Below are 144,179 nucleotides of genomic sequence, written 5' to 3'. Positions count from 1 at the left end.
CCTCCAGACCATAGCACCAGACATCCTCCCATTCCTAACTGCAACCATCAACTCCTCACTCAACTCGGGGGTGGTCCCCACCTCCCTAAAACAAGCCAGAGTCACGCCGCTCATAAAAAAACCAACCCTGAACCCTACCGTCATAGGCAACTACCGTCCTGTCTCTCTTCTCTCCTTCCTTTCTAAAACACTTGAACGTGCTGTATCCAACCAACTTACTACTTATCTCTTACAGAATGACCTCCTAGACCCTAATCAGTCAGGCTTCAGGACTGGTCACTCCACAGAGACAGCCCTCATTGCGGTCACAGAGGCACTTCACTTAGCAAAAGCGAAAGGCCTCTCCTCTGTCCTGATTCTCCTAGATCTATCTGCAGCCTTCGACACAGTCAACCACCAGATCCTCCTTGCGGCCCTCGCAGGAATGGGAGTGGCTGGCTCTGCGCTGACATGGCTGTCATCATACCTCAATGACCGCTCCTACCAAGTGTCATGGAGAGGGACCCTGTCGGCCACCCGCCCCCTGCGGACGGGTGTCCCCCAGGGCTCGGTTTTAGGACCCCTTCTCTTCTCCCTCTACACTAAATCACTGGGTAACATTATCACGTCTCATGGCTTCTCCTACCATTGTTATGCCGACGATACTCAACTCTTCCTCTCCTTCCCTCCCTCAGATATCCACGTCTCTGTGCGGATCTCGGCCTGTCTGTCCGACATCTCAGCCTGGATGACGTCCAACCACCTCAAACTGAACGTAAGCAAAACAGAATTGCTCCACCTGCCGGCCAAATCCTCCCCCCTAACCGACCTTTCAATCACAGTCGAGAATGCAGCTGTGACTGCGTCCCCGACCGCCAAGAACCTTGGTGTTGTCCTCGACGACCAGTTGAACTTCTCTGCTCACATCGCAGCGACGACCAGAACCTGCCGATTCCTCCTGAGCAACGTCAGAAGGATACGCCCCTTCCTGACAAAAGAAGCCACCCAACTCCTCGTCCAATCAACAGTCATCTCCCGCCTCGACTACTGCAATGCACTGCTCGCTGGCCTCCCGGCCACTGCCACTAAGCCTCTTCAACTCATTCAGAACGCAGCGGCCCGCCTGATCTCAAACCTACCGAAGTCGGCCCATGTCACCCCACTTCTTAGGGACCTGCACTGGCTCCCCATTGCTGCACGAATCCGCTTCAAGGCCCTCGACCTAGCATACCGTGCGGCAAAGGGAACCGCTCCCGCCTACCTCCGGTCAATGGTCTCTAACTACACACCCTCAAGACCCCTACGCTCTGCATCTTCTGGCCGCCTCAGACCTACTCCTATCCAAGCTCCGGGAGGGTCATCAAAGAGAAGTCGCCTATTCTCAGTCCTTGCCCCACAATGGTGGAATGAACTACCCACCCCAGTTAGGACAGCCGAATCACGTCCAATCTTTCGCCGTCGACTAAAGACGCACTTCTTCAACCATTATCTGAATTAAAAAAAAAAAAAAAAAACAAAAAAAATCTAACCCTAACTAACCGTACTGTCATGCACTTGTCCTAATAAACTAACCTACACTGTAGCACTCAACACTTTGATGAACATTGTTGCTCAGCTGATAGAGTTGTGCCCTTCCTGATGGCTTGTCGTACAGAACTTGTAAGTCGCTTTGGATAAAAGCGTCAGCTAAATGACTAAATGTAAATGTAAATGTACATGTTACTACAGGATACTACATGTTACTACAGGATACTACATGTTACTACAGGATACTACAGGATACTACAGGATACTACATGATACTACAGGATACTACATGTTACTACAGGATACTACATGTTACTACATGTTACTACAGGATACTACATGTTACTACAGGATACTACATGATACTACAAGATACTACATGTTACTACATGTTACTACAGGATACTACATGTTACTACATGTTACTACAGGATACTACATGTTACTACAGGATACTACATGATACTACAAGATACTACATGTTACTACATGTTACTACAGGATACTACATGTTACTACATGTTACTACAGGATACTACATGTTACTACAAGATACTACATGATACTACATGTTACTACATGTTACTACAGGATACTACATGTTACTACAGGATACTACATGTTACTACATAATACTACAGGATACTACATGTTACTACAGGATACTACATGTTACTACAGAATACTACAGGATACTACATGTTACTACAGAATACTACAGGATACTACATGATACTACAGAATACTACATGTTACTACAGGATACTACAGGATACTACATGTTACTACAAGATACTACATGATACTACATGTTACTACAAGATACTACAGGATACTACATGTTACTACAGGATACTACAGGATACTACATGTTACTACAAGATACTACATGATACTACATGTTACTACATGTTACTACAGGATACTACAGGATACTACAAGATACTACATGTTACTACATGATACTACATGATACTACAGGATACTACATGATACTACATGTTACTACAGGATACTACAGGATACTACAAGATACTACATGTTACTACAGGATATTACATGATACTACATGATACTACATGATACTACAGGATACTACATGTTACTACATGTTACTACAAGATACTACATGCTACTACATGATACTACATGTTACTACAAGATGCTACAGGATACTACAAGATACTACATGTTACTACAGGATACTACATGTTACTACATGATACTACATGTTACTACAAGATACTACAGGATACTACAAGATACTACATGATACTACATGTTACTACAGGATACTACAAGATACTACAGGATACTACAAGATACTACAGGATACTACATGCTACTACAAGATACTACAGGATACTACATGATACTACATGTTACTACTTGATACTACATGTTACTACAAGATACTACAGGATACTACAGGATACTACATGTTACTACAGGATACTACATGTTACTACAAGATACTACAGGATACTACAGGATACTACATGTTACTACAAGATACTACATGATACTACAAGATACTACATGTTACTACAGGATACTACATGTTACTACAGGATACTACAGGATACTACATGTTACTACAAGATACTACAGGATACTACATGTTACTACGGGATACTACATGTTACTACAGGATACTACATGTTACTACAGGATACTACATGGTACTACATGTTACTACGGGATACTACATGTTACTACAGGATACTACATGTTACTACAGGATACTACATGTTACTACAAGATACTACAGGATACTACATGTTACTACGGGATACTACATGTTACTACATGATACTACATGTTACTACATGTTACTACGGGATACTACATGTTACTACATGATACTACATGTTACTACAGGATACTACATGATACTACATGTTACTACATGTTACTACAGGATACTACATGTTACTACATGTTACTACATGATACTACAGGATACTACATGTTACTACATGTTACTACATGTTACTACAGGATACTACATGTTACTACATGTTACTACATGATACTACATGTTACTACAGAATACTACATGTTACTACATGTTACTACAGGATACTACATGTTACTACATGTTACTACAGGATACTACATGATACTACAGGATACTACATGATACTACAGGATACTACAGGATACTACATGTTACTACAGGATACTACATGATACTACAGGATACTACATGATACTACAGGATACTACAGGATACTACATGTTACTACAGGATACTACATGTTACTACAGGATACTACATGTTACTACATGTTACTACAAGATACTACATGTTACTACATGATACTACATGTTACTACAGAATACTACATGTTACTACAGAATACTACATGTTACTACAGGATACTACATGTTACTACATGTTACTACATGATACTACAGGATACTACATGGTACTACAGGATACTACATGGTACTACAGGATACTACATGTTACTACATGTTACTACATGATACTACAGGATACTACATGGTACTACATGATACTACAGGATACTACATGTTACTACAGGATACTACATGTTACTACAGGATACTACATGTTACTACATGTTACTACAAGATACTACATGTTACTACATGATACTACATGTTACTACATGTTACTACAAGATACTACATGTTACTACAGGATACTACATGTTACTACATGTTACTACAAGATACTACATGTTACTACAGGATACTACATGTTACTACAGGATACTACATGGTACTACATGTTACTACAGGATACTACATGGTACTACAGGATACTACATGTTACTACAAGATACTACAGGATACTACAGGATACTACATGTTACTACAGGTTACTACATGTTATTACATGTTACTACATGTTACTACATGATACTACATGTTACTACAGGATACTACATGTTACTACAAGATACTACAGGATACTACAGGATACTACACGTTACTACAAGATACTACATGTTACTACAGGATACTACATGTTACTACAAGATACTACAAGATACTACAGGATACTACATGTTACTACAAGATACTACATGTTACTACAGGATACTACATGTTACTACAAGATACTACAAGATACCACAGGATACTACATGTTACTACATGTTACTACAGGATACTACATGTTACTACAAGATACTACAGGATACTACAGGATACTACATGTTACTACAAGATACTACATGTTACTACAGGATACTACATGTTACTACAAGATACGACAGGATACTACATGATACTACATGTTACTACATGTTACTACAGGATACTACATGTTACTACAGGATACTACAGGATACTACATGTTACTACAAGATACTACAGGATACTACAGGATACTACAGGATACTACATGTTACTACAAGATACTACATGATACTACATGTTACTACAGGATACTACATGTTACTACATGATACTACAGGATACTACATGTTACTACAGGATACTATATGTTACTACATGTTACTACATGATACTACAAGATACTATATGTTACTACATGTTACTACATGATACTACATGTTACTACATGATACTACATGTTACTACAGGATACTACATGTTACTACAGGATACTACATGTTACTACAGGATACTACATGTTACTACAGGATACTACATGTTACTACAAGATACTACATGTTACTACAGGATACTACATGTTACTACAGGATACTACATGTTACTACAGGATACTACATGTTACTACAGGATACTACATGTTACTACAGGATACTACATGTTACTACAGGATACTACATGTTACTACAGGATACTACATGTTACTACAGGATACTACATGTTACTACAGGATACTACATGTTACTACAGGATACTACAGGATACTACAGGATACTACATGTTACTACAGGATACTACAGGATACTACATGTTACTACAGGATACTACATGGTACTACAGAATACTACAGGGTACTAAGAGGGTGCCGATACAGAGTCGGTTGGGACACCATGAGTGAGACCCTGGAGTGAACATAATGCAAGGGTTAAATATGTGCACAATATAACCATGGAAATGAGCTAACAAGGTGAAAAGGTCATTCTTTACTTCTTTGTGTCGTTATATGTTAAATCCCTACCTCTCGACCCATTCACCATCAAACCATATACAGCAGTTAGTCCTCGTGTTGAACTCCCCATCTCAAAACCCCCCGTGGACTCTGTTTCTTCTGTTAGTTCCATTCCGTTGCATTATAAAGCAAGGCCGTCGGGAATACTGCGACGTCATCCTTATATTCACAGAGGGTCAAGGCAGCATAAACATGTGCACAAATATGCGGATACTAATATATGTTCATTTTGGTCCAGTGGCCGTCGTGTGGATAGTAGCCTGTGCCATTATAACATTGATAATAATAATGATGTTTCAAATATATCATTGTAAATAATAGACCTACAAGCCATAACTTGGTCACTAATCGTCAGAGTAGCCTAGTAATGATTCAGACTAGAATTAATATAGCTATACTGTCTCTGACTTGGGCACAGTCCCCATGGAATAATCCGTTGCAGACGCTTCTTGGCTACAATGGTGGTCAAACATTTTCGCCATCAGCGGTGACTGGTCAGTTCAGGACCGTTTACAACCGGACGTGGTCACTGTCGGAACGGCTTGTCAAATGATGCTCGCCGGATATTTCGTCTTGTAACTCTCAAGACCCGAAGCACGCAATGGGTTGAGTGTGGTGACGATCGAACAGCGGCAAATTCAACTTTCCAACAATGTATTGAATGATCGGGAGAAACGCATTGCGGAGCCGACAGACGAGAGCAAAGTGCCGCTGCAGGCACGGCCGTGACGGCCCGCACAAGGGCCGTCGAAAGAAATAGCCTGGGTTTTATACATTTAAATTAGGGCTGTCAGTTGATCGTGTTAATTAGATTAATTAATTACACAGCAAATTATCGCGTTATGAAAATTAACTCAAATTGTATTAGAAATTATTATTATTTAATTTTTTTATCTCATCCATTCCATAAGAACGTAGAATACACATTTACAGACTTTTTTTTAATATGGTCCATTTGCATGTTCTTGGAATCTGATTCTAGGGACATCTATGGATCTCAGGGAATGTATTCCCAGTGTCAGAAATACTGTGTCTGTTACTAGGCTTGAGCAAATTGTAATGAACTAAATGAGAATATCAATAAAATGTAGTTTATCTTTGACTGTGAATAACACCATGCTCAAATTGACCAGACCTGAAAAATCGAAGCAAATTAATAGATGGAAGATGATTAAACAGAAGGTTTTGTAGATACAGTACTGAATTCTGCCATCCGGACACATGCCATTTGAAATATGATTATAGAATATAGAATATAAGGCCTAAAATGGTTATGCGATTAATTAGATTAATTAATTACAAATCCTGTTATTAATTAGATTAATTGTTTTAATCGCCTGACAGCACTAATTTAAATGTAAGGAGTATATTGCAACATAAAAAATTTGACCACATGAGGATCCTGATCTTTCAGATGGATCCGGATGTCGTAGTAATAACAGAATCATGGTTAAAAACAATCTGATGATCACTCCTCCATTGCACTAAGCCATTATAATGTATTTAGAATAGATAGAGCTGGAAGGGGGGGTGGGGTGGTCATGTATGTGAAAGCTTGTTTTTCTGTTACCATTCTACATGCAATCACTATTGCCAAATGCTGTGAAATACTTGTTTTAAAAATTAAGTAAGTAATTCACTAATTGTCATTGGAGTGTAGACCACCATCGGCTGATGGTAGCTCTGTTGATAAAATAGCAAATGTTTTATCTCTGTATCCTGATACTGAAATGTTCATAATGGGTGACTTTAATTTAGATTGCATGGCTGGCCTGTACACCCCTCAGCTGCCTAGCCAACTGTCTGTCTGGTTTATCACTTAGTTCAAAGTGCTTCTGTCTGAGTTTAAGGAGGAGTACTAACCTGCTTGCCCAGAATAGAATTTTTTATTCAATTTTGAAAATATTATTTAGGTCCATTTGGGATTGTGATAGTCTGTAAACCTGCTCCAGCGAGGGGAGCCGTGCCTCAATTTCAGCCAAGCGCTTACGTCTTTCTCTCTTTCCAAAGGCTTCATACGATAGAATGTGCCCTCTCAATACCACCTTAAGAGACTCCCACAGTGTAGCATCGGAAACATCACCGGTATCATTAGTCTCCATAAACTCAATGAGTTGAGATCTCATTTCATCCCGAAATGCTTTCTTTGAGAGCAAAGAGGGGTTGAAGCGCCAACTGTATCGCGTCAGTGGCAGTGCCAGCTTTACCAACATTGTGATTGGAGCATGATCGGAAATAAGGATGCTATGATATTTAGTTTGCAGCACGCTAGAGATAAATTTAGCATCGACAAGAAAATAGTCTATTCTTGTATATGATTTGTGGACGTGGGAAAAGAAAGAATAATCCCTGTCTGTATAGGGTGCTGCAATCTCCATATGTCAACTATGTTCATAGAACGCATTAAATTGTTTAGTACTCCAACGGAATTAATGGTCGTTAGATACCTAGACAGCTGTCCCTCCACAACTCGGTGGATGAAAATAATAAAATGTTCACACGTGTCTTATGTTGAATAGTGAACAAATCAGCTTGTATATACAGTCAGCTTGAGACCGCCAGCTTGGGTCCAGGTCCATCAGTTGAGAGTCTCGGAAAAGCGCACAGCCTCCTCCGGGGTGCCAAACATCTTGACAGTAGAGTTGTGCTTGACGCGCAACTTGGCTGGGAAGCGCAGGCTGTATTTCACATTTGCCTCTCGGAGGGTCTTCATCACTTCACTAAAGGCTCTGGTCATCACCTCCGCTGTATAATCAGGAAAAATAAACACTCTGGATCCTTTGTAGTAAAGAGGGCCGTGCTCCCGGCTGAGACGCAGGACCCGGTCCTTGTCTTTGTCGCGGTGCATCTTGGCGATGATAGTGAGTGGTTTCTCCCCCTCAGCGGGCTTGGCTAGCAGGATACGATGGGCTCTGTCCACTTTAATTGGCTTGGTGAAGTTTTCACTGCCAAGTAGTTGCGAGACCAACTCGCTCACAAAGTCAGTAGGCCTTCCCTTCTCTTCACCCTCTTTGATTCCCATGAATTTGAGGTTCAGCCGGCGGGACCGGCCCTCTAAGTCGTTGAGCTTAGCCCTGAGTTCCGTGTTTTCTTTCCATAATGACTTTTGGGATTCTTCCAGGGCCCTCATTTATCAACGTTGCGTACGCACAGATATGTGCGTAACCCGTGCGTATGATCATTTCTAAGCGAAGTGTGGGACTTATCAATTTGAACTTGTGCTTGACTTTGTGCGTATATCTATGCACAGCTCGGAGCATGCGTACCTGGCGCCCGGTGGTAGAATATGAATATTACAACGCGGAAATAAGCTTCTGTGCATTAGTTTCAACACTGGCGTGTTCTGTATGGCCCGTAATTCATTATAGTTCATTGTAAAATAGCAACAGTAGTGTAATTATGGTCAAAACCCTATAAATAGCATTTGGAATAATAGGTCTTTCTCTCTGAATGAATGCAGCATGGTTTACATATAGCGTTATCGGAATATATACGGGGTGTACTGACTGCGCTCCGCTTAACTCAACTCGTTATTATTTTGCGCATAGATTGCAGAAATACGGGAACGCTTTGATTATATTTAAAAGGCTTTGCCATTGTTAAACGTAATAAGTGGAATTTAGAAGCTGTAAGCAGAATACAAGTCATATGAACACCCACAATATAGTGTTCTTCCACCTTCCTACTGTATAAAGAAAGAATAAAAAACGCATTGCAACAAGAACAGAGGTTATTTGTTGAGTTTATGTGTATTACAAAACCCTTGCAATAAATGTGTCTTAAATGAATGAAAAACATACATGCTCACAGAGCATATATCGTGTGGGTGATATTCTGCTTATAGAATTCCATGTATTTAGTTTTACAATGTCAAAGCCTTTTAATATAAATCAAAAGGTTCCCGTATTTCTGCAATCTATGTGCAAAATAACGAGTTGAGTTCTAACAAAGAACGTATTACATGCTGGGTAGGCTGATAGAGTAAACTATGATATGAATATGAATATGATATGATATAAGGTATACTGGTCCGTCCGCGAGGAAAGCGAGGAGTCGGAAAGCCATTAAATGCCATTTGAGAATATAGGTGTCGTATATTTGGCTGGTGCTCTGGTCTTCTCTCGCTACGTGTATGAGCGACCACCGGTCTGTGCAGGTGTATGGTGCAGAAGAACCGAGTCCACACAGGTGCGATTTGGAGTGGTATTCTAGAACAGAGCTTTATTTAAGGCGTCCTGGTGATGGCCGTCTCAAAGCACTCTGAATATCATAATACACACTCGTTCTGGATTTCCCAGTATTATTTCAGCTGGTTCTAGTCTTCTTAATCAGCATGGATCAGCAGTGTCTGGCAACAGGAACTGGGAGTCTTCATCAACGTCCAATTCTGGTCTTGTCTCGTTCTGTCTGTCTTGTGTGTCTCCCTGTGCCTCTGTGCGGTCTCCTTTAAGTTCTAGACCACACCCCCGAGCTCTTCGTCACATGACGCTGAAACTGGGAGGTGTCAGAAGCCACACCCCGAGCTCCCCGTCACATGACGCCGAAACTGGGAGGTGTCAGAAGTGGGATCAATTTGAAACCCAGCTGTACTCCCTTCTGAGGTCAAAGCTTGCCTCTTTTTGGTTCTCTTATGATAATTCACGTTATACAATTTAGCCTATTTGGATTCACTATCTTTACATTTAGAAATAGCAAATCTAGTCCTACTATTTCAACACGAGCACAGAGAGACTTTTCTTGGCTGAAAACAGTGTTTATAAATCATTTCATCACTTTTCACTTTGAATTAATTCATTTCCACAGTCGGAGCCTATTAATCTCAATGTAACATCATTTCTGCAAGTTTGTCTAACTCTTTAACATCTGATATCTAATAATTAATGCATTCTATCTTTTAGATTATTAGTTTAACAATCTTTGTTATTGCCTATATCTGAAACAACTGGTGGTAATGTTATCTTACAACCTATAAAGAGTTAGAATCAGTATAGTGTCTCTTATATATATAGCTAATAGGTGTTTCATATCAATGTGATTGGCTTATAAGAATAACAAGTTATATTGTAACTCTTTGACTCCAGTGGTCTACCAGTTAGCTAATTAATTCACTTTTTCTTGATTTTGGATATAGCATCTCTAAGGAGAGACCTTCCTCTAATTTGGCACTGTTCTGTTTTAGCAGAGACCTTCCGGCCAGCTTCAGGAACAGGATTAGATTAAATCCTTTGAACTGGTCATAAACTTCGGCTGTATGGCTGTTCAATACAGTTTCCTGCTGTCTATTAACCTTTTTCCCAGGCCAGAGGTCGCTGCTCGTCACAGCGACCCTGAGGCCATGAGTGCAATATTTAGACCCCTATTGTTTCTCGTTGGTTGCTGTTGATACAGGGTACACTAAGTGTTTTTACAGCGTCCCTTAACATGAGTGTCGTATCCATTGACTTGATAACTGTTTAACTTCAACAAATAATGTGCAACCTTGGTACAGTGACTGCTGGAATGCCAAGGGAACTGGCTGACACAACAGACAACAGGAACTGTGAGCCGGCAGCTTAGATCGGTTTACCTGTCATAAAACCCCCACCAGCAAACAGCAGTGACTGCCTGTCTGTGTGAGAGTTGCATCTGACTGCCTCTCTATAACAAACAGAATATACTTGTCAAATAAAAAAGGGATATTTGAATGTCATTATAATTTCAACTGTCTATGATGAACGTCATGAGTTCTTATTACTCTTAAATTAGTATGATTTATGACATACGCTATTAATGCAAAGCGACGGCCTATAGCCTATACATATTATTTAAAGGGGAACTATCTTATAAATGGCCTTTTTCAGTGTTTAGCATTGTTTCCTAGCTATGTGGACTTATATTAATATGATCTATGTCTCTAATTCTCATATTGGCGCATTCTTCCAATTCTCCTCTCACAATATTCACCCTCACTGAACTGAGTCATCTGAAAATGTGATGATTTGTGATGTCAGAGAGACTCAGCTGCATGATAATGTGACAGATGCCACCAGGCCACACAGTGGTTTAGGAGCCCTGGCTGCTGCCCAGCCTCAAAACGGCTCGAGATCTTGAGGTAGAAAAATGCTGTTTTTGAGGACTTGATTAGAAATACAAAACAATGAATTAAAAATATCTATAATTACAGAGGTGTTCCATAAACTCACAGGAATTGTGTAAAAGTGCCCAAATAGTGAAAGAAATAGTAAAATAGTTCCCCTTTAATGTTTTCATAAGCGTAAAGATACAACAGCTAGATCAGGGGTGGCCAACCAGTCAGAGACTAAGAGCCACAAAAAAATTACTGTGGTACCACAAAGAGCCACACCATATACCAGCGTTTCTCAACCTTTTTTTTCAGTCACGGCACCCTTCATGTGTTTATAGGTCTCACCCTCTGGCCTCTGAAGTTGCTAATGTCTTTTTTATTTGGGCCTCACAGGGTTAAAAGTACCCTGTGAGACCCACGGTTGCAAAATTACAAAATCACTTTTAGCCATTTAAAAAAATAATGTTTATTTAAAAAATGTTAAAGGGGAACTATTTTACTATTTCTTTCACTATTTGGGCACTTTTACACAATTCCTGTGAGTCTATGGAACACCTAGTTTTTTTTCAAAAAAATTCATTGTTTTGTATTTCTAATCAAGTACTAAAAACCGCATTTTTCTACCTCAAGATCTTAAGCCGTTTTGAGGCTGGGCTCCAACCACTGTGTGGCCTGGTGCCAACTGCCACATCAACTGCCACATTATTATGCAGCTGAGAAATCTCTGACATCACAGATATGCACATTTTCAGATGACTCAGTTCAGTGAGGGTGAATATTGTGAGAGGAGAATTGGAAGAATTAGAGACATATATCCTATTAATATAAGTCCACATAGCTAAGAAACAATGGTAAACACTGAAAAAAGCCATTTATAAGATAGTTCCCCTTTAAGCACATGTATAGTCAATTGGTCCTGTTGTTCAGCCTCACAATGCTATTTGATAGTAAATGTGTTTATATGTCCCACCCTCTGGCCTCTGAAGTTGCTAATTTCTTTTTAATTTTGGCCTCACAGGGTTAACCTCTTAAGCCCGAGATATACAGTAAAAGTGTATATTTTCAGCATTATGTTTGTTTACCAATTATTTTAACTGTTATTAGTGAAATATAAGATTATAGAAATCTCAGGGCATTGAGTCGGAAACGGGCGCATATTGACAGGAGGAAGTGAGTGTAGTCTTTTGAAGGAAGAGACTCAGGGCTTTCAAATTTCGAAAAACTACCCTACCCAGCTCACACCAGCCCCTGTCAATCATCTGACTTCTGGATTTACTTTTTAATTTCTCTTATTTTTTGGGATTATCTCCCACAAACCTGAACGTTATTGCCATAAAACAGAACGCAGTTAGTTTCTCTACCTTTCTGTGAACGTCTTGCAAAAAACGGTGTTGCAATATGATGAAAAATGGTGGAGAAATTTACATTATAAAAAAGATGGCAGAATTCAGTACTGTATCTACGAAACCTTCTGTTTAATCATCTTCCCTTTATTCATTTGCTTAGATTTTTCAGGTCTGGTCAATTTTAGCATGGTGTTATTTACAGTCAAAGATAATTTTTTTTTAAATAGAATTGATATTCTCCTTTGGTTCATTACAATTTACTCAAGCCTAGTAACAGACACACTATTTCTGACACTGATCCATATATGTCCCTAGATTCAGATACCAAGAACATGCAAATGGACCATTTTAAAAAAAATTGTAAATGTTTATTCTACGTCCTTATGGAATGAGTGACATAAAAAAAAAAAAAAGTAAAAAAAAAAGAAAAAAAAAAAATTTATGGATGGAAGAGCCGCACATTGACGGGCAAAGAGCCGCATGCGGCTCGCGAGCCGCGGGTTGGCCACCCCTGAGCTAGATTAATGATCAAGTTAGTTTACTGTATGCAGGCTTCGCAGGGCTGTACCATGTGTTATTATATATGTGCAAGTTACTGTTGCATAATGTAGGCTATGGCTGCTATTATATGTAATTCATATAGGCTACCTAATACCAACAACAAAATAGATTGTATGCCTGTAGTACAAATCATATTATACCCAGTAGCAAATCGAACAAAACGAATAAAGGCATTCATATTCCAGCATGGTTATAATGACACACCAACGCCAAACAGTGGTTAACGAACGGTCTTTATTAGTATTTTGAGCTGTCCAGGCTGAATTGCAGCAATGGTCTTAGGGAGTCGTTGATATCCAGTGTTGGGACTAACGCGTTACAAAGTAACTTTTTGCCGTAACTAGTACTCTAACGCATTACTTTTTAAATTCAGTAACGCTGTTACCGTTACTAAATGGTTTGTTAGTTCGTTACTGCGTTCTTTTTATGTAGATTCATAGCGAGCGTCCTTATTTCGCCTGCGTTTGTTTTGTTTACTGTAGAGAGCGTCTATTTCTTTACGTAGCCTCATTTCTGGTTTCCGCATTTCTGATTGGCCACTGACTGACGTTCTCTGACGTTCTCTGACCAGAGAGCGTCAGTCAGTGGCCACTGGCCAATCAGAAATGCGGAAACCAGAAATGCGGCTACGGAAAGAAATAGACGCTCTCTATAGTAAACAACAGGAGGACGCTCGCTATGAATCTACATAAAAAGAACGCAGTAACGAACTAACAAACCATTTAGCAACTACTTGGAGATATAATTAATATACAACATGGAAACGAGATAAAGAACATGTTTGAGTGGCTGCTGGAGTCAGCTGGACTAACGTTACATCTCGACCACCGCAGACTTGGGTGAGTGCAATGTGTTCACTGAAACTCAAGTTGATCAACGGATTTTGACTGTACGAAATCTGCCAGGGAATCTCATAATACTAATCAAACAATATAAATATAGTCCTTTCATGCACAATTGATATCCTAACTATTCTAACGTTGCAATGCTTTGATTGATATCTTAAACAACGTTGCAAGATGGTTAATGAAACGCTCCGGCGACATCAAGGCTGAATGAATGAATGAAAACTTTATTTAACAGATTGCAGAATGGGTACAATACAGTACGGCTTAATACATACAATTGTTAAGGGGATGCAGACCTGAGAAAGACGTTTGTCTTGTTTCCATCAGGGTCCCCCATTTTCAATTCATATAGACATTTATGACATACACAACATACATGACATTTATGGCATAGGGACATATAGGTATTTAGTACTGATACATTTGTGACATAAACGGTATTCAAATATACAGTACTGTTACCCCTAGATCCTGACAGAGTATATATGATGGGGAGGGGACTGTACATTAGGAGGGGGTGGGTGGGTGGGAGAGAAATATACATACGGCGGGGAGGGAATATATACATGCGGTGGGGAGGAGACTGTCTATTAGGAGGTGGTGGGGGTTTTGGGCATTTACGGTGGCCAGTTTCGAATTGCAGCCTCCCGTAGGTGCTCTTTAAGAGCGGTTTTGAATGTGGGTAGTGATTCACATTCCTTTACAGCTTTGGGTAGGGCGTTCCACATTGTTGTGGCATAATTGCGAAACGTGTTTAGTCCCTTGTTTGAGCCGAATCTGGGTTTTACATGATTTGTTGAGCTTCCTCTGGTGTAGTGGTTGTGGTATTCACTGACCTTTGGGAAGTATTTTGACATGTACATGGGTACCCCGGTCGTATAGTGTATCTTGTAGACCAGGCCCATTGCAAGTTGCTGTTCCTTCAACCGGCGCACTTCTTATTATATCGACTCAGGACAACATTTGTTTGTGTCAGATTTGTGTTTGTATCTAGACCACATTGCTTAGCAGAGTTCAGTGATGTGAATGGAAACTGTCAAGTTGATCAACCGATTTTGAGTATCTGGGGCATGGGACTCGGGAGCAATCTTTTTTTTTTTCTTTTTTTTTTAAATAACTAAATAGTTACTTTTCACACTAACTCATTACTTTTGGGTGTAAGTAACTAGTAAAGTAACGAAGTTACTTTGAAATGAAGTAACTAGTAAAGTAACTGAGTTACTATTTTTCAGTAACTAGCACAACACTGCTGACATCACCATGTACAAGTCCGCCAGCCTTTTATTTATCCCATAACACGGGTTGTGTCTTCTTGGTTCGGCAGCGCCTCAGTGAACAATCTCGCTCGTGGAGTTTCTCATAGTTCGCTCGGGTCAGTCCATTATTTCACATCCCATGGGGGGTGTTTCATTACCATATATGGATAATCGTGCACGAGCATTGACGGTAGAACAAAGAGGTATTTATCAACACAGAGTGTGCGTAGGACCCGTGTACGCACGGTTGATAAATCCCAATATTTCTATTGTGGAGATAATCTCCTTACATGTACTATGTTTATTTTGTGGAGATAATCTTTTACACATACTAGATGTTTTATTGTGGAGTTATCTCTTTACACATTCTATGTTTCTAGTTTTGAGAGGATCTCTTTGCTATATGTTTCAAGTGTGAGATATTCCCCTCTTATTCATGCCTGGTCTTAACCAGCTGGCGCTCCTTAGTAATCAGGGGCAGTATTTATACCTGCCAGTTACTGACTTCCTGGTCGCGCCATTGCCTTGTTTCAGTGTATTGTATCACAGTTGGTTTCGGTCACTTACTCACCTCTTGTAAGTCCGTTTCCTATTTAGTCTTTATTCTTCCAGCTTTGCTGTGTATTATTTTCCGGGTTTTGCAGTTCGCTTTTGTTTGTAACAGTTTTAAGTTTTAACGTGTATCCTGTTTGCAACTGCTAGTAAAAGCCCGTTCACTTCATTCCGTCGCCTCAGCCTCTTCTCTCTCTGCTCGTGTTAACTGCATTTGGGATCTCCTCTCCTAACCCACACCGAAACCATCTCAGAATGGCGCAACCATCAATGATCCCAGCACGCACGATGACAGCAGGAGCGAGCGACGCTCTCCTCTCGATGGAGAGGTTCTTCAAGGGGGATTTTCTCTCCTCGTCCTCAGAGGAGAGGTGGACGATGTACACGCTGCTCATCTCTGTCGGTGAGCGAAGCGCCGAGCAGGCGCTCCAGCTGGAGGCACACGGCCGTGTGATCCGTTGGCTGATTCGGGAGCTCCTGTCCTCTGCTTCCGAAGCCCCGGTTACCAGCATGCCTTTCTCCGCAAGTACAGCTGTTCCTCTCGCTGTTAACGTTGTCCAGGCTGTTAGCCCAGCCGTTAGCCTAGCGTCCCCAGCTAGTGCTGTTCCTCTTGCTGTTAACGTTGTCCAGGCTGTTAGGCCAGCCGTTAGCCTAGCGTCCCCAGCTAGTGCTGTTCCTCTCGCTGTTAACGTTGTCCAGGCTGTTAGCCCAGCCGTTAGCATAGTTCAAGTTCAAGTTCAAGTTCTTTAATAGTTGTCATACAGAAGTACAGAATACTTTCATACAAAATGCTTCTTACTGTTACGCTCCAGAGACTGTGCTAGACAAGATAGTATCAAATAACATAATAACATAATATAGCATGAATTTAGAAGAAGAAAATGAGGTCACAGTTGTTCGGTATAGACATATGTACAATGTTCTGAGTTACCATATAATATACAATACACAATACTATGCAGTGTACTAATGTACAGTACTATCTAGTGCAAAGCAGAAATGGGATGAGGTACAATTTTAGGTACAATTTACAGTAAGGTGTACGAGTTGTAGTGCAATCCTTCATCCATAAATATAAAGTGTGGGGAGTGGGTGCTACAGTGTGTTTGTTTAAAGTGGGTGTGTGCTATAAAGTGTGTGTAGTGGGTGCTACAGTGTGTTTGTTTAAAGTGAGTGTGTGCGTGTGGATGTGTGTGCTATGTGTGTTTGGTGGTTGTTGTTGTGTAGTGTTCATTCATTGTTCGTTTAGCAGCCTGATGGCCTGGGGATAGAAGCTACTTCTGAGTCTTTCTGTGCTCGCCTTGAGACTCCTGTATCGCTTGCCTGACGGCAGCAGTTCAAAGAGGCAGTTGTTCGGGTGGCTCGAGTCCTTAATAATTCTCTTAGCCTTCCCCTTGCAACGCTTGTAGTAAATGTTCTGGAGGGTGGGGAGCCCCCCTCCAATTGTGCGTTCGGCTGAACGTGTCACTCTTTGTAGTCTGCTTTGGTCTTTTGCAGTGCTATTCCCAAACCAGGAGGTGATGTTGCCGGTCAAGATGCTCTCTATTGTACATGAGTAGAAGTTCTTAAGGATCTTCTGGCTGACTTGGAACTTCCTTAGGCGCCTGAGGAAGTAGAGGCGTTGTCGTGCCTTCTTCACCACACTGTTAATGTGTATGGTCCATGTCAAGTCCTCGGATATGTGGGCTCCGAGGTACTTGAAGCTGTTGACTCTCTCAACCGGTGCCCCGTCGATGCTGAGGGGGCTGTAGTCCTTGACCCCCGACCTCCTGAAGTCCACAATCATCTCCTTTGTTTTGCTGACGTTCAGGGAGAGGCTGTTTTCCTGGCACCATCCCGCCAGGACCTTGACCTCTTCCAGGTAGGCCCTCTCGTCGTTGGCAGAGATCAGGCCCACCACCACTGTGTCGTCAGCAAATTTGACGATTGTATTGCTACTCCGCTGAGCCACACAGTCGTGTGTGTACAGGGAGTAGAGGAGGGGACTCAGAACACAGCCCTGGGGGGCCCCTATGTTGAGGGTGATGGATGAGGAGGTGCAGTTGCCTGCTCTCACCACCTGGGGTCTGCCAGTCAGGAAGTCCAAGACCCACTGGCAGAGGTCATAGCCCAAGCCCAGGTCCCTGAGCTTGGCTATGAGTATGGAGGGGACTATGGTATTGAATGCCGAGCTGTAGTCGATGAATAGCATTCTCACATAGTTCCCCTGCCTCTTGTCCAGGTGTGATGCTGCTGTGTGCAGCACATGGGATATGGCGTCCTCCGTGGACCTGTTGGGGCGGTATGCAAATTGCAGGGGGTCCATGTTGATGGGGAGGGAGGAGCAGATGTAGCCCTTTACTAGCTTCTCAAAGCACTTCATGGCTATGGAGGTGAGAGCTACAGGGCGGTAGTCGTTGAGGCAAGCAGGCTTGGATTTTTTGGGTACAGGGATAATAGTCCCCAGCTAGTGCTGTTCCTCTCGCTGTTAACGTTGTCCAGGGTGTTAGCCCAGCCGTTAGCCTAGCGTCCCCAGCTAGTGCTGTTACTCTCGCTGTTAACGTTGTCCAGGCTGTTAGCCCAGCCGTTAGCCTAGCGTCCCCAGCTAGTGCTGTTCCTCTCGCTGTTAACGTTGTCCAGGCTGTTAGCCCAGCCGTTAGCCTAGCGTCCCCAGCTAGTGCTGTTCCTCTCGCTGTTAACGTTGTCCAGGCTGTTAGCCCAGCCGTTAGCCTAGTGTCCCTAGCTAGTTCTGCTAACCCCAGCTCTGCTAACACTGTCCAGGCTACTAGCATAGCCGCTAGCATAGCTATCGTAGCTAACTCAGCTAGCAGAACCTCTGCCCCCACAACCAAGTCAATGGTTTCTTCTGTTAGGAGATTCACTGTGGGCTCAGTCTGTATCTCTAGCTTAGCTCCTTCTGCTACTGCTAGTAAGACTAGGGAGGCTAGCAAAGCTCCTTCTGCTAGTCAGGCTTTCACAGCTAGTCCAGCATTGACTGCCAGTTTAGCCTCTTCTGCTAGCCAGGCTTTCACAGCTAGTCCAGCCTTGTCTGCTAGTGTAGCCTCTTCAGCTAGCCAGGCCTTCACAGCTAGTCCAGCCTTGACTGCTAGTGTAGCCTCTTCTGCTAGCCAGGCTTTCTCAACTAGCTCAGCACTGTCTGCTAGTTTAGCCTCTTCTGCTAGCCAGGCTTTCACAGCTAGTCCAGCCTTGTCTGCTAGTGTAGCCTCTTCAGCTAGCCAGGCCTTCACAGCTAGTCCAGCCTTGACTGCTAGTGTAGCCTCTTCTGCTAGCCAGGCTTTCTCAACTAGCTCAGCACTGTCTGCTAGTTTAGCAACTGTACACGGTGATGTCAGATATCAACGACTCCCTAAGACCATTGCTGCAATTCTGCCTGGACAGCTCAAAATACTAATAAAGACCGTTAACCACTGTTTGGCGTTGGTGTGTCATTATAACCATGCTGGAATATGAATGCCTTTATTAGTTTTGTTCGATTGGCTACCGGGTATAATATGATATGTAGAGGCATACAATCTATTTTGTTGTCAGTATTAGGTAGCCTATATGAATTACATATAATAGCAGCCATAGCCTACATTATCCAACAGTAACTTGCGCATATATAATATATCATATCATATTCCTATATGTCTCCCAGGAATCGTGGGGCTCTGGGGAATAAAGGTTGGGAAGACCCTGCTATCATAGCCTATCCTTTATAATGTTATAGGCTATTTCATTTACAGTTTACTCTATCAGCCTACCCAGCATGTAATACATTCTTTGTTAGAACTCAACTCGTTATTATTTTGCGCATAGATTGCAGAAATACGGGAACGTTTTGATTTATATTTAAAAGGCTTTGAAACAAAAAGAAATAAGTGGAATTTCGAAGCTGCAAGCAGAATACTAGTCATATCACCCACACGATATATGCTACCTCTATCCAGAGCATGTATGCTTTTCATTCATTTAAGACACATTTATTGCAAGGGTTTTGTATACACATAAACTCAACAAATAACCTCTGTTCTCGTTGCAATGCATTTTTTATTCTTTCTTATACAGTAAGAAGGGGGAAGAACACTATATCGTGGGTGTTCATATGACTTGTATTCTGCGTACAGCTTCGAAATTCCACTTGTTTCGTTTAACAATGGCAAAGCCTTTTAAATATAATCAAAACGTTCCCGTATTTCTGCAATCTATGCGCAAAATAATAACGAGTTGAGTTACGCGGAGCGCAGTCAGTACACCCCGTATATTCCGATAACGCTATATATAAACCATGCTGCATTCATTCAGAAGGAAAGACCTATTATTCCAAATGTTATTTATAGGGGTTTGACCATAATTACACTACTGTTGCTATTTTACAATGAACTATAATGAATTACTGAGGTCATACAGAACACGTCAGTCAAACTAATGAACGAAAGCTTATTTCCGCATTGAAACTAATGCATGAGCATATGCCGTCCGTCTGCAGTATCCATATTCTACCGCCGGGCGCCAGGTACGCATGCCCTGAGCTGAGCGTAAATATACGCACAAAGTCAAGCACACGTTCAAATTGATAAGTCACACACTTTGCTTAGAAATGATCGTACGCACGGGTTACGCACATATCTGTGTGTACGCAACGTTGATAAATGAGGGCCCATGGACTCTAGCCAGACGCTCAGGGGATCCATCCCATTGGTTCTCTTTTAGACAGATTAGAAACAAATGTACATCATCTGTCAATAATGCTAAATCAAGCTATTATTTAGATTTAATCACAAGTTCATACTCAGACCCAACACAACTTTGAAAAGCAGTTCATTCTAGTAAAACCAAGGCTACCATTGCCCTGCCTACAGAGGTCAAATATAATGACTGCTTGATAACTGAAGGTAAAGAGATATTCCTAGCCTTCAACAGCCATTTTGCCCAAGCTGGACATTTGTTTAATGAAGTAGACTGTGAGCATGATTGTGAAGGGCGTCCTCCTGGTGACTGTTATGAACACAATGAGGGGCCTGTCACTACATTTCTCCTATTACTCCTAATGCAGTTTTTAATATGTTGATGTCTATTGATACCGGAAAGTCGAGTGGGGAGGACAACTTGGACCCTTTCTTTCTTAAATTAGCTGCTCCAGTAATCACAGAGAAAACAGCATACTGTAACTTTTTAATCTCTCTACATCAACAGGCACAGTTCCCAGTATTTGGAAAATGGCCCATGTCTCTCCTTTGCATAAAGGTGGAGACAAAACTGACCTGAACAATTATCGTCCAATTTCAAAGTTGTCCTGCTCATGGCGGTAGCCAGCTATGAAGTCACCGAGGTATGGACCTCGGTAACTATTTGTAACTATACAAAATTTAAATAAAAATGTTGTTCATTTTATTTTTTTATTTTAAATTTTTTTAAAGTTTGGTCAATGACCGGTCCACTACTAGGCTGGGACAGCGGCCCATTGGTACTGACTGACACTGGGCTGGCCCAATCACATCTCTTACTAAGCAACCCCCCACCAGTCGTGCAGGTACATGACTGAGAGGGGGGCTGGTACATGACTGAGATGGGGCTGTGGTACATGACTGAGAGGGGGGCTGGTACATGACTGAGATGGGGCTGTGGTACATGACTGAGAGGGGGCTGTGGTACATGACTGAGAGGGGGCTGTGGTACATGACTGAGAGGGGGCTGTGGTACATGACTGAGAGGGGGCTGTGGTACATGACTGAGATGGGGCTGTGGTACATGACTGAGAGGGGGCTGTGGTACATGACTGAGAGGGGGCTGTGGTACATGACTGAGAGGGGGCTGTGGTACATGACTGAGAGGGGGCTGTGGTACATGACTGAGAGGGGGCTGGTACATGACTGAGAGTGGGCTGGTATACAGGACTGAGAAGAGGCTGGTACATGACTGAGAGGGGGCTGTGGTACATGACTGAGAGGGGGCTGGCTGGTACATGACTGAGATGGGGCTGGCTGGTACATGACTGAGAGGGGGCTGGTACATGACTGAGAGGGGGCTGGTATACATGACTGAGAGGGGGGCTGGTACATGACTGAGATGGGGCTGTGGTACATGACTGAGATGGGGCTGTGGTACATGACTGAGAGGGGGCTGTGGTACATGACTGAGAGGGGGCTGTGGTACATGACTGAGAGGGGGCTGGTACATGACTGAGAGGGGGCTGGTATACATGACTGAGAGGAGGCTGGTAAATGATTGAGAGGGGGCTGTGGTACATGACTGAGAGGGGGCTGGTAGATGACTGAGAGGGGGCTGGTATACATGACTGAGAGGGGGCTGGTACATGACTGAGAGGGGGCTGGCTGGTACATGACTGAGAGGGGGCTGTGGTACATGACTGAGAGGGGGGCTGGTACGTGACTGAGATGGGGCTGTGGTACATGACTGAGATGGGGCTGTGGTACATGACTGAGAGGGGGCTGTGGTACATGACTGAGAGGGGGCTGTGGTACATGACTGAGAGGGGGCTGTGGTACATGACTGAGAGGGGGCTGGTACATGACTGAGAGTGGGCTGGCTGGTACAAGACTGAGAGGGGGCTGGTACATGACTAAGAGGGGGCTGGTACATGACTGAGAGGGCGGCTGGTATACATGATTGAGAGGGGGGCTGGTACATGACTGAGATGGGGCTGTGGTACATGACTGAGAGGGGGCTGTGGTACATGACTGAGAGGGGGCTGTGGTACATGACTGAGAGGGGGCTGTTACATGACTGAGAGGGGGCTGGTATACATGACTGAGAGGAGGCTGGTACATGACTGAGAGGGGGCTGTGGTACATGACTGAGTGGGGGCTGGTAGATGACTGAGAGGGGGCTGGTACATGACTGAGAGGGGGCTGGCTGGCTGGTACATGACTGAGAGGGGGCTGGTACACAGGGGCGTCATTTTGGTATGGCAAGGTATGGTACTCGCCATACCTTGGCAAATACATTTTTTAAATTTTTTATTTTTTATTACAATTTTTTATGTTGATTTAGATTTAGATTTTATAATAGTGCAGTTCAGCATTCAGTAACCCATACTTTTTGTGAATGTGTTTTTGATACTACATTCTGTTGAACACACACCTCAAAACCGTACCTAAGGAAAATTGGCTCAATTGCAAGAAAAGTAATAGACAGTTATGATATTACATTCTACATAATTCGTATGCAAAATATTGTGGTTCCCTGCTTTTGTCTGTTGACACATTTCTATACTAAAAATGCTTGTGTAGTCCTGTGTCATACCTAAATGTCATATAACTGAATTGTATAGAAACAACTCACCAAAAGTGACTATTGCACAACTTATTTGACAAAAAAAATCCACCACTTCACCATCCTCGCCATACCTTGCCTTTTACTGAAATGACGCCACTGTACATGACTGAGAGGGGGCTGGTACCATGTATTGTGCATCATTGTAGGTCAAACCATTAAAAAGTGAATTTCCACGGCAGCCATTTGGGATTTTGGTCTCTCACAAATTGTCCCCGCCTTTTTAAAAAATACACCCCGGCTAAATTAGTTTATTAACCCTCCTAGATGACAAATCCATTGAGAAACGAAGTGCCACAGATGACCCAACTATTAGGTCCATAATCGTATCATCATAATATTATGTTTTAAATCATTAGGATAAGGGTTCCCTTGATAAAGATGCATGAAAAGGCTGTATAATATACAACACCTGTAGCTCAACTGAAAAAACTGCTTTTTTGATTTGATTAGACTTATTTCGAAATTAAAAACACAACCAATTTGTATTCCTGAGGATATCACCTAAAAGCATTAATTAAAACACTTATTTCCAAGGTGGTTCTCGATGGAAGATATAAAAACACAGCACATACTGTATAGCCTACTCAACTGCAAATGTTTGCTCAACTGCAAAAATGTATGCCTACTTATGTATTAGCCTACATGGAAAAACACATTCAAATTGTAAATCCGGATTTGTTTTGGCAGTCTGAGAGTTGTATGTTGAGTTGTTTTTTTGTGGAGGACATCTTCAGTTTTGCAGGATTTCTGGAGAAAGCATGGCACTTGAGACAAAACACACACATATCCTATATAATATTTGAATGCCTCTTGTTTCTTTGTTTATTTACATTGCGTACAGCTTGTCTTATATTACTTTTTATTGTATTTTCTTGTATTTTCTTATTCTTGTGGCCATCTTGGTCTATATGTCATTTGTCAAGTAATTGGTCAAGTATATTATTATATACTTATTGTTATGTGTCTTGTAAGCCCATATTGGCTGGGCATACACCTGTATGTAAGACACGAAAATAAAAAAAACATCAAATCAAATCAAATCAAATCACAACAGGCAGCAAAGTTTATTTTCAGCCAAGTATGGTAATAAGGTAACTATTAGGATATGATATGGATTTGTTATGGTCTGTCAACAACCCCAATAGCACGGCACAGACAGGTAGTTCAGAGTTAGCCAAAAACCAGGGCGTATTTATTTACAAAACAGAAATGAGCGAAAACAACTAAAGCACAAAGGGAGAATGTTCTTGGCAGAGTTGTCTGCGGCTCTGCAGCTCGTCTTCAGAGCAGAGACGGCACTGTGGCGTTGCGCCTCTGACTCTGCGGCTCTGCAGCTACTTGACGATCCACCCTAGGGAAACAGAGAGAGAGATAATGTCAACAAGACGAGCGAACGGAATACAATGCAGTCCAGAATTGTTTAGCTGAGTCAGTAACAACAACAAGCGGCTCCTCTTCAGTGTTACCCAAACACACAAAAAACAGAAAGGTCCCGAGTCCAGGAAAATGCGAGAAAAACAGAGTATCCAAAAAAAGTACGTTCCAAAACTCACCAAGGCGCAATTGCGCAAAGCTGTCTACGAGGCAGAGATCCAACGGATGGCAGAGCAAAGCAACAGCTGCGACTTCCATAGACGTCTTGGAGAGAAACAGACGAGGTACAACACGGGAGGAAACAAGCAGCAGCCAGTGGTAATCCAAAACGACCCGACACAGAACGTTAGGAACACCAGAGTATATAAGGGCTCCACCGAGCTGATTAGAACTCACTTCAGGTGCGCGAAGGTAATTGGTACCTTGAACCGTGCGGAATCGGACCAATCCTCACAGTTACTCTTAATAACTTATTACTATCTGTGGTAGCTCTAGTCTCCACCTACACAAATTGTTTTTGTGCTGTCCATTGATCATGCACCTTCACGTGGTAGGCACATTAACTGTAAGTCAAACTCCTCAAACAAACACACCATTGATTTAATTGCCATATAAATAACATACAAATATCTAACTATTACTCCTCTCTGAACATGAATATAAAACAAGAAGGTGATCTATTAACTGTGTAAACCGTATGCAATATTCATCATTGATATTTGAAAACTTGAAATCTGTATGAACTGAGTAGTTATATCAAATGAAATAAGATGGAACAGCTCCATGCATTCATTGAATAAACAACTATTTGCTCATTACCAGTATGGTATTGTTTAAATTGTACAGCTTTTTGCACATCTTTGTCAGGGAATTCCAACAATTATGGACCTGAATGTACCAGTTAATTGTAATCATCTCTCTCTCCTTATGTCTAGTCAAGCCAGGTTGTGGAGGAGAGAGACAGGGATGAACAGGCTATAGACTACTTTGCCCATCCTGAGCCTGCTATGATGCAGGTGTTTTTACATCACCACCCAAAACAAGATTCAACCAAGAGCGAGTGAGTACACTGGTCCACTTGTCCATGGCACTTACTACCCGCTTTGTAGTGGGTTGGGGGAATAGTACAGTAGGTACGCATATTTAAGGGGACCGCAAGGGTGGTGTACTGGTGGGTGGTGTCCAACCGATTATAGTGGGCCGGTCTGGGCCAAAAAAATAAATGGACCTCCCTAATTTCTACACGCTGGCTACAGCCCTGGTCCTACTTAGCTAAAATCCTAGAATCACTAGTGAATAACCAACTCAAAACATGTCTCTCTAACCACTCTGTTCTAAGCCCCCATCAATCTGGTTCCAGATCCAACCACAGTACAATCTCAGCTACCAGCTTCACACGGCAATCGAAATAACATGACAACTAGAAATACATAGTGTTCTGAAGGGCCAGATTAACACTGAGAATATACGTTTTATTATTTTATATAACTTGTATATTATTTATATATATAAGCTATATACCTTTAAGCCTCCGTTTGAATCATAGCATTACTCGCTTTCCTCATTGGACACCGCCCTTGGCATTGACGGCGCCAACAGTCGCGCCCCCCAGATAAGTTCAAAGACTAGTCCGGGCAAGTTGAGACATGCCCTTGGCCAGCGCATTGATTCCGGACAAGAGATTCGGTTGCGCTCTAGAAATCACTCTGAGTATATATTGTAGAAGGAGCAAGCAGCAGCAGTGCGAAGTGAACAAGTGAAAGTGTGAATCTAACGTAGTGTGCAGCAGTAACGAGAAGCGCGTGAACCTTAGCAAGTGTGTGTGGACTTAACGTAATTAGTATCAGAACACGAGGTGAACCTAACAGCAGAACGATTGGACATGTGAGCAGTGGAACCTACCGGCGGTGTATCGTTACGGATAGCTAGTAGCTCCTTAGATACGACCTTGATATTGTAGAACCATTGTTGGTGTATTATAGTGAATTGTGTAAGCGTAGTACCGTGGAGAAGAGCATCGTTAATACCATTGGCGTTTGGATTTAACTACACCTGAAGATATGCATCGGGCTAGCTTCGAGGACGAAGCTAGCTAGCTAACATCACTGCCGTCGGGCATTGGATTAAGAGCTATTACCCTGCTATCGAGCACTTGGATTACAAAGATTGGATCCGTATGAGACCCCTTTTCTTCAGTGACCAGCAGGAGTATCCGACTATTCTTCAATTCCTCTGGAGCTTACCACTCCGTGGGGGAAATCACCAGTCTCCAGCTATACCCCTCATTTGCCCTGTATCGCCATCTCACTCCATGCAGCGTTCCGGTCGAGCATTCTTAACCTAGGAATTATTCATTCCCACTGACTTTGATACTCTGACATTCTACTATCATTCGCCATAAAAGAGCAACGTACTAATTTCAGTTGTATATTTGATATTGCTAATAAAATACTGTAAACGTTATCTCTTTGTCCCCGTGCCGTCTATTGAGTGTCTGCCATATTTAACTGTACTGTCTGGCAAGTAATAATAATATTTAGTAGTGGTTTAATCTAAACAATCTTTAATACAGTCAGGGATTTGTAACCCCTCAGTTACACATAGCGAACATACTTATACTTAACATACGTGGTAAGGATCGATAAGGCTTACACAGGTAGCTATTACTCACAGACAGTTTGGTGATCGGCTGACATGGTTTTTGTGACACAGGGACAGGGGAGAATATGAAGGGACATTAACGAGCCACACCAGGTACCAATGAGTGTAATTAAGACAGGTAGACATTGCAATTACCCACCAGGTAACGCTAGAGGCTCGCTCACTGAGCAGAGCGAACCCCAAACGTTACATTATATAGTTTCTGCATTAGACAAAAAGGAACATCGTGCTGCCCTATTTATAGATCTGTCCAAAGCATTCAATACAGTTGATCATTATCTTCTGTTGAATAGACTCTACAGTATTGGTTTTGATGAGATTGTTTGTGGTTGGTTCCGGAGCTATTTATCAGGCAGAAACCAATATGTGAAAGTGGGAAAAACCCAGTCAGAATTATTACCCATTACAAAAAGGTGTTCCGCAAGAATCGATCCTAGGCCCTGTTGTATTTACTATTTATATTAATAATGATATTATGTTGTCCTTGAAGGGCTGTCAAGCCCATTTATATGTAGATGACACAATTATCTACTATACAAATAGCTACGCACAACCTACAACTGTCACGGCTGAGCGTATTGAACCCAATATGCAGAACACAGAAAAGCAGACAGGTCTCGGTAAAACCCAACAATGGGTGTATTTATTGTAAAAAGAGTCGTATGGTATCCGGGCAGGAATCGAGTAAACACAGAGGGGGTTCTCATAAGGTCTGGGATGAGTGTGTGGGGCAGGGTACTCAAACAGGCGTGGGTCAAAGAATGTAACGGGTACTCAGGCAGTTTGGGGAGTAAGCAAGGGGCAAGGTAGTCCAACAAGTGAGGGGTCATATACGGGAACAGATACTCATACGGTCAGAGGAAAAGGCAAGGAGAGTGGTCAGGCAGGCGGAGGTCATACACGGGATCCAAAAGCACGAGATCAGGGTGAAGAGCCAGGTATCAGACTGATGGGAAGGAGGACACCACAGGGTTAGAGAGAGAGAAGCCAGGCAGTGACAGAGTGTGACAACAACATTAATTTAATGCTCTGCAAGGTGAGCTTATAGGCCTTACGCTTGTATTACATGCAAGCATTTAATACAAGGTGTTCTCTCGAGCCAGAAATATTGATCACAACAGTTTGCTTATATCGACTAGAAATGGATCCGACATAGAAAGGGTAACTAAATATAAATATCTTCTGGCTCGATGATACATTATTGTTTAAATATCATATAGACAACCTTGGCAGTAAATTGAGGCCAAAATTGGTTTCCTGTACAGGAATAGATCTAGTTATATATCGTATGGCTATCGCGTCCCGCTCTAGCCTAATGAGATACCCCTTATCTCCTAGTACCTACTGTATACCACCACGAACAACTTAATGCACCCATACCTGACCGGGCCCCGCCCCTATGGAGGCGTAGCCTATAAGACCATGGTCATGGTCACCAAACACTCTTCCTCTATTTTCGTTCCATCATATCGGCTGCGTGCACCGTATGTAACTAGTAGTATGAAAAAGATTGGAGGAATTGTGTAATGTTGAAAGCTTACCGGAGGTTGCTGGCCCCTGGCATCTTCGAAGCATGTTTTCAGCGACACGACGGGCCTATGTTAATGTTTCCTCGTCTGATGGCAGCAGACCAAAGTTCAGCTGTGCAAGATTGGCTGTCGGGCCAGCTTGTACCCAGGTAGGCCCTGTGTCTTCAGGCATGGGTATTAGTGTTAGTAATGCTGGTTTGTTTTGTTACACAACCATGTTGTGTGTTGGCGCCGGGGGCAGGATGGTTTGGTGAACGTTTCACTGCAGTGAACGGTTTCTAAACGGTCTTGGGCGTGCTGTTAAACATCTAATGCTATGCTACATGCTAACGCTAATGCTACATGCTAACACTACTGCTACATGCTAACTGCTACGCTGTTCTAATGTCTCCGCCGTCACTTCTCCCTCCTCTTGCCCGGTTCATCAATGAAGGTCAGTCGGTAGCTGTTGTGGGGGTTTTGCTGAGTCCTATTTACCTTTTTTACGGGTAAATGGGTTGACAACAGGGTAGGCCGTGGCTGGGTAGCCTAGCCAGGTACGTTACCTTTGTGTTCCGGCGGGGTCTGTGGAACGGTGTCCCCATCTGGGGCCGATGCGTGAGCTCGGCGGTGTAGCAGTAGAGCTATACTACTGCAGGATGGGACTTAACGGTGGGTTATGGCTCAGCTGGCTAGTTCCTATCCACATTGGCGTCGGGTAGTGGGGCTATGGGTCCAGCCGACATTGTAAACATGTTGCGTGTCTGTGCGCAGGCGGTTGTTGATCTGGGTCCCACATCGCCTTATGCTAGGCTGTAGTAGTGTAGGGGGCTACTGTTTCGTTCTGTCACTCTGCTATGAGAAGGTCTGTCTTTGCTACAGCTTTCTCTCCTCTCAACCATTTATGCTGACGGTCAATCGGTGTCTACTGGGGGAGTAGTGCGGGGGGGGGGCTTTGTTTACCTTTTTTGGTAAATGGGCTAAGCTAGGGCTGGTGTGCTGTTGTGAATATTTTGAATGAAGGCGGGACTAGTTCGCTCTGGTCCGCCTCCCCTTAACGTTGTGTATATGGGTTTGCTCATTCTACAGTATTTTGTGGGTTAGTTCTTTTATTCATTTAACCCTTTCATGGTGCACACCACAGTGGAGGTTGCTGTTTGCAACCACCACTGGTGCTCCGTGTTAACATCAGTCCTTTGTTTTTGACATATTGAAACAGTGCCCCGCCCGGCCGACGCCATGGGTGGGTCGGCCTGGCGAGTGGCTGGTGGGCTGCTAAAGCCTGTACCGCCACGGTATGGAACTGTGTTCGAATTGCTGTATTTTTCTATAAAAAAAATTGTGTCTGGTGGCGGGGCCTTGAGGGCCAGCCGACGTCGACACATCGTGCGAGGTTGTTGACGTTATTAGCTTTGACCCAGCCGCAAGCTATAACCGCTCAGGGTTCCCCTCTCCGCAGGGGATTTTGGTCTTCTGCTGGAGCGCGGGCGGTATTGTCCTAGGCCCCACACCGCCTCACACCGCGCAGCCAGAAGAAGAGAGAGCACGGCCTCGTCAGCGGCGATGACGAGGCCCTCGACAGGCGGCCATGACGAGGCCCTCGACAGGCGGCCATGTTTTCCCCCGCCGGAGGTATCCTGGGCGTTGATTCGACAGGTGTCCACAAGGCCGACAGCCTTGCGGCCGAGGGATCGGCCATGTTGGATGGGTTCGGCTTGGACAAACAAGCCGTCACCGTCCTGCCGCGAGCAGCCCGCTCTCCGATCACTCCCTTCCCCAACACCAGCGGAAAAAGTGGGCTCTGATTGTTTCCTTTGGCTGCGGGCCGCGTGCCTTCGTTGAAGCGCGGGCGGCCCCACTTTTCGCTTCTCATGGGGACAGGGGCTGACACCCAGTTGATGGCTGAGCCTGGGTCTGTCCGTGAGAATGTTGGGCTGTCAAGCGGCTCCCACACCATAAGCTGTGTTGGTTGAGCCTGGTGTTACGTCTGTCAACTTAAGTGTTGTCAGCAGGGGGGCTCGAAACCTTTTGAGGCACACAGTGCGGGCTTCGCCAGGCCAGGTATCATGTTGGTGCCTCCCACTCCTGAAAAATTGGCAGTGGTCTCGCAGGCACGCGTGATTTGGGGTGGTAGTAATATCACTGCAGGGCTACGGTGTGTAGGAACCCATGGGGTCCTTACACCTTGCATGTCCGGCTGCAGAACAACTCCTCAGCATGTTCTGGAGGGGTGTTCAGTTGGGGGGCTTTTTTCACCTAGGAAGCCCCCCATATCAAACCGGCCCTTTCTGTCGGGGTCCCCCCTTGGGTGCGATTGCCTCGTGGGTGGTGTCAGGGTCAGATGTCCCGACACGGAACGCTCTGCTCGCACGGTTCCAGGGTTGGCTACGCACAGCGGGGGGACCGGGCCAACTATCTACAGTTCCTGGCGGACCTGCGCCACATGGCGGCGGGTGCGTTGGGAGTGTCATCACATATGACTACGGCAGTACCATATGTCGAGGTGGATGGAGAGAACGCTGAGGCGGGGACTTTACACAACCCCACCCGTTTTCAGGTTTGGTACAGACCCTATTGTCAGGGTCTCCAGCAGTGACAGCTCTGGTCAACGAGATCCAATCTCTGTGGACGAAGCAAGCCATCGTCATGGCGTTCTCCTCCCGGTGTTCTCTGCCTGAGAAATCGGGAGGGGGGGGTGTCAGACCCAGGCTGGACCTGTCCCATGGGAAGGTTCAGCATTTTTTGGATCGTCTCCTACCTGTTGAACACTGTCAGGTGGGGGTCTGGTTCTCCTCCATAGACCTGTAGGATGCGTATGCGCATCTCCGATCTTCCATCCTAAGGCTTACCTACGCTTCCTTTGCAGGGTTAGCGTATGAGTACCAGAGGCTGCCGTTCGGTTTTCTCTGGCTCCCCGCATCTTCACCAAGTGCGTGGAGGCCGCACTGGGGCCTCTGCGTCGTCAGGGGTTACGGAGTGTTCTGCCCTGACTACGTTCTGGTCATTCGCGGTCAAGGTGGATCGGCAGGTCTCATACCAGGCAGGTCTCTACCAGCCTGGGGTTGCTGTAGACTGGATGTAGAGTACTCCTCTTCCCAGTCAACGGTTGGAGGGCTATGGGCATCCCTCTCAGAGCGTGTTGTCAACACGCTCGGGAGGTTCCGTCCTAGGACGGTTACGGCGCTGTCTCACGTCGCGTTTTCACAGACGCCTCCCTTGCTGGTGACGCGTCCGGCCAACGCAGTAGGGGGCAGCTGGCAAACCATGCTGCCCGGTCTGCGCTACGTTCAATGTGTTGGTGTTGAAAGCGGTCCTTCTGGTCCACGGGTACGCTCCCCCCGTCTGCACCAGGCGGTGGGCGGCTGGCTATGGGCGTCCTCCATCTGCGCGGCCTGAGGGCTCCCCACATCCCCGGCAGGGAGAATGTGGGTACAGGTGTACTGTCGCGGGGCGGTCCTCATCCTGACGGGTGGGGATTACATCCGGACATAGCCAGGCAGGTCTGGGACCGATGCCATGCCGCCTGGGATTCTTCCCCATACATCGGTTAGGTCAGTTGTTGGGACGGGTACGTTGAGGGGCGCAGGTTCTTGATCCTGATGGTGTTACCATCCGGAATGCGCATGCTCCCTCCACTGTCGCGCTTACGCGGGCAGATGGCGTATGTTCCAAGTGTGGTGTAAGGCGGGGGGCCGGGACTCAGTCTCCTGCCCCCTGGATGCTGTCCTTAGTTACCTTCAGTCTCTCCTTGATAGACTGTCGGCTTCGACGGTGAGGGTATATGCAGCAGCTATATCCTCCTATCATGAGGGGTTTGAGGGGATGTCTTGTTCAGCCACCCTCTTGTGAAGCGTTTCCTGCTTGGCGCTCGACACGTTAAGCCGGTTGGGATCTTCAACTGGTCCTCGTCGGTTGTCCTTGGCCCCGTTTGAGCCGCTCGAGCAGGCGCCGTTGGAACAGCTGTCGTTCAAGACCGCGTTCTTGCTGGCCGTCACCTCCGCTGACACGTGGGTGTGCTTTGTGCTCTCTCGGTACGTCCAGAGTGCCTGTCTTTCATTCCGATTGCGGTGCCACTCTGCGGCCTAATCCTGCCTTCGTGCCTGTAAATATCTGGAGTTCTTCCACTCCAGGGATATTGTGGTTCAGGCGTTTCATCCGCCTCCTCACGGTGGTGAGTTAGATGCGGGCCTTCACCTGTCATGTCCGGTCCGTGCTTTGGGAATTGCCTCAGCCGTACTCAGGACCTCAGGGTCACCGTTCGGCTTTTTGTCTGTCACGGTGGTTCTCATGCCGGTAAGGCACTATCGAACAACGCCTGTCCCATTGGTTGTGCGAGGGCATTGCCCTCTGCTACACGTTGGCTGGGCAGGATCCCCCTGGGGGCGTCAGGGCGCACACCTGGCACCGACGAGGTCGGTCGCATTTCAAAGAGCTCCCGGGAAATGTTTACTGCATTGGGCTGCGGGCACGTCTGATACTCACATTTTTAAGTGCTTTTAGCCTGTTTTTATCAAGTGTTTATCAAGTGTTTTATCCGATTGTACCCTGTTTTATCCTGTTTTACCACTCTCTGCAAAACTTGGCCACACACAAGCAACATCCAGACATTTCGGAGGTTGTTTACATACCTGGCTTGTTGGCTTGGCGACGCTGACGCGGAAGTATGGCCGCGACTTCGGACATTATAGAAGTGCGGGCCGAAATTAAATCCATAGAACACCTTATTGTGGAACTTCTTAGTCGTCAAACTGTGCTCCTGTCCCGGCTGGATAGTCTGGAGCCATTGGCCGCTGTCCCCTCGCCTGCTCGCCCCTCCTGGGCAACAGTTGTGAGGAGGAAAAGAAAAGTATCCCTTCCTCTCTTCGACCCCATGGACTCCCCGATGCTCTCTAATTGTTATGCTCCATTGTCCGAACACTTAGACGCCTCAGGATCACCTTTTTCTGGCGAGCATGGTGTTAACCAAGGAGCAGCTTCCCCAGATCGGACCCTCCGGCGTGACGGCGCCGTTTCGCTGGCTGCCTACCCTAGCCGCAAGTAGCAAGCCCCACACCGCATCCTCCTGGGCCTCGGTGGAGACAAAGGGATTGCAGACAAAGAAAAGGAGGCTGACCCCGCAGTTTCCTGATCCCCTGAGACGTGATGAGGAACATCTTCAACTCCACGATAAAACGCCACCGTCTCACTGCCCCGAGATCTCTCCAATTCGGCCACATAGCGCCGCTGGACTAGCTGCCTGGTCCAAGACGGTGAAGGGAGACGGGGCTACCTCACGTAGGAAACGCACCTCTGCTGGCAGCAACGTTTCCAGGTCACGGTCTACGTCTCTCTCTCCCTCCGGTAAGCATACACGAAAATACTCCCCGCTGGCCCCCACAGCCTCCCTCGATTCCTCGCATGCTGATAACGCTGCTACAGCTAGCATAGCTGATGCTAGCCATTCACCTCCCCAGGATACCGCAAATATTGGCAAGCCCTCTTTATTTTCTCCTCCGGAATATATCCTCGTGGGGGATTCCATAGTGAGAAACGTCCCGATTCCCAAGGGCATCTCGTACTCCTTTTCTGGTGCAAAAATTCTTGATCTAATCCAACATATCCCATCAATTGTGGAGCGCTACCCATCTGCTCATACAGTCATCATGCATGTGGGAGTGAATGACGTCAGCCTCAGGTGTAGACAATCAGCAGACCATCGCGAGACATACGGGCACATCAAACTCACCAAAGATTACGAAACGCTGGCAGTGCTGATAGAGAGCCTTGGAAAAACCTGTACATTCTCCAGTCTAATCCCCACCTTAGACGGAGCTCAGAACATTTTAGTCGGCTATACAGTGCCGATCAGTGGCTGCGACATTTCAGCTCAGCTTGTGGACACGGCTTTATCAGCCACTTTGACTCATTCTGGACTGAGTCTAAACTTTACAAACATGACAATCTCCACCCCAATCACAATGGGATTGCAGCTCTGGCCAAAAACTTTGCATGTCACATCTCCAACACCGTGGCCTGACATAACACCTCCTCTGTGTTGGATGCTCAGCTAGACCAACACCCTCCCTCCCCTGTAACTAATATTGTGTCTACTAGTCCCAACCCTTATGTCACTATTATTCCTGTTCAAATCACTACCAGATCCCCGGTTGATCATTTAGGTCATACTGGCTGCTACCCAATGCTACGTGGTATTACAGTCATTGCGAACTCTCTCGACAGCTCTTCCTCCTTCCCCATCTCAGCCATCGTGAATCACATGACACGTAGTCCACGGGAGTCTGGTGACAGGTCCCACCGGGTCGTGGCTGCCTCTCACCTGCACCCACAAAACACCCACTTCCTTCGTCCCTTGCCACGGGCTATCAACACTTTGTGTGATGGAATACAAGATACTCTTCATTTTGCGCTTTTCAACGCCCGATCCATTTGCAATAAGTCCATCCTGCTCAACGATCTTTGTAAATCTAAAAATCTGGATCTATTGTTTCTCACAGAGACCTGGCAGCAGGACATGGATTTTTCTCCATTCATTGAACTATGCCAGAATGACAGAAACTTCATTAGCTCCCCCAGACTCACTGGTCATGGTGGCGGCCTGGGAACAGTATTTAAGGCCAAGTACATCTGTTGTGAAGGGCCAGATTAAACTGAATATATATATATATGTATCGTTTGATATACCTTGTATATTATTTATATATATACACGGAATATCCCTTTACCTGCGTACAGACCAGAGTAATATTCGCTCTCCTATTGGACAGCGCTCCCAGGCGCCAACGACCAAGCCCCCAACGGCAAGTTCAAAGACAACTCCGGGCATGTCAGAACATGCCCAGAGTCTGCGTAGTAATACGAGACAAGAACTGAGGTTGGGACTAGATATTCACTTAAGTATAAATACGGCGCAGGTGTAAACAGCAGCACTTCGTTCGTAATTCAGTTCAGTACCTTACCACCTTCACCACGAGTCAACATGCAAGTGAAGTGAGCAACCTTGCGTCTAAATAGAGCGTTTAGAACATGTGCGAATAGAATAGTAAAAGTGTCAGAGTTTAGTGAAGTAACGTCAAGTTCGACCTAGTTTAATGTGAAGTATAGTACACAGGAGAATCGGCACCGGCGATTGCAGAACCATTCCTGGTTGGATTATATTGCTTTGGGACCGTGACCACCGGAGAAGAGCACCGTTGATTCCACTGTCGTTTGGGATTTAACCTCGTGAGGATTACCACTCGGGCCTGCCTTGTGGAAGGGGCTGGCTAGCTGTCGTCAATGCTGTCGAGCATATTGGATTACAACTATTGCTTTTGTCTGCTGATCAAGGGAGTACAAGCACCGACTCCTGTACCTGGAGCCTCTTTATTCCTCGTTGACTCAGACTGGGTACCCGAACATTCCTCTACCCCTCCAGGATTTACACCCCGGAGGGAACCCATTGTCTCCAGTTGGTACCGGTGTTGCCCTATATAATTGCTACTATACAACAGGTGGCGTCAGCTTAGACCCATCATAGTATTCCTACTATTCTTAGTGACTTATGCTCTTGACTGACTTTACGTATATTCTTCGCCATACAAGCGCGACCCTAATTCTCAATCTGTAACCTAACGTTGCCTAATAATAATAAATAACCCTCCAATAGAATTTCTGTGTCAATGCCGTGTTCTTGTGAGTGTTCACCATCAATATTTGATGTACTGTTTGGCCAGTAATTAAAGTACATAACTAGCAGTGGTTTAATATATCACAATCTTTAATACAGTCAGGGTTTTGTAACCCCTCAGTTACAACATCTGTCGTGAGATTAACGTGGGAAAGTTTTCATCATTTGAGGTTCAATTTGTTAAATTGGCACGAAAAAACGCTGTCTATTGTGCAGTGGTTTATCGCCCCCCCCGGACATAATAGCCTATTTCTATCTGAGTTCTCAGAGTTTCTCTCCACTCTTTATAGGCATGAACAAATCATTATAATGGGTGATTTTAACATGCATATTGATGACCTATCGGACTCATTTGCTGCTGCGTTTTTAAACATGACAGAATCTTTTAATTTTACGCAACATGTCACAGAGCCTACACACAACAAAGGCCATATATTGGATCTGGTTTTTACTCTGGGAATAAATATTAATAATTGTTATTTAGAAGATCTGGCAATATCCGACCATAAGTGTGTGATATTTGACATTCCTCTGACGATTGAATCCATTCCTAAGCGTGTTTTGCGTAGACGCACTATCAACAACCAGACAGTGGATACATTCTTGCATATATTTCTAGGGTCTGATTTGTCCAATATATTAGCACCTGCCTTGGATTGTGACACTGGTACAACATTTTGTACACTTGTGCAATAACATTTTAAATGATGTTGCTCCGTTTAAAACACAGAAAGCACCCAAGGAGAACCCCACTCCATGGATCAATGAGGATATACTGTTATGGTTTGTAACCGACCCCAATCGCACAACACAAGACTGGTATGGTGGTTTGCCAAGAAACAGATATTTATTGTGAACAGGGAAAAAGGGCACTGTCCCTTTAAGGGAGAAAACACAAAACACTGGAATAACACAAGAGGGGAAGGTAAGGTGCCTTTAAGAGGCGGGCAGGAAAAGGGAACACTATGGGAAAGTAAGGGAACGCCTAAGGGAAGGTTAAGGGAACGCCTTGGGACAGAGGAACTAGAGACTAGGTAAACCAGGGACAAGGAGCACTAGGGAGAGAGGACTAGGGACTAGGAGAGCTAGGGATAGAGGACTAGGGACTAGGAGAACTAGGGATAGAGGACTAGGGACAGAGGGGACTGAGGCCCGCGGAGGCGGGCTGGGGAACAGGGAGGAACTGGGGACAGAGAACCGCGGAGGCGGGCTGGGGACAGGGAGGAACTGGGGACTGGTGGGAAAACATCTGGGCCGCTCTGCAGAACAGAGGAGAGGGTTAATATTCAAAGGGAACAAACAGAGCAGATGCAGAACAGTCCAAATAACAAAGTAACAAAGTAAATACTATCTTCGTGTGAATAAACACACAGTGGGAGATGAAAAGTCCAAAATAATATCCACGAGAGAACAAAACAGAGTGGGAGATGAAATGTCCAAACTAATAACTAAGTGAGAACTAAAGGAGGCAATACGCTGGGTGAGTGACATCACAATCAAAACTCACCCAGGCGTATGCGTAATGGTACAAGAACAGCAGCGGGAACGAGGGCAAGGGGCACTACGCTGAGTGAGTGACATCACAATCAAAACTCACCCAGGCGTATGCGTAAAGGTAAAGGGACAGCAGCGGGAACGGGGGCAAGGGCACTACGCTGAGTGAGTGACATCACAATCAAAACTCACCCAGGCGTATGCGTAAAGGTAACAGGACAGCAGCGGGAACGGGGGCAAGGGCACTACGCTGAGTGAGTGACATCACAATCAAAACTCACCCAGGCGTATGCGTAAAGGTAACAGGGACAGCAGCGGGAACGGGGGCTAGGGCACTACGCTGAGTGAGTGACATCACAATCAAAACTCACCCAGGCGTATGCGTAAAGGTAACAGGGACAGCAGCGGGGCGAGGGCATCGCCACCGGGTGGCTGGCTGTCCGAGCCGAGGAACAGAGTGCTGGAACAGTGGCGGTGACGAGGGCATCGTCCACCGGGTAGCCGCTGTCGGAGCCGAGGAACAGAGTGCAGGAACAGTGGCGGTGACGAGGGCATCGTCCACCGGGTAGCCGCTGTCGGAGCCGAGGAACAGAGTGCTGGAACAGTGGCGGTGACGAGGGCATCGTCCACCGGGTAGCCGCTGTCGGAGCCGAGGAACAGAGTGCGCGCCACACATTGGTGTGCGCGTCGGAACAGGGAGCTGGAACAGTGGCGGTGGCGAGGATGTCGTCCACCGGGTAGCCACTGTCGGAGCTGAGGAACAGAGTGCGCGCCACACCTTGGTGTGCGCGTCGGAACAGGGAGCTGGAACAGTGGCGGTGGCGAGGATGTCGTCCACCGGGTAGCCACTGTCGGAGCTGAGGAACAGAGTGCGCGCCACACCTTGGTGTGCGCGTCGGAACAGGGAGCTGGAACAGTGGCGGTGGCGAGGGTGTCGTCCACCGGGTAGCCGCTGTCGGAGCCGAGGAACAGAGTGGCGCGCCACACCTTGGTGTGCGCGTCGGAACAGGGAGACGCATCGGGGTGCGTCTGCGAGGAGGAGTGTGCCAAGCACGAAGGTCTGGAAGATGCGCGTCGGCGCGCTGAGGTCTGGAGAGCGTGCCAAGCTCGAAGGTCTGGAAGATGCGCGTCGGCGCGCTGAGGTCTGGAGAGCGTGCCAAGCTCGAAGGTCTGGAAGATGCGCGTCTGTGCGCTGGTACGGAGGAGCGTGCCAAGCTCGAGGGTTTGAAGTGGAACACTGGAATACCTCCCGTAGAGGATTAGAGAGCGCAGTACAGTGTCTCCCTCCAGGCAAACGGCGGCAGGTGGCGAAGGCTTGAGCGCATCTGGCGCGCTGGTCTGGAGTGGAACACTGGAATACCTCCCGTAGAGAATTAGAGAGCGCAGTACAATGTCTCCCTCCAGGCAAACGGCGACAGGTGGCCAAGGCCCTTGAAGATGCGCGTTGCGCGCTGGTGACTGGAGAGCGTGCCAAGCTCGAGGGTCCGGGAGATGCGCGTTGGTCTAGATGTGCGTCAGGACGAACAGCTGCGCTGGGGTCTGCAGTGGAGCGCTGGGGTGCCTCCCGTGGAAGTTACAGGGAGCGCAGAACAGTCTCCTCCACAGGCTACGGCGACAGCAGACGAAGGCTGGAGCAAACATCTCAAGGCTGGAGAGATCCATCTTACAGCATTGGTAGACCAGAGGATCTCCCGAAAAAGTCTAGATGTTAGAGAATATGACTCAGCATGAATACAACACGACCCCACGCCGAAACGAGGGGAAGAGCCCTGGTATTTAAAGCCCACAGGGGAACTAATTAGCCTGCCACCACAGGTGCGAGAGGTAATTGATAATAGTCCAGGTGTGGCCACTGAGAGTAAACGAGAGTAAAGAACGAGAGGGTGGGGGCTAGAGAGAGTGAGTGAGAAGGGAATTTCTAACAGTAGGCTTTAAAGAAACAGAGAAAAGGTGGTGAGCAGCGGGCAAAACCTCACAGTACCCCCCCCTCAACGGGAGCCACCCGGCGACCCAAAACAAATACAGACAGAGTGGCAGGGGGCAAAACAAGAGGTACTGGCCAAGCCAGCAGGGGAAGCCACCACAAGAGTGGGGCTAGCAAAAGAAACAGGGTCGCCGAGGGGTAACTAGGGTAGCAGAGGGGCAAACTGGTCTAGAGGAACTGGGTCAAGAGAACTGGTCTAGAGAACTGGTCTAGAGAACTGGTCTAGAGAACTGGTCTAGAGGAACTGGTCTAGAGGAACTGGGTCTAGAGAAACTGGGGGGCAAGCAGGGTAGCTAAGGGGTAACCATGGAAGCACCGGGAAAGGGCTAGCAGAGGGAAGGTTAGCTGCCAGGGCACTGATAGCTACAGGGCCTATGCTAGCTGTACTGCTACATCAACATAGAGGCTGCGCTAGCTGCCGGAGCTAGGCTGGCAGACAGGGCTGGACCAGCATGAGAGCACAAGCTAGCTGGAAGGACAGTCCTAGCTGTGTGAGAAAAACTGACCTTGCTAGCTGAAAGGGCAGTCCTAGCAGTGGGATAAACTACACAAAAAAGTGGAGGCCATGCAGAGGGACCGGGTTAGCTGCTTGGGCCTGGCTAGTTACAGGGCCTATGCCAGCTGCAAGGCTGCATTAACAAAGAGGCTGTGCTAACAGCCGGGGCCAAGCTAGCAGACCGGGGCCATGCAGAGGGAAACTGGGTTAGCCGCCAGGGCATGGCTAGCTACAGGGGGGTCAAACAGGGCAAAACGGGAAGCAAACAGGGGAGCTAACCGGGGAGACTAACAAGCTAAGCAGGGGAGTAACAGGCTAACAAGGGAGCTAAACAGGACTAACAGGGAAGCTAAACTGGGCAAACAGGGAAGCTAACAGGGCTAACAGGGGAGCTAGAGGGGAGACTAACAAGCTAACAGGGGAGCTAACAGGGCTAACAGGGGAGCTAGAGGGAACAAGAAAAAAAAAAGGCAAACTCAACATACACCGTCTGTGCTGGCTGGGGTCGTCGATTTGGTGGGGTCGTACTGTTATGGTTTGTAACCGACCCCAATCGCACAACACAAGACAGGTATGGTGGTTTGCCAAGAAACAGATATTTATTGTGAACAGGGAAAAAGGGCACTGTCCCTTTAAGGGAGAAAACACAAAACACTGGAATAACACAAGAGGGGAAGGTAAGGTGCCTTTAAGAGGCGGGCAGGAAAAGGGAACACTATGGGAAAGTAAGGGAACGCCTAAGGGAAGGTTAAGGGAACGCCTTGGGACAGAGGAACTAGAGACTAGGTAAACCAGGGACAAGGAGCACTAGGGAGAGAGGACTAGGGACTAGGAGAGCTAGGGATAGAGGACTAGGGACTAGGAGAACTAGGGATAGAGGACTAGGGACAGAGGGGACTGAGGCCCGCGGAGGCGGGCTGGGGAACAGGGAGGAACTGGGGACAGAGAACCGCGGAGGCGGGCTGGGGACAGGGAGGAACTGGGGACTGGTGGGAAAACATCTGGGCCGCTCTGCAGAACAGAGGAGAGGGTTAATATTCAAAGGGAACAAACAGAGCAGATGCAGAACAGTCCAAATAACAAAGTAACAAAGTAAATACTATCTTCGTGTGAATAAACACACAGTGGGAGATGAAAAGTCCAAAATAATATCCACGAGAGAACAAAACAGAGTGGGAGATGAAATGTCCAAACTAATAACTAAGTGAGAACTAAAGGAGGCAATACGCTGGGTGAGTGACATCACAATCAAAACTCACCCAGGCGTATGCGTAATGGTACAAGAACAGCAGCGGGAACGAGGGCAAGGGGCACTACGCTGAGTGAGTGACATCACAATCAAAACTCACCCAGGCGTATGCGTAAAGGTAAAGGGACAGCAGCGGGAACGGGGGCAAGGGCACTACGCTGAGTGAGTGACATCACAATCAAAACTCACCCAGGCGTATGCGTAAAGGTAACAGGACAGCAGCGGGAACGGGGGCAAGGGCACTACGCTGAGTGAGTGACATCACAATCAAAACTCACCCAGGCGTATGCGTAAAGGTAACAGGGACAGCAGCGGGAACGGGGGCTAGGGCACTACGCTGAGTGAGTGACATCACAATCAAAACTCACCCAGGCGTATGCGTAAAGGTAACAGGGACAGCAGCGGGGCGAGGGCATCGCCACCGGGTGGCTGGCTGTCCGAGCCGAGGAACAGAGTGCTGGAACAGTGGCGGTGACGAGGGCATCGTCCACCGGGTAGCCGCTGTCGGAGCCGAGGAACAGAGTGCAGGAACAGTGGCGGTGACGAGGGCATCGTCCACCGGGTAGCCGCTGTCGGAGCCGAGGAACAGAGTGCTGGAACAGTGGCGGTGACGAGGGCATCGTCCACCGGGTAGCCGCTGTCGGAGCCGAGGAACAGAGTGCGCGCCACACATTGGTGTGCGCGTCGGAACAGGGAGCTGGAACAGTGGCGGTGGCGAGGATGTCGTCCACCGGGTAGCCACTGTCGGAGCTGAGGAACAGAGTGCGCGCCACACCTTGGTGTGCGCGTCGGAACAGGGAGCTGGAACAGTGGCGGTGGCGAGGATGTCGTCCACCGGGTAGCCACTGTCGGAGCTGAGGAACAGAGTGCGCGCCACACCTTGGTGTGCGCGTCGGAACAGGGAGCTGGAACAGTGGCGGTGGCGAGGGTGTCGTCCACCGGGTAGCCGCTGTCGGAGCCGAGGAACAGAGTGGCGCGCCACACCTTGGTGTGCGCGTCGGAACAGGGAGACGCATCGGGGTGCGTCTGCGAGGAGGAGTGTGCCAAGCACGAAGGTCTGGAAGATGCGCGTCGGCGCGCTGAGGTCTGGAGAGCGTGCCAAGCTCGAAGGTCTGGAAGATGCGCGTCGGCGCGCTGAGGTCTGGAGAGCGTGCCAAGCTCGAAGGTCTGGAAGATGCGCGTCTGTGCGCTGGTACGGAGGAGCGTGCCAAGCTCGAGGGTTTGAAGTGGAACACTGGAATACCTCCCGTAGAGGATTAGAGAGCGCAGTACAGTGTCTCCCTCCAGGCAAACGGCGGCAGGTGGCGAAGGCTTGAGCGCATCTGGCGCGCTGGTCTGGAGTGGAACACTGGAATACCTCCCGTAGAGAATTAGAGAGCGCAGTACAATGTCTCCCTCCAGGCAAACGGCGACAGGTGGCCAAGGCCCTTGAAGATGCGCGTTGCGCGCTGGTGACTGGAGAGCGTGCCAAGCTCGAGGGTCCGGGAGATGCGCGTTGGTCTAGATGTGCGTCAGGACGAACAGCTGCGCTGGGGTCTGCAGTGGAGCGCTGGGGTGCCTCCCGTGGAAGTTACAGGGAGCGCAGAACAGTCTCCTCCACAGGCTACGGCGACAGCAGACGAAGGCTGGAGCAAACATCTCAAGGCTGGAGAGATCCATCTTACAGCATTGGTAGACCAGAGGATCTCCCGAAAAAGTCTAGATGTTAGAGAATATGACTCAGCATGAATACAACACGACCCCACGCCGAAACGAGGGGAAGAGCCCTGGTATTTAAAGCCCACAGGGGAACTAATTAGCCTGCCACCACAGGTGCGAGAGGTAATTGATAATAGTCCAGGTGTGGCCACTGAGAGTAAACGAGAGTAAAGAACGAGAGGGTGGGGGCTAGAGAGAGTGAGTGAGAAGGGAATTTCTAACAGTAGGCTTTAAAGAAACAGAGAAAAGGTGGTGAGCAGCGGGCAAAACCTCACAGTACCCCCCCCTCAACGGGAGCCACCCGGCGACCCAAAACAAATACAGACAGAGTGGCAGGGGGCAAAACAAGAGGTACTGGCCAAGCCAGCAGGGGAAGCCACCACAAGAGTGGGGCTAGCAAAAGAAACAGGGTCGCCGAGGGGTAACTAGGGTAGCAGAGGGGCAAACTGGTCTAGAGGAACTGGGTCAAGAGAACTGGTCTAGAGAACTGGTCTAGAGAACTGGTCTAGAGAACTGGTCTAGAGGAACTGGTCTAGAGGAACTGGGTCTAGAGAAACTGGGGGGCAAGCAGGGTAGCTAAGGGGTAACCATGGAAGCACCGGGAAAGGGCTAGCAGAGGGAAGGTTAGCTGCCAGGGCACTGATAGCTACAGGGCCTATGCTAGCTGTACTGCTACATCAACATAGAGGCTGCGCTAGCTGCCGGAGCTAGGCTGGCAGACAGGGCTGGACCAGCATGAGAGCACAAGCTAGCTGGAAGGACAGTCCTAGCTGTGTGAGAAAAACTGACCTTGCTAGCTGAAAGGGCAGTCCTAGCAGTGGGATAAACTACACAAAAAAGTGGAGGCCATGCAGAGGGACCGGGTTAGCTGCTTGGGCCTGGCTAGTTACAGGGCCTATGCCAGCTGCAAGGCTGCATTAACAAAGAGGCTGTGCTAACAGCCGGGGCCAAGCTAGCAGACCGGGGCCATGCAGAGGGAAACTGGGTTAGCCGCCAGGGCATGGCTAGCTACAGGGGGGTCAAACAGGGCAAAACGGGAAGCAAACAGGGGAGCTAACCGGGGAGACTAACAAGCTAAGCAGGGGAGTAACAGGCTAACAAGGGAGCTAAACAGGACTAACAGGGAAGCTAAACTGGGCAAACAGGGAAGCTAACAGGGCTAACAGGGGAGCTAGAGGGGAGACTAACAAGCTAACAGGGGAGCTAACAGGGCTAACAGGGGAGCTAGAGGGAACAAGAAAAAAAAAAGGCAAACTCAACATACACCGTCTGTGCTGGCTGGGGTCGTCGATTTGGTGGGGTCGTACTGTTATGGTTTGTAACCGACCCCAATCGCACAACACAAGACAGGTATGGTGGTTTGCCAAGAAACATATATTTATTGTGAACAGGGAAAAAGGGCACTGTCCCTTTAAGGGAGAAAACACAAAACACTGGAATAACACAAGAGGGGAAGGTAAGGTGCCTTTAAGAGGCGGGCAGGAAAAGGGAACACTATGGGAAAGTAAGGGAACGCCTAAGGGAAGGTTAAGGGAACGCCTTGGGACAGAGGAACTAGAGACTAGGTAAACCAGGGACAAGGAGCACTAGGGAGAGAGGACTAGGGACTAGGAGAGCTAGGGATAGAGGACTAGGGACTAGGAGAACTAGGGATAGAGGACTAGGGACAGAGGGGACTGAGGCCCGCGGAGGCGGGCTGGGGAACAGGGAGGAACTGGGGACAGAGAACCGCGGAGGCGGGCTGGGGACAGGGAGGAACTGGGGACTGGTGGGAAAACATCTGGGCCGCTCTGCAGAACAGAGGAGAGGGTTAATATTCAAAGGGAACAAACAGAGCAGATGCAGAACAGTCCAAATAACAAAGTAACAAAGTAAATACTATCTTCGTGTGAATAAACACACAGTGGGAGATGAAAAGTCCAAAATAATATCCACGAGAGAACAAAACAGAGTGGGAGATGAAATGTCCAAACTAATAACTAAGTGAGAACTAAAGGAGGCAATACGCTGGGTGAGTGACATCACAATCAAAACTCACCCAGGCGTATGCGTAATGGTACAAGAACAGCAGCGGGAACGAGGGCAAGGGGCACTACGCTGAGTGAGTGACATCACAATCAAAACTCACCCAGGCGTATGCGTAAAGGTAAAGGGACAGCAGCGGGAACGGGGGCAAGGGCACTACGCTGAGTGAGTGACATCACAATCAAAACTCACCCAGGCGTATGCGTAAAGGTAACAGGACAGCAGCGGGAACGGGGGCAAGGGCACTACGCTGAGTGAGTGACATCACAATCAAAACTCACCCAGGCGTATGCGTAAAGGTAACAGGGACAGCAGCGGGAACGGGGGCTAGGGCACTACGCTGAGTGAGTGACATCACAATCAAAACTCACCCAGGCGTATGCGTAAAGGTAACAGGGACAGCAGCGGGGCGAGGGCATCGCCACCGGGTGGCTGGCTGTCCGAGCCGAGGAACAGAGTGCTGGAACAGTGGCGGTGACGAGGGCATCGTCCACCGGGTAGCCGCTGTCGGAGCCGAGGAACAGAGTGCAGGAACAGTGGCGGTGACGAGGGCATCGTCCACCGGGTAGCCGCTGTCGGAGCCGAGGAACAGAGTGCTGGAACAGTGGCGGTGACGAGGGCATCGTCCACCGGGTAGCCGCTGTCGGAGCCGAGGAACAGAGTGCGCGCCACACCTTGGTGTGCGCGTCGGAACAGGGAGCTGGAACAGTGGCGGTGGCGAGGATGTCGTCCACCGGGTAGCCACTGTCGGAGCTGAGGAACAGAGTGCGCGCCACACCTTGGTGTGCGCGTCGGAACAGGGAGCTGGAACAGTGGCGGTGGCGAGGATGTCGTCCACCGGGTAGCCACTGTCGGAGCTGAGGAACAGAGTGCGCGCCACACCTTGGTGTGCGCGTCGGAACAGGGAGCTGGAACAGTGGCGGTGGCGAGGGTGTCGTCCACCGGGTAGCCGCTGTCGGAGCCGAGGAACAGAGTGGCGCGCCACACCTTGGTGTGCGCGTCGGAACAGGGAGACGCATCGGGGTGCGTCTGCGAGGAGGAGTGTGCCAAGCACGAAGGTCTGGAAGATGCGCGTCGGCGCGCTGAGGTCTGGAGAGCGTGCCAAGCTCGAAGGTCTGGAAGATGCGCGTCGGCGCGCTGAGGTCTGGAGAGCGTGCCAAGCTCGAAGGTCTGGAAGATGCGCGTCTGTGCGCTGGTACGGAGGAGCGTGCCAAGCTCGAGGGTTTGAAGTGGAACACTGGAATACCTCCCGTAGAGGATTAGAGAGCGCAGTACAGTGTCTCCCTCCAGGCAAACGGCGGCAGGTGGCGAAGGCTTGAGCGCATCTGGCGCGCTGGTCTGGAGTGGAACACTGGAATACCTCCCGTAGAGAATTAGAGAGCGCAGTACAATGTCTCCCTCCAGGCAAACGGCGACAGGTGGCCAAGGCCCTTGAAGATGCGCGTTGCGCGCTGGTGACTGGAGAGCGTGCCAAGCTCGAGGGTCCGGGAGATGCGCGTTGGTCTAGATGTGCGTCAGGACGAACAGCTGCGCTGGGGTCTGCAGTGGAGCGCTGGGGTGCCTCCCGTGGAAGTTACAGGGAGCGCAGAACAGTCTCCTCCACAGGCTACGGCGACAGCAGACGAAGGCTGGAGCAAACATCTCAAGGCTGGAGAGATCCATCTTACAGCATTGGTAGACCAGAGGATCTCCCGAAAAAGTCTAGATGTTAGAGAATATGACTCAGCATGAATACAACACGACCCCACGCCGAAACGAGGGGAAGAGCCCTGGTATTTAAAGCCCACAGGGGAACTAATTAGCCTGCCACCACAGGTGCGAGAGGTAATTGATAATAGTCCAGGTGTGGCCACTGAGAGTAAACGAGAGTAAAGAACGAGAGGGTGGGGGCTAGAGAGAGTGAGTGAGAAGGGAATTTCTAACAGTAGGCTTTAAAGAAACAGAGAAAAGGTGGTGAGCAGCGGGCAAAACCTCACATATACATGTTTTTAAAAGACTTTGTAGAAGAACTGAGAGACTATGGCATGCAACCAATTTAACTGTCCATTACCAACATTTGAAAGACATGCTTGCCAAATATAATAAAATGGTCATAGATGCTAGAGCAAACTATTTCTCCAACCTAATAAGGGATAGTAAATGCAGCCCCAGAGTCCTATTTGAAACCATAAACAGAATTGTAACACCTGCTTCTCCATCCACTTCTGCTTTCACTCAGGATGATTGCAATTCATTTCTGTAATTTTTTGTGGACAAAATCTCAATTATTAGAGCACATTTTTCTCCTTTGCCACTCCATGCAGTGTTTCCACCCAAACCTATAATATTGGACAATTTTTCTGCTCTGTCATTGAAAGAGCTCACCACAATTATTAACAAAATGTCCTCTTCTACATGCACCCTTGATGTAATTCCCACCACTTTTCTTAAGAACTCACTACCTACTATTGGTCCTTCTCTTCTAGCCATAATAAACAGTTATCTCTCCTCAGGCTGTGTTCCAGGCCACTTCAAAAAAGCTATAGTCGAACCTTTGTTAAAAAAGCCAAATCTTGACCCTTCATCACCTCAAAACTACAGGCCTATATCTAAACTCCCCTTCATTTCTAAAGTCACTGAAAAGGCTGTAGCAATACAGTTTCTTGAGACTCTGGAGGAACATAATATTCTAGACAAATTTCAATCTGGTTTCCGTCAGCGGCACAGAAACAGCTCTCCTACGAATTACAAATGATATTCTAATAAATGCTGATCATGGTCAATACACTGTCCTTCTACTACTTGATCTGACAGCTGCATTTGATACTGTAGACCACAACGCACTTATTCACAGGCTTGAGCATGAGGTTGGGGTAGGTGGGACTGTACTGAAGTGGTTCACTTCCTACCTGACAGGAAGATCTTTTTCTGTTTCTGTTGGTGGACATATGTCAGCCACCTCTCCACTGACGTGTGGGGTCCCTCAGGGGTCAGTTTTGGGGCCGCTGTTGTTTTCCATCTATATGCTACCCCTTGGACAGCTTATCAGCTCATTTAAAGACATTTGCTATCATTTTTATGCTGACGACAGCCAGTTATATTTTTCTTTTAAACCCCAAAATGCCCATAAGCTGTCAGCTCTTGTTGATTGTTTTTCCAAGATCAATTCATGGATGGATAGTAATTTCTTACAGCTGAATAAAGGAAAAACAGAGTTACTATACTTCGGGCCAGACACACAAAAAGCTGATGTTGTAACTGCACTTGGTCCACTAGCCGCTTACCTGCCTTGGACCTTTGTTATTCACCATTTATGCAAATGATTTGCCGTTAATTTTAGAGCAAGCAAAGGTGGCTATATATGCGGATGATACAACCCTGTACATGGCATCCTCCTCTGTGGAAGATCTGGGTGTGGCACTAAATAAAGAGCTACAAAAAGTAGAAGAGTGGATTAGAGCGAATAGAATGGTTTTAAACATAGCAAAAACAAAGTGTATTTTAATGGGTTCACACCATATGCTAATTGCTAATCCAAAATTATAAATAATGATGGGGGGAACTGAAATTGAACAGGTAAAAGAAGCAAAGCTACTAGGTATAACATTGGACAGTCATCTGAACTGGTCAACGCATATAAATAACATAACAAAAAAGATGGGGAGAGGGCTGGCTTTAATTAGAAGATGTGCAGAATTCCTAACTCCGGAGTCGGTGATCCATGTTATCCAGGCTCTGATCCTTTCACATCTGGATTACTGTCCGGGGATCTGGGGAAGTGCTGGAAGAGAAAAACTGGGAAAACTACAAATGACACAGAACAAAGCAGCGCGCCTTGCTCTGAATTGTAGGAAAAGGTCAAACATAGTAAGCATGCATGAACAACTGTCATGGTTAATGGTAGAACAAAGACTAAATGTAAATATCATAATGTTTTTTAGAAATATATATAAGAACAAAAAACCTGCTTGTCTATATGATGAGATACAATTCACAATCAACAGACACAGTTACTCCACCAGGCATGTGTCAATGGAAAGATGTACTGTAAAGATGCCAAGAACAAATGCAATGAAAAGGACTGTGATGTATAGAGCCATGACTGCATGTAATTCCTTACCACCTGCACTAACTAGGGTTGAAGACAAACAGACATTTAAAAAACACCTTAAAAATCATATAAGAAAGAGTGGTACTGTCAGTTAAGTAAACATAGTGGGTGATTGAGAAGATGGGTATTTGTGATTGTTGAACTTAGATTTTTAATATATTTGTATATTGTATTGAGATGTATTGTTATGCTTTAAGTGAACATATTTGCCTTGAAACATGATTGAGTAGATGGGTATGTGTGATTGGTGAACTTATGTGTGATTGGTGAACTTAGATATTTTATTATATAATATTTTTAGGTGTTATTGAGGTGTATTGTATTGTTTTATTGTATTGTATTAATTGTATTGATTTTATTGTATTGTATTGATTTGTGTGGACCCCAGTAATAGTAGCCTATGCCTGTGGCAATGGCTAATGGGGATCCGAATAAACTAAACTAAACTAAACCTGAAGCCAAGCTCAAGAAATCTGGGGGTCATCTTTGATCAGTTTCTAAATTTTAATGACCACTTAAAGTCACTAACCCGGTCTTGTTTTTTCCAACTAAGAAATATTGCAAAATTACGCCCCAATATCCCATATCACTGTCTTGAACAGGTTATCCATGTTTTTATTTCTTCACGAATTGACTAATATGCAACAACCATCAAATGCACACAGCACACACACCCACACGCACACACTCACTCAAACAAACAACACACTGCAGCACCCACTCTCCACACTTTAGATCACACAAACACACTTACACTTTATATTTATTGATAAAGGATTTGCACTACAACTCGTACACCTACTGTGAATTGTACCTAAATTGCACCTCGTCCCATTTCTCCATTTCTGCCTTGCACTATATAGTATTGTATATTAGTACACTGCACAGTATTGTATATTGTATGGTAACTATGTCTATTCTGCATCGAACATTGTACATATGTCTAAACTGAACACTGTGACCTCATTTTTTTACTTCTAATTTTACTATGTTATTTTATTTCATACTTATCTTGTCTTGCACAGTCTCTGGAGCGCAACAGTAAGAAGCATTTTGTATAAAAGTATTCTGTACTTCTGTATGACAACTATTAAAGAAACTTGAACTTGTAATTCTCTGTTCACTTGCCTTGACAAAGCAGCTTTGGCTAAACTTCAAATCATTCAGAATGCGGCCGCCAGATTGTTAACCAGAACCAAACGCAGAGAACACATTACCCCTGTATTAGCCACACTACATTGGCTACCTGTAAAATACAGGATTGATTTTAAAATTGCGCTCACCACCTACAAGGCTTTAAAGGGTGAAGCCCCAAGCTACATTGCTGAGCTTATAACCCCTTACTGCCCCAGTAGGGCTCTCCGCTCCTCCGACCAAGGAGAGCTCGTCGTCCCCTGGACCAAACTAAAAACCAAGGGTGACCGGACTTTTTCAGTCGTAGCACCCAAGCTATGGAATAAGCTACCTTATGAAATCAGGTCTGCTGTTAGTGTGGAGTCTTTTAAACAAGGTCTAAAAACCTTCTTATACAGTCAGGCTTTTAATTGATCATGTATTGGAGTGGAGTGAGAGGCGGAGTCACGGAGTTGGAGAGAAGAAGTGGGGACAGAATGGGTTGGAGAGTGATAGGCAACCTTCGGAACGAAGAAGCCACCTAATGATGATGATGTATGTGGTATAACATGTGTGTATATGTGATTATATTTTTATTTATTTATTAAGTATTCTACAATCTTGTATATGATGTAACATGTGTGATTATTCTATTCTGATTAACCTTTTACTGCCTGTAAAGCACTTTGTGATTTTAATCTGGAAAAGCGCTATACAAATAAAATTTACCTTACCTTACTCCACTCGTGGGGTGGCTGCCTCTGCCGCTCTCCTGGGTGGGGCCTCGGTGGAGGACATCTGTGCTGCAGCTTCATGGTCCTCCCCGGGCCCTTTTGTAAGGTTTTACCTCATGGACATGACCGGGGGTTCTGTCTCCCAGGCGGTTCTGGGGTATGTGGCCTTTCCTGCTTCCCGTCCTTTGGTAGGGTAGCAGCCGTGTGGGTATGGGCCACAGTGTGTTGAGTCACACGTGGTTCCGCCTGTGCGGTGTGTTCAAGGGGTTCTAGTTCCCTCTTGTTCGCATTCAGGTGGAGTTGACTGCGCCCCCCCTTCATTAGGAAGGATGGGGTGACAGGGCTCCCCGCACCCCTTGATGTGGGCTTACGGGTCCTCAGGGGGTACATCTGTCGGGTCTCGCGTCCGCTCTAACCCATATCTCATTAGGCTAGAGCGGGACGCGATAGCCATACGATATATAACGATAGGTTATGTATATAACCTAGTTATATTAGTATTGGCTGAGCGTCCCTATTATGTAACCATTGACTACAGGAAGGCTCGTTAACTTGTCAATGTTACACAATAAGGAGACGGCAGCCAAAGTATCTAAATAAAGAATATTTTAATTAATAGTTACTGTTGTGAAGGGCCAGATTAAACCGAATATATATATTTATTTATATATATATATTTAATTGTATTTGTATATTCTCTAATATTCCCTGATATCCCTTGTATATTCCTTGTACAATATGCATTGAATATCCATTCTAGCCTACTGAACATCCCATAATAGTCTCCATTCTACTATTGGTCGAGACCTTGGTGCCAGGCTGCCATACCCCTCAGACCCAGTTCAAACGTACCGCTCGACATGTACGAACAAGTCCTAGTTCCGCGTAGGAATTTGGCTACCGCACCACTAATGGGACTATTTGTTCATAGTGCGTATATATACTGCGCTACTAAAGTAGGACTTCCTTTTCAGTCCAGTTTCTTACCCTCCAATAGAGTCACAGACGTAAAGCCTCCCCGCGACGCCACGTGTGGGAGTAAGGCCAAGTTCGGCCTACCATCGGTATTGAGACATCGTGTATATTAATATTTGAATAGTCATATTTGGCAATATATCGTCGAGTTGGACGTAGTCTATTAAGCTAATAATAGTCTGTTAATATATAGTGCTTCGTGCGGTGAGAATACTACCGTAGTCAGTACCCCATCGTTTCGGGCAGAGAACTGGCTGCTTACCCAGGGTGGTTGACCCTATGTGAAGCTGCACCCGAGGAGCCCCAGAGCCGACGAGCGAGTGGACCTGTATACCGGATTATTCTACCGACGACAGCCCGCCTTCCCAGGCACGGATTATGCTTTGGATACTTTGATTATTCCATGGATAAAGACCCCCGACACTGCCGTGTGTTGGAACCCCCCCCCCTGGAGAGGATGCAAGGTGAGGAGACGCTCTGCAAGACGAGGTCTCTTCACGTCTCTCCCCCGTGGACCGGAGAGAGCCGGCCCACAAAGAGTCCACCTGCTTTCATCTGTGGTCCAAGGATCGCCGGCGCATTGAACGGCACTACAGTGGGTTCACCTGGGATACCCTTGGCCGGACGAGGCAGCTGGATTCTACCCCCCCCCCCCCCCCCTCCTACTCCTGTTGGCTTACAAGCGACCGGATTACCCCCCTTAGTGTATCCAGTCTTATAATCATTAAAGTATCATTGCTGTTATTCCTTAACTATTCCAGGTCGTATATTTACCACCTGCGCCTTCAGAGATTGGACATTCTCTATTGATATACCGACGAATACTCCTTGCCATAAAAGTGCATACTATTTCAATTCATAAATGTAATTAATTGATTAAGTGCTTATTCTACACACCATCGCTGTGTAGGAAATAAAGACCTGTTTCTAATTCGTACATTTGTGTTGGATCCGTTTCATCTACGTGAGAGTGTTCATGATAATATATTTATGCCGTGTACTGGGTGGCCGAATATTAAGTACAAAGGTAGTGGTAGTAAGTATCATATCTAGTAATACAGTCAGGGAATTGTACCCCTCAGTTACAGTTACCATGGTTTTTCGTAACTGAAATGAACATCAAATAATAGACAGACAAACACAGGACTATACAGACAGGATCAGCACCAGACGGAAGGGATGACAGACTACTTATACACAAGGGAATGACGAGACAACACACACCTGGGGTAATGGTAATTGGGTACACCTGGGGGGGAAAACAATAGGGACTACACACCATGACAAAGGACTACATCTAGACATGACAACTCACATTAGGAGCGCCTGATCAGGGCACAAACATACCCCCACATAACACCCCCCCCCCTCAAATTTATGGCCATAACCCCAAAGTGAAATGGGGAAATGGACATAAACAAGAAAAACCGTACCTAAATAACTAAAGGGGAAGAAAAAAAAATATATATATAGCGGTTGATAAGTGGGGAACCCTGATGTAAACAAGACGAAAAGTCGCCCTCCGGTCCGCATCCCCCAAACAACTGTGCATATTGAGCTGCCCCGCATTGCACCCTGCAATCCATCAATAAAGTCCCCGATCAACCAGGTAAGGAGAATGGACAGCCTCAGCCTTACTCCTCATCACTTCCGACTCCTGGGCCCTGTTTCTTGTACCTGGATAACTGAGTTAGCCGGATAACTTTAACTGGATAACTGAGTTAGCCGGACTTTCCGGTTCCCTGTACGTGGATTTTCCAAATCACCATGACAACAGATCCAAAAGTTTGAGCCTGGTCGAAAGCAGAGTTTAAGTTCAAGTTAGCCTAACCCATCGCCACGCCCCCGCAAAGAAGTGACAGCCCGTTTCCTGAAACTATTCCCACAGTCTACGATCTGCATTATACCATTCTGAATTACGTTTTTGTGCTCCATTCTTCCAGAGGGGGCTTTTGAAATGTAAAATAGACCCAAAATGCTGATACTAAATTCACTTTGTCCTAAATAATGCACGTTATATATACCGTGGCAACGGTGGCGCTCGCTCGTGCGATGTACACATTATGTGGTTATTTAAATTGTAACTGGGATTAAGATGTCTGATGAGATGCGCTGTTTGACGGATTTGAGAAATTGAATGAGCCGTTGACGTCACATTAATGAATGAGGATAAAGAGATAAACTTCATTCAAAACAAAGGATATTCTAAACACGGGTCTCTCGTTCATTAATGTATAAACAATGAATTTATCCCATCTGGCACAGTGGTGCAGTGGTAGTGCTCAAGCCTGCCAACCCAGCGACCGGGGTTCAAAACCCGGTGTTTCCAATATGCTTTTTTTGAATATAATATTAATGATTATACGCCAAAGTAGCCTGGTTTTAAGTTAAAATATTATAAATCTACATGCATTGAGGATGTCATTCTTTATATAGCTCTCAACGTGCACCAAATTGAATTATTCCTATATTGCAAAAAGAAGGAGACGACTAGGGTCTCGAACCCCGGTCGTCTGTGTGAAAGTCAAAAGAACAACCCGTTAGACCACATTGGAGATAAGTTAAAGATTGACTATACATCAATCAATGGGTAAGAGAGCCGTATCGTAATTCTGTATAACAGTTAACTAATTATTTTCGCTAGCAAGATCTCATTTGATTATTCAATCCAGCAGGCAAGTTTAAAGAAATATAATCTGATTGATTGAGGTAATGAGGGACTTAAAATTAGCCTATAGATAACGCATTTAACTTGTCGGCGAGGCGATTGAGCCGTATTGCAATCTGTCAATAAAGTCTTAAATCAATTAATCAATCAATGCCGTTAGAGAATCAGGATCTCTGCCATCGATACGTGCTGGCTTTTCACCTAAAGCGGCCGCGCGCATTTAGCCTGAGTCGCAAGTCTGGCTTGAGTTAACGAGACTGAATCCACCTTCGTGGAACAGGAAAATCCCGGCTTCAAACATCGGGTTAACTGAAGCTGGATAATGACATCTTGATCGACTTAGTTGAACCACGTACAAGAAACAGGGCCCTGGAACACAGAGCAAAATCAACAAAAAGCAAAAACAAAACAACAACAGTAACACCCCCCCTGGAATATGAATTATGATGTTCGCCTGTACATCACTGAACTGCAATAATAAATCCCAACACAGCTTGTTCACCACGGCTGAAAATCAAAGATGTGCTAAGATTTTAGAACATTTGAACCGAGCAGTTTAGACTCAACCACACACATAATTACCATCCATGGAATAACTCCAGCCAGACAACACATTCCTCATTCCTCATCTCAAATCACTGAATATCTTACTGCGTCTTTAAGATAAACCATGGGAGGATTTTGAAGAATTACAGAATATTAAACATTTTATATTTTGGAGATGCTTTTCAGCCATTTGACTTTTCCCAGTTATCAATAGAGCACAGTAGCAAGCACTAATCTATACTGACCATGGTTACTGGGAGATCAACTGTGGCACGCCATGTGTGATGAAGACTAAAGAGGAAGTCAGACATTATACTGATTGCCGAGTTCAGTTCTTTTGAGGTAAAACCATGTCAGTGGACCTTTCATAGATCCAGTTGGTGACACTGTAGACGGTCGGAATATAAGCTCATATACATTTCTAAATGAATCTATACATAAGAGCATGAACGCTCCTTTAAAAAAAACATCCCTTCAACCTCAAGACTCACTGCTTCTATTAAATCAAACTTTATGGGAAATAAAATAGAATTCCGCCAACAGTATATTCAATACTTTAGAACAAAATCTCTGTTATTCTGAAGAATCTCCTCACTTTTAGTGTTCATTCTATTGTGTGCAATACATCTTTAAGAGGAGCCGTGGAGACTCAAGACGGGCTGGAGCTGGGCTCCGCAATGCCATTAGCGAGCATACATTCCACCTCTTTTTGCAACCGTGCGCGTTTGTGTGGATTCACGCGATACGCGTGCTGTTTAATGGGCACTGCCTCCCCCACATCAATGTCATGGTACAAGACACTCGTGCGCGAAGGGATATCCGAGAAAAGTTCGCCGTGAGTCCTAACCAGGCCCATGATATCAGCTTGCTGTAGCTCTGACAGATGGCCCAGCCGACAGCCAAGAGTGACCACAGACTCCGTGTTTGTACGACAGCCCTCCACTACCACTTTAGACGGGATAATCACGTCATCCTCCAGCCCACCAACGCCATCTGAAAGAAAGAGACTGTCATTACTCATATCGACACTAGATGGGGCCAACACACAAGCCGACACCAGCGTAGCGGCCACCACAGTACTGGCCACAGGCCCCCTTGTATGAAACGGCTTAATCATATTAATATGACCCAAAGATTCCAAAGATTCCAAAGATTCCTGTACCACTTCCCTTGCGGCAAACAACATCAAATGAGCCCCCTCATCCCAATCCTCCTCTGTATCACGACAGAACGCCCGAAGCATAGTCTTTAACGTGGAGTGGAATCTTTCTAACGCCCCCTGTGACTCCGGGTGGTATGGACTAGAGAAGTTATGTGATATATCCAGCTGTTTCAAAACCTGCGAGAAGATACGAGACAAGAAATTCGTCCCTTGAGCGGATTGGACCACGCGAGGTAAACCGAACACAGAGAAGAACCTCACCAAAGCCTGTGACACCGTCTTGGCCGTTATCCGTTTCAACGGAATCGCTTCAGGGAAACGTGTGTTGGCACACATAATGGTCAAAAGAAAACTATTACCTGCCTTCGTTCTAGGGAGCGGTCCCACACAGTCAATAATAACCCTCTCAAAGGGTTCCCCCACTGCCGGGATAGGATAGAGCGGCGCCCGTGGAATGACGTCACTGGGTTTCCCCACTATTTGACACGTAGAACACCCCCTGCAGTGTTGCGCCACATCCCGTTTTAACCCTGGCCAAAAAAAATTACGCAGCACCATATCGAATGTCTTGTTGACCCCCAAATGCCCTGCGAGCCTATGATCGTGAGCCAAACAAAGGATATCATGACGGTACTTAAACGGAACCACAACCTGCGTCACCACATTCCAATCATTCCCCAATGACGCATCCGGATCAGGGGACCATTTACGCAGCAACACCCCGTCTCCCAGGACATAACAGCTTTTAAGACCCTTACTCTCTCCTTCCCCCACAGCGGACGCAAACAAACCCGACAGGCTTGAATCCCTACCCTGTTCTGCGATAAGTTCCTCACGAGCGAAAGAGAACTCAGCCGCGCTACTGGCAACTTCCGAGGAAGTAGTGTTCAGCAACGAACCGGCTGAAACAGAAGAAACAGCGTCATCCGACTCAAGTTGGTCAACTGTAGGGGCAAGCTGAGACAATAACAACGAGCCAGGCTGCCCCTGGAGCGCCCCCTCCCTCTCAGGCTCTTCGCCGTCAGCCACTACTATGGTATCGAACAAGTCCACCTCGCCCTCTTCCTCGGCCCGAGCTCTAACAACCCTGGCTCGCGTCACCGCACATGAAGAGAACACTCTCGGATACGCCTCTGCCAGGGTGTCTACCGCCCCAGACTGTGCTGGCACACAAGTCACGTCTGCCTTCACGAGGACCCTACCCCCTGCCAAATCGTTCCCGAGGATTAGTGACACCCCCGCAACCGGGAAGCAACTTTCTACCCCAATGACGACCGGGCCCGACACCAACTCAGATGTCAGGTGGACAATATGAAGCGGGACCTTCATCACATGCATCCCAAAAGACCTAACTGTTACCCCAGCATCCCGCTTTGACCCTTTGAACCTCCCACACCAGGGCGCAGTTCCTAGGCTAGGTCTCTTCCCACCCCTAGGCCTGACCATCCAGACCCCTCTGGACAGACAGACCATAGCCTTCTGCTTCCCGGTGTTTTCTTTTCAAACCCACCGATCACAGAAACACTACTCACTTACTAGCTCACTCGGTTTCAGCTTATAGTGGCCTGACTGTACATTGAGCCGAACGCGGCGGCCCTCACCGTGTGAGGTCTTACTGCCATATGCGATCCGACTGGCAGGTGACCCAGTCGATAGCGACCCCAGACCCTGTAGTGGTAATCGGCCACCTAGGTAGGAACCGACGGTCTGATCCCCACCCCACTTTGCTATGGGTATGGAAACTTTGACCGTTTTCACCCGCCTTGCCTGTTCACAGAGAGAACACCCCCTGCTAGGTGTGGACTGTCATCCACGTACCACGTGTTGCCCCCACACTTGCGTGTGCGACACACACGCCGACTAGACGGTACCACGGTGGTATGTTGATTCATACCTCACCAGACACGGGGGCCCTTCAGTCTCTCCCCAGCACTATAGTACCTTCTTAACGTGCCCTCGGGACTTCGCAGTCCCACCGCCGCCTGTTAGAGGCTAGAGGTTCGGAGTGCCCACCTCCTCCCTAACCTCTGAACTACTGTCGAAAGGCAACACATCCCCCCGGATAAATGACTGGGATGCAGCCGTGTCCCTTAATATGGTCACAGGAACCCTCACCCCATCACTAGCCAAGGATACAAAACCCCCGCTGATAAACGGTAGGTAAGCTTTAATATCCTCACCCCTTTTGTCATACTCAACCGATGTGCGTGTGGGTGCCATCACCAACGAAATCTGCCTACTGGGACGAGTAAGGGCAAAACAATTTTCTTTTATATGACCTCGTTTTCCACAGTTAAAGCAATCGCGTGTCTCAGACCTCGCGCCCCGCTCAACCGCCTCGCCCCCACTGATACCACCCGTGCCCACAGTTTTGTCGCCGAAACCCCACCTCGGCTTACTCTCCACATTGCGTACAGGGTGACTTGGCGTAAAGAGTGTCTTGTGCGTCAGCACAAACTCGTCCGCCAGGCTCGCAGCCACCGAACACTCAGTCACCTTATGCTCGTTCATGTACATAGCAACAGTATCGGGCAAACAATACGACTTGAACTCTTCAAGGAGCACGAGCTCTCGCATCCTACCCAGGGTGTCCACCTTCTCCGACGCGCACCACCGGTCAAACAACAGCTCTTTCTCGTACGCAAACTCCACATAAGTCTGCGAGCTGCCCTTTCTCAGAGCCCTGAACCGCTGCCTGTACGCCTCAGGCACCAGCTCATACGCCCTGAGAATCGCAGCTTTGACCGCCCCGTAGTCTTGGGTATTCGGGCACAGGGACGCATACTCATGCTGGGCTTTTCCCGTAAGGACACTCTGGAGCAGCAAGGTCCAGTGTTCGGTCGGCCATCTCAGTGTCGTGGCCACAGTTTCAAACATGGAAAAATATTTATCCACATCTTTTTCCAGAAACTGTGGCACGAGACGGAGATATTTGGCCACATCGAACCTATCCTCAACGTGTGGGCGCACCTCTGCCCCAAGCCTCCTGAGTTCAAGCGTGCGCGTGTGGGTGCGCTCCGCCTCGGCTTGGTCACGGTCAACCCGCTCCAACTCGCGCGCATGCACACGTTCCGCCTCCGCGCGCACACGGTCCGCCTCCTCACGCTTGAACCTGAGCTCTTCAAACCTAAGCTCCAACTCCAACTTGCGCAGCCCCAGAGAGCCATCAGAGACTTGGTCTAACTCCTCATCGGTGTCGTCATGCACCACCTCTTGGGTGGTCAGAGCCTCTACCAATGTGCCCCGCTGCTGTGCTTTTCTACCCGGGGCCAGCTTAACCCCATAATGGTCCGCTATTCCCGCCAGCTCATCCTTCGAGCACACGCCTAACAACCCCACTGTCGGCCTGCGCACAAAGTCTGCCACTGTCACTGGCATTTCTGAACCAGGAAGAAACAGGGAAGGAGAAAACGAGGGATACCCACAAACACAACCACCATATATCAAAACAAACGAAAACAATCAACCCCTAACTAACCACAACAAACAAAAGAAAAACAGCTTCACCCTAGCATCTGTATAGTCCTGGTCCCTACCTACTTCGGCCACCGCTCCACTACCAACCCTGGTACTGTATGTACGATATCTAAACAAGCGCTGGCACGACTGCCTAATGCCTCCACACTTAGAGGTATTCGCAAATCAACCACTGTCATGTGTCAAAAAAAAAAAATACCAAACCCATCCCCAAACGTTCTCAACCCTCACTATAGTACCCCTATATAAGTAATCACTATACACACGCCGGCCTAGGAGGAGCCTGACAGGGTCCTTCTAATACCCCGACCGCATGTGGTGTGTCCCCAGGCGATGGATGGTACCATATATAAAATGGTCCAACTGCCCTAGCTGGTTGAGAACGCTCCCTATTGGAGAAGTATTTGCCAAGGGGGTCTAAAACATGGGTCACACACACGACAATGCCAACCATACCTCACAGTGTGGATCCAGCCCAGCGGCCATCACCAAACGCTTGCTCCTAGTCGTTTGGCCGAGCCCCCATATTACGTAACCATTGACTACAGGAAGGCTCGTTAACTTGTCAATGTTACACAATAAGGAGACAGCAGCCAAAGTATCTAAATAAAGAATATTTTAATTAATAGTTAGCATGGTTTTTCGTAACTGAAATGAACATCAAATAATAGACAGACAAACACAGGACTATACAGACAGGATCAGCACCAGATGGAAGGGATGACAGACTACTTATACACAAGGGAATGACGAGACAACACACACCTGGGGTAATGGTAATTGGGTACACCTGGGGGGGAAAACAATAGGGACTACACACCATGACAAAGGACTACATCTAGACATGACAACTCACATTAGGAGCGCCTGATCAGGGCACAAACATACCCCCACATAACAGTCCCGCTCTACGCGGCCCTGAGTTCCCTTTTGAGGGATCTTTTACTGGAACGAGATTTGGCGAGGAAGAGTGTTTGGTGACCATGACCATGGTCTTATAGGCTACGCCTCCATAGGGGCGGGGCCCGGTCAGGTATGGGTGCATTAAGTTGTTCGTGGTGGTGTACAGTAGGTACTAGGAGATAAGGGGTATCTCATTAGGCTAGAGTGGGACGCTCAGCCAATACTAATATAACTAGGTTATATACATAACCTATCGTTTCCCAATGATGTGTAGAAAGAGGGTTATCTTTCTATCCAAGACGTGATTTACAGAAATGCTGCCCCTTCGACTCTTAAACCACTAGATTCTGCTTATCATTCTGCTTTATTTATCGCTAGTGACAGATATGACACACACCAATGCATCTTATATGAGAAAGTGGGCTGGTCTTCTGTGGCAGATAGACAAAATCAACACTGGTATTTATTTATCCTTAAGGCCATTAACGGGAAATTACCTCCTTCTCTCACATCACTACTAGTTTGGAACTCTAGTCCCTATATAACACGCTCAAATGATTGGCTTACACTGGAGGTTGCCCATGTACAGACCCAACATAGAAAATCATTTAAATTCATTATAGTGCCCCTACTACATGGAATTCTCTTCAGCTCTCGCTGAAGATAAAACTACCTATGACGCAGGGGAAGTTAGAGGTTTACTTGCAGGCCTGCCTGCAACAGTCTATAACTGTTTTTGATTTACTTATATTAGTTACTCTTTTGTACCTATTCTTATGTCTGCATTTTATACATTGTTTTTATTCTGCCGACTGTATGCTGATTTTATGCCTGTGTTAATTTTGTGCTTTTTACTATAGGGCACTTTGGGCTGCGGTCCATGTGTGAAGGGTGCTACATAGATAGTTATTGTTATTATTATATTATAAAATTGCATTGAAATGTTGAAATGAAAAGTCTCGACAACATTGGAAATGAGGGTGACCTCAATTATCCTTTCGAGAATAAATAAAGGTTTGAAATTAAATTAAATATACTCACCTGACCTCTCACTCAAGCATCCATCCCTCTATCCACAGTCCACACACACACCCACTCACCATCGTCACCCTACTAAGGTATCTACCCATCCCTCCAGCACGTTCAACATGCTGCTGCCAGGCTGCTCTCAGGCACCAGCATGAGGGACCACATCTCCCCAGTCCTTGTCTCTCTCTCCACTGGCTCCCAGTGAGGAAGAGAATCAACTTTAAATTTCTGCTATTCACCTACCAAGCCCTCAATGGTCTCGCTCCGGCCTACATTGAAGAACTCTTGGTCCAACCCGTCAGCTCCAGGTCCCTCAGATCAAATGTGTCTGAGGGTCCCACGGGCCAAACTGGTGACAAAGGGTTTCCGGGCCTTTGCAGTCATGGCGCCGACACTGTGGAATAAGCTCCCTCTCAACATCAAGTCCGCCAACACCGTACAGACATCCAAGCCCCTGCTTAAAATCCCCCTTCTCGCTCTGGATGATCACTGAGTTACTTTGCTCTTGTGTTGTGTGTCTGAGGTGTTCTTATGTTCTCCGTCTGTCCTGCCTGGTTCCCTGTTTCCTTTGTCCTGTCCATTTATTCGTATTCTTTTTTTCCCCAGGCGCATTATAAATGAAAATATCATATCATCCATCCAGCCACCCGCTCACTCATTCATCCATCCAGCCACCCTCTCACTCATCCATCCATCCAGCCACCCTCTCACTCACTCACTCATACATCCAGCCACCCTCTTACTCATTCATCCATCCAGCCAGCCTCTCACTCATTCATCCATCCAGCCAGCCTCTCACTCATCCATCCATCCAGCCACCCTCTCACTCACTCACTCATACATCCAGCCACCCTCTTACTCATTCATCCATCCAGCCAGCCTCTCACTCATTCATCCATCCAGCCAGCCTCTCACTCATCCATCCATCCAGCCACCCTCTCACCCACTCACTCATACATCCAGCCACCCTCTTACTCATTCATCCATCCAGCCACCATCTCACTCACTCACTCATACATCCAGCCACCCTCTTACTCATTCATCCATCCAGCCAGCCTCTCACTCATTCATCCATCCAGCCAGCCTCTCACTCATCCATCCATCCAGCCAGCCTCTCACTCATTCATCCATCCAGCCAGCCTCTCACTCATCCATCCATCCAGCCACCCTCTCACTCACTCATCCATACAGCCAGCCTCTCACTCATCCATCCATCCAGCCAGCCTCTCACTCATTCATCCATCCAGCCAGCCTCTCACTCATCCATCCATCCAGCCACCCTCTCACTCACTCATCCATACAGCCACCCTCTCACTCATCCTTATCTTTATCTTTATTACGGATCCCCATTAGTCATCACCGCAGCAACAATTAGTCTTCCTGGGGTCCACACACAACAAAAACAGTACATACATACATAACATTATAGTAGCATACATTTAAAAATATATTCCAATATTCCTACATATAAAAATATAAAAATATTTCCAAATAGCATTACAGTACACAAACAGAGTATCAGATCACAGAAAATACAATAAAAGGGATTAAACTATCAGACAGACATATCTTTACAGTGTAAACTACAGTATCTGTGTTTTTCTTTAATGTAAACTAATTTCTTTTTCTCTCAATGCTCTTTTCAAATTATTTTTAAAACTTATCTTACTGGTTATCTGAGTAAGATGTACTGGCAGTTTATTCCAATATGACATGGCTCTATATAACACAGTTGTCTTTGCTGCATTGGTTTTTGGTAGTAGCAGTGTGAACGTTTCCCTACAGGCATGCCTAGTATTATACTTATGTCGATCATGTGTACATGTTAGCTGTGAATACAAACAGATAGGTTCTCTTGAGATATATATATTCCTCATGAACAAGATCAGGCTGCAATCCAGTCTGTGTTCCACCTTCAACCACAACAGCTTGGTATGCATCCCCTCCACACTGTTTCTCATTGACAGCTGGACAGTAGTCAAGGTGAGAAAGAACTAATGACTGTATCACTTGCTTCAATATCAGATCGGCTAGAAAATACCTACACCTTCTGATAATTGAAATACCTCTGCTCATTTTGGCAACCACATTGTTGGTGTGAGTTGACCATGAGAGTGTTCCATCAAGTGTGACACCCAACAGCTTTGCCTCTCTAACTTGCTCAATAGCTGTTCCGTCTAAAGATATACTTAGCTTCACGTCTTTTCTTATAGTATGCTTGGATCCCAATATTAGGCTCTTGGTTTTTGAGATGTTTAACTTCAGCCTGTTTTCAGACACCCAAGTGGACACTAAGTTCAAATCTCTCTGAAGGACTTCATTAAGCTCTTCTGTCTTGTCTGATGATGCATACATTGTAGTATCATCGGCGTACATAACCATACATGTATTTTCTAATACCCATGGCAAATCATTTGTAAAAATGGCATAGAAGAGGGGCCCCAGGCAGCTTCCCTGTGGAATTCCACACTGTAGGGATTTAAAGTTGGACAGGGTACCATTAAACACAACACATTGATGTCTGTTACATAGATATCTTTTTATCCAGTTACCAGCTGCAGTTCTGAATTCATAATATGCAGTTAGTTTTATGAGCAGCAACTCGTGATCTATGAGGCAGTGGCGTCGCGTGGGTAAAATAACAGGGGAAGCCAAAAAATTAATTAATTAAAGAAAAAATTATTAAATATTTTTATTAATATATATATATATATATATATTTTTTTTTAGGTCAAGCAGTCACCATGTACACTACAGTATGGCTCGGCGGCCAGTCAAACTTTCTTAACAGATTGCAGAATGGGTACAATACAGTACGGCTCAATACACACAATTGTATAAGGGGATGCAGACCAGAGAAAGACGTTTGTCTTGTTTACATCAGGGTCCCCCATTTTCAATTCATAGTGACATTTATGACATACAAGACATCATGACATTTATGGCATAGGGACATACACAACATACATGACATTTATGGCATAGGGACATACATGACATACAGGTATTTAGTATGGTTACATTTGTGACATATACGATATTCAAATATACAGTACTGTTACCCATAGATCCTGACAGAGTATATACATATGATGGGGAGGGGACTGTACATTAGGAGGGGGCGGGTGGGTGGGAGAGAAATATACATACGGCCGGGAGAGAATATGACTGTCTATTAGACAAACGTCTAGAGTCTAGACAAACAATACAAGACAAACGTATTTCTCTGGTCTGCATCCCCTTAACAATTGTGTGTATTGAGCCGTACTGTATTGTACCCATTCTGCAATCTGTTAAATAAAGTTTTCATTCATTCATTCATTCATTCATTCATTCATTCATTCATTCATTCATTCATTCATTCATTCACGTGTCTGTTGCGCGGCGCGCCCAGCCATCAGAGCGCTCCTACTGTAAAATGCGGAAGCAGCCATTTCAGCCTCAGTTTTACTCGTTTATAAAAATGATTTAAACTGTTTATTAGCAACGGCGAGCTTTCAAACCCTGCCGCATCTGTGTGTGAAACCCTAATGGAACGCTGGGTACCTTTGACATTTATATCCGATATATTTTGGACCCACCGCTAGCTTTTAAGCAGTGCTTGATGGTGCACATTAACCTGGCTACTACGGAGGAATAAGTGACTCAGTGCTTACCTGGTCAATAATGTGGTCCTCCTCTTGCCAGATAGATTTGTTAAATCATAATATCCACAGTGGTGTGCTCTGCTGGTCCTCAGTAAATGTCCCGCCGATGAAAATAAGTTGCTATTAAAGTGCTAAATGTTAGATACACTAATAGAGGATTCGAACGTGCCCGCTCTGTTAATAACATTTTCAATCCCGCGAGGGGATGACGTTCAGACGTGGTCTGACCTGCCCCGCCTCCAGGGGGGAAAATGTGAAATGAGTGCAAAGGGGAGGCCACACTCAGGATTCTTCTCACAGCCCCGTTTTAAACTTTTAAGGTGTGGCAGTCAGCTCGAATCTGATTGGCTAGGATCGGTTTTGGACTCTAGATACATGAATCACATGGTTGAGGCTGGAGAAAGAGACCTACCCCCTGCCTCCTCTCCTCTATAGCTGCAGTGAGTCTGACAGTGTGTTAGAGGGAGTGAGAAGGAGAAGAGGGAGACATTTAAAAAAAAATAAAAAAATTATAACACAGTGCACAGATGAAAAATAATGTAAACTATATTAATTTTTTTTTTTTTTCCATGTTTCATATATGATATTAATTCATATTTTAATAGGGAGGCATGGCTTCCATTGGCTTCCATAAGGATTCGCCACTGCTATGAGGTCAAAAGCTGCACTGAAATCCAGTAGTACAGTACCCACCATTTGCTTCCTGTCAATTTGTTGTAGCCAGTCATCTATTAATTGTGTTAAAGCTGTACATGTAGAATAACCCTCCTTATATGCATGTTGGAATTGAGAATGTATACTGTTTTCTGAGAGGTAATGCTGAATCTGTTTAAAAACAACACCTTCCATGATTTTGCTTAAAACTGGCAAGATACTAATAGGTCGACTATTTGCTCCATTAAAAGGCTGTTTAGCATTTTTTGGAAGTGGAGTGACCTTAGCTATCTTCCACATTTGAGGAAAAACACCCTCACTTAGACATAGATTAAAAATATGACACAGTGGCTTTGCTACAATTCTGGCTGCCAGCTGGAGCAGTTTACCATCTAAGTTATCATGACCACAAGGTTTGTCACACTGTATGGACAAGAGAAGCTTTTCCATTTGCTCTAGATTTATATCCATAAAATCAAATTCACATTTTTTTGTATGCATAATATGCTGTTTAATTATTGATTCAGACAGCTTACCATCCACTGGCAGCATTTGATTCCTTATCATCTCCACCTTATCAATAAAATAATCATTAAAATGATTGGCTATATCTCGAGGTTTGGTAATAAATCCACCAGCTGCTTCTATAAACGAGGGCATCGTATTTGTTTTATTCTTTCACTCATTTAAGGTTCTCCATAACTTTTTGCTGTCACCTTTAATTTCTTCAAACTTGGATTTATAGTATTGTTTTTTCTTCTGTGTATTCATTTTCGTGACTTTGTTTCTCATAAAACGGTAGGCCTGCCAATCATCCGAGCCACCGGATGCAATAGCATCCTTTTTCAATTGATCCCTCTCTTTCATACAGCTTCTCAACTCCAAATCAAGCCAAGAGGCTTTAGTTGTTTTGACCGTTAATTGATGGATGTGAACAGTTTCATAAATAATTGTAAGGCATTCTCTGTACTCGTTAGTTCAGTCACATTATCCCATTGTATCTCGTTCAAGTCTTCAACAAACACATTTTCATTGAAATGATTGTACATTCTCTTGTATATAACTTTAGGCCCAGCTTTTGGCACCTTAGTTTTCCTTGCTACTGCAATGATGTTATGATCACTAAAGCCTACTGGCACAGATACTACTTTTGAACACATCTCCACAGAGTTTGTGAAAATGTGATCAATGCAAGTTGAAGATCTTCCTGTGCACCTGATGTTAACTCTGTCAATATTAAGGTCTCCAACAAAATATATTTCTCTGTCAATATCAGTGACTATTTGTAGCATCTTGCATATATCTTCAAGGTACTGTATGTTTGAGCCCGGTGGTCTGGAGCAGCAGCCTATTATTCATTCACTCATTCATCCATCCAGCCAGCCTCTCACTCATTCATCCATCCAGCCGCCCTCTCACTCATTCATCCATCCAGCCGCCCTCTCACTCATTCATCCATCCAGCCGCGCTCTCACTCATTCATCCATCCAGCCGCCCTCTCACTCATTCATCCATCTGTTCGTCCCCATGTCCATCCAGTGTTTCTCTCTCTCGTTCTATCAACTAACCTGGCAGGCGTTTAATCTGTCAATGCCCTTTCACTGACACATATTCCTTGACATTTTACTGCAGAAGTCCATCTTTGTGTGTGCGTGCGTGTGCATGTCTGTGTGTGTGTATTGTCTGCATATTATACTGTATGTGTGTATGGATGTAATTGTGACCCCTGAGGTTGCCTATTATCTGCCTGCGTAGGTCTGTGCAGACAGTTTGAGGGGCAGTATGAATGGAAAGGTTAGGTCCACAGTGAACATGTGAGTGTCTCAGTTCACCCAGTGCCACGCGGAGACCCTGAAGCAGTGTTAACTTCGTCAGCTATTTAAACATTTTGTTTTAGTCTTAGTCATGTCGCTGCTGTCGGGCCAAAACCTCATAACTTCATTTTTTTTATTTTTTTTTATTATATAAATCAACTCCGTAGATCATCCTACATATGTGTGTGTGGGTTTTACAAAGTTTAAACAATGGGAAAGCATTAAACCGATCATCTGTCTAAACCTCCTAACTCTATTCACCCTCAAATCTGTGTTAGTTTTTTTCATCTGCTGAAAAGTTGGGTTTTTGGAGTTATGAGGTTTTGTCCCGACAGCAGCGATGTGTCAAATGCTCTTTTTCGTTTTCATCATATTAGTCACCTTCATTTATTTTTTGTTTAGTCAGTTTTAGTCAACTACAGGTCTGCGCATTTTAGTCTTTGCTTAGTCTCGATTTAGTCTTTTTTGTTTAGTCTCGCCACTCAGTTACAGCCTCATAAATTGGCGTGAGCTTTTTCTAAACAAGCTCATGTTAGTGCTAGCTGGTTAGAATTATGTAAGCTATTTAATGTGTTCTATGTTATTATTGATGCTGACGTTATTAGGTGGAGTTGCAGGGCGCGCGCCTGTGACAGGTCCGTTGTTGTGTGTATGTTGATGATCAGATATCAATTCTCCCGTGATTTTATTTTACTATAGTTTGAAAGTATAGGCGGACTATTCCTTGGTTACATTGGTGGCAGCGGTGGGAATGTTTCCTACATTAGTGTCCAGCGTGAGAAGTAAAGGGAATGCGAGAATGAATTAGAGATGATTTGACAGCTAGCTAGCTAGTTGCTAATGCTAACAGTAACGTAGCACTTAGTTCCAAACGAGTCTCCTCCTTGTCTCTCACTTTCAAGAATACATTCTGCCAAGTCCAAGCCCACTGCATACAAGACCAGTTGCCCTGCCATTGTTCCATTAAACCCATGCCGTGTGCAGTTACTGCTAGAATGCTGGCTAAGAACAAAATGTAATACACTGTAATGCGAGTGAGGAAATTAATCAAATCGCTTGCGCTGCACACAGGAAATGGAAATGCACTAATAATAACGTGAATTGTTCTAAAAGTTATAATTATTTAGTCTCGTCTTAAAATGAAGAGAGATTTCGGCAAGATTTTTTTTGTAAACTACATTTTGGGTCGTTGTTTGTAGTCTACGACATGGCAGCAATTATTTAGTGCTGCAACAAAGTCTTTAAAGGTAGAATCTGTAATACTAACAAAAAATACTAACCTTTGTGTAAGAGCCGCATTCAAGCTTATTTGTTTTGATTAATTGTGAATCTGTATTAATACATTTCTCTGTTGCAGTGAGTGGGGCGCTTTGCTCAGGTGAATGGGGCGGGGCTAACGCTATAAGCCACAGGTGCGGCGTGTGACGGCAGAGCAGCAGGCAGCAGCAATACTGTCATTGACACGCAGCGCAGACGCAACCTTTTTGTTACTAAGATTATTAGGATCTCTTGTTTTATTTTTATGTACGATATTGTTTTCATATTTTGTTCTTGCTGGACCATTAAAAGAGCAAAAGGAACAACAAAAATGTGCAGTGGTTTCTGTTCTGCGACTGCGAGTCTGACACTGCTTCCCAACCTACAAGTGGAAGATTCAAATAGGTTATAGGACAAACCTGTTTGGATTTTGGCCACTACATCAAGTCAATGACAAGCTGCGATTGAAGAGCACGGATTATTGGGATCCGAAGGAACGGGCTGAAGCCAAGTCAATGACAAGCTGCGATTGAAGAGCACGGATTATTGGGATCCGAAGGAACGGGCTGAAGCCAAGTCAATGACAAGCTGCGATTGAAGAGCACGGATTATTGGGATCCGGAACGAAAAAAGAATTGGAGGATCAAACGGGTCCAAATTGGAACGTAAAGCGCCGGCCCGATGCGCGGCTACAAACAGAGGAAACGCCGGCCTGACGGCTGTAAACAAGCAAGCAAACAAATAATTGAGGTATGTGTTTGCAAAAACCAACGCCACATGAATAATTATTCGTTTGGAATAAATGCATGGATTATCACTAAACAAACTTCGCCTCTGATAACGATGTTTATGGACAGTGAATATTTTATTTTGTGCTGGTGACATATCATGGATAAAGAGAGCAGCCAAGGAAACGCCGCCCTGGCGTGCGGCTGTAACCAAACAAACAATTGAGAAAGACAATGATAATGAAATAACCAGCCACTGTTTCTAAACACGTTGAAGACCTTGTGGATTTATTTATTTGTTTATTCTGAATTAAAATGGCGAGTTCAGATAAGGCAGACCTGCCCGTTAATGACATATGAGGCGCAGCTGCGCGCATCCAAATAGGATGGCAGACACACGCTCAACGAGGTCTCACTCTTCCTCCCACCACTCCTCCTCTTCCTCACGCATCAACGCGGAGGCAGAGAGACGATATTTATTGGCCAAAGCTTCTATGTTACAAGAAAAACATGCCATTGAAAGACAGGAACAAATGTTAAAAAAAAGAGAGAAACATTAGAATTACAAGGTGAAATAGCAGCCAGCACAGCCAAAATTGACTATCTTAAAGACATTGAATTACGAAAGTGCCGCCCTGCACGGGCTGAAGCAGCAGCTACTGCGCTGATATATTCAAAGCCAGATGTTTCAATTCATCCATATGACATAGGTGCTCCAGCTGTTAGGAGCAAGGCAGGAGCACATCACTTGCCCTTTTTTAATGTTAACGATGGTAATGCTCACAGTTGGCCCGATGCTCAGCCAGATGACATTAATGACCAGCACCAGCCCCAACTAGTGCACAATATTCGACCTGTCATGCCCATGTCACCGACGCCTCTGTCGCCTCAGTCTTCGTTTAGGAAGTTCCGGTTCCCGAGGGACCCCCCTGCCCAGTTCCCGTCCTCCACCTCGATGGTCATCAATCGGCCCCGTACTTTCACCGACAGCCCTCAGCCACAGGCCTCGCCCCTCACTTCTCCCGCAAAAGCCGGGCCGCAAGAGAAGGACGGAGCCCACCCCTCTGCCCAACGGGAGGCGCCGCAGGTGCATTTCAGACGGGGACTTCCTGTGTCTTGGCCACATGGTTCTGAGGCCATCGCAGCAGCCAATAGGGAGGCGCCTGTTCTCACCACACCGGTCCAGAGTCCCTGTGAGGAAAAATCCAGAAGCCTGGCATCGGAGGAGAAGACCTCAGCAGGCATGAAGAGGGCAGAGGACAAGACCCCAGCAGACATGAAGAGGGCAGAGGACAAGACCTCAGCAGGCATGAAGAGGGCAGAGGAGAAGACCCCAGCAGATATGAAGAGGGCAGAGGACAAGACCTCAGCAGGCATGAAGAGGGCAGAGGAGAAGACCCCAGCAGATATGAAGAGGGCAGAGGACAAGACCTCAGCAGGCATGAAGAGGGCAGAGGAGAAGACCCCAGCAGATATGAAGAGGGCAGAGGACAAGACCTCAGCAGGCATGAAGAGGGCAGAGGAGAAGACCCCAGCAGATATGAAGAGGGCAGAAGACAAGACCTCAGCAGGCATGAAGAGGGCAGAGGAGAAGACCCCAGCAGATATGAAGAGGGCAGAGGAGAAGACCCCAGCAGACATGAAGAGGGCAGAGGAGAAGACCCCAGCAGACATGAAGAGGGCAGAGGACAATACCTCAGCAGACATGAAGAGGGCAGAGGTCAAGACCCCAGCAGATATGAAGAGGGCAGAGGAGAAGACCCCAGCAGATACGAAGAGGGCAGAGGTCAAGACCCCAGCAGACATGAAGAGGGCAGAGGACAAGACCCCAGCAGATATGAAGAGAGCAGAGTTATGTGGTCACATAGGGGCCGGGGATAGCCAAGCAGAGTTATGTGGTCACATAGGGGCCGGGGATAGCCAAACAGTACTCAAGTACATTGGTAACGAGCACACTAGGAAGAATGCTCTGATGTTGACCGTCAAAAAGCGCAAAGAGCTTTCCCCAGGTCACAGCCACACCCACTCGAGCAGCCAAAAGGTGAGCACTGAGCTAGGCGCTTTCAGGACCACACTTGGTGGACAGCTCCTCACAGTGGAAGACTTCTCACAGGCAGAGAGGTCAGTCATCACCTATGTTCAAAAGCAATCCTTCCCAGTGGAAATGGCAGTGCTGGAAACCGCTCCATTCAGAGTGCAGAAGAACAGTAAAAACGATCCTATACTGGATGAAGGCCTACAAACCATCTTCTGCGAGAGATCTGACCTCTACGCCAGGACACAAGAATACCTTCTGCTACTCCAAGGAAGACCGAAATGGAGCACAGTGAGAAAAAAAGGAAAAAACTTTAACATTGGAGATGTCGTCCTGGTAGTTGACCCAACCGCTCCACGGGGGTCGTGGCCACTAGGCAGAGTACAGGAGACCAAGCCTGATGCAGGAGGTCTGACCCGTGCAGTGAAGCTCCAGACGAAAACATCCATTATTGATAGGCCCATAGCTAAGCTATGCCGCACTCCTGGAGATTGAAGAATAACAGGTCTTCTTTCAACAGCCAAAAAGGGATGTAATGTATACACTATATTTTTCTAAATTAATTTGTTGATAGTTACGAACAGCATAGACTGATACATAGACGTACACCCATAGACTGATACATAGACATACACCCATAGACTAACACATAGACGTACACCCATAGACTGATACATGGAGATATACACTCTTTGCCACTTTGGATTACAGTTTTTAGTTTTTTCTGATTTGACTGACCTAGCGATCATAAAGATCCCTCCTTAAGGCTATGTGCTAGTAACCTCTGGCCCTAGGTTACGGTTAAGATAAGAATAACAGTTCTTCTTTCAACATCAACAAGGGATGTAATGTATATACTATATTTTCTAAATTAATTTGTTGATAGTTTTACGGCTCTTTATTTTGTTTGAGTAATTGATTCCTAGAGAACAATTAGGGGCCGGTGTAAGAGCCGCATTCAAGCTTATTTGTTTTGATTAATTGTGAATCTGTATTAATACATTTCTCTGTTGCAGTGAGTGGGGCGCTTTGCTCAGGTGAATGGGGCGGGGCTAACGCTATAAGCCACAGGTGCGGCGTGTGACGGCAGAGCAGCAGGCAGCAGCAATACTGTCATTGACACGCAGCGCAGACGCAACCTTTTTGTTACTAAGATTATTAGGATCTCTTGTTTTATTTTTATGTACGATATTGTTTTCATATTTTGTTCTTGCTGGACCATTAAAAGAGCAAAAGGAACAACAAAAACGTGCAGTGGTTTCTGTTCTGCGACTGCGAGTCTGACACTGCTTCCCAACCTACAAGTGGAAGATTCAAATAGGTTATAGGACAAACCTGTTTGGATTTTGGCCACTACACTTTGTACTGTCTTTTACTATTATGCACTTTGCTACTAAGGAATCTACCTTGCCTATATTATTACCTACTATGGTAATATGCACTCAAGTCTGTATAGCACTCAAGTTCGTTGTACCCTTCCTGCTGACTGTCATAATCACGGCGAGAGCCTTCTTCACCCCTCCTCCTTCCACACCATCACGGCGAGAGCCTTCCTCACCCCTCATCCTTCCACGCCCTTATATGGGCAGCATCCGACCCCTGCATTCCCACGCTGCCAGAGGGAGATCAATCAGCGCGGCTGTGAGTGATTCCCTCATCATCAAACCCCTACTTCAGCCCACGTGTCCTGCTCTCCCTCGTCGCAGTGTTAACCTAACAACCTATAGGTACGACGACACACTCTAGCCTTGCTACTCTGTCCTTGTTGCATACCTTGTCCTAATCTTGTTCTCCCTGTGCCCAGGACCACCGCTCCCGAGACACCACCCGCCTGGATGCTCCTGTGCTGCACGAGGAGTGCACCTGCTCGCCTCTATTTGCACATTTCTGTACCATAATACCTGTCTGCTTGGTGCATTAAACCAACCTAAAACGCTCCATTCTCTCTCCTCCTGTGTTCTGCTATTGGGCTCCGCCACTGCTGCCCTAACACTGACTCGTTAGAGAACAGAAGTTGTAAGTCACTTTGGATAAAAGTGTCAGCTAAATGACTAAATGTCAATATAAATATAGAGTGCTCCGCTTGGTACTGCACTTTGTTTTATGTTTTGGTCTGATGTGTTGAGTGGGGTTACGGGGGCAATCTGTTAAAGTAAATGTCATTCAATCAATCACCTGCACAGAAAATGTTATTAACAGATTGCAGAATGGGTACAATACAGTACGGCTCAATACACACAATTGTTAAGGGGATGCAGACCAGAGAAATACTTTCGTCTTGTTTACATCAGGGTCCCCCATTTTCAATTCATAATGAATTGTTAGTAAGGGTGCAATTGGCACCGTGCAATCCATTCTTTGTGGATCTAGCCCACAGTGTCTGAGGAAGGCCCGCACTGTCAAGGACACCTCTCATCCCAATCACGGACTGTTAGCCCTCCTACTGTTTTTCAATGTCTACAACTGCCCTACACTGTAATCATAGTAATCATAATAATCTTAATAATAATAATCTTAACTACCCCCTATAGTCTATCCATATACTCTGTATGATTATGTACAAATGCTGTATACTGTATACCATATATATATTTATTCTCACCACATATATGTAAAAGTAGTCATATCCTCACCTTAAACTTTGATGCCCCGGGGGAGTTTCGAACCTGTGGTCTGCCGCACCGCGGGCTGCAGCACAGACTGCTATACCAAGAACTACAACTCAACTATCATCTGGTGCATGAAATATCTTGTTCCTCGACCTCCGTTTGTTAGGCTGGATGGTATAGTATCAGATGTCATCTGGACAAAAACTGGAGCCCCTCAGGGAACAATCTTGGCTCCCTTCCTCTTTGTACTTTATACTGCAGACTGCAGACACAGCAAGGCCATGTGCCATATACAGAAATTCTCAGATGATACTGCTCTGATCGGTCTCATCAACAAATTCCAATTTTGCTAATTTTTTAGATGTTGAGCTTATATGACTAGATATTACAATCCCTTAGATAATCAGCACTTTTTATTGAATAGGGTAGTGGTAAAAGCATCACTGGGGTCTTCAGGTGGGCACCCTCCTTCATTGGTGTTTCGTTGACAGGCCCACGACACCTCTGAAAGGCTCAACGGCAACACCTGGCGTCACAGGTTTGCCCCCCTCGATGGTCATTTTGCAGCCCAGTTGGGGTCCTTTCTCTTAATCCATAGCCATCTGCTGCTTCGTTCGGCAGCCTCTGACAGTGTTTGGACAGCTTGTCGGAACGCCTGTCCTTGCACTCCCATCCCCTTAAGAAGCTTGGTTGTGGACATGGCAACAAATCCTCTAGATCCAACCTCAACCGGAAGCACCTGGGCACGCCAGCCGCGTTGTTCTGCCTCGGCTGCTATGTCGGAGTACTTCAGTTGTTTACGTTCATATGCTTCACCAACTGCAGCCTCCCATGGTACAGTTAGTTCCACAATGAATACAGACTTCTGGGAGGTTGACCACAAGACCAGGTCCGGCCTGAGGTTAGTTGTAATGATCTCAGGCGGAAAGATTAGTTTCTGGTCCAAGTCAACCTGCATTCTCCAGTCCCGGGCAGTGTCCAGGAGGGTTGCCTCCATTCTTGCAGATGGCTTTGCTGGGAGCTGTCCTGCTCTTACAAAAGAAGTGGTGTTTGAGTGTCTAGGCATTGGGGGAGGGAGGGCATTGTTGGTAGTTCTTCTTCCTTCCAGGTTGATTGCCAGTTGTGGCAGCCGGTGAGGATGTGCGTCAGTGTTGCAGGGGTTTGGCAAAGCGCACAAGAAGGATCTTCTCCAAACCACTGGTTTAGGTTCTTGGGCGTGGGGAGAACATCATAGGTGGCTCTGATGATGAAGCTGATTTGTCTTCCTTCCATCTCTCAAAGATCCTTCCATGTGAGCTTACGATGCTCCAGGTTTTCCCAGCTAGTCCATTGGCCCTGTTTGGACTGTGAGACTGCCTTTGTACAGGCACTTTGCACAACAAGGGCTAGCACCAGCCAACATGCACTTTAAGGCAATATGCACTTTAAAACTGGAACACTGAGCAATTTATTTTAGGTACTGTAGCATTTTTTCTTTTTAATTGTTTGTGTAAAACTTTTTATTGTGGGGATTGTATTCTTGTGTTTTTATATTGTATGTTTTTAACATTGTCTGTACTGTATGTGGCACCAAGACAAATCCCAATCAACCGTGTTGAAATGGCAATAAAGTTTCTATCTATCTTTGCGCATCTGTCTGCCTCCTCTTGTTGCCGAACCTAAGCCACCACCAGCTTTCTCCTCTGGGTTGATGTTGCCTTGTGCCATGTGGGTCGACTTGTCCCAAGTCCAAACCCACCTCTTCCATGCTGCACCTGTCCTACAATGTCTCCATGCCTGAGAACAGATTTTGCTTGCTGTACGGCCTCAGATGGGATCCATTTCCTCCCAGTTGCCAGTCTGGGAGCAGCCGCTCGGATCACTTCATCTTGAGACTCGGTCAGGGTCATGTTCAGCCTCACTTTGGTGCATTTAAACTCCTCTATGAGGCTAGAGACAGGCAATTCCAGGGCCCGTGTTGTTTTCAGATGGTCCTCAAACTCCCTCTTTGGCACCTTAAGTGACCCACTCTTTTCCTTTGTGAAGAGTCCTTTCACAAATCTGAAGGGATCCTTGTAGAAGGACGTTCTCGCTCTTTCCTTCCTCTTGCGTCGAGTCCTGAGGTTTTCAGCTCTCCGCAGTCTTTCCAGGCGTCCCTTCAGGTCTGTTTGCAGGAGGTCGATGCCCACTCTTTCCTCCAATGAAGCTCTCTTCCATTGCTTCCTCAAGTCCCTTCTTTCTTTGACAAGGCGCTGTATTTCTTGCTGCCTTCTGGACTTGGGAGGGGTTGTTGGTGTCATGTCCTTCTTTCCTGTCTCTTTTGTTCCGAACCTTTCTGCTCCATAGAAGTATATCAGAGCGCCCATTTTATCCAGTTTCTTTTCCACTGTTCCTTTGATTCCGTCCAGGATTTTGATCAGGTATGCATCGATTGTCGCCCACTCTTTCTTGCTGCTGGACTTTGGCCACTTGACATGAGGTCTGTGGCCTTGCATGTTCTTCTCCAAAGAAGGTTGCAAGTGACTTGGTTCCAAGTTCTCTAATGTGCTTGAATTACTTTCAGCCGCTGGGGTACTGATGCTCGGTGGACTGTGGGTTAAATCCTGCCGCTGAGCTTCACTCGCCTAACTTGACCTTTCTCTCAGAAGATAATGGTCAATGCGAGGTCCCGGCCTCACTTTCTTCAAGCACTTCATCCGCCCTTTATGTATTCGTAGGCCTCTGATGGATGTTACCTTGGACCAGCCACAGCTACATACTCTGTGCTCCTGTCCTTCAGTTGATGTGCCGATTATCTGGTTCGTCGTCATGTTCATTCCAGGGTCATTTACCGGGTGGTCAGCCCTTAATATCGAAAAGACCAAAGAGTTAGTAATCAACTTTAGGGGGCAGGAGGTAGAAATAGTCCAGTCATATTGGTATCTTGGTGTCCACCTAGACTGGAAGCAGAACACAGATGCTGCGTTCAAGAACGCCCAGTCTCTGCTTTTTCATTTGAGGAAGCTGAGATCCTTTGATATCAGCAGGTCACTTCTTCATGTGTTCTACCAAGGCATCCTTGCTAGTGTCCTTTTTTATGCTGTGCTCTGCTGGGGGGGGGGGGGGGGGGGGGGACGGACATCACAGTTTCTTTTCTTTTCTTTTTTACAGCTACTGTTTTATATATACTGTTTTTTAGTAATAACTAGAAAGTAATGGTATTTATTCAACAACAGGTGATTGTATAGATTAGTATTGGTATCATTAAAAGTTCTATGCTCAACTATGCTTCACCCACGGAAGGGTTGTTGGCACATTGGTTCCACACGAACATTATATGTTGTTGCACTTGCTTCCAGAAGGCTCCGTTTAGGTAGCAGAGGCTCTGTTGTGATTTTTAATGCACAATAAATATTCAACATTCTCTTTTGAGACTCCGCCTCAGAATCATTTGGCACTAAAAGCTAAACATTGTCACCGGTATGGCTGTCCACAACATGTCATTAATTGTGTGCGAGAGGTCAATCAGTTAGCCACATTAGCGTGAGCTATAGGTTAGCCACTAGCTAACGCAAGCTAGATGGAAATACAAACAATGTAACGTTACTGGTGAAAAAGTGATTTACCTTGGAATACTCCTTTTCCAACTTGCTGTACTTTGCTTGCAGGTCTGCAGCTGGATTATGGATAGTCCCAACTTTAGCCAAGGTAACGTTAAGCTAAAACTAGCTTTTCAAATAGCTCTTCAGCTAATGCTAATAACAGAGCTCCCCGTCACACTGTTCTGTCGGGACGATGGCATTAAGTTTTTAACTGGAAGGCGTCGGTGGGTTGACCGCCATGAATCACCCTGCAGGTCATCCCCTCATAGGAGTTCCTGATGATATTTCTGTACTTCTCTGGCACTCCGTAGTGTCTGAGCAGCTTCCAGAGGGCCTCTCTATTCACGCTGTCGAATGCCTTTTCGTAGTCAATTAAATTAATGAATAGGGGTGAATTCCACTCTAATGACTGCTCCAGTATTATCCGCAGTGTTGCAATCTGGTCTGTGCAAGATCTGTTTTTGCGGAAGCCCGCCTGGTGGTCTCGTAGGTGGGTCGACGGCGTCCTTCATCCTGTCCAGTATAATCCTATTGAATAGTTTTCCTGGGATGGAGAGTAGTGTGATCCCTCTGTAGTTTGCACATTGGCTCATATCTCCTTTCTTTGGTATTTTGACGAGGTAGCCCTCCTTCCATTCTGATGGGATGTGTTCTTCTTCCCATATCTTCTTGAAGAGAGGATGGAGCATCTCTTCCATCGTCTCTATATCGGCCTTCAGTGCTTCTGCTGGAATACCGTCGGGTCCTGCAGTCTTGCCGTTCCTCAGCTTCTTGATGGCTTTGTGGATCTCTTCCTTTGTTGGCACGCTGCAGTCTATCAGCAGATCCCTGTCAGCTTGCTGGATGTCTGGTGGGTCCTGTGGTGCTGGTCTGTTTAGCAGTTCCTCAAAATGTTCTACCCATCTTTCCCTTTGTCTTTCCTCTCTGATGATTGGCTGTCCATCTTTGTCCTTAACTGGTCTTTCTGGTTTACTAAACTTTCCGGACAGCTTCTTGGTGGTGTTATATAAGTCTTTCAAATGTCCATGTCTAGCTGCTTCTTCAGCCTCTGCCGCAAGACTCTCTATATAGTCCTTCTTGTCTGCCTTGATGCTTAAAAAAATTACTTAAATTTTGTATTAACATTTATAGACAAACAACACTTACAGCATACCTACAATGACATCAACAACACAACCGTACATCCACTTGGGCCCCTTGAATTCGACCGCGCTCAGCCTCCCAGACCTCCATGAGAGGGGCCCCCCCCCTCCTGCCATCTACCCCCAGAAACAGGGCTCCTCCACATCCCAGGGCCGTCTCACACGTGGCCGAGTATTCAGCAACACAGGTACCTTGAATTTGATTGGGCCAGGCCCAGTAGAGGGGCGAGGGGTGGTACTCCCCCCCACCGAGCCAAGCCCGCTACCTCCCATGCCACCCAGCACCCCACCCCACGGCCGACGAACCCACAACATCCAAGACCCCACTCTCCCGGGCCAAACCGCGGAAATGATGGTCCCCCTCCCCCTACGCCCCCCCCCCCCCCCCCCCCCCCCCCCCCCTGAGTTAAGCCCATAGGAGCCCCCCATATCCCAGGCCGATGCGCGCGCCGCCGGGCCCCCAGCGACACGGGTCCCTTGAATCAATTGGGCCAGCCCAGTAGAGGAAAGGATAGGGGACTCCCCCCCACCGAGCCAAGCCCGCCATTTCCCATGTCACCGAAAGCCCCACCCTACACCCACCAACCCCCCAACACACAGGGCCCTGCCGGGCAAAGCCCAGCTGCTCTGATCCCCCTGAGAGAAACCCCTCCCTCCCGCCCTCCTCCCTGAGAAACAGAACACCCCCCATATCCTGGTCCACCATGCGCGGAGCCGAGCACCTAGAGCTCCCACCCGCCCCCGCCCGACCGCCAGGCCCCCGGCCCACGAGGACCCTAAGCCCAGGCCCGCAGAAGGCCAAAGCACCATGCCTCAATGATCCCCCGCAACCTTAAGCCCGGTGCCCCCGCCGGCCCCGGTGACCAGACCGCCCAGGCCATGGCGTCCGAGGGCCCCAGGAAACCCCACCCCCCCCACACTAATCCCACAACACGTAAGGCCCCCCTCCCCCGGGTCGGACCGCCGGAACGATGGCCCCTCCCCCCGACACCCCCCCCCCATTGAACCCAGCCTGCCCACCTCTGTACCTCCCATGTCACCGACATCACCGCATATATTTATGAAAAATAAAGTGAACATAAATGGTTATATGGTTAGCACTCTTTCCCCGATTGGCGGTTTGGGGGGGATCAGCCCTCCCACTGGAGAAGCCCCCCCCCCCCCCCCAGATACAGAGATATCCCCCAAAGGAGATTCTCCAAGCCTCTCTTCATGTCCAACATTTTGAATTCTTGTCCTTCATATTTGTCCATGTGCACATTTAAAGCAACTGCTATTCTAACATAACTCAGATATGGTTCGCATTCTTTCCCCGGTTGGCGGTTTGGAGGGGGATCAGCCCTCCCACTGGAGAATCCCCCCCCCCCCCAGAGACAGAGATATCCCCCAAATGTGATTCTCCAAGCCTCTCTTCATGTCCAACATTTTGAATTCTTGTCATTCATATTTGTCCATGTGCACATTTAAAGCAACTGCTATTCTAACATAACTCTGAAGAAATAATATAAAAGAAGACTAAAGACAATTGGCACTTCCCAGGTAATTCTTTTTAACCTTTAACGTATTATCTGTTTTATATGTCCCGAATCAAGTCCCAATTTCCCCAACTAATGGAATTCGAGGACAGTAGAACAGTGCTGAACAAACAGGACATCAACAGTGGATGGTGGACAAATGAACAGCAGACCGAAGTGGTTCAATAACTTCAACTGTTGTTTGAAGTTGGAATTTAGCCAGTTGGCGAACGTTTTAATTTGTTCTTGGATGTAGCAGCTGGTTGGCGAAGTTTTGTTAACGTTTTTCAACGCAAGACGTTTTTGTTGCTGACGTCAACAGCGTGGTGACTCCTGATTTATTTTATATATAATTGGCTACTTGTTGAGTTTTTTCTGTATACTTTTGTGTTATGATGACATTAATGTTTTAGTCTGTGTCTGCCAGTACCTCTGTATACTCGCAACATCGGATAGCATCCGAGCAGTTTTTGGACTGATTGTGATGACGAGGCACCATGAGTCAGTCTAACACGCGTGCTGGGAGATGGAAATAGACGGCATTCGCCTATAACGCTTGTTAGTTTTCAGCATGATATGCGTTATTTAAGTAGACCTATTGGACATTATCGTTTTTGTTTATTTATTAAGTTAATATATAAACAGTGTTTCGAATATTTAAAACAAATAAATTATTTAATATTTGGCTATATAATATAATGCTTCATTAGTTTTCAGCGCGATATGCGCCTATCTGTTATTTAGGTAGACCTATTGGACATTTTTGTTTTTGTTTATTTATTAAGTTCATATAAAACCATGTTTCGAATATTTAAAACAAATACAAAAAAAAAAAAAATTTAAGTCTAATATAGTTTTTTCTGGCTTTCACTCGGGCTAGGACTTCAAATGTTGTATTACAGTCGGGCTTATTTTCGGGCAGGGCCTGAACGTCATGGGCTCGGGCTGGGCACAGGCTTAATTTCAAGGCCCTTGCAGACCACTAGTGTGTATATCCTCAGTGCTCGAGTTCTGCTTGGTGTGCGATACTTTGTTATTCGAGTTCTGGCTGGTCCGGTTGATCTCGGCGCTCGGGTCCCGGTTGGTGTGTGTGGCCTCCGTGTTCGTACCTTGGCCTGCCCGGGCGGCCTCTGCGTCTGCATCGTGTGTGCGGATGGTCGGATGTGCCCGAGTCCTGCTTGGTCCGATTGTATCCAGCGTCTCCCTGTCCCTCCCCCGGGTGCCGTCCGTTGCACCTCTCCCGATCCAGCCTCCATGCTCCTCCGAACACCCCGCTTTGAATCGAGTCCATTCCTCGTGTTGGCCATGTTAGCTTGCAGCTCCCTCTCCAACCAGGCCTCGCTGCTGTCCATCATCACGCTAGCTTGTATCGCTTGCTGCGTCATATTCCTTGTGTTAGCTTCCATGTTAGCTTGCAGCTCCCTCTCCGGCCAGGCCTCGCCGCGGTCCAACTCCACGTTATCCCCGAGTCCATCGATGAAGCTCTGGATGCTCTGCGTTAGTTAACTCCTTATCCTGTGTGCTAGCTTGTATGTCCTGGACCATCTGCATTTCAGCTTGGGTGCCAGCCCGCATGTTAGCTGCCCACTGCGCCGTGTTATCCTGCATGCTAGCTTCCCACTGCGCCGTGTTAGCCCGCATGCTAGTGTAGTAGAATTCCAGCCAAACTGTGTTTATTGTACTGTATACCATGAAGCACAGAATGGCGAAAACACAGAGGTAAAATACATACACTTTTCTTCCCCCGCTCCTAAAGTACAAGAAACGAGACACACCGCTGATTTAGTAATGCAGCTGCTGGTTCAGGCTTCCTCTAATCTCTGTGGAGGGGGGTTGAAACAGGCAGACGCTTATTGAGTAAGAGATAGTGTCTCGTTTGATCCTTCCTGGGAAAGTCAATAACATGGGTGATTTTACAACCCAGGGCCCTAGGCCCATCTGGTCCAACAAAGAAACTGCCATGAGAGATGCCAGTTTGTCTCTGCTGAAACAAAAGAGCATGAGATCAAAGAAAAGACCATTTGAAGCCACTCCGTGACCTAAAATTAGTTCAAAACGTCACGGTAGTGAGTTAGCCAATGAAAGCCAGAGATATTGTTTCTCCAATCAGAGAGCTCGGTATGAGTTTGGAAAACGCCCGCTTGCCGTAAAACTAGAGGCGGAGCCTAAATTTGATATTAGCAAAGACTCCGTGCCAGGAGGAGCACAACACACCCGAACAGGACCCAGGAAGCAACAAAGAACACACACCCTTTTTCTCCACAACAGACCCAGCAGGAGGAGAAATCGACGCAGCAGAATCGAAGAACGAGACGAGACATGTTTTTAGACAGAGCTTTTCATTGAGAATTTAGTCTGGATTTCTGCAAACATCCGGCATATTGGATGCGTCTTGCAGGTTCATTGCACAAGATTTCTTTTGTAACATCTAATTGAAATCCTTTTTTCATTAAAGACGGGTTCTTTTTCAAACTGCTCAGATCTCGCTTCATTTCAACGGCCGCGCCGTATTTTCAATCTGGGTAAATAGAAGGCAGTAACCAAGTTAAAACACTGGTTATCTGCATTTAGAACAGAGTGGATCCCAAGAGCTTGTAAAAAGGTTTAAATCACAACGCAGAAAGAAGTAATAAATAGGGAATTTAAGCTGGGAATTCACTTCAATTGTGGTGCCGTGACAAGAATCGACGCGCTCGTTTTTTTTTTTTTTTTTTCTTCACAACAAAGAGAAGTTATTATTTTTTTTTTCTCGCCTCTCTTCGCTTTCTTCACGAACGGTCAAACGAGGAATCAACTGATCAATCGATCCGTCTTCAAGTGACTGGAAGTCGCTAAGAGGTGAGTGTGATGATGAAAATGAGGGCTCTATTCGAACCAACGGGGGGTTGCTAAAAGTATGACTGTAATTAGATATTAAATGAAATGTTCTGACCAAAGGGTGGCGACTCGAGGCTGTGTGTGTGTTTATAGGTCCTGTAAGCAGGATTTTTAACCACACTGTGCTGTCGTATACCTTACAGTAATGGTGTTAAGCACAATTTTGCGTTGTACGCTCTATAGTAGAATTTTAGCACAATGAACGGGACGCTGCCCGAGGTCGGAACATTAAAAAAAGGTATGGAAGTATTTAGAGACAATGTCTAGGTTTGTGCTCAGGGTTAAGCAAGGGGAACATGTGCATAGTACGCCTTATAGTATTGGCTTTAGCACATTTGCGTAGTATTTTCTACAGTAGAGATGGAGCATAAATAGAGTCTAGTTTAGCCCTGGGCACCGCCGGACGTGTTAAATTTAAACAACGATAGGCTGTAACATTAGAATAGTACTTGAGGTAGACTCGTATGTTGCAAGCTATGCTGTAACATAGGACTCGTATGTTGCAAGCTATGCTGTAACATAGGACTCGTATGTTGCAGCGATAGGCTGTAAACATTAGAGTAGTACTTAAGGTGGACTCGTATGTTGCAAGCTATGGTTAAACAATTACTAGTGTATGATGTTTGTGTATGAGTGAAAGGACTTATGGTTAGGTTTAACATGTGTGAAGTATATAGATTAAATCTGTAAAGTGGCACTTATAATATGACTGAGAACGGTTTTTAATATTGAATCGGGTACACACGCGACGTCCAAAGTGCACACACGCAACGGCAAATGCGCCACCCAACTTCGTGGTGGGGGGCGCGTGCGTGTCGTAGCGCGCAACATGCTACAAACGATAGCTCGTTGCGGCTTGCCTGGGACGGTTTAATACTGTATGTTGTGAATGGGGCGATAGGGGTGAATGTTTATGGTTATGGTTAGGAGTGATTGGTGGGATGTGTGAGAGTATAGTTATGTTATTATGTAATTTAAGTCACTGATTGGCCGTGGGGGAGTTTAATGGAAACGCCGGTTTTCCGAGGCCCGTCGAACGCAGCAGCGGTTAGCTGCTGTATTAGCCTCTGGGCACCGGAGCGAACGGGGGGAAAAGTAGACGTAATTCAAATGTATAAGGTCGATCGATAGTGTCTTGAGATTACGGGGATATGTAGGGCACTTAAAAGTTTTCATATTCGTGGCGGATAAAACCAGTTATGTAATGTTTAAGGTGATCGGGATTTTCTAGACCCGACCCGGAAGTCGTTCTAAGCTCGCCGGAAATGACGACGGAGGGGTCAAACTAGTGTTTTGATATTATGTTTTTATATTTCTAATTAGATCACTACACTGGCGTTTTGAGGGAAATAGGATTCTGTTGTGGGGTATGTGGTATTGTATTAACGTTGCGAGGGGACGGCCCGCGCGGCGGAACGGGTCGTTGGGAACGTTTTTATGGGATCATGGAAGCAGCTAAGCTAATGCTACTTAGCCGCGCTAACGGCTAAAGCGGTCGCCGGATGTGACGTCGTAAGCGCGCGCTAGGTTGAAGCTAACGAAGCTAATATGCTAAGCTAACATGCTAAGCTAACTGTGCTGACGTCATGGCATGACGGGACTCTCGGTATGTCTCGCGAGGGGGCGTCCATCTTAGAAGGGGCGCCGAGCGTCCATCTTAGAAGGGGCGCCGAGCGTCCATTTTGGGAGGGTACCGAGCGTCCATCTTGGTAGGGGTGGCGAGCGTCCATTGTTAAGGGGAAGGTGGAGTTTATTTAGGAATACGGTAGGGGGCAGTAGTGGACAGGATGAATATGTTTGGATTCTGCTCACAGAACGCTTTCATTGTACACTCTCTCTCCCCCTCTCTTCTCTTTCTCCCTCTCTCTTTCTCTCTCTCTCTTCTCTCTCTCTTTTTCTCTTTCTCTCTTTCTCTCTCTCCCTCTCTTTCTTTCTCTCTCTCTCTTTCTCTTTCTCTCTCTCTCTCTCCCTCTCACCTCCCCTCCCTCTCTCTCTTACCCCCCCCTCTTTCTTTCTCTCTCTCTCTCTCTTTCGCTTTCTCTCTCTCTTTCTCTTTCTCTCTCTCTCTCTCTCTCTCTCGCCTCCTCTCCCTCTCTCTCTCTTCCTCTTTCACCCCCCCCCTCTCTTTCTTTCCTTCTCTCACCCTCCCTCTCCCTTTTCGCCTCCCCCCCTCTTTCCCTCCCCTCCCTCTCTCTCTCTTTCTCTTTCACCCCCCCCCTCTCTTTCTTTCCTTCTCTCACCCTCCCTCTCCCTTTCGCCCCTCTCCCTCTCACCTCCCCCCTCTTTCCCTCTCCCTCTCTCTCTCTCTTACCCCCCCCCATCTCGCTCGCTCCCCTCATTTCAACACCGCCTCTCTTCCATGTACTTCCCCCCCCTCGGCCCCCCCCCGAAACGCTTCTCTTTCTCTCCTAGGTTAGGGCCTGTATATAGAGTTTTTTATGGGTTTCAAACGCGGTGTAGTGCTAGGTATATTGTTTATTGCTGTTTACTGTAAGGTTTCAAAGGCGGTAGGTTGAGTTTGGGACTTATTAAGTTGGTTAGGTTACATAGGATGGACAATTGCTAAGTATTTGCTGTGTGCTGTGGGTGATGTTTGCGGTTGTAGTAGTTTGTGTGAATGTTATCAGGGTGTGTGTGACGTACGTGTTCAAGACTCTCGGCGCGGCTGGTTCTGCGTCTGGGGACCCACACCGCTCGGTTGCGCCTGCGTATGCAATGATGGTGATGAAGGTTGGCGCGGAGGGTGGCAGGGTAGGTGTGGGCGTTCCGATAAAGCCGTGGTGCCCGGCGTCCGCGCTGGCGACTATTCTCTGATCTGGGTGGTGGACATTCAGGGTTGGGGAGTGGGAGGGCCGGGGCGTGCGTGTGGGTGCGAGGCGGGGGACGTTCCTGGACGACCGTGCGTTGCAATTGACGGGATAGGAGTGTGTGTACAATTGTGTTTTTTCCCCATAGTAGGTACGTTTGGAGGGCTGTGTGATGTGGGACGGTGTGCCCGGGGTTCGGTGTTGGGTCTGGTCGGCTATGCATGGCCGTCCGGCAGGGCACTGGACTCTGGGGATACTGGCCTGAAGCACGGGAGAGGTTGCCGGGATGCTGTCTGCTGTGTACCTGTGGTGAGGTGGGTTTAGGCCACTGTGGAGGGGCTGTTAGGGTCTCTTCAGTAAACAGGGTCGGCACCTCACGGCGTGCGTGGCGCGGCGTCTGTGGCATTCTTTAGATTACCTCTGGGGGACACGTGTCTGGGTGACAGGTGTCCCCTGGGGGGTGTGGTACTAAATAATGGAAAAGAATGTAAAAAATGAATGTAACTATATTAATCAAGATGTTTTGGTTTTCCGAGGAGTATCAGAATTGGAGCAGGATCAAGCGGAAGTAAAGGAGAGCGGAGATTCAACAAAAAATAGGAACCCAGTGTGTTGACAGAGATCGAACGAGATAAGCTGTATCGTTATATCGTTATTTTCAAACAGATCACACTGTGTCTTGCTAAATATTTTAGTATAGTGTTGCCCGACATTTCCAATGCATAACGAATAGTGGAGATAACAGGGAAATGCCACTGTATTAAGTCTGGATGTTTTTGCTTTCTTCCCATACAGGTGCTCGACTGGACAGGAGCTCTGAACGATTTCCATAACCATCTGGGGAAACGGGCCGGCTGTAATGAGCCTTGGTATAAGTATGAATGATAAGCCAGTTATCAATCCTTGTCTGCACAGTAGAAATTTGACAGTGTGAGTGTTTTAACTCAAGTAAGTAGAAATAGTGAAAGACAGAGAAACTTGTTTTTTCAAACGGTAATTACAGGAGTGTTTGAAGTGGAATGAATGACAGTAACATAGGAAGTTCACCTTAGTGGAACATTGATAGGAACAACTGGAGCGGTAAATGCAATATTATTAACAATAGAATAACAACAACAACAATATGGAAAAGGGGCTTAGTGATCGGGCCATTGGGGGGAGTAGGCCGAGAGCCTCTGCAGACATTTCCCAGATAGACTTTACCAGTGATAATGATCTGATTAATTGGAATTGGAATATGGACTTCTCTCATGTGACCAGTACGACAAAAGGACTGGCAATGTTGACTTTGGTTCCAATACAGGGGAGTGAACCAGTGACGACGGTGTTACTCCAACCAGAACCGATTCAAGCTGGAGTGTCCATTGCAGGCGACTGCAGTTTAACCAAGGTACAGAAAAAGAGACTGAGGAGGGCGGCGTTGTTACAGCGGTCCCGTGAAATCCACTCTGGCCGGATGGCTGGAACTGAGACCGACAGCAGGTATGGAATACACGAACAGCTTCTACAGCCCACCCGTTTCCCATGTCCAACCTGCCCTCAGCACCGAAGCCAAGATGAGAGGCGGGAAGAAACACATTCCATTCGGAGGACACAACGACTTTGTGGTCAAACCCAAACACATGGTGATGGAGAACCCCTCCCCCATCAGGCCGTTCCAGTACGTGTGTGCTCCAGACAGCGAGCAGACCCTCCTCGCCGCCCCGGCCCAGTTCCTGCTGGAGACCTTTCTGCAGAGCTGCTGCCACAGGCTGTTCCCCAAAGCCGTCCGGAACAGAACCAACCCTGTGCTGTCCATCGACAGCTACCTCAACATCGGCCCAGCCCTGTGATGGGAAGTCAAACCGCCGGTGCTGAGATGGGGGAAGAGGCAGCATCCTATAGACAACAGAGAGCGTTTGTGACAGCGTTCGAACAACACGAGGCAGTTCATCGAGATCTGATGAAGATACAGCTGGAGATTGGTCAAGCCGCACACGAGATTCAGAGATTGGGACGAGAACTGGCAAGAAAGGCTGCGCTACTAGAAGCGACAGCTGTTGAGATCATGCTTCAGGCGTCTGACCTAGGCCGCCGTGATCAAAGAGTGCCCTGTGCTCCGTTGCCCGGACAGGGAACTGGGCCGCGACACAAAGGGTGGCAACCACGACCAAAAGGAGACAGAGGCCGGAATCCGATTGGATTCGCGGTGCGGAAGGTGGTGTGTTGGACGTGTGGGGAGACTGGTCATATCTCACGGGGGTGTGCGAACAATGGCCCGGCTAGCTCAGTCGGAAGAGAATGAGACTGATTAAAATAAGGATAGAGATGAGGATACATAGATAAGGTTTGATTAGGTGTGCGAGTTACTAAAATGGTTTGGAAGACTAACCAGGGTAAGTTGGGGCTATAGAGGGATGACGTAACTGAATATTGCATGAGCTAATCAAACTAACAAAATTAATGGTTTTAGACAGGAACAATGGAACATTTAATGTTAGACAGAGTTGGAAACAAAGGACTATTTAATTTGGTTGCAGGGGTTTATGCCTCTAGATGATAGTTAATTCTGTTGGATGAGTGTGTAGCATTTAGGCACTCACAATTTTTTTTGTTGTTTATTTACAATTTTCTTTGTTTTTGTTTGACTATATTTTTTAGGAACTGGCTGGCTGGGAGGGATCTCTCGCTGGTCAGGGATAGCAGGTGGTGGTGACACAGCGAGACTGGTAGGAAGTCTGATATAATGAGCTGGAAACTGAGAATGGACGGGAGCTGGTTCATGGTTTGTTTTCCGCTCATTAAGAGTCCAGATGTAGAATCTGGGGGGTTGTGTCACATGTTGGGTTATGTTAAGTGTTGGGGAAACATATTTCTCTGTCTATAGAAAGCTCTGTAGGTTTCTGGTCGCAAATTGGCCAGATAGTGTTCATGTAGGGTGCAGACATGTGAATTTGATGATTGACTTATGGGAGGCTCTGCACCGGCTTGTTGAAAGCTGGCGGAGTGTGTGTGATGAGTGTTTAAAGAGACTGTGGTTTGTTGACCATGCACATAGGTTCTGTTGGTGATTGGCCTCGTCTAGAGCTGGCTGTCCGGACCGAGGAGCTGTCGGGAAACAAGGTATTGATAGTGAAATAATGAATATTCCACTTTTAAGGGTGTGGATAGTTGTGTTGAGCTTGAGATATTTGATCTAGTAAAACAGTACAGCACAAATAAGAAATGAGACAAAGGTGATTTGATTGGATGCTAACGTAAGAAGCTGTAAAATACATAGATAAATGATTTGGAGAATTATGTATTGTCAAAATGCGGAACAGTAGAGAATGTATCTGCGAAAATAAATGTTTCCAATCTATTATGTGTTTTGTAAATAATAATCCAAAATGCAAATAAGGACAGAGGGAAAATCGTTTCCTTCTGTGGAAAATTGGAGCAGTACCGAGACCTGCACACAACAAAGAGGAGGCTGTGGTTAGCACAAGGTACAACAAGAAGAAAACGGTTAAAAACGAATTAAAAATAAGCTGGTAATGATCTGTCAACACACAGGACTGATTTGGTTGAACGCTCTCCCTCTAGTACGGTTTGCTTGTCGTTCGTGCGAACTTCGCGGTCTGCGTTTGACACCGCACGAAATGATGCTAGGTCGCTGCATGGTAGTACCAGGTTTGCGCGCGACAGGCAAAGGTCCGAGTTTGGACATCCTGGACAACGACATGCGTGAGTACGTAAAATACATGTCAGAGATACACAAAAGTATTCTGGTTCATGTCTCCAGTAGACAGGAGCATGAAACCGGGGAGGAGGTGAATAGGCAGACTACACCTCAAATCATACCAGGCGACTACGTTTATGTCAAAGTATTTAGACGCAAGTGGTTTGGCGCGAGACGGGAAGGGCCATACAAAGTCGTTCGAGCCACCGAGAGGGCTTTACAAGTTGAAGGATCGCCTATGTGGTTTCACGTTACTCATTGTGTAAAAGCAACCAATACGGACCAAGAATGGGAACCTGAACCACAAGACCTTGACGGTAAAACCGGGGCGTCGCAACCGTTACACGAAGGCGAAGTGAAGGCGGCGCTAACCCCAAACGATGGGGAAGACCCGGATGATTATGGCGAGCCAGACCGAGGGGGCCACGATTGGCCACCAGTAGAAGATGAAGGTTAGGGAGGGGATTAGGCACCCCGAACCTCTAGCCTTCAACAGGCGGCAGTGGGCTCGCAAGAGTCTGGGCGCACGTTAAACACATTCTATAGTGCTGGGGAGAAACTGAAGGCCCTCGTGCGTAACGAGGTATGAAATAACATACCACTGTGGCACCGCCTAGTCGGCCCAGGAAACGTCGCACGTAAGTTGGTGTGGGCACTGGGTGGTACGTGGGCGACAGTCCACACCTAGGAGCAGGGCGGTGCACCGTAGGGGGCACAGCTCCTGCCATGAACAGGCAAGGCTGGCGAAAACGGTCAATATTTCCATGCCCAGAGCAAGCGGGGTGGGGACAAGACCGTCGGTTTCTAAACTGAGTGGCTGATAGGTACTACGGACAGTCAGCTGCTTGGGGTCCTGACTTGATGACGGACTATGAGGTCGCTATCGACTGGGTCGCCAGCCGGTCAGGAGAGCGTTATGACCCCTGCTTATAGTCACAGATAGCGGGACGGGGACCGTGAGTGACTGGACAGTATGGGCATAAATGCACTTGGCTCAATGTACAGTCAGGCCACGGTAACCTTACTAGCCGATACAGGGTTAGTAGGCGAGCTGTGCTTCTGTGATCAGTGTTTTTGAAAAGAAAATGCTGGGAAGCAGAGGGATGAGGGGTGTCAATTCAGAGGAATCTGAATTGTCTCTCCTAAGATTGGAAAGGGACCCAGCCTTAAACTGCACCTGAAGGTAAAATAAGGGGACTTCTTCTGTTCATGTGAGGAGACCTTAGCCTGGAAGTGGAGGCCTGTATCCTTGGTTGGGTGAGAGGGGGTCCAGTGTAGGCGGCAATGCGGCCCTGAAAAAGCCGGTTTCCCCACACGTGGTATCTCCTGATCCTGGAGGGGAGAGGTGCATCTAAGTAGGGCAAGGAGTGCATCCGAACGGGAGGAGGGTACTCTTAACTGGAAGGAGGTTAAAAGGGTCAAAGCGTTTTTACAGGAACCAGACAGAGGAGAGGATTATGAATTGGAACATAATAACTTCTCCTCTGTGGACATGGAGAAGGTACCAGAAGAGCCAGAGGAACCAGTGCTTAGCACAAGCCCGGAACAAGATACTCGACCACAACGAGTCATCAAGAAGCCTAAACGATATACATAGGCAAAGGAAGGGATAGTGTAACTGATAGGCCTTGGAGAGGGCGTGTACATATTAATTTTTGATTTTTCATTAGCTAAGCTCTCTCCTTTTTTAGAAATGTTTAGATAGTAAATGCAATGTAAGGTCTTTTCTTTCAGAGTGAATTGCACAAAACAGACACATTTGGATAAAAAAACACATAAAGTATAGTCTAAACCTGGTAATTGGTACGATCATCTTTTTGTATAAAGGGACGGACCTAGACGGAAGTGAAATTGATATAACTGATAACATTGTATATAACCTGCAAAATGAGTGGAAATTGTTAAACGGTGTGAGTGAATAGAGAACTGTGTAAATAAAAGATGGGTCCATAGTCGGTCAGTGGGGGAGGGAGTAATGTGGGTGTTGAAAGCAAATGATACTAACAAATATGGAAAATGAGTCAGAAGGATTCTGGAAAGGTTTGGCTCTGAGGTAATTAGGTTAAACAGTAAGGTTAAGGTAATTGTAAACAGTTTGTTTGAGGAATTACTAACATGTATCTTGGGGATCATCAATCCCCAAACCGGGGAAACTGTAGTAGAATTCCAGCCAAACTGTGTTTATTGTACTGTATACCATGAAGCACAGAATGGCGAAAACACAGAGGTAAAATACATACACTTTTCTTCCCCCGCTCCTAAAGTACAAGAAACGAGACACACCGCTGATTTAGTAATGCAGCTGCTGGTTCAGGCTTCCTCTAATCTCTGTGGAGGGGGGTTGAAACAGGCAGACGCTTATTGAGTAAGAGATAGTGTCTCGTTTGATCCTTCCTGGGAAAGTCAATAACATGGGTGATTTTACAACCCAGGGCCCTAGGCCCATCTGGTCCAACAAAGAAACTGCCATGAGAGATGCCAGTTTGTCTCTGCTGAAACAAAAGAGCATGAGATCAAAGAAAAGACCATTTGAAGCCACTCCGTGACCTAAAATTAGTTCAAAACGTCACGGTAGTGAGTTAGCCAATGAAAGCCAGAGATATTGTTTCTCCAATCAGAGAGCTCGGTATGAGTTTGGAAAACGCCCGCTTGCCGTAAAACTAGAGGCGGAGCCTAAATTTGATATTAGCAAAGACTCCGTGCCAGGAGGAGCACAACACACCCGAACAGGACCCAGGAAGCAACAAAGAACACACACCCTTTTTCTCCACAACAGACCCAGCAGGAGGAGAAATCGACGCAGCAGAATCGAAGAACGAGACGAGACATGTTTTTAGACAGAGCTTTTCATTGAGAATTTAGTCTGGATTTCTGCAAACATCCGGCATATTGGATGCGTCTTGCAGGTTCATTGCACAAGATTTCTTTTGTAACATCTAATTGAAATCCTTTTTTCATTAAAGACGGGTTCTTTTTCAAACTGCTCAGATCTCGCTTCATTTCAACGGCCGCGCCGTATTTTCAATCTGGGTAAATAGAAGGCAGTAACCAAGTTAAAACACTGGTTATCTGCATTTAGAACAGAGTGGATCCCAAGAGCTTGTAAAAAGGTTTAAATCACAACGCAGAAAGAAGTAATAAATAGGGAATTTAAGCTGGGAATTCACTTCACTAGCCGCCCACTCCGCCATGTTAGCCTGCAAGCTAGCTGCCCACTTATCCATGTTAGCCTGCAAGCTAGCTGCCCACTTCTCCATGTTAGGCTGCACGTTAGCTTCCAACTGCATTATGGCAGCCTGAATCCTCTCCTGCGCCCTTATTTGCACTTCTTCTGGGGTCGCTTTTCTCTCGCCTTTTCTCGTGTTCCTCCTTCCTCCTCTCTTATATCTTTGAATTGTCACTTTTTATTTCGCTTTGAATTGTTTTACTTCCTTTTTTTGATATTCAATGACCGGGAGCTCTTTCATGTGGCTGTACATTAGAACGTCGCCCTTGATGCTTTTCTTAACCCTTTTTGTGGCTTCTGAGTACTGCTTTTGTGCTTTGAACTTTTTGGCTCTTGTGCGACTGTTGTTGATTAGTGCCTTCTTCCCTTTCCTCTCCTCTATCTTCCTCAATGACTCTGCTGATATCCACTCCTTATGGTTGTGTTTCTTCGGGCCCAGTACTTCTTTGCACGTTGTACTTACTGCTTCCTTCACAGACTTCCACTTCTTGTCAATGTTTTCCTCCTCTTCTTCCATCAAATCTGGCAGGGCTTGAAACTTGTTCCTAAGTGTGAGTTTGTAACTTGTACTGTATGTAATTTGTTTCTTGTCTGTGTATTTGTATTCGCTCTGGTGGCAAAGAATAAGGATTAAGGATAAACCATACCATACTATACCATAGGTGGGGGTCCAGGTCGCCTGTAGCTGTTCCGCAACTGTAGCTATTTCCGGGGTAGGCCTGATTGGCCCCGACAGGCACGTGACCGCCGCGGCCACGCCCCGCGGCAGCCCCGCGATGCGGCAACGAGGCTGCTGTGGTTCACAGGCGCTTTCCGCCTTCAACGCCGCCCGCAGCAGAAGGAGTTTGCGGCGCCTTTCACTGTCATCAGTCATAATAATATCATCAGTGATCTCTAATAATATTAATCACTGTTAAATGTACTAATATACAATTAGGCTCACTTTTCCCACTTCAATGACAGAGCCGCTGTTTAATAATATTGTCGCGGCGGAGCTCCGTCGCGGCAGCATTATGTAGCAGTAATCCCCCCTTTTGTTAACATCGATTGGTAACTCTGCTTGGCTGTGGATCCTATGGTCCTAAGTTCAATTCCCTTAATTTAATTTTTTTTTTATATATTGTATGGTACAATTTACAGTAAGGTGTATGCGTTGCAGTGCAAATGCTTCTTACTGTTGCGCTCCAGAGACCGTTACTGTACCATACACGCTATAGTGCAATGCACGTTAAAAAAATTAAATAAAAACTTAAGGGAATCGAACTTAGGACCATAGGATCAAGAGCCAAGCAGAGTTACCAATTGAGCTAGTTTGTCAATAGTAAAGAAGGGGGATTACTGCTACATAATGCTGCCGCGACGGAGCTCCGCCGCGACAATATTATGAAACAGCGGCTCTGTCATTGAAGTGGGAAAAGTGAGCCGTATTGTATATTAGTACATTGAACAGTGATTAATATTATTAGAGATGACTGATGATATTATTATGACTGATGGCGTTGAAGGCGGAAAGCGCCTGTGAACCACAGCAGCCTCGTTGCCGCGTCGCGGGGCTGCCGCGGGGCGTGGCCGCGGCGGTCACGTGCCTGTCGGGGCCAATCAGGCCTACCCCGGAAATAGCTACAGTTGCGGAACAGCTACAGGCGTCCAGGTCGGAGGAGTGAGGTCCTACACATCAGAGAATAGGGATCAATATGACGCAGGATACAGAGCACACAAGTTACACTAGGAAAGGAATATCACTATAAATTAGAGGTGGGCATAGATACATTTTTTTAATATAGATTAATCTATCTGCAATCCTGGATTTAATCTAGATTAATCTAGATTAAAATGGCTCAAAAAAAATAAAAAAAAACCTGCCGAAGGCATTCAAAATATGTGTGTTCTACCCAAATAATGACCAGAAGTAAGTCCTTACTTTTTCTTTCCTCCTTATGTTTCTCAGGCCAGGTGGCCCATTACACCATGAGCCCATCTCCCGTTTCCAAAATGCATTACAGACTGTTTGAAAAAGCTGTTTTGCTATGATAATTGGTAATGAAATATCAAAATAATGTTCAATAAGATGTACTTGTGTTTAATAAGTTGTTTTATTCAGAAGTTAACACAAATAAATAATATTACCAGTACAGAACAGTACAGTATCTAGCACACTCTCAGGAGCAAAACAGAAAGAAGCATTTCAAACTTGAACTATGTGACATGGCTTGACTCAATCAGTCCAATCTCTATTTCTCCTTCTTCCACCAGTCACTCAGGCAGACCAGCTTGTTTTATGTAGCGATGTCTACTTATAGTGCCTATAATATTTTTCCCTTTGGGTGCCAATGCAAATCAACTGCTCCAGTGGAGTTGCTCAGTGGCCAATGGTGTCAACTGTGGTTGTACTGGGCAGCTCCCAGGTGTGAATGGAACTGTGTGAATGTGAAGCAGGGCGTTCCTGAAAACCTACCCTGGGTAAATAAAGGTAAAAAAAAAGAATTTTCTTTTTTTTTTCTTTTCTTTTTTTAGATTAATGCGTTAATTATATTATCGCGCGATAATAGTATCGCGTTAACGCAGCACGTTAACGCCGTTAACGGCCCAGCTCTACTATAAATATATATCTTGATCTAGAGGTGCAGAGAAGAATCCTACTACCATGGGAGGCGAAAACAACACTCGGACCAGGAGTGGCAGGGGTGCAGGCCTCTTATCCTGGTTCTATGATGGGGTGATAGCCAATCGATCTCCTATATCTACCTGCAGCCTTCGACACAGTCAACCATCAGATCCTCCTTGCGGCCCTCGCAGGAATGGGAGTGGATGGCTCTGCGCTGACATGGCTGACATCATACCTCAATGACCGCTCCTACCAAGTGTTATGGAGAGGGACCCTGTCGGCCATCCGCCCCCTGCGGACGGGTGTCCTCCAGGGCTCCTAGGACCCCTTCTCTTCTCCCTCTACACTAAATCACTAGGTAACATTATCACTAGTGCTGTCAGGCGATTAAATTTTTTTATCTAATTAATTACAGGATTTGTAATTAATTAATCGAATTAATCGCATTTTAATCGCATAACCATTTTATGCCTGATATTCTATATTCTATAATCATATTTAAAATTGCATGTGTCCGGATGGCAGAATTCAGTACTGTATCTACAAAACCTTCTGTTTAATCATCTTCCATCTATTAATTTGCTTCGATTTTTCAGGTCTGGTCAATTTGAGTTATTCACAGTCAAAGATATTTTTTTTTATTTTTTTTTGATATTCTCATTTGGTTCATTACAATTGACTCAAGCCTAGTAACAGACACAGTATTTCTGACACTGGGAATACATTCCCTGAGATCCATAGATGTCCCTAGAATCAGATACCAAGAACATGCAAATGGACCATATAAAAAAAAAGTCTATAAATGTGTATTCTACGTTATTATGGAATGAATGAGATAAAAAAAAAATTCATTAAATTTTTTTTTTAATAAAAATATTGTAATTAATTTTCATAACGCGATAATTTGCTGTGTAATTAATTAATCGAATTAACGCAATAAACTGACAGCCCTAATTATCACGTATCATGCCTTATCGTATCATTGTTATGCCGATGATACTCAACTCTTCCTCTCCTTCCCTCCCTCAGATATCCACGTCTCTGAGCGGATCTCGGCCTGTCTGTCCGACATCTCCGCCTGGATGACGACCAACCACCTCAAACTGAACCTAAGCAAAACAGAATTGCTCCACCTGCCGGCCAAATCGTCCCCCCTGACCGACCTTTCCATCACAGTCGAGAATGCAGCTGTGGCCGCGTCCCCGACCGCCAAAAACCTTGGTGTTGTCCTCGACGACCAGTTGAACTTCTTTGCTCACATCGCAACGACAACCAGAACCTGCAGATTCCTCCTGAGCAACGTCAGAAGGATCCGTCCCTTCCTGACAAAAGAAGGCACCCAACTGCTCGTCCAATCAACAGTCATCTCCCGCTTCGACTACTGCAACGCATTGCTTGCTGGCCTCCCGGCCACTGCCACCAAGCCTCTTCAACTCATTCAGAACGCAGCGGCCAGCCTGATCTCAAACCTACCGAAGTCGGCCCATGTCACCCCAATTCTTAGGGACCTGCACTGGCTCCCCATTGCTGCACAAATCCGCTTCAAGGCCCTCGACCTGGCATACCGTGCGGCAAAGGGAACCGCTCCCACCTACCTCCGGTCAATGGTCTCAAACTACACACCCTCAAGACCCCTACGCTCTGCATCTTCTGGCCGTCTCAGACCCACTCCTATCCGAGCTCCGGGAGGGTCATCAAGGAGAACCTGCCTTTTCTCAGTCATTGCCCCACAATGGTGGAATGAACTACCCACCCCAGTTAGGACAGCCGAAACCCGTCCAATCTTTCGCCGTCGACTAAAGACTTCAACAATTATCTGAAAAAAAATAAAAATAAAAAAAGTCTAACCCTAACTAACCTTACTGTCATGCACTTGTCCTAATAAACTAACCTACACTGTAGCACTCAACACTTTGAGAAAAAGTTGAGTCTGTAGAATGGGGGGGGGGGGGGGGGGATGGTTTTTACATATTGGGGCCATTGTGGATGCAGAACAGAACTTAAAATGGCATCTAAGTTGCTGCCAGATCCTTAAAGTGTTAAGAACCACTGGGCTATCTTTAAACTGGCTAGGTTTAAAAGGCAGCGAAGGGAAGATGAAGAGCAGTAGCGAGACTCTAACCTACACCAGGGAGTGTTAGGAGACTCAAGCCAGTAGTTGACCTTGTGAATGTGTGCAGACCAGTAGTACAGGCGAAACATGGGCAGTGCAATGCCCCCACTCTGAAGGAGAGCTTTGGAGATTCTGGGTGTTTTGTTGCCCCATAAAAAAGAAATTCTGGTAGAATGTTCATTTTTATGCTGTTCACTCTGCCAATCAACGAGAGTGGGAGACTGTTCCATCGCTGAAGGTCAGACTTGGTCTTGGAGACTAGGGTGGCAAAGTTAGCAGAGAACAAGCCAGATATTGAACGGGTGACATTGATTCCAAGGTATTTAAAGCCGGACGTGCAAAATTTAAAGGGCAGGTCCGAGTGTTGCAAATTCAGGGCAGAGTTATTAATCGATAAATCTATGATTTTATCCAGATTATTTGATTATTGTTTATTAATCTAGCTACTAACTGGGGAGGCTGATACATTACAGGTAAAGGAATATAGCAGGACAACCGGTTACCTTGTGTTAAACGGGGATTCCCAATTAAACTGGGCATGCATCAACCCCAGTCCTGTCGCAGCCGCTCTATCTTCAAAAACGTTGGAGTAAATTTCCAAACAGGTGTTATTTTGACAAACTCACTACATATTTTTTGGAATCTAAATGGTTACATTCTGGGCTGAACAAATATTCAAACCGTATAATGATGTTCCTACTGTAGGTTGTACGTTAAAACAGGGTTCGGCCTTAGTAAATTGTTGCATATGTCCCCGTTGGTGCGATTGCATTCCGGAGGATCCATCCGATGGATTCTCCCAATTCAGGAAAAGAAGGCTGCATTTCTCGGCTGCATTTGAAGGAGCCTTTGAAATGTGATGCAATTCGACGCATGTGGTCTTCAAATGCAGCCTTCAACGGCTACAACCCCTGCATTGAGACACAGCGTGTAAGAGCAGCAGCACATTATCTGCCAGTTGTTACTTGAATGTTTTTTTGAATGTATATTGTGACGACGAGCCTGGTGAGGTTCAGACTCACCACGGTTCAAATACAAAAAAATTTGAATGTCCACACAAGAGCAATATCAATCAATACAAGTATTTATTGAATAAAAGGAAGAATCCAGTGGGAAAGGCAAAAGAATGGTCGTGATCCAGTCCGAGGGTCAAAAACACAAAACAGGCTCGCAGACAGAAAAAGGGATTGTTCAATACTCAGGGTAGTCGTCCGGTCCAGGGTCAGAACACAAGGGGGGTTCTCAGCCAGTCCAGGGTCCAGTACACAATGAACACCTACTCGCTTTCACCTCTCCTCTCACTACCTCACCTTCACAACTCTGTATAACACAATCTCTCTCTCTCTCACTCCAACCTCCCCTCCGCTCAACTTACTCATCACTAACTTAGTGGCTTTGTAGTGTGTGGGTCTGGGCGTGTGCACGTGAGATGTGGGTGGACTAATGATGAGCAGGTGTGTTCTATCAGTACAAATCAGCTACCTAATTGTCTCTACTCCTTCCGTGGCAAAAGTATCTCCCATCCTTCACATATCCATGAGTGGGAGGGTGAGATCTGCACAATATATATATATATATATATATATATATATATATATATATATATATATATATATATATATATATATATAAAAAATATATATATATATATATATATAATATTTTGTAACTATTATATATATATACTGTATAATCAACGAGTGTTTGATGTTATAACAATTCCATCCAAAAACTCCCCCGCTGAGTTGTTCGGCTGGGGCAAATGGTATTGGCCAGAATATTTGCGATGCCAGATGATTCTTTAAATTCAGGCGGATCGAGTCAGACTCCCTGCCGGCCCTTAATTCCCCCAAGCATCTGTTGAGTCTTTGCGATAACAACATGTGCCCCACGTACTCACGTTTTATTGTCAGCGGTGGCGTGCTGGTGTGGGCGAGATAAAGCGGATTGAGAGAGAGAGGGAGACAAGCAGGGGTTGTTTAAGGATGGCCAATCATCCAATTATCTGAATGAAACAGGTGGCACCTCATTGGGAAAATCTCATTAAAACGTTCAGTCTGCAGGCTCTCGGGCCGTGATGGTTATTTTGGTTTCAGCACGGTGCCGTGCCACTGTGTGAATGTACCATGGTTAAAGTCACGTATATATCACTTTTGTATTTAAATAATAATATGGTATAATCCAATTTAAATCACCATACCGACGGCGATGGTAACATCATAGTATTTTCATAATTTTGTATAAAAAAAACATTATAAAGTCTTTATTCATTGCACACATTGCAATGTAGTCATGCAGCGACACACACGTGTGATGGGTGGCACACATAGGAAACACACACAGGTTTTTTTTGGGGGGGGGGGGGGGGGGTTGTGATAAAATCTTGTCTCTGCGCTTGACCAATCCCGTCGTCCTTCCCCACAAGGGCAGCCGGGAGCAGAAATGGGTTGCGCTGTGGGACCACACCCGGGGACCAATCCAAGTACTCCTGTCCATCTTCGTTAGGGACACGACAGCGTTAGTGATCTGCTCTGCATGTTTTTCAATGGGTTTATCTCTTTTTCTGGAGGGGAAACCCTTGCGAGCACAGGGAGAACATGCAAACTGCACACAGAAAGGCCCGGGAGATACCCCACCTGGGTACCTGGCAACCCGGCAACCTGGTCCCCAATCGGGAATCAAACCCAGGACCTATTTGCTGTGTGCTGGCAGTTAACTTATCACTGTAGTCCCCCCCCCCACACACACACAAATCACTGACTAAATGAACTGTGGACACTCTGCTGCTGTGACCTCACTGTCACCTCCACTACCAGTATTTGCAATATTTGCAAAAATGCATAGTGCACTTTGTATCCTTCTACCTCTACACTGTGAACTGAATGTGCAATACTGTTACTCTGTCACTCGTGCCTTATTTTTCTACTTTATTTATCTGTTTTAGATTCTTTATTTTCAAAAAGCATTCAACTTTTTCTTAAGATTTTCATTTAACTGATTTGACTTTTAACTGCATTAGACAAACAAAAATCAAGAATCAAGAATCAAGAATGATGGAAATACCATGATTTTCTTTTAGGTCCCCTATTGTAAAATGGCATTTTCCGGTGTTTTGCATTGTTTTCAAGCAATCTGGGGTTGTACCAACACTGAGAAAATGTGAAATCTGTACCAAGTGCAGTTTCTGCTGTTCAGCTGTGACACGAACTCTCCCTACTGAAATAAGCCATTCAGAATGTACTGGATCTGTGACGTGTAAGAGGCGCTGACCAATCACTGTTATACTGCATACCCCCAGCCTCTACTGTGGTTGTAGCCACCGCCCACAATCATCAACAGTGATTCGAGTTAGTTAGTATAACGTTAAAATAGCATAACGTTAAAATTATGAGCCAAACGGGCAAGACATGTGCTTTTCCTGGCTGCCAAGCAGCGAATACGTCCGTGCACTCGTTTCCTAATGATATGGTGCTCCGCAAGCAACGGGCCAAGTTCGTTTTTGGATTTTTGCAAAGACGACATTGAGAATCAAGGACTTTATAATGCTGGGGTGATTTCCAGGCTGTAAAGAAGGGAGATAGCCTGTACCAAGTCTTCGGGACCCGAAAGAAAGTATCGAATCAGTAAGTACATACAGTAAGTCGTAATTAGTTAATTAGCAGTAGGACCTCGTTCATTCATCCGTTTGTGTCAATAGTGTATTAACGTTACTATTTTACTGTAGCGCTTGTGGTGTTCCTCCGTGCTAGCGTATCTGCCATCTCTTAGCTAGGCTATAGTGCAGGTGGGTGTCAGTCAAAGCACATTGCGAGTATGGGCGGAGCCCAGCCAAAAATAGCATGTACTTTGGAAGGGCAGAAAGTGGTGCACCAAAGTAAATGATTAAAAATACAAAACAATGCATTTTATTGAAAAATACCTTACAGATGTGTTCCATAGACTCAAAGTGTGTAAAATTGCCCAAAAAGTTAACAATTGTGGACCTTTAAATACTATGCAACCTTTTTTTATATACTGTGCTACTTTTTCTTTTAAATAATATGCTACTTTTTTTGTATACTATATGCTACTTTTATTTTTAAATACTATGCTACTTAAAAAAAAAAAAAAATACCATGGTTTTTCACAAGGTTTTTTCTAGAAGTGTCATAAGGGGGAAAGACCAACTATCTGTTGGCGTGGCTGAGCGGTCTAAGGCTCCAGTCTCTTCGGAGGCATCGGTTCGAATCCCATTCCTGTCAGCATTGGTTGTCCTGAATTTCCTCAAGGGAATCAATAAAGGAATATCGTATCTTATATCCCCTGCAACACCGGCTCTGGGTGGACAGTGATGTAGGGGTCGGCAGCTCATCACAATCGGGAGTTCCTGTTCCTGTCTGGGATTTGGTCGGCAACGGGAGACTCTGGCCTCAGGAAGTTGGGCTTCCTCAGTAGAGCAAGGCATCCCATCTGTTCCGGGCCTCTTGGTTTAATACCGAGGCTGTCTTTTTCCTCAATCTCATACAAGTGTCTGTTCGCTAGCTATTTATGGCGTGTGGAGCATTCGCATTGTCACACCGATGACACACTCAAGACGCACATACACATTTTGATGGGGGCACACACACAAACGCACGGACGCACACACACACACACACACACACACACACACACACACACACACACACACACTCACACACACACACACACACACACACACACACACACACACACACACACACACACACACACACACACACACACACACACACACACACACACACACACACACACACACACACACACCCTTTCCACTGAGTGCACACACACACACACCCTTTCCACTCAGTGCCTCTGAAGGCTGTTTGTTTCATTCTTCAATACCTGTGGTAGTTAGAAGAATTACGCCATGACATTTTCTGTCCATAGCCCCTAATGGACTATAAACGTAAAGGTCAAGGCTGCCCTCTTCCTCTCAGCTATTGTTCACCAAAGTAGAGGAGAGGTCAGGTGTTTGTGTGTGTGTGTGTGTGTGGGGGGGGTATTGGTTTGTGAAGTGCAATCCACTGCTTTATTGTTGTGAAGTCAAGGACAATAAGACTTGATGGCTGAGAGAGGGGAGGGGCGAGAGACACACTTGCTTATCCCCTCTCATGCTTGAAAAGCAGCCACACTAGATTATAACTAAGCTAGAGTTAAAGGAATACGCTGACATTATAGGAAATATGTTTACCGTCTTCTCCAGAGTCAGCCAAGAAGATAGATACCAATTTCCTCTCTGTGCGCTCAGTAGAAAGCTATCCAGCTGCAAGCTAGCCTGGCTTAACACAGATGAATGGAAGCAGATACAAGAACATGCAACATTGGATAAAAAAATAAACACTGCATTTTATTTACAGTGTATTTTTAGATGAATGGTGTGCCTACAATGATTTTTTATTTGAACTAAAATGTTGCTCTTCTAAGCACCATAATAGAAGAAGACTGCAGGCAATAGGAGCTGTCCACCAACACGGTGCTGATCTTACTTTTACAAACCTCCTGTGTCTTGGCTGCCTTGAATTTGGAAATAAATGGGTGGAGAACAAAAACAAAGGGATGATTACACTATATTCTCCCATCTGCTCCTAATGACCACAAAGTCTAAGGGCCTGACTCAACAGACTGCAGGGCTCCAGACTAACTTTTTACATTGGTTGCACCAGTGCGCCTAACTTTTTCATTTAGGTGCACCAGCACATAATTTAGGTGCACCCAACATTTTCCACTGCGCCTTTTGCCACTGCAATAATACATTTTAAGTAGGGATGTCCGATATTATCGGCCTACCAATATTATCGGCCGATATCGGCATTCAAATGTGATATCGGAAAATATCGGTATCAGTTTAAAAAATACAAATAAAACATTTTTTTTTTTTTTACATTTCTATAACCTTTATTTACCCAGGCAAGCAAGTAAGAACAAATTCTGATTTCATTTATTGTCAAAAGTATGGATAATGTTGTGCTAATTCCACAACAAGAGATATGTAATGTTAATTACCTGAAATTATAAAAAAAAATTGGGGGGGGGGGGGGGGGGGGGGGGAACTCTGCATATATCGGTATCGGTTGATATCGGTTGATATCGGTATCGGAAATTAAGAGTTGGACAATATCGGTATATCTGTATCGGTAAAAAAGCCAATATCGAGCATCCCTAATTTTAAGCGTTACCTTTACCATTACCTTTTTTGTCCGTTTCCATACACATTAGTAATTTCTTAAGATGTTATGTAAATTATTGTAAAAAATAACATTGTATTACAGTTAGCTCGCAAAGTTCAAACCTTCACCTTTTTATGTCTATTTTAACACATTCAGCTCAGCTCCAATTAGAGCTGTCCCAAGCCTGTTTTTGGGATTCGAACATTCGCCAGGATTGTTCGAATGGCCACTTCCGCTCGCGCCTCAAACCCGGCGTACTGTCGAGTCTTGACTAGCAAAGTTTAGGCACATAGCGCACATTTCTGCGGTTGAGTAGTAGTAACTACTTACTGGTCACGGGAGGCTTGAATAACATTTGAATGATAATCCATTTAGTAAATACATTTGTTGAAACAGCTTTGTTGGCCGACAGCTCCTGCTATCGTAACGTTAGCTAAAGCTAAAGGGCTGCGCCCTAACGTTACATAGCTTAATTAATGTGTATAACATACCTGTGTAACGTTAAGCAGCTTGTGTTCCGCTGGGTAAGCATCACTGCATACACTTTTTTAATCCAAACGTCCATTCGGAAACGTTGTATTATGAAACCAGTATGAGACGCTGTGCTTTTTTTATCGGTTCAATGCTCACATGGCTATTTTGTTTATCCCGTCATTCAGCAAATAATAATGGCAGGGTGATGATCAGAGCCAATCAGAGGCAGATCTGGGCTGGTCTTTGCATAATGCACGTGTTATAGCCAATCAAAGGCAGAGATTCTTTTTTTTCAGAACGCACATGGCCACGGGGAAAAATACGCTAAACACACACACATACACACAGACAGACAGACCTGCTAGGAGCTGGGAGCACCAGTGCGACAAGGGAAAACATCCAGTCGCACAGCTCTGAGTTTTGGTCGCAAAATGCGACCAAAACGGGCGCACCCTGGAGCCCTGGACTGATTGGCTGACGGGGTTAGGGTGAAGGTTAAGGCATGCGTGTGTGTGTGTGTGTGTGTGTGTGTGTGTGTGTGTGTGTGTGTGTGTGTGTGTGTGTGTGTGTGTGTGTGTGTGTGTGTGTGTGTGTTGGTCTCTGATGATTAGACCTATCTGCTGAAATGCATGCCAAAATAGATAGGATGAAAGCTCTCACTAAGTTGGGCATAAAATGGTAAATGGCTGCATTTATGTAGCGCTTTTATCCAAAGCACTTAACAATTTGTTCCTCACATTTTACCCATTTACTCACACACCGACGGCAGAGGCAACCATGCAAGGTGCTAACCTGCTCATCGGGAGCAATTATGGGTTAAGTGTCTTGCTCAAGGACAATTCGACACACTGCCCGGAAGGAGCGGGAATCAAACCAGGAACCTCCTGATAACCAGACGACTGCACTACCTACCAAGCCACTGTCGCCCCATAGACATTAGGCATTGTGAATGTGAGATGTAGATGGAACTGTTTCGTCGTGAGAGAGAGAGATGCGAGAGATGCATGACACATAAAAATACATTAAATATTAAATGCAAAAAAAAATCCTCAGAGTGTGCGTATTTTTCAGAATAACGGCCCTCCTTTTTTGCTAAACAGGGCCAGTGGGTTTTGTTTTCGTGATAACAGACTGTCGGACCAATGGGAAATATTTTGGGCTATAGAGCTGTCAGACTTATAGGGCAGTCCTCGTCTTTATTCCCGGGCATGAAAACAATATAGCTGATGCATGTTCTTTCAGGAATTCAAAGCCCTGTGTCCCAACTCCAAGTCAACCTGACTAACTTAGTATGCAAAGGCCCCCTTCGTTCTCTCCTGAACGCTGCTGCTAAATACATGAGGAAAGGTTGAGGAAAAGCCAAAGTACATTAAAACCTTACGATTCTGCCCGCTTCTTCTTCTCCGCCTTTTGTGCCGATTTTGCTCCTGCTCTCCATTGCCAGGTCATTCATAGCCCACTCTTTTGAGTCCCGTACATTGCAGCCACTTTCCATGAAAGCTTTGATACTGTAGCTGCATTCAATTTCATCTTTCAGCAATTTCAACTTTCAGTGTCCAAGATCCATCATCATGTGGACTCTTAGGGAATACCGTGTATTCGCCCGCTCCTCTCAGCTGCCTCAAAAAAGAGCGACCACCAGGCAATGATAAAAGAGTATCCCCTCACTATCACCTTGAGCGTGAAATAGTTTTGAAATTAAGATCAGGGGTATTCACTTCTTGTATGGATAAAAATGTCGGAAGCCTTCCGTAATGGCTTTGCATGGGTTTATGAGGTGTGGAGAATTCACCACTAGATCACTCTCCTCTGACCCACGGCACCACCCCTCTCTTACTGATCTGTGTTGGAAAAGGAAGATATTCAAAGGTCCCCTCCACTTAAAATGGTGTTTTCTTAATGTTTTCCCCACATTCTTCCCCGGAGGGAAGAGCTTCTCTGTACTTCCCTGACATGTGTGATGTCACTAATAGGTCAAACCTATCACGGTCCAACATGTGGTAACATGACACCCTTATCTTAAGCTATACAGAAGGCTGAGCAGGTATTGACACGTCTTGAAAGAATATAGCTGCCGACTTGGAATTCCTAGTAAATATGAACAGGGTCTTGTTTTTGGGCTATAATTTGCACATACAGGCGTAGAGATGCTGCTAAACCATTTCCACTAGTTTATTGATCAATCATTGCTATTCAATGTATAACCTTTTTAATGGTCTTTAAGTTCTGGAGGGGTCTTTAAGTTCACTAAAACATGTACAACCCAGGTGGACTGAGATATGATGAGACACTACCCCGATCCTGACTCCATCTGTTCCTCGCTGCCTTTGTGTGGGGCAATAAACTCTTAAGCTGTGGGTCGGCGCCATGAATTCTCGTGCTAACACACCTTCGATCAAAGCACTAAACTCAAACAGAATAGTTGCCCCACATAAATCCAGGGTGGGCCAGGTGGGAGGGGCTTTGCTAAAAGGTGCTCCTCCTCATGCTAATAAATAATATGGTAAATAGACGCTTTTATACCCCAACACTCCCATATCTGTCAGGCTCAAGGGAAGGAAGATAAATATTGGTGGGCGGAAAGATGGGAGGGATGGAAAGAGAGAGAGAGAGAGAGATGATGAGGTAGAAGAGACACACAGGAGAGTGAGAGTGTGGACGGAGGAGGGGAAAGGAGGGACGGAGAGACAGACACGGATAGCAAGAGAGAGAGAGAGCAGAACAAGGGGAATAAATAAGAAGAGGAAAGAAAAGAGAGTCAGGCAGAAACAGAGTGGACAGAATGTCAGAAAGGCATGCCGAATATTACAACATATACCCTTCTCGTCAGACAACGATAAACACACACAACGTGTTGGAGGGGGGCAGTGGCAGACCAATGTGCCCCTGGAGATGTCATTGTTGTGTTGTTGTTTGCTGTCACATGACAACGAAACAGAGATAGTTGGATAGTTGGATGTACTCTCCCTCACCCTTGCAAATCCCTCCCCTCCTCCTCCTCCAATGTCCTGCCTCCTGCTGCTGCCACATGTCCTTCCCCCTCCTCCTCCTCCTCCTCCTCCCCTGTGCACGAGAGTGAGAGAGAGAGAGAGAGAGAGAGAGAGAGAGAGAGAGAGAGAGAGAGAGAGAGAGAGAGAGAGAGAGAGAGAGAGAGAGAGAGAGAGAGAGAGAGAGAGAGAGAGAGGGGCGGGGCCGGTCGATAGATAGATGAGGGCTGGGCCGGGCCTATTAGGTGAGAGAGAGAGTGAGAGAGAGAGAGAGAGAGATAGGGAGAGATAGGAGAGAGAGAGAGAGAGAGAGAGAGAGAGAGAGAGAGAGAGAGAGAGAGAGAGAGAGAGAGAGAGAGAGGAGAGAGAGAGAGAGAGAGAGAGAGAGAGAGAGAGAGAGAGAGAGAGAGAGAGAGAGAGAGAGAGAGAGGAGGGAGAGAGAGAGAGAGAGAGAGAGAGAGAGAGTGTGTGAGAGTGTGTGGGGTGGGGGGGAGGGAAGAAGAAAGAAGCATTTGTGGCTTAAATTAAAGAGAAGAGAAGCAGGTTTGCAACTGTAATCTTCACTAAAGGCACCATACTTCTGAAAGTGCCACTAACCTTCACCCTGCTCCGTGTCTCTGACTGTGGTTGTACTGGGCAGCTCCTAGGTAAGGGTGTCAGAATGTGGTTGTAATGGGCAGCTCCTAGTGGTCAACAGTGTCAGAATGTGGTTGTACTGGGCAGCTCTAGTGGTCAACAGTATCAGAATGTGGTTGTACTGGGCAGCTCCTAGTGGTCAACAGTGTCAAACTGTGGTTGTACTGGCCAGCTCCTAGGTAAGAGTGTCAGAGTGTGGTTGTACTGGGCAGCTCCTAGTGGTCAACAGTGTCAGAATGTAGTTGTACTGGGCAGCTCCTAGTGGTCAACAGTGTCAAATTGTGGTTGTACTGGCCAGCTCCTAGGTAAAAGTGTCAGACTGTGGTTGTACTGGGCAGCTCCTAGTGGTCAACAGTGTCACACTATGGTTGTACTGGGCAGCTCCTAGTGGTCAACAGTGTCAGACTATGGTTGTACTGGGCAGCTCCTAGTTGTCAACAGTGTCAGACTGTGGTTGTACTGGGCATCTCTTAGTGGGCAACAGTGTCAGACTGTGGTTGTACTGGGCAGCTCCTAGTGGTCAACAGTGTCAGACCGTGGTTGTACTGGGCAGCTCCTAGTGGTCAACAGTGTCAGACTGTGGTTGTACTGGGCAGCTCCTAGTGGTCGACAGTGTCAGAGTGTGGTTGTACTGGGCATCTCCTAGTGGTCAACAGTGTCAGAGTGTGGTTGTACTGGGCAGCTCCTAGTGGTCAACAGTGTCAGACTGTGGTTGTACTGGGCAGCTCCTATGTGTGAATGTGTGAGTGTGAGGCAGGGCGTTGTGGGAAAAAATAGCACATTCAATGCGTTCAGCCAATCTAACCAGCGGGTGGGGGGGGGTGAATAGAAAGGGAGGGAGGGGGTGCGAGAGGAGAGGAGTAAGAAAGAGGGGAGGTAAAGAAGAGTGGTGCAGAGTAGAAAAGGGAGGGATGTGAGGGAGCAGGAGGAGTCCTGACCGAGGGCATCAAGCAGCGTTTTCAGATCAGGCTACATCAGTCTCTCAAGGCTTCATGAGACGCCCTCTAGAGGACAAATTATTTGATACATGTTTGCATTGAACTCTACCTATGCTTTGTGCAACGTAGTGTTGTTTAAAAATATAGCCTTTTCATTTTATATATAGATTCTGGATATTTGAAGCAGTTTCGATACCAATGTAATGCAATATCCACACACACACACCAGGGGCGTTTTTAGGGTTAGAAAACATTGGGGGCTTCAGCCCAGGGGGGTGGAGGGGGGGGGGGGGGGGTCACCCTTTTTTTATTAAATTTTTTTTAAGCACAGAAATATGCAATTTTAGAGTAATTAGAGATGAATACTGAATAACTAGAATCATTAGAGGTTCTCAAAGTGAGGTACAGGTCCATGAGAGGGATCTGGGCAGTCCCCATAGAAAATTCAAAGTTAACAGGACCAAATCATCAGTTTCTTATTTATTTATTTATTTAGCCAGATAAAACATTGATCTGGTCCAAGAAGCCCCAACAGGAGTACAAATATACATATAATATAAATATATATAATATATATACATATACTGTACATACATACACATATACACCAATAACAAAATAAAAACACAGTTAAGAATCATACACATAAGCAAATAAACAAACAAACAAACATATGCACAGCCTATGTACAAAATAAATAAACAGTTAATCTCTAGTCTTTACAGTTTTCTTCAATTGCATAAACACTCAAATCAAAAGTATTACACAATTATCAAAACCTTACACTCAAGGAGAAAAATATAGGCACAGATTTGCACCCCTACAATGTCAGCCTCACCTTTTGCAAAACAATACACACAGTGATTTGCAAAACACTAAACACACTTGCATTACATTAGACACAGAATGTCAAATTACCACACATATGAGCCAATTGGTTAAACACAGCCATCAGATGCACACACACACCATTGCTTAATTGTAGATACACAATCAGGTTTAAGTACTATAAAAATGCAGCAGGTGAGTTCACCTGTCTTCAACCAAAATGGAAGGAGAGTGAAGTACTGTACACAGAGAACGTGAAAATATACAATACATTCACCAAACACTACACAAGACAACCAATGATGCAGACTGATGAAAATATACATTTTCTCCCATTTCCCCAAATCAGTCAACATGTCAACATGGAGAATCACAACAAAAAATTATCTTGCCAGATCCAGCTAGGCAAAGAGATAATGTCTAGTATTTTCTGTTTAAATTCTTTCAAAAAAAAATTGTGTTACTGTAATTTTAACCTGTACTGGATACAGTATTTTATGTTTGTCTGATATTTGCTGAGCTTACAGTGTTATGCACATAGTAGCATGAAAACTGGGACATGTATTGTTGTGATTCTCCATGTTGAAATGTTGACTGATTTGGTTATATGGAGAGAACATTTATATTTTCATCAGTCTGCATCATTGATTTGGGTATATGGAGAGAAAATGTTATTTTTTTCATCAGTCTGCATCATTGATTTGGGTATATGTAGATAAATAAATTATATTTTCATCAGTCTACAGCATTGGTCTTGTGTAGTGTTTGGTGAATTTATTGTATATTTGCACATTATCTGCATACTTCACTTACAGTACTCTAATCACTGAGAAGTAGAATTGCTAAATGTGTTTTAGGTTAAGCACAGCAGTGTGTGTAACTGGTTCAAACAGAATTAAGTCATTATGTAACGTGTGTTTCATATGGTAACAAAATTAGTGTATGGTTTTGACAAGTGTTTAATTTAGCAAAGGATCTGAGGTGTTCTGATAATTGTGTGTGTGGTTGTGCTAATTGTGTGTTTTGAAACACTGGGCCCCGTTTTCAAAATCATGCTTAGGCAATCGAAAAAAAAACGATTGTGTGTTTCATTATATACATATGTTTCAGTCTTCTCATAAAAAAATATTTGATTTTTGGGTCTTTTCCTGCCTTTGGTCCGCTTTGCATTCACATCTCAAATGAACCGCAGCATGGTTCACTTGCAAGAGTGAATGAGCTTTCACACCACCCCAAACCAACCGGACTATCCGAGGTTCGATTAAAGCTTATTATGGGACACTGGACATGGGTATGGATGGCTCCAGGTGCTGCTGCGTTAAAATGCACATCTTACATCTCTTACAGAATGACCTCCTAGACCCCAATCAGTCTGGCTTCCGGACTGGCCACTCCACAGAAACGGCCCTCATTGCGGTCACAGAGGCACTTCACTTAGCAAAAGCGAAAGGCCTCTCCTCTGTCCTGATTCTCCTAGATCTATCTGCAGCCTTCGACACAGTCAACCATCAGATCCTCCTCGCGGCCCTCGCAGGAATGGGAGTGGCTGGATCTGCGCTGACATGGCTGACATCATACCTCAATGACCGCTCCTACCAAGTGTCATGGAGAGGGACTCTGTCGGCCACCCGCCCCCTCCGGACGGGTGTCCCCCAGGGCTCGGTCCTAGGACCCCTTCTCTTCTCCCTCTACACTAAATCACTGGGTAACATTATCACGTCTCATGGCTTCTCATATCATTGTTATGCCGATGATACTCAACTCTTCCTCTCCTTCCCTCCCTCAGATATCCACGTCTCTGAGCGGATCTCGGCCTGTCTGTCCGACATCTCCGCCTGGATGACGACCAACCACCTCAAACTGAACCTAAGCAAAACAGAATTGCTCCACCTGCCGGCCAAATCCTCCCCCCTGACCGACCTCTCCATCACAGTCGAGAATGCAGCTGTGACCGCGTCGCCGACCGCCAAGAACCTTGGTGTTGTCCTCGACGACCAGCTGAACTTCTCTGCTCACATCGCAGCGACAACCAGAACCTGCAGATTCCTCCTGAGCAACGTCAGAAGGATACGCCCCTTCCTGACAAAAGAAGCCACCCAACTCCTCGTCCAATCAACAGTCATCTCCCGCCTCGACTACTGCAACGCACTGCTAGCTGGCCTCCCGGCCACTGCCACCAAGCCTCTTCAACTCATTCAAAACGCAGCGGCCCGCCTGATCTCAAACCTACCGAAGTCGGCCCATGTCACCCCACTTCTTAGGGACCTGCACTGGCTCCCCATTGCTGCACGTATCCGCTTCAAGGCCCTCGACCTAGCATACCGTGCGGCAAAGGGAACCGCTCCCGCCTACCTCCGGTCAATGGTCTCTAACTACACACCCTCAAGACCCCTACGCTCTGCATCTTCTGGCCGCCTCAGATCTACTCCTATCCAAGCTCCCGGAGGGTCATCAAAGAGAAGCCGCCTATTCTCAGTCCTTGCCCCACAATGGTGGAATGAACTACCCATCCCAGTTAGGACAGCCGAATCCCGTCCAATCTTTCGCCGTTGACTAAAGACTCACTTCTTCAACCATTATCTGAAATGATAAAAAAAAAAAAAAAAAAAAAAAAAATCTAACCCTGACTAACCTTAATGTCATGCACTTGTCCTAATAAACTAACCTACACTGTAACACGCAACACTTTGATGAACATTGTTACTCAGCTGATAGAGTTATACCCTTCTTGCTGTCTTGTCGCACAGAACTTGTAAGTCGCTTTGGATAAAAGCGTCAGCTAAATGACTAAATGTAAATGTAATGTAATGGCCTTTGGATTGAGGAACATACTACCAGCCAAAGGAGGAAGCAGAAAAGGATGGACGAGTATGTAGTTGAGTCATCTTGTGGCACAAGCTCAGACCTCAGCTCAGGAGATCAGCTGAGACAGAATGCTGCAAGAGCTTGAGAGCAGGTTCTCATGAGTTGGATAACAACTTATGAGAGGCATACAGGCATGTTATCCAGCCTCAGACCAGTTTCTCTCAGTGGAATTGCTGCAACCCCTCGCCACACATTACAATATCCAACTATTGCCAGAGGAGATCACAGTTGCAAAGTGTTTCCTGGTCAGGACAGGCAGAGATGCAGTCCCTACTATCCAAAGTGTCTTTTCCCTCCTGGATGATAATAATAATAATAATAATAATAATAATAATAATAATAATAATAATAATAATAATAATAATAATAATAATAATAATAATAATAATAATAATAATAATAATAATAATAATAATAATAATAATAATAATAATAATAATAATAATAATAATAATAATAATAATAATAATAATAATAATAATAATAATAATAATAATAATAATAATAATAATAATAATAATAATAATGCATTTGATTTATAAGGCGCCTTTCAGGACACTAAAAAAAAAGTCCACAAATCGGTGAATGAAAGAATTATAGGATCAAATGAAAACTACTTACTAAAAATGTTTAAAAGTACTAAAAACCAACAAAAAATACCAAACACTAACAAACATTCAGCACAGACAATGGGGATGCTGACATAAAAAAAAAAAAAAAAAGTTAAAAAAAAAAGAAAAAAAAATGTAAACAATTTTTTTATTTTTTATTTTTTTTTAGATCCGGGGCTAGGATAAAAACATCCGGGGCTAAAGCCCCGGAAGCCCAGGGCTAACGACGCCACTGACACACACACACACACACACACACACACACACACACACACACACACACACACACACACACACACACACACACACACACACACACACACACACACACACACGCACACACACACACACACACACACACACACACACACACACACACACACACACACACACACACACACACACACACACACACGCTATCCAGCCCACCGACTCCTTCTCCGTTCACTGCAAGGACAGAACAGTACGGTAACTCAGCATAGTATATTGTATATTGTACGGTAACTCAGTTACTCTATTCTGCATCGAACATTGTACATATGTATATACTGAACACTGTGTCTACGTACGTGACTTCTATTTTTACTTCTATTTTTACATGCTATACTATTTTATTTAATTTTATACTTGTCTAGCACAGTCTCTGGAGCGTAACAGAAAGAAGCATTTTGTATAAAAGTATTCTGTACTTTTGTATGACAACTATTAAAGAAACTTGAAACTTGAAACAGAAGAGACGGGCAAATCGAAGGGAGGAGGCGTGTGTTTTATGGTTAACAACTGGCGTGACCCAGGGAATGTGAGGAGTCTATCGGACCACTGCTCGGCCAACCTGGAGTATACAGTATATCCATCAAGTGTCGTCCATTCTTCATCCCGAGAGAATTCATGTAGGTCATCTTCAGAGTTTACAACAAAGTGCTTTCAGAGCTTCAAGAGGTAACCAAACTCCAAACAGCTAACGTAGATGCTGCGATTGTGATGGCTGGGGACTTACAGGGTGAATCTCAACAGTCAGGCACATTTAGCATAAAACACCTGTCGATTGCATACCCAAAGTAATTTGCGATTTATTATAAGTTATACTTATAGCACATGCATGAGTCTGGTCTCTTTTGAAAGGTAACATTCTGTAAGTTTCTTACACAATAAAGAAAAATCACTTTGAGTGCTAATGTAATAGAAAAATGAAGGTTTGAACACACTGAAATAAAATATTTGCTTTTGTGTTGATTTGTTGCCAGAAGCATGTTTTTTGGGTTCCAGCTGAGAGGTAGGAGCTGGAAAACATGACGGTTCCATAGCCTGAAGTTAGTGGTATAGTCATACAGGTCCAACGTTTATAAAAATCCCACGGAAAATGAGTGTTTTATAAAGGTTTTTGTAATGTGTGTACTGCAATATTTCAGCGTGATTATCCAAAATGGCCATCAGCTTCCACTCATTCAGACGCGCGAGTCAAAAGAAAGAACTTGTTGGTCTTCTTCTTCCCCCTTCTCGTTGCAATCAGCGCTCGTCTGGGATCGCTTTAGGAGCAGACGCTCCTTGGCTACAACAGTGGTCAATCATTTTCACCATCAGCGGTGACTGGTCAGTTCAGGACCGTTTACAACCGGTCATGGTCACTCGTCGGAACGGCTTGTCAAATGACGCTCGCCAGATATTTCACCTTGTAACTCGAGACCTGAAGAACGCAATAGGTTGAGTGTGGTGACGATCGAAAGGCAGCAAATTCTTTCCAACAATGTATTGAATGAGTGGGAGAAATGCAGCCCGGATGTTATGGTTTGACACCGACCCCAAACGCTAACGACACAGAGAGAGTAGTTTCAGGGCTTGTTTATTTTACAGAATAGCAGCAAGAACTTGGTGAAAACAGAAACAGACTGGGATACAAGCATTAGAGGAATGTTGCCGCTCTGCAGCTTCTCCCGGGGAGGTTACGTCTGAGGAATCTGTCAGTGACGTCAGAGCCGCTCTGCAGAATCCTCCCGGCAGTACTCTGAGGTGGTAGCGGAACAGGGAAAGAGAGAGAGCGGGTTAGCTCAGAGTACAGTTGGGAACAGACAGGTGAAGTGACTTGTCCCAAACAGATAATCCAAGTGACAGAATCTTCGGTGTTAATACACACTGTGAGCAATGTCCCAACAACAATCCAAGTGATAGAATCTTCGGTGTGAAAACACACAGTGAGCGATGTCCCAATAATAATCCAAGTGATAATATCTTCGGTGTGAATACACACAGTGAGCAAAGTTCAAACAATAATGAATCCCAATGAACAATCCAAAAACCGGCAAGGGGTGAGAGACAGACTGAACAAAAAGCAGGATCTCTTCAGTGTTTACACACACGAAAAATGATAGAGTCAAAAGACTGTCTTGCAAAAACTCACCAAAGCGCTGTGCGTAAAGCGAGCAGATCAAGCGAGCAGATCAAACAGGGCGAGCGCTTCGTAACGGGAAACGGGTTGTCCAAACGGAATACTCCTTGAGAGTCCTGGGAGGCAAAGCACAGGGAACAGCAGGCAACGGAAGGAACGGCAAATGCAGAGAATATATCAAAACGATCCAACAACACTTGATGGGGAATCAGGGTATATATAAGCAAAAGGAATGCTTAATGACAAGCTGTGACAGCTGCGGGATGAGATTGACAAGCGTGTGGTTGGGGGAGCACCAATCAAACAGCGTCTACAGGAAGAAGCGTGTGAAGAGGAGAATGCAATTAATTAACTGAAAACTTAAAGGAACAGAGCGAGTAGGTGAGCAGCGGGCCAATCATCACAGTACTTTAAGAAGCCCGTGGTGGGGAAAGAACCAAACCTCACAGTACTCCCCCCTCCACGGGAGCCACCCGGCGACCCACTCGGCCCCGGCCTGCCCGGACGGGACCGAAGGAAGCCGGCGATCAGGGGCACTGGAGAGGGGGACAAAGACAGAGGCCCGGAGAGGGGGACCGGAGACGTGGACAGAGGACCGGCGAGGGAGGCCGGAGACGGGGACTGGGACCCGACAGCGGAGGCCGGGCACGGGGACTGGGGCCCGACAGCGGAGGCCGGGCACGGGGACTGGGGCCCGACAGCGGAGGCCGGGCACAGGGACAGAGAACCGGCGAGGGAGGCCGGAGACGGGGACTGGGACCCGGTGAGGGGGCTGGACGGCACCTGAAGACACCGGGCACGACAGGAGGAGCTCCACCCCTTGATGGTACCGGAGGACCAGGCGATGTGGGGCTCGTGCAGCGCGAGCCAGGGCCTGCCCAGGACCACAGGGACAAGAGGAGAGCTGGTGACGAAAAACTGGAGCCTCTCAACGTGGTTACCAGCAACGGTGAGAAGGACTGGACAGGTGCGTTGAGTGACCTCAGCCAGGCGGCGAGGTCCTCAAGTGGAATGTTGGCCCGGGTGGCAAACCCAACGTCCATGAAACTCCCATCAGCACCAGAGTCCATGAGTGCACCCACCGTCGCCCGCTGGTCCGCCCAGGCTAGGGTGACGTCCGCCAGTCGGTCGGGTGGTGCACGGGTGGGGGAACAGGAAAGACGGCTCACCAGGATCTCCCGGGGTGCCGGCGAGCCTGGTCCTCTTGGCCGGGCACGGCAATTGGAGACACGGTGTCCATCCCGGCCACAGTAGAGGCAACGGCCGGAGAAGAGCCTTGACTCCCGTTCGGCCGGGCTAAGGCGGTTGCGTCCCAGCTGCATGGGTTCCTCCTCGGTCACGGCTCGGGAGGGAACAAACCCACCAGTCACGGAGGGGGCAGGACGGTCAGCACTGTAGAGGCGGCCGCCGGGAAAGGGAGCCCCAGAGCGGAGGTCGATGGCACAGTCGTAAGGCCGGCGAGGCGGAAAGACCTGAGCCCTGGACTCACTGAAAACCTTCTCGAGGTCGTGGTACTCGGGGGGTACGTCTGGGGTACTGAAAACCTCCTCGATGTCGTGGTCCTCGGGGGGTACGTCTGGGGTACTGAAAACCTCCTCGAGGTCATGGTCCTCGGGGGGTACGTCTGGGGGTCCCCGTCGGGTTCTCTCACGTCTTCTCTCCTGGAGGCGTCCGTCGATGCGAATGGCGAGGCTGAACAGGTCCTCGAGGGAATCAGGTTCCTCCCGGGTCGCGAGCTGGTCCCTGACTGCGTCACTGAGCCCCCTCATGAAGGCAAGACGTAGTGCTGGGTCGTTCCAACCGCTATCCACCGCCGCCAGTCTGAACTCCAGCACGTAGTCTGTGACCCCGCCGCTGCCCTGCCGGAAGGTACCCAACCGGGCTCCAGGGTCCAGACCACAGGCTGGATGGTGGAACACCCTGCGGAGCTCAGCCACGAAGTCTGGATAGGAGAAACAGAAGTCTGCCTCCATTGCCCAGGAGGAAGTGACCCACTGGGCTGCCCGGCCTGAGAGCAAGTTAGTCATATAGGCCACTTGGGCTCCTCTTGAAGTGAAACGACTGGGTTGATGACGAAAAACCAACTCACATTGCATGATGAATGTGGCACAATCCTCGGGGTTGCCGTCGAACAGCCGTGGTTCGGAGAGACGGGGTTCCCGAGGTGCGGGATCGGGAAGCGCGGGGCCTGCCAGGGCTGCGGGTGATGCTCCGGCCGAGGCTCCTGAAGGAAGTGGGGTTATAAGCAAGGAGTTAATGGTTTCACTCAGCGCTTGTAAGTGGAGGAGAATACTAGCCTGCTGGCTAGCCAGAGCCTTCAGGGGCCCCTGAATAAGCAGAACCTGCTCTCGGAGTTCCTGTACCGCAGCTGCAGCCGCGTCTAGCTGTAGGCTGTGTTCCTTGGTTGACTCTGTCTGGACTGCCAATGCTGTGCTGACTCTCTTGCGGGCGCAGACCGCGCAGGCCAGTACGAACTCCTTGACGTTGTTCCTCATGGTGGGCCACCAGAATCGACGAGCCAGGAAGGAGAACGTGCGATGAACGCCCGGGTGGCAGGCGAACCGGCTGGTATGGCCCCACTGGAGGACCCGGGACCGGACTGAGTTGGGGACAAAGAGACGGTGAACCGGTACATTGCCTGGAGCGCGATGGAAGCGTAGGGCACGCCTTACCACCCCCTCGATGCCCAAGGTGACGACTCTCTCTGTGTCGGCTGGGGTCGTCATATTGGTTGGATCGTAATGTTATGGTTTGACACCGACCCCAAACGCTAACGACACAGAGAGAGTAGTTTCAGAGTTAGCCAAAAACTAGGGCTTGTTTATTTTACAGAATACCAGCAAGAACTTGGTGAAAACAGAAACAGACTGGGATACAAGCATTAGAGGAATGTTGCCGCTCTGCAGCTTCTCCCGGGGAGGTTACGTCTGAGGAATCTGTCAGTGACGTCCGAGCCGCTCTGCAGAATCCTCCCGGCAGTACTCTGAGGTGGTAGCGGAACAGGGAGAGAGAGAGAGCGGGTTAGCTCAGAGTACAGTTGGGAACAGACAGGTGACAGGTGAAGTGACTTGTCCCAAACAGATAATCCAAGTGAGAGAATCTTCGGTGTTAATACCCACAGTGAGCAAAGTTCAAACAATAATGAATCCCAATGAACAATCCAAAAACCGGCAAGGGGTGAGAGACAGACTGAACAAAAAGCAGGATCTCTTCAGTGTTTACACACACGAAAAATAATAGAGTCAAAAGACTGTCTTGCAAAAACTCACCAAAGCGCTGTGCGTAAAGCGAGCAGATCAAGCGAGCAGATCAAACAGGGCGAGCGCTTCGTAACGGGAAACGGGTTGTCCAAACGGAATACTCCTTGAGAGTCCTGGGAGGCAAAGCACAGGGAACAGCAGGCAACGGAAGGAACGGCAAATGCAGAGAATATATCAAAACGATCCAACAACACTTGATGGGGAATCAGGGTATATATAAGCAAAAGGAATGCTTAATGACAAGCTGTGACAGCTGCGGGATGAGATTGACAAGCGTGTGGTTGGGGGAGCACCAATCAAACGGCGTCTACAGGAAGAAGCGTGTGAAGAGGAGAATGCAATTAATTAACTGAAAACTTAAAGGAACAGAGCGAGTAGGTGAGCAGCGGGCCAATCATCACAGTACTTTAAGAAGCCTGTGGTGGGGAAAGAACCAAACCTCACACCGGAGCCAACCGACGAGAGCAAAGTGCCATGGATGGGATGCCGTATGAGGGCCGTCGAACGTTATGAGGTTACACATTTTTACCGAATTTCTACCAGCATGTGACTTGTCTCACCAGAGGAGAGAGTATATTAGATCACTGCTAGTCGCAATTTAAGGAAGGGGACAAATCACAGGTGCTTAGTCCATTCAGTAAATCTGACCACCAAATATAAACAAATATAAACAAAGTCTCAAGTGCGCCTAAAAGTCTTGGCCGACCAACTGGCCCCAGTATTCACTGACATATTCAACATGTCCCTAGAACAGTCTGTCATCTGTTTGAAAAAAGTCCACTATTGTCCCTGTACCCAAAAAACCCACGCCCACTTGCCTCAATGACTATCGCCCTGTAGCTCTCACTTCCATAGTCGTGAAGTGCTTTGAGAAGCTAGTGAAGGGCTACATCTGTTCCTCCCTCCCCAACACCCTGGACCACCTGCAATTTGCATACCGCCCCAACAGGTCCACGGAGGACCCCATAGCCCATCATCACACCTGGACAAGAGGCAGGGGAACTATGTGAGAATGCTATTTATTGACTACAGCTCAACATTCAACACCATAGACAGGAAGACCACACGTGGTGAGAGCAGGTAACTGCACCTCCTCATCCATCACTCTCAACACAGGTTCCCCCCAGGGCTGTGTTCTGAGCCCCCTCCTCTACTCACGTTATATGCATGACTGTGGCAAAGCACAACAGCAACACAATCGTCAAGTTTGTGGTGACCCTGACCAACTGATTCCACAATGTCACCTACGTGTCCCCCGAGGTTCAGTGCTGGGCCCCACCCTCTTCATCCTTTACATGATGCCCCTGAGTCATCTCATCAGCAGTCATGATGACATGCAGCTCTACCTGAGGATAACCCAACCCCCTCTGATCCCTGTCCCTCTGCTACACTTACCTCATGTCTGGAGGAGATAAAGGTGTGGATGAAGCTCAACTTCTTGCAACTGAATAGTTCAAAGACCGAGGCCATCCTTATCGGTACTCCACACCAGGTCCAATCATCCAACATCACCAGAATCACCTCACCTTCCAGACCCATGTCACACGCATTATGCCAAACCTCTTTTCACCACCTCAGAAACATCGCCAAACTCCGTCCCTCACTCACTCAGGCAGATGCAGAGAAGATCGGCCACGCATTTATCCCATCCAGACTGGACTACTGCAATGCACTCCTCATCGGGATTCCTGGTAAAAATATCCAGAGACGTCAGTATGTCCAAAACAGTGCTGCCAGGATCCTGATGAGGGTGCAGAAATATGAGCACATCACTCCCATCCTCAAAACACTGCACTGGCTCCCCGTGGAATACAGGATTGTATTTAAAGTGTCCCTCCTCACCCACCAGTGTCTTCACAGAAGTCCCCTCCCCTACCATAATCAGATATGCATCTGGCAAAAATGGGGCTAGTTTTGCACAACACGCCTGACAATTTCATACCCAAAGTAATCTGCGATTTATTATACTTTATACATGCATGAATCTCGTCTTGTTTGAAAGGAAACATTCTAATCTTTCTTCCACAACAAAGAAGAATAACTTTGAGTACTATTTCACGTCATACATAGATCAATACAGTCTGTATTAATTAATGTTGTATTTAAAAAATATATATATATAAAAACAGCAGACAAAGTGTATATTTTAAGCACTACGTTTGTTTACCAATGATTTTAAGTGTTATTAGCTAAATATCTCGTTCCATAAAGTTAATAAATAACGGTGAATAATACCATGCTAACATTGACCAGACGTGAAAAATTGCTGAATGTTGCCATCCGGACACGTGCCATTTTAAATATGAATATAGAATATCAGGCCTATAAATGACCTTATTATGGCCAAGTCACACATATATGTATCGGGCCAAATCTCATCTTTCCAATGGCAGAGTGCAATCTGGATTTAGTACCACTAGGTGCCTGTTACAGGGCAGCAAAAACTGTGAATGAAATCTACTGTAAGTACAGTTATTTTTTTATAATGTAAAGAGCTCCGCCATTTTTCATCAGATTGCAACGTGTTTTTTTATAGACGTTCACAGAAAGGTAAAGAAATTAATTACGTTCTATTTTATGGCAATAACATTCAGGTTTGTTCAACCCATGAGATATGATCCCAAAAATAACGTAAACGAATAAAACATCTCATGGCTTCTCGTATCATTGTTATGCCGATGATACTCAACTCTTCCTCTCCTTCCCTCCCTCAGATATCCATGTCTCTGAGCGGATCTTGGCTTGTCTGTCCGACATCTCCGCCTGGATGACGACCAACCACCTCAAACTGAACCTAAGCAAAACAGAATTGCTCCACCTGCCGGCCAAATCCTCCCCCCTGAGCGACCTTTCCATCACAGTCAAGAATGCAGCTGTGACCGCGTCCCCGACCGCCAAGAACCTTCGTGTTGTCCTCGACGACCAGTTGAACTTCTCTGCTCACATCGCAGCGACAACCAGAACCTGCAGATTCCTCCTGAGCAACATCAGAAGGATCCGCCCCTTCCCGACAAAAGAAGCCACCCAACTCCTCGTCCAATCAACAGTCATCTCAAGAAACTAGAAAGCCTACAAAAGAGGGTACTACGAGTGCTGTCATGGTCCGGGTATAGAGCGCCCTCAAAGCCTCTGTTCCATCGTTTTGGTCTCCTGAGGCTCGCTGAATTTAACATTCATCAAAACGCATCAATTATGTATCAAGTTGTCAACAACATGAATCACAGACTGTCTGAGCTTGTCCCAGTCTGCCAACCACTGCACATCCACAACACAAGAAATAAGCATCTTATATCTGGCAAGAGGAGAAGGCTCAATTGTGCTAGCCTAAGCATAGCATGCAGGGGTCCACAGATCTGGAACAAGCTTGACGAAAATCTAAAAATGACTAATACCTTTAAAACCTTAAAAAAATCACTGAAAGAGGAACTGCTAAAATCAATTAAAATTATAACTTAGGAATAAAAATGTCTGTATTATGTATCTCTGTTATATGTCAGTTAGTAGGTAGGTGTGTAAACCTACCCACGTTGTATTGTTTTGTTTTGTTTTGTTTTTTGTTATTGTTTTGTTGTTTATATTCTGTTTGTATCTGTGTTGAGGCTCCCTCCAAAAGCTTTAAATAGCTTCTTGGGAGACCTGGCACATGCACACAATTTGCGACATTGTTATCACATGAGGATACTCACATGTAAATGTATCGTGTGTGTGTGTGAATAAATTCATTCATTCATTCATCTCCCGCCTCGACAATGCACTGCTCGCTGGCCTCCCGGCCACTGCCACCAAGCTTCTTCAACTCATTCAGAACGCAGCGGCCCGCCTGATCTCAAACCTACCGAAGTCGGCCCATGTCACCCCACTTCTTAGGGACCTGCACTGGCTCCCCATTGCTGCACGTATCCGCTTCAAGGCCCTCGACCTAGCATACCGTGCAGCAAAGGTAACCGCTCCCGCCTACCTCCGGTCAATGGTCTCTAACTACACACCCTCAAGACCCCTACGCTCTGCATCTTCTGGCCGCCTCAAACCTACTCCTATCCAAGCCCCGGGAGGGTCATCAAAGAGAAGCCGCCTATTCTCAGTCCTTGCCCCACAATGGTGAAATGAACTACCCACCCCAGTTAGGACAGCCGAAACCCGTCCAATCTTCCGCCGTCGACTAAAGACGCACTTCTTCAACCATTATCTGAAATAATAATAATACATAAAAAAAAAAAAACTCTAACCCTAACTAACCTTACTGTCGGGCACTTGTCCTAATAAACTAACCTACACTGTAACACGCAACACTTTGATGAACATTGTTACTCAGCTGATTGTACCCTGAGTTGTACCCTTCCTGATGACTTGTCGTACAGAACTTGTAAGTCGCTTTGGATAAACGCGTCAGCTAAATGACTAAATGTAAATGTTAAAATCATTGGTAAACAAACATAGTGCTGAAAATATACACTTTGGCTGATGTTTTGATAGGGTTAGGGTCTTTACTCTTGGTTAGATTGGAAATAAGAATTACATTAATTAATACGGACTGTATTGATCTATTTATGGCGTGAAATTATTGTCGGTCGGTACTGGACCACTCAGGCTTAAGGGTTTAATTGGGCTGTCTAGGTCTTACACAAATCTAGCTTGCCCTCAAACTTTCAAACAACTTGCGTGCTTCCTCCTTCCTTTTACCTGTAGTGATTTGGACCTACACCTTTGCCTAGGGGAAATATTACACTGCTGAGGACAGCTGTGTGTTTTTCATCATCTAGCTAGCCACTTACTGTCGCTAACATACTTTACCCTTTCTCTACCTGACACATCTATGTACTGTATATGGCTGTGTCATAACCAGAGTGCTAAAACTGAAATGTGCGATGTCATCAGTTCTAAAGTCTGAAGCTGCTCCATAGATATTGGATGAATTGGGTGCAATGTTATAGATGACACTGAGAGAGCACCCAGGGGTCATATTCTGAGTACATTTTCTGTTTCAGAACTGAGAACACTACTATAGAATAACTGGGTATAAAAACTAGAACAAACATTCTGTGGGTCACAAAATCAAAGTATCATATTCATCGTCTATGATTTGATTTGATTTGATTTGATTAGGGATCCCCATTAGCTGGTGCGATAGCAACCAGCTAGTCTTCCTGGGGTCCACACACAAAAAAACATACAAAAACAATCACTATTGCAAAAACAAAATTATTAAAAGTCAGTACACACAATGCATAATGAAACTACTGTAACAATTAAGATAGCTAAAATTACATTAGTGTAAAACAAAAACAAAAAATTACTTTACAGTGTTAAAAACAATTTAAAAACAATTTAAGATTATTTTTAAAAGTGAATCTATTGTAAATGCAGCAGAGGTTCCGAGGCAGGCCATTCCAAAGAGTTAATGCTCTAAAAATAAAAGATCTCCGCAAAGCGCTGGTTCTAGGACCTGGCAATTCAAGCTGCCCACTACTGGAACCTCTAGTGTAATGCTCGTGCACAGTATTACTAAAAACAATCTGATTATGTATAAAAACAGGAGTTTTACTGCTCATGACCAACTTGAACAGCACAAGTATATTAAAAGACAATCTATTTTCAACGTTAAGTCAAGAGAGGCGGGCATGCATACGGCTCACATTAGACCTTAGTGAGCAGCCCAGTAGGCTACCAACCATGCTGCCCTGTTCTGGACCACCTGGAGCTTCCTGAGGTCACCACTGGCAGCAGATGACCACATCGCAGAGGAATAGTCAAGATGACATAAAACTAAACTTTGCGCTATCTGACATAAAAGGGGACGGGCAACAAAATAAGCACATTTCCTGGAAATACCAAGGAGTTTAGTACTTTCAACTTGTTGAACTGTCGAATTACACAAGTTTAAATGACGCTTTGGATTTGTATATAACCTGTGCCTTGTTCCCAGCACAAGTCTATGGAGCAGCTCCAGGCTTCCCACCTGGTGAGATCACACATTTGAGTCTCGCTCACGTTCACAGATTTGATTGAACTTTCCTTGATCATGGAAATAACATAATTTGGGTGGTTTTCCCCTTCAATGTGGTCGAATCAACCCCCCGGAGTGTAGTTTCTGGTTTGCACAGGGAGATGAGAACCACCCAACCGAACTTGGATCCACCCCAACAGCCGTACTCTGATACTGTGTTAGCTCTCAAGTGAACCATGGATAATGTGTTGTTTTTTAATCTCTGCCAGGCAGACGACCACCTGGTGGGTGCAGCATAGACTTCCTGGCTACCCCAAAGTAAAAAAAACTATTTCATAAAAATAAAAATAAACTTTACAAATTGGACAGTATAGATTAGGTAGGCAGTGTTCCTGTCTCCAAAAATAAACAAATGGATTGCTTGTGTCCTTGGTATGACATCACAAAGGGGAATACTTTTGAACATGTTGTTAAAGGAACATTCCGACATTTTGAGAAATACCGCTTATTTTCCAAATGAGAAGACTGATATCAATTTAATCTCTGTGCGGTTACTTTTTGGAGCCGTTGGAAGTTACAATATTTCTTCTACTTTTGACGGAGCTAGGCTAGCTGCTCCCTACTGCTATCGGTTCTCGTGCTAAGCTAGGCTAGCGTGCAACCTTTTTACATTATATATATCTATTTTTTTAATACATATTACCACAGCCAGAGTGTTGAGAACTGCTACACGTACACTTTTGATATGGATGTTGAAATAGTGTTTAATGCTTTCTGCTCATGTGACCTGAGCCAGCAGGGCCGCGTGAATACTTGTCCTTCCGCGTAGTTTGATTGGCCACTGACGCTTCTCTCAGCGCCCAATCGTGTTGCGCCTAGCTTTCAGTTCCATAGCCCAAGTCCTTCAGTTCCACAGCCCATTTCCTCGTATTGTTTTCGTCTCTCTATATTAACACTTTCGCGACCACTGGGCTTAGTCTAATTAGTGGCAAGAGGACGGGGGAATGTAAACAAACGTGTGGGTTTTTGTAGAGCTAAATCTATACTTTATAGTATTGCTATCTGTCCATTCTCATTGTCAATTGAGTTCATAAACCGTCCCTTCAAAATGGCTTAAAGAAAGAAATAATGCATCAATAGGTTGTCATTTTATAGCGCCGTGAATATAAGCTTTATACCAGATTTTGTCTCGTATATTTTCTGGAAAGCTAGATAAATGGCTAATAGCTGCTAACGTTATATCCAATGGCATTTCCGTTTTACAGATGCTAAAGAAATAACTGAAACTGCATATGATCGAGACTGTCCCAAAGCATGTATGCATGAAAGGGGGGGGGGGGGGGGGCGGGGGACGTCGTTTATTATTATTGATTACCAATAACAGTGTTCATATAACTAGGCCATAGTGTCCGACGGGGCTGTAATTTACATGAAGGGGATCTTACCGTGGTCGGGGCTGATGCCCCAGAGCATTTCCTCGTTATTGATCGCCATCTGGTAGATCGATATGTCCATTGGCTGATGATAAATCCCCTTATTGCATGGTGAAATCTGCGATCCGAAACGTAATCCAAGATACAGGCTGTAGATCCAGATTCATGCTACTGGAATATCCATTGAAGGAAAGAAAAAGAGGCTGATTCCTTCAGCCACAGGGCATACTGCAGTGGCGCGATGGCGCCCCTAAGAGGATCTGGCCGGTATTGCACCTTCTCGAATTCACAGAATAGGGTAGATCTGCAGTGCCGGTCGGCGACCTTGAACAGGTTATTAAAATGGAATAAAAGCAATAACAACTTGCCACGGCTTTATCCGTGATTCTGTCCACAACGCATGGATTCGAAGCACGTATAAACTCGTGGTCGGGCGCCAATGTGTTAACGTAGCCAATTTCCTCGTATTGTTTTCATCTCTCTATATTAACGTAGCCCATTTTCATCTCTCTATATTAACGTAGCCCATTTCCTCGTATTGTTTTCATCTCTCTATATTAACGTAGCCGTATTGTTTTCATCTCTCTATATTAACGTAACGCGCTATTCATATCAATCGACATCACATCAATATAAATAACGTATTGTTTTCATCTCTCTATATTAACGTAACGCGCTATTCATATCAATCAACATCACATCAATATAAATAACGTATTGTTTTCAGTATATTGCACGGCGGTAGCAGTATATTGATGCACAGCGGTAGTAGTTAGTGCATTGATGTGATAGTTAGTATATTGATGCACGGCGGTAGCAGTATAGCGATGCACGGCGGTAGTAGTTAGTGCATTGATGTGCTAGTTAGTTAGTATATTGATGCACGGCGGTAGCGAGTTAGTTGATAGTTAGTAGTATATTGATGCAGGTAGGTAGCTGATGCGACGGACTTGTGGAACTGAGAGGAGTTCTGAAAGTTAGGAGCGAGCGTTAGGAGTAACGCGATTGGGCGCTGAGAGAAGTGTCAGTGGCCAATCAGGCCGCGTAAACCGAACGCGGAAGGACAACCACCTTGGGGAAAGTATTCACGCAGCAGGGCCTGGAGATGATCATGTGACCTGAGCCAGCAGGGCCTGGAGATGATCATGTGACCTGAGCCAGCAGGGCCTGGAGATGATCATGTGACCTGAGCCAGCAGGGCCTGGAGATGATCATGTGACCTGAGCCAGCAGGGCCTGGAGATGATCATGTGACCTGAGCCAGCAGGGCCTGGAGATGGTCATGTGACCTGAGCCAGCAGGGCCTGGAGATGATCATGTGACCTGAGCCAGCAGGGCCTGGAGATGGTCATGTGACCTGAGCCAGCAGGGCCTGGAGATGATCATGTGACCTGAGCCAGCAGGGCCTGGAGATGATCATGTGACCTGAGCCAGCAGGGCCTGGAGATGATCATGTGACCTGAGCCAGCAGGGCCTGGAGATGATCATGTGACCTGAGCCAGCAGGGCCTGGAGATGGTCATGTGACCTGAGCCAGCAGGGCCTGGAGATGATCATGTGACCTGAGCCAGCAGGGCCTGGAGATGGTCATGTGACCTGAGCCAGCAGGGCCTGGAGATGATCATGTGACCTGAGCCAGCAGGGCCTGGAGATGATCATGTGACCTGAGCCAGCAGGGCCTGGAGATGGTCATGTGACCTGAGCCAGCAGGGCCTGGAGATGATCATGTGACCTGAGCCAGCAGGGCCTGGAGATGATCATGTGACCTGAGCCAGCAGGGCCTGGAGATGATCATGTGACCTGAGCCAGCAGGGCCTGGAGATGATCATGTGACCTGAGCCAGCAGGGCCTGGAGATGATCATGTGACCTGAGCCAGCAGGGCCTGGAGATGATCATGTGACCTGAGCCAGCAGGGCCTGGAGATGGTCATGTGACCTGAGCCAGCAGGGCCTGGAGATGATCATGTGACCTGAGCCAGCAGGGCCTGGAGATGGTCATGTGACCTGAGCCAGCAGGGCCTGGAGATGATCATGTGACCTGAGCCAGCAGGGCCTGGAGATGATCATGTGACCTGAGCCAGCAGGGCCTGGAGATGATCATGTGACCTGAGCCAGCAGGGCCTGGAGATGATCATGTGACCTGAGCCAGCAGGGCCTCTGGTGATTCTCTCTAGGAACAGATTCAAGCTTTCCGCTCATGTGACCGGCAGCCCTCTTCTCCTGAATGTCAGTTCGTATTAACTCAGTTTCACACGTTTAGAAAATATTCTGAACACAACAATATTTTCATATTTTTGACACTGATGTCTGAATGTGAGATGAAGTCATTTTTGGTAAGGGGATGTTCGATGAGGACAGTGAGGAGGAGGAGGTGAGGTTGCAAAGGGGGTATGTGGTGTGGTGATCGCCACTAGTGCACTGAACAGCAGTCAACAGCAGTACACAATACAATGGCAAGAAACAAAGCCTTCGCCCAAGGACTTTGTGGATTTTCATGTGTATATTTAGGTTTTTATCAACCTTCTCAGGCCAGCAGTGGACCACTGGAAGCTTCAGTGAGTGGTGAGTAGGCCTACTATTTTGTATCTAATATTGTTTTTTCGGGGTAAGCGATATGATATGGTTTGTGTTTAAATGCTTTTCAAAATGTTACAATCCAAAACAACGTCGCAACAGTGGCTCAGGAGATAGAGCTGGTCGTCTGGTAATCAGAGGGTTCCCGGTTCGATTCCGACTCCTCCCGGCAGCATGTGGCAGTGTCCTTGAGCGAGACACTTAACCCTCAAACTGCTCCAATGAGCAGGTCAGCACCTTGCACAGTCGTTCCCGCTGTCGGTGAGTGAATGGGTGAATGTGAGGCACAGGTTGCAAAGTGCTTTGGATAAAAGCGCTACATTATAAATGCAGTCCATTTATGGCTTTACTCCTCCTCCTCCACCACTGGACGAGTATCGGCAGAATCAATAGGGGTTTCTCTTCTTCTTTAGAAAGAGGTTTGTGAGGCGACTCAGAGCTCACAGAAACAGCTCATGCTCTTTGTCAGGCAGCACACACACAGATACACACACAGATACACACACAGATACACACACAGATACACACACAGATACACACACAGATACATACACAGATACATACACAGCACACACACACACACACACACACAGATACACACACAGATACATACACAGATACATACACAGATACATACACAGCACACACACACACAGATACACACACAGATACATACACAGATACACACACAGATACATACACAGATACATACACAGCACACACACACACACACACAGATACATACACAGATACATACACAGATACATACACAGATACATACACAGCACACACACACACACACACACACACACACACACACACACACACACACACACACACACACACACACACACACACACACACACACACAGATACATACACAGCACACACACACAGATACACACACAGATACATACACAGCACACACACACAGATACATACACAGATACATACACAGATACATACACAGATACATACACATCACACACACACACACACACACACACACACACACACACACACACACACACACACACACACACACACACAGATACATACACAGCACACACACACACACAGATACATACACAGATACACACACAGATACATACTGTACACAGCACACACACACACAGATACATACACAGCATACACACAAATACATACACAGCACACACACAGATACATACACACACACACAAATACATACACACACAGATACATATAGCACACACACAAATACATACACAGCACACACACACACACACAAATACATACACACACAGATACATACACAGCACACACACACAAAAATACATACACAGCACACACACAAATACATACACAGCACACACACACACAAATACATACACAGCACACACACACAAATACATACACAACACACACAAATACATACACAACACACAAATACATACACAGCACACACACACACACAGATACATACACAGCACACGCACACACAGATACATACACAACACACACACACAGATACATACACAGCACACACACACAAATACAAATACATACACAGCACACACACAAACACATACACAACACACACACACACACAAATACATACACAACACACACACACAAATACATACACAGCACACACTCAAATACATACACAACACAGCACAGACACATACACACAGCACACACACACAAATACATACACAGCATACACACAAATACATACACAGCACACACAATTATATACACAACACACATACAGAAATACATACACAGCATGCACAGAGAAGGTAATGATTATTACATATACAGCACAGTGGAGGTTTCTCTATGACAACACGTGAAACACAAATTCACTCATAATTCATAATTATTATTAATTTACATATACCTATATATATATATAAAAAAAAAACTATATATATATATATATTTTTTTTTTTAATTATTATTATTATTTTTTTTTTATTATAAATGTTTTCCTCTGTAAAAAAAATTCCAGTGAATTTTTTTTTCTTCAAAAATGGCCAAAATTGACAGCTCTGAGCAGGCCTGCACTGCAGTATTGCCTGCAGTAATTATTCGTGAAGAAAACTTCACAGGTGTGACCCATTGTTAAATAAATAATAAATAACAGCTAATCAAAATAGGCTATTAACTTCATCTAAGCACGGTCTGTGCAGTTAAACTCTTGCCATTGAATGGAGGATTGATTGATTGACAGCCCTTGACATCCAATACACGGAGGTTGAATATGATTGGCAGCCTTGAAAATCCAATCAGAGATTGCTGCATTGCAAAGTCTAAACGGGTCCAGCTGCATGTCCGGAGGATAGGTTTAGCTCGGGCCAATCTCAAGTTTCTCAAGTTTCTTTATTAGTTGTCATACAGAAGTACAGAATACTTTTATACAAAATGTAACATAAAGAAGCATTTTGTATAAAAGTATTCTGTACTTCTGTATGACAACTAATAAAGAAACTTGAGAAACTTGAGATTGGCCCGAGCTAAACCTATCCTCCGGACATGCAGCTGGCCCGTTTTGACTATGTGAAAGTTGAGACTATGAGAAAGTTGTTGTTTAGTAGTTAGTAAGCTGTACAGCTATAACAAGTCAAGTCAGGCTAAATTAAACTTTGCGCCAACATTAGGACCGAAGTATAACCCAGCAACTGAGCAACATGAAGAAGTGGACTTATGCATCTGGATCAGAAAAAACGTTGTGGATGAAAAAGTAAGTAGGCTACAGTGCTTGTATGCTAACAGTAGCTAGCCAGCTTAGCCTACATCACAATGATAATCACCAAGCTAACTTACTGTACACACTGTAGGGCTGGGCAATTAATCGAAACAGAATCGCGATATCGATTCATAGACCTATGCAATCTCATTTCTAAGTTATGACTATTTTCTTTTATTACATTTTTTTTTTCTTTTTTTACTTTTTAAATTATTTTATCTGGGTTGAACATGATTTGTGGAACTCCCTCTGGTGTTGTGGTCGTGGTATTCACTGACCTTTGGGAAGTATTTCGACATGCACATGGGTATCTTAGTGGTGTAGTGTATCTTGTAGACCAGGCCCATTGCAAGTTGCTGTACTCTGTCGTCTACTCTAAGCCATCCTAGGTTGTCAAAGTGGACAGGGGTGAGGTGGGTTTTAGGAGTAAGGTCAAGCAGTAGTCTGACCAGTTTGTTTTGTGATGTTTGTAATCTTGTTTTTAGTGCCTTTGAGGTGCTTTGGTACCATGAGGTGCAAGCATAGTTGTAGTACCCTTGAATGAGTGCTCCTGTTAGAGTCTTCAAGGTATTCTTGTTTACCAGAGAGGATATCCGGTACAGGAATCTAGTTTGTTGGTTGACTTAGTTTTATTACATTGGATCCCATTTTGTCACAGGAAATATTTGCCTCTATAGGATGGAACCCAGGTAGGTAATTTCATCTTTCCTTTTAAGATAAGATAAGATATTCCTTTATTGATCCCCTTGGGGAAATTCAGGCATCATAGCAGCATGGGGGAAGGGGGGGGGGGGGGGGGGTACAGGTAGTGAAAACAACACAAGCAGTGTAAACAAATAGGTCAATATAATTTACTATCTAACTAACTGAAATATACATTATTCATTATTCACAGTATCACAGTATCCACATAAGGTGCAGTATGCATAAGGTAGTGTTATTGTCCTACTTGGGTTCCTATTAGTTCTAGGTCGATGTCTGGCAGCAGTCGCTGCCCACTGTTGTGGAGCCTGATGGCCACTGGTATGAAGGACTGTCCGAGGCGGTTAGTTGAGTGTCGGGGGGGTATGAGTCTGTGGCTTCCTTGTCACCTTCACCTAATATGTTTTGATCTGGTCAGGTGCACTGTCACCTAAAATGTTTTGATCTGATCAGGTGCGCTGTCACCTAATATGTTTTGATCTGGTCAGGTGCGCTGTCACCTAATATGATTTCATCTGGTCCGGTGCGCTGTCGCCTAATATGATTTCATCTGGTCAGGTGCGCTGTCACCTACTATGATTTCATCTGGTCAGGTCCGCTGTCACCTAATGTTAATATGTTTTCATCTGTGTCCACTGACCACTGACACACAGTGGGGGATGTTTTAAAAATATTATTTAATATATAATATAATATAATAATTTGTGCTTCACCTAAAAATTTGGTCAGCAGCCTCCACTGATACAGCATGCACACAGGAAGACACGCATATGCACACAGATACGCAATCACACACACACAGAGAATGTACTGATTATTACATACACAGCACAAACACGCACACCCAAACAGAAGGTAATTATTATGGTAAGAAATCTGTCATCAGGATTAATTAAATGCCAGTGCAGAAATAGACAATTAGGCACGTGCATACACAAATGCACAGGCGCGCACACACACACACACACACACACACACACACACACACACACACACACACACACACACACACACACACACACACACACACACACACACACACACACACACACACACACACACACACACACACACACACACACACACACACACACACACACACACACACACACACACACACACACACACACACACACATAAACACATTCCAGACCCTATTCCTCCCACCACCAACAGCATTTCCCTGATCGTGATAGAATGAAGGATTTTTGGCACTAGCCCATCGGGTCCATCCATACCACATCCATTAAGCCTCAATCAAATTAAACCAGCATGAGAAATAGCCATGGCCTTGTCACTTCCATCCTGCTAACAGATTGGTTGCACCTATGAGGATAAAGACCTTCTGGTAATTAGGGGTGTGAATCACCAGAGGCCCCACGATAATATAAACATATTATGATACTGTCACAATACTAGAGTCACAATATTGTAATATTGTCCGGCAGCATGGCTACATGAGAAGATCACCGGTTCGAGCCCCGGTCAAGGCTGCTGTCGGAAAGTGGTGTTGTTGTCCAACAGGGGGCACTCTGTCCTCTGGACTTGTCAATAACAATGCCCCTGTTACAGTGATAGGGACACCGTACAGCTGCGAGTGCCGTCCTTAGGATGAGATGCTAAACCTGACTGAATTCGGTCGTTAAAGAACCCAGGACGCCTATCGTAGGGGGTTCCCCGACGTTCCTGGCCAAATTCCCAATCAGGTCTCTGACATCAAGGCCACCTAATCATCCCTTCCCCTTACAGTAATTGACTGATATCGATCCCTGTCTCCTGAGCCGTTCAGCCATTGTGTAGTGTGATGTGTGCCTGGTGCCAGTGTATGCTATCCATTGAGCCTGAGTATCCCAAGGTTGGATGCTACCAGTGGTGGTGAAGGAGGCAATTTCCACCCTACATTGTATAGTGCTTTGAGTGTCTAGAAAAGCGCTATATAAATGCAATTAATTATTATTAATAAAGCGATTTATTGCGATAAATGAAAACCTTTGTCAACATCTGCAATAGAATGTTTTATAAATAAATATTGATACTGCATTGCGTTAAATAGATATTTCCCCCACCCCTACTGGTGCTGCTTTATTTCATTGTTTATCGAGAGGAGATTTGCTGATAGTATGCTGTATCCAGGGCCGGACCTAGCACATTTGGCGCCCTAGGCAAGCTTCACCACTGAATTATTTTTTCAATGTCAAAATATTGGTTGCAGATATAGAGGGGGGCGCAAAAACTGTGTTCAGCCAGAAAAATAAAGCATTACTGTTAATCATTAGGCTACTGTTCATCCAGTATAATGTGTTTAGTTCGGCATTTGTGTTGTTGATCTGATGAATTTTTTGTAGGTTTGACTGTGCTGTGTATCTTCACCCTGCATGGAATGTTTGGGAAGTGGTTACCATGGTTACCTGGTGCCTTGCTTGGAGAAAGATTATAAACATTCTGTGAGAAGTTGACAGTTGGTCAAACTACACCTCAAGTGTTCCTTTACTGATCATTTGAAAATGGGAACATTACCTCAAAAAACATAAAAATATATTACACAGAATAATTAGTTTATACTTCAGAAGTATGATATTTAGACTTGGTCCTCAAAATTGTGAATGAGGAGCCTGAATGGTGGTGTTGGCAGCAGACGGCAGGGAAGGCAGTCGTCGCTAGCTTACTTGTAGATGTCCTTAGACAGAGGCAAGACTGGGGATTTAGTTCTACTAAAGATAAATATTGTGGCGTTTATCTGACTATATTCAATAATGAAAGGTAGAAAACATCTTTCAGAGGTTTATTCAAAAGTGAATCAGGCAATAGTTACAAACAGGAATACGTTGCAAGGAAAAAGGGACATTGCAACGGGCAGACATTCTACATTCTGCCCAGAACAGAAAGACACAAGCTTCCTATATGTCGTCAGTCACTAAGCCAATGAAAATGATTTTTCAGAAAATAGCAGCAGAAGACAAGGCTGACAGAAGTCTATACATGGTTATAGTTTAGAATAGCAGACTTTAAGATAGGTCTAGAATTTCAGCTTAGATCAACACTTCTGGAAAGCTGAGTCTCCTGACAACAGGTGCTGTTGTGAGGAATTTGACATTCCCTGCTGTGAGCACAAATAGATTGGCAAAACACAGCCAACGTCTGACAATATCCCTTTAAATATCCACTTAAACTACATTTCCTTGGAGTCCTTGGAACCAACCATGGAGAGGCCATAGAGAGAAAATAATATTCTCAGCCCACTGTCAACAGCCTCCACCGTAGAAACGTCTCGACACGTCAAGGTTAGCAAGGAGAGCCGGCTCTGTAGTCTGTGAACAGCCTTTGGAATTGCTTGAGTCTACTGAAGGATTCTGTCAGCTACAATCCTGATTGAGTCCTTTTCTCAGCACAATCCATGCTGTTCCTCATACTAGCTCAGGTAGCCACGAACCAATGCAGTCGAGCTCCAGTCTGTAGTAGTAGCTGACATTCACTTCACTGTGCTAACTATCCACAACTAGTACGAAGAACAGCATGGGTTGTGCTGAGAAAGGACTCAAAACCAAAACACTGCCAAATATGTTGAGGTCGCGCAGTCATTCACGACGGGGTGACAGTATTTTACGTCACAATATTTACACAAACCCAGACGTTGCAGTCCTGTTGTAAATATTTCTATGGAACAAGTTGGGATTGTCATGTTGCTTTGTGCAGGATTGTTTAACCTCTTAAGCATCGGACGGCCCGACGGCGGGCCATCACACACTCGCGCGCACATCACGGCACTCTGCCCGCGCCTGTCGGTTCCAGGCTGTGTTTTCGCCGATCAACCAATACACTGTTGGAAAGTTGAATTTGCCGCCTTTCAATCGTCACCCCACTCAGCCTATTGTGTGATTCCTTTCTTAAGTTACAAGACAAAAGATCCGGTGAGCATTCGGACGAGTAACACCGTCCGGTTGTGAACGGTCCTGAACTGACCAGCCTCGGAATGAATGGGAGCGGACGGCCATTTTGGATAATCATGCCGAATTTTTACTGGTACACACATTACAAAAACGTTTGTAAAACATACATTTTCCGTGGGATTTTTATCAACTTTGGACCTGTACTACATAAGACTTCATGCGATGGAACTGTTACGCATTGTAGCTCCGGGAACATGTCTATGTTCCCCGGGTTCTATGTTCCCCGGGTTCTATGTTCCCCGCTTTTTTTTTCTTTTCGAAAAAGGGTTCTATGTTCCCCCATCCGCAAAAGGGTTCTATTTTCCCCGGGTCCTATGTTCCCCCTATGTTTCCCATGTTCCAAAAGGGTTCTATGTTCCCCGGGTCCTATGTTCCCCCTATGTTTTCCCGGAGCGATAAAGGCTCGCCCCAGGCTGCCACAGCAGTGGATTTCAAAGATAGCCACTTTTATAGATAATTCATTTGTATCGCAACGGAGTCACGGATCTAGTCGGGCCACGTAGCATTATGTCGAAAAAATCAAATACAATAAACAAGTGTAAAATAAAGAATTTTAAACGAAGTTTAGCCTATTAAATCATTTTATAAGCGTTAGTTTATGCCACTTTTATAGATAATTAATTTGTATCGCAATGGAGTCACGGATCTAGTCGGGCCATGTAGCATTATGTAGACAAAAATCAAATACAATAAACAAGTGTAAAATAAAGAATTTTAAACAAAGTTTAGCCTATTAAATCATTTTATAAGCATTAGTTTATTTGCGGTCTGTGTGAGAAGCATCCATCTGCAGAACGTCAGCCCAGCCCTCTCTGTCCCCACGCTGTCAGGCCGTCACAGGCCCGCTCAACAGCGCCACCCACCCAATGGCTGAATTGCCAATGGCTGAATTGGAGTATTGCACTGTGCGGGATTGATTGATTGATTGAAAACTTTATTAACAGATTGCAGAATGGGTTCTTTGAAAGTGGGTAGTGATTCACATTCCTTTACAGCTTTGGGTAGGGCGTTCCTGCGGGCAGATCCGTGATGCGTTTATTTAAACTTTATTTAACAGATTGCAGAATGGGTACAGTACAGTACGGCTCAATACACACAATTGTTAAGGGGATGCAGACCAGAGAAAGACTTCCGTCTTGTTTACATCAGGGTCCCCCATTTTCAATTCATCATAAATGTACAGTTCCCTCCCCCTTGTATATATTTACTGTATGTCACAAATGTAACAGTACTGCATTGAGTATGTCATAAATGTCATTATGAATTGAAAATGGGGGACCCTGATGTAAACAAGAGGGAAATGGGTCCTCCATTTTCAATTCATAATGACATTTATGACATACTCCATGCAGTACTGTTACATTTGTGACATACAGTAAATATATACAAGGGTTCAAGTTCAAGTTCAAGTTCTTTAATAGTTGTCATACAGAAGTACAGAATACTTTCATACAAAATGCTTCTTACTGTTACGCTCCAGAGACTGTGCTAGACAAGATAGTATCAAATAACATAATAACATAATATAGCATGAATTTAGAAGAAGAAAATGAGGTCACAGTGTTCGGTATATGTACAATGTTCTGAGTTACCATATAATATACAATACACAATACTATGCAGTGTACTAATGTACAGTACTATCTAGTGCAAAGCAGAAATGGGATGAGGTACAATTTTAGGTACAATTTACAGTAAGGTGTACGAGTTGTAGTGCAGTCCTTCATCCATAAATATAAAGTGTGGGGAGTGGGTGCTACAGTGTGTTTGTTTAAAGTGGGTGTGTGCTATAAGTGTGTGGAGTGGGTGCTACAGTGTGTTTGTTTAAAGTGAGTGTGTGCGTGTGGATGTGTGTGCTATGTGCGTTTGGTGGTTGTTGTTGTGTAGTGTTCATTCATTGTTCGTTTAGCAGCCTGATGGCCTGGGGATAGAAGCTTCTTCTGAGTCTTTCTGTGCTCGCCTTGAGACTCCTGTATCGCTTGCCTGACCGCAGCAGTTCAAAGAGGCAGTTGTTCGGGTGACTGGAGTCTTTAATGATTCTCTTAGCCTTGCCCTTGCAACGCTTGTAGTAAATGTTCTGGAGGGTGGGGAGCCCCCCTCCAATTGTGCGTTCGGCTGAACGTGTCACTCTTTGTAGTCTGCTTTGGTCTTGTGCAGTGCTATTCCCAAACCAGGAGGTGATGTTGCCGGTCAAGATGCTCTCTATTGTACATGAGTAGAAGTTCTTAAGGATCTTCTGGCTGACTTGGAACTTCCTTAGGCGCCTGAGGAAGTAGAGGCGTTGTCGTGCCTTCTTCACAACACTGTTAATGTGTGTGGTCCATGTCAAGTCCTCGGATATGTAGGCTCCGAGGTACTTAAAGCTGTTGACTCTCTCAACCGGTGCCCCGTCGATGCTGAGGGGGAGGGAACTGTACATTTATGATGAATTGAAAATGGGGGACCCTGATGTAAATAAGACGGAAGTCTTTCTCTGGTCTGCATCCCCTTAACAATTGTGTGTATTGAGCTGTACTGTACTGTACCCATTCTGCACTCTGTTAATAAAGTTTTCAATCAATCAATCAATCCCGCACAGTGCAATACTCCAATTCAGCCATTGAGTGGGTGGCGCTGCTGAGCGGGCCTGTGACGGCCTGACAGCGGAGATGCATCCAGCTGCAGAACCACAGCACCAGCAGGCTGGGGTCCCGCAGGCTGGGGTCCCGCAGGCTGAGGTCCCGCACTGAGGTCCCGAAACTTCAGAATGTTACCTTTCGAAGGAGACCAGACTCATGCATGTGCTATAATTATAAAGTATAATAAATCACAAATTACTTTGGGTATGCAATCATCAAAAAAATAAATATAAAATAGCCCCATTTTTGTCAATAATATGGCCCATTTGGCATCGAGTATCTATCGTTCAAGATGTGAAAAGGAAAAAAAATTTCCATCCATACATTTCCGTTTTATACCGTGGTGAATATAAGTATGGTTTAGGGTAATTCCTGGGAGGCTAGTAAAAGGCTGCAACGCATATTATACTTAATCCATTGGCATTTCGTCCCTATACACGCTACAATAAAAAACTCAAATGCATATGATCGGTATATTATGTTCCATCATGAATGCATGAAAGGGGGGGGGGGGGTCGTTTCTGATGAATTGATTGTCAATAACGGCATTTGTTAGTACAACAGCATACGCTGATGATCAGGGCGATGGCTATGAAAACAAGGCACGATCAAGCTGAAATTGACGTTAAATTGCTCTTACCTGTGGTTGGTGAGATTCCAAAAAGAATATTCCAATTATTTGATTGCCATCCAGTAGATCGTATGTCCATTTGGGTCATGACCCCCCACAGCATAATGAATCGGCGGTCCCTAAAACTATTCAATGCGATCAGGTAGAGCCCTCGAGTGAATAGCCAAATATAATCTTTTTGTTGATTTTGAGATTTTGTTATATTTTGCTTCCTAAACATGTCTTCTATGAAACTAGTGACAATAAAACATCAATAACACACATTGAGTTGTTTATTTTACTTCATTTTGCCTGATTGCATCCATAAAATGTGCACATATTTAATGGGGAAGTGCCTCATTTGCATATATAAACATACATTCAGAAAACTTGCAATATATTTTTTCTTAGTTTATATGTACATAACAAACTGCTAAAGTTTCATAGTGATATCTATTCAAATATATTTGTTTGCCTATTAGGGGGTATAACACTGTTACTACACTTGTACTACACTGTTTGTAGCCTGTGTGTAGTTCTGTTCAGTTCAATAACATCATTATTATTATTATTCAGTTATCAGGCATGTGTTTAGGTTGTCTATTACTAATTTGATTTAGGTATTGTGTTTGTAAATAGCTGATTAAAAAAAAATATGGCATTTTACAATACAGAACTTTGAAGGCGTTTTCCCAAAAAAAAATGTATGCGTTTTTCTTACACACTTGGGTATAAATCTACCATTCCAAAAGTAGAACTGTAATGTTTACTTTCTCAGTCCGTGCTAAGTGCAGTCAGTGCTAAGTGCAGTCAGTGCTAAGTGCAGTCAGTGCTAAGTGCAGCATCATTTTCACATCAAAACAAAAGTAGAACTGTATGTGTACTTTCTCAGTCAGTGCTAAGTGCAGCATCACTTTTCACATCAAAACAAAAGTAGAACTGTAATGTGGACTCTCAGTGTAAGATCTAAGATCTTTTTTTTTTTTTTTTTTTTTTTTTAATTTTCATGGAAAGATCTACAGGGACAGTCTCAAAGATCGACCAGTCGATCAAGATCGACGGGTTGGTGACCACTGGTATACAGCATTTCCTGATTTATGGGATGATAAAAAGACATATCCCCAATCCCCCTTGGACAAAGTTCACTGTGTTATGTGTCAAAATAATGAAACAAATTTGTTTTATCTGGCATCATCCAATGTTAGTAATTATACCCAAACGTCATATGCAAATTAGTGCATATTTAATTAAGTAACACCTATTTTGCATATAAACATAAGTTCTCAGAAAACTTGTACATAATAAACTGGGAAAGTTTCATAGTGATATCTATTCCAATATTTGTTTTGCCTATTCACCTGGGGTGTCTCACCTTACGTGGTTAACGAGAGTTTATAGAAAACAGAGATGTGGAAACTCCAACTTTTCCAAGTACAGTAGCTACTCTAGTGTATGTGTGTTAGTGACTAAATTGAGTTTGATTACCTAGTGTGTGTGTGTGTGTGTGTGTGTGTGTGTGTGTGTGTGTGTGTGTGTGTGTGTGTGTGTGTGTGTGTGTGTGTGTGTGTGTGTGTGTGTGTGTGTGTGTGTGTGTGTGTGTGTGTGTGTGTGTGTGTGTGTGTGTGTGTGTGTGTGTGTGTGTGTGTGTGTGTGTGTGTGTGTGTGTGTGTGGGGGGGTTAGTGACTACAGCTTGTTTAATTATACCATCCACTGTCATTTATCAGAAGGGCCCTTAAGCCAGCAAGTTTGGAACAGCACCGGTTGTGATACAAGGTTATGATGTTGTGGGCAATAGCGGTTGTTTTTTTGACCCATTGAGCCTGTGTTTTATTGTCCTATTTGTGTATTTTGAGAATGAGTGTTATGTGTGTAGTATGTGCGTAGGTAGTTTGCATTTGGACGGGCAATTCAGTAGAGTGTATGTGCCTGTGTGCGTGCGGTTGCCATGGGTACAAGGGGCTTCACATCGGTAGGCACGGCAGAATAGTGGATTTGATTTCAAGAGATATCACTTCCATTTTATAAACACTACCGTGAAGCTGAGCATGTTTAATTTGTGTAATGACGATTCAGAAGTGCTCTATAACAGGGGTTCCCAAACTTTTCAGGCCAGGGCCCAGAAAATAAGGCGTCAGAGAGCCGCGGCCCAATGCACATCGTCTGGCTTTTTTTTTTTTTTTTTTTTGCCAGGTGACCGATTTTTTATGCCAAATATCACTTCAATCCTATAAAGTTAGTTCAAGTTAGTTATTCATTTAATATGTGCTATTTATGAGAGGGCTAACTTGTTGCAAAATAATAATGATAATAATAATAGCCTCATTAAAATACTATTGTTGCTTCGGTTGTTTTCAGCGTTTTATGTGCATAATTGTTATTTAGTTTGAAATGTTCGTTGAAATAAGTAGATTTTTCGTTTTTGTTTATTTATTAAGTTAATATAAAACCATATAGTCACATTTTAGAATACAATAGAATAGAATTTTAGAATACAACTAGAAACACTGTCCTGGCCTGCTTCTAAGTTCAGTGGCCTGACAAAAAAATACAAAAAATACAAAAAATACAAAAATAAAAAATTCAATTATTTTTTTTTTTTTTATCATCTCGCGGCCCACCCGTGGCTGCTCGCGGCCCACCTTTGGGTCGCGACCCCGACTTTGGGAACCACTGCTCTATAACATCACGGCTGAAAACACTGAAGTGTGTGTGTGTGTGTGTGCTTATGTTGTACATCCCTTGTCTGTGTGTACATTAGCGTGGTGCCCGTACAAAGCGTGGCCGTTTTCGTAGCACATGGCTATATGGAAACTGGCCAATCGCTTGGCCCCCCGGAAGGTGCTGCTTGGGCCATCGAGTTCCACACATGCTCGTTCGGAGCACGTGTCCGTTCATGGAACAGGCGAAGCGTAAAGTTCCCTGTTATAGCAGCAACATCTGGTGAAATTGCACCAGATTCGACACTGCAGCGCTCCCTTTGGAACCTCAGCGATACACCACCGAGCGTGAAGTCGATCGGATGAACGGTTCTCAAGATACGCGCGCCACGCAGAGTCCTTCCTTTATAGTTACATATGAGTGTGTGTGTGCATGTGCACCACAAGGTCTCTGTTTGTGTGCCTGTTTGTGTGTCCATTTGTCTGTGTGTGTGTGTGTGTGTGTGTGTGTGTGTGTGTGTGTGTGTGTGTGTGTGTGTGTGTGTACATGTTTGTCTTTACCTGTGTTTGTTTGTGTCTCTGTTCCCGTTTGTGCATCTATCCCTGTTTGCATATGCATGTTTTTCTGTGTCTGTCCCACGGTGTACATGTGTTTGTCCGTGTCTCTGTCCCTGTTTGCATGTTTTTCTGTGTCTGTCCCACTGTGTACATGTGTTTGTCCGTGTCTCTGTCCCCGTTTGTGTGTTCGTCCGTGTGTCTGTCCCACGGTGTACATGTGTTTGTCCGTGTCTCTGTCCTCGTTTGTGTGTTTGTCCGTGTGTTTGTCCGTGTGTCTGTCCCACGGTGTACATGTGTTTGTCCGTGTCTCTGTCCCCGTTTGTGTGTTTGTCCGTGTGTCTGTCCCTATATAGGAGCGTCTCATCCTGGCAGGGCTCTGTTCCATCAAAGTGTTGCTCCAAGGCAACCCCGTCACCCTGGCAACAAGCAGCCGGTTCACAGGGAGAGAAACCACATCCAGGAACAGGAGTGAAGGAGAACAGGAAAGAGAGGAGAGGACACTACCTGCACTTGCATTCCTTCCCTCTACACTACAGTGTATACATTCTATCACTGGTGGTAC

The sequence above is a fragment of the Notolepis coatsorum genome (assembly GCF_963971535.1).
Source record: "Notolepis coatsorum genome assembly, chromosome: 1".
Classification (NCBI taxonomy): domain Eukaryota; kingdom Metazoa; phylum Chordata; class Actinopteri; order Aulopiformes; family Paralepididae; genus Notolepis; species Notolepis coatsorum.
This window is presented reverse-complemented; position numbering follows the sequence as displayed.